Raw genomic sequence first — 118,693 nt, forward strand, 5'->3', positions numbered from 1 at the left:
ATATAAGGATCTGTCATTACAAACTGTAAAGAAAAAGTATAACATATATGAAATAGTCAGGTGTTCATCAAAATCATTTCCATTTTTCATTGGATTTTGACGTTTTAAAGTTTACTTAATGCTGACTCTTGGAGGTAAGAATTACCAATATTAAATATTTCCCTCCATTACTATATACTTACCATTACTGTAAAGAAAAGCTCAAAAAATAATCTGATCTCCCTGCTAGTCCTTCTTGATAAAGCTTATACTTAGGACTGGACCTGGTAACCCTGAAACGTCCTTTAGTTACACTGTTATAGGCCCAGGTTGCTTGGGGACATCCCCGCTCCCCTGTTTTTACTCCCTGTGTATTATAACACCACTATATCATGTCATTTACTCTCTCCCATAGTTCATATTTTGTCCTGTTTGTCTCTCTGTACTTGTCTTTTTTTTTCTTCTCTTTCCCCTCATACTCAACCAATTACAGCAGATGGTTGTCCCTTCCTTGGTTAAAGTAGGTTTGGTAGTAGAGAACGGTTCTACTGGATTTGTTACACTTTAGGGGGGGGGTCCTCCCCACCATTGCCTTAAGAGTGCTTGCTCATAAGTCACTGGGGTCCTCTCTGTAATTATGAAGGGTATTTACCTGAGAATAACAAGCACACTGAAAAGATTATTTTTGTAAACAGGTGCCATATAAATAAAATTTAATAGTTTACTTGAAATCATTTACATACTCATTTATTTATTTATTTATTTCAACTGCAACGAGGTGCATAGTACTGAAAGTTTCCGTATTTTCCATGAACGCCCCATCGGCAAGAATCACGTGTGTTGGGTGTCGTGGACTATTTTCTCTGCCCTCAGAAGGGACTCGCAGGCAGTGTACGAAGCGTGTCAAACCAAGCTGATCTCCAGGGTTACACAATAAGCTTTCTGTGTTTTTCTACAATAAAATTGCACGTTCAAAAAGTCGTAAATATCATGTGTGACTATCACCAGCGTTTTCGTGATTATTAAGCGATATTTAATCTCATAGTTCAGTTGTACCATTGACGTCGATATTTCGAACTTTAATGTGAACAGATTATTATCATGTAGATCAACGTGGAAATTCAGCAAGCAGGAAAACCGGCTTCCTTTACCTTGCTTCCTTTCCTAACCCCTTCTTTTAGCGTGGTGGAGAACCTGTAAGGCAGAGGTCGGGGCTTAACTGTGACATGAACCTGTTCGGTTCAGTAAGGCTTGGTAAAGGTAGAGCTGGTAGCTGAGCTACCTATCGGCTAACACATGCTAACTCCACTTATGTGACTGAGACCTGGTAGCCAGCATGCTGGCGTTCTTCTTATGATGCCGGCTTCAATTTAACTGCCTATGCTAACAAGCTACGTGTGTGAGGAACCGGAAAGAGGCTTGGCGGCACCCTCGAACATCAGCAGCAGCTACGGGTAATCTTGAGTGCGGATGCCTCCTGTCGCTAGCTGAAGTTCCTCCTCCGTGTGTGGATGAGGTAGTGTAGCTAGCTCAAACGCACTGAGGCGGCAGTGGATGCATGTCTACCTCTCAACCACGAGACGATCTGCGGAAGAAAAATCTTGCAGTTCATGTTTCGCCAAGAAGTCGGTGCGGCGTCTTTTATTCCATCCTGTTCGAATCTTTTCCAACACGAGAAGAGGAATATGTCCAGATATAACATATACAGCCTGCTGGACTGGGTCTACGGCGGGGTGGACCCCAAGTTTGAAGGCAACGGGGGGCCCGAGTGTGCCGCCTTTCTCGCTCCCCAGCAGCGCATCGCTGAAAGCCTGCTCATCGTCCTCATCTCCCTGGTGGAGATCGGGGTGGCACTGAAGAAAATAAACCTCTCCAAAGAGCTCAGAGTAGCTGGGAAAGACTGCATAAGGGCAAAAGAGGATAGTCTGGGCAAGAACCTGTTGCTGGTTGCCCTGTGCATGACTTTTGGAGTGGAGGTTGGCTTCAAGTTTGCAACCAAGACTTTGATATATCTGCTGAATCCCTGCCATGTCGTGACCATGGTGCAGGTAGGCATGTCACAGTAGTGAATTAGCTGATATGTGCTTGTTAGGATTAAACTTGTGACTAGCATGACTTATTAGAAGATGTTATCTTCTCTTCCAAGCTGTCTGGCAGAGCTGATGGGTTGGTGGGGTATAAATTATAATATGCTGAGTGACTTCGAAGGCCTGGTTTTCATCAGCTAGTTATTTACCTGACCTCACCCATCTCCAGCTCTGGTGATTGATATTTTACAATCACAGTCCTCTAATGACTTTATTGTTCCTTGAAATGCATAAGCATGCTTTTTATTTGAGCCATGCAGAACTTAAAACCTGGCTGTGGGGAGGGGGGGGCATGGGCTTAGTGTGTGTACAGCACATTTAAAGCTACTTAATAACAGAAGCAAGTGGGTTATAAAAGTGACAGTAAATTCAGTGGAAAAGTACAAGTTGAAATCTTGTTTTGGAGACTGGATTGGACATCATTCATCCCTGTGTTAGGGAGTTGGCCCAGTGCTGCCATGAAATAAGACATCTCAAGTTCAGCCCTTGGCTGTGAAACCAGAGCTGTGTGCCCTGTACTTTGTCTCCAAATAATACCTTATGAAGCTGATGTATCAACAGCCTGTAAGCTGTTAAGGAGCACTCCAGTCTGGGGTTGATTTCTAACTCTTCAGATGGCTTAATTACATTTTTGAATCACACAGTTTGGGAGTTGAAGCGAGCGATGTCTTTGCTGCGGCGTGTTGAGTTACATTTGACTCATTCGTCAAAGCATGCAGTACCTGCATGTTTACACATCCTGGTGGCCTGATCTTCCTGTCGCGTGATCACCGTGTCACAAGTCAGGTCATCATGAGCAAAAAATTGAAGAGTGGAGTAAAATTGATGTGTTCATAGATGATTGATTTTCAGATTACAGGGAGGTAGCATGACAAGCAGTGGACACCGATGAATTACTGGCTGGGATGATGAATTGACTGATGGTAGTGAAATGTCCTTGAATGTAAGGTCAAGATGAACAGCAGTATGTAATTTGGGCGTGATCAAATGAGGAAATGGTTTTAAAGGGAAGTTGTACGTTTTCACTTGCGAAAGCAATGTATATATATTGGATTTATTTTTATTTTTTTTTCATCCAGTGGATGGCTTGGAGGGGTGGGTGATGGCACCAGCTGATTATTTGTTGCAGGAGCTTGAATCTGTGATATAAAAAAAAATAGCTGGAAAAAAGAAGTGTGTCATGCATTCCTGCACTCTTGCTTTATTAAAGGTAGCGCCTGTGGGCTCAACATTGCTTTGTTAGGATTACTTGGAAGAATTTGGTGTGTGTTGAGTTTTTTTGTTTGTTTCACAGATGTGTTAACTCCTTTCATAATCACACATTCCTCATGTTGTATCACCAGCGTATGGGTGTGGTTTTAATCCCCTTTGGGCCTGATGGAAATCTCAGATCAAAACATCTAATGAGCTCTGCTAAGCTTTCCAAGCGCCCATTTATTTCCTGTCTCATTTGAGCTTGTTAGGCTTCACATCTGGAAACTAGTGAGTTTCAGTTCACTCTTGAGTACACTCGGTGATTAATAAACACCACCTCTGTGCTGTCGAAAAGAACATACCCACTTGACTACACTGCAGCAGGATGTGTGCCTGTCAGTGCTGTTATGCAGCAGCTGCTTTTCATGGCTATTGTTAACCAAATCCACAGATTCTTTAAAGGACTGGCATTAATATTGAAAACACACACAAAAAAATTTTAGTGTGTTTTTTGGGTTTGAAATTTTTCTAGATTGAACACAAACACCGCCGTAAGTTTGGGGAAACGTGCTGCTTTTTGCCTCAGTTCAGTCTAGTCATAATATTTGTAGGTGGCTGCATAGAGAGGCTGTGTCAGTTGGAGCATTTACACAGAGATCAAAAATACTAGGCCAGCAAACATGAGCAAATATCAAGGTGAGAGAGCCCCACGGGGAATGAAGAGTTGCTTCACATCCAGCAGCTCAGATGCATGTTTTCCACCGCGTGGTACCACGACAGTCACTTTGGCACAGCGAGGACAGTCCGACCGACTGTCATATATTTCCATTTGCGTCCAGCGGATGTGGGTGTGGCCACATAAGCAACAAAATCAAATAATAGATACATCAAGATGGACGAGGCAGTAAATGGAGGTCATGCTCTTCCTCTCTTCCTTTATTCCACAGCTTATGATTAGTGCTAATACAAAAATAATTTGAACTTCCTCTGCAGTTTTATAGATTTCTAGTCAGAAGAATAAACAGCTTGAACATACTGTGTTCTTTTTTAACGGGACCCATTATACAAATTTCCAACTCCATATTTTTATTCTTGAACTCGTCTCAAGTTTTTTTTTTTTTTTTTTGGATTCACAGTTCCCTGTTTACCTTATAAATGTGAACCACAGGCCTTGGTTCAGTCTCACTGCAGTTCCTCCACTATCTGAAACAAGCTGTCTTGATCAGCATAAAAATCTTCTGATTGGTCGCCCCTCGTAAATCTGTTTGAACAGCAGGTGGGTGGGGCTTCTGTGCTCACAGACAGCGCTGTGTGCCTGGCATGACCATATCAGTGATATCTGCTATCTCTGGCAGCATACAGAGCCAAGAGTAGACAAAACTGTCTTAACTCGAGTGCTTAGAGCCTTGGGTTCAGTCTGAGCTGTTTTGCTTGCTGAAATTACTTGTCCATATGCTCACCTCAGAATTTGAAACTTTGGCTGTATTTAATATGAGCATCTATCATTATAAAGGTATATATGCAACATTAAAAAAAGGAAAACTTTAGCAGATCCCTTTAAAATCTGTCTAATCTAATGCTCATGTGCCAGGAGTCCATTTTTTTACACGCTACTACGAGATTTTTATGTAATTATGATTCATTTGGCTTTCTTGAAGGCTCGAATTTGTCATCATGAGTGTTCAGGGATAAAGGTTAAGGAATTTAAATCCATACAGTATAGTGTTTATATGCTGTCCAAATGATGCATCACGTGCTACTGGTTTCTCCACTGAGTTGGCAGTTTCCTTGTTTAGTTTTCTGGGTTTTTTTTTTCGCTGATGGAAAGATACACGGCCCTCTTATCAAGTGAACTTTCTTCCTTTGTAGATGTCGGCCACGCACAGCTGAACTCGCCGATAATATAAAACAGTAACAGATATTAGGTGGTCACATGACAAATGTTTCTGTAGGCTGCAGGAAACATTACCTCATCCGTCTGCAAAGCGGGCGTGTGGCATTTCTGCGGCAGCTTTGAATGGATGCACATAGGTTGCCGATATATTGAAGTACGGCGCTATTAACAATCTGTGTATGGCACAAAAAGAAAGTCATCGCATAGATTATCAGTATCATCATTAGGTATAGCCATGTTTAATGTAGCAGCTGGAGCAATAACCCTCAGCATCGCAGATTGTTTACTGGCTCACAAAAGCGCTGCAGTGTATCACTTTATGGTTGCACTTGTTAAAAGGAAACCTGACTTCTCAGTGATGGAGTCTGTCAATCCATAAATAGGTTCTTCATCTTTCTATGCAAACAACTTTCATCTGTGCCCTTACTTCAGCTCTTGTCAGCAGTACTGAGGGAAAAAAGTTAGTGTATGCTGTGAAGGTAGCTTAAATGTGCAAATTTAAGTTTCTCCATCATATCCGCCCAAAGTGAACTATACGCGTCTTTTAATTTCACATACTCTATATTTTGCGTTCCACCGTATCGCTCCCTTGAATGACCGCTTTCCCTGCTGCTCACTGTCACAACCTGTAAGATCAGGAAATGCTTCGAGTCAGCGCAGCTGCTTTCTTCTGGCCTTTTTCCTGCTCGGCTGTGAGTGGACGGGCGACGGGAACCTGACAATATTTGGGGCACAATGTTTCCAGCAAGCTGCACCTTTGTGATAAAATTGTATTTCAGCTGTAAAATTAATAGGGAGAAACAGCAGTTAGATTTAATTGTGTCTTTATTAGTGCAACAAGAATATCAGGGCTGGTTTGACTCATTGCTGTGATTATGCATGTGGAGGTAATTCTCTTAGCTGGGTTATTTTATTGGTGCTATAAGGGCGTTCATTACAGTCTAGACCGGGGCTCTTCAACTCCAGGCCTCGAGAGCCCCTGTCCTGCAGGTTTTAGATGTCTCTCTGCTTCAACACACATGAGTCAAATAAAGAAGTCATTAGCAGGACTCTGGAGAACTTGACAGCATACTGAGGAGGTCATTCAGCCATTTGATTCAGGTGTGTTGGATCAGGGACACATCTAAAACCTGCAGGACACCGGCTCTCGAGGCCTGGAGTTGAAGAGCCCTGGTCTAGACAAAGGTGGTTGACCTTTGGTATCATAACTGAGCACTCAAGTGCTTGTTGGGGCTTCAGCTTTTCTTTTTTTTCCTGCCATTTATTTAATTGTGTTAATTCAACAAGTAGCCATGAAGATAGCAAGCCTCCTGAGCTTGGCAGAAGAAATATTTAATTATGAAAAAGTGTGGCCAAAGAACCAGAAGCCTAAAGAAAGAGTCTCAGATACACTCAGATTACTTATTCCTTACTTACTTATCACACCCGAACTGTCAGGCCCCCCCCTCCAAAAAAAACACCGGTGGGTCATTTCTTGATTAAGTTAAGTTGTTAATTAATTTCCCTCTCATTTTTCTAATTATAAGTATGATTTAAAAAAAATAAGTATTAAGGTTTTACACTAAAATAAAGAGGGTATTAAAAAACAGAGCGCTCACTGTGAAACAAATTGAACTGGTCATTGCCTACGTTTTAAAATTGACCCCACAGTTGGTTGCAACAAATAAAAACACATTTTAGTAAATAATAATAAAAAGAACGGTGAAAGTATATCATTCACCGTCCACTCTGCTCCACCTTTGTCTGCAGCCCTTCAGGCCTGAGATGCAGGCCTGTCCACTTTGGCTGATCTGCACCAGATTTCACTCTTTCTCAACCCCCCCCCGATTTACTACACCACACTCTGGACCCTCTGCTCAGTTCAACTACAGTTCCCCTGCTGCTCTGCACAGCCAGCAGCCTGCCTGGGCCTCTGCCACACTCTGCCCCAGCTCAACCTCCCATCAGCGGCCCCCGCTCGGCCCTGCAGGAATTATTCATCTTTTATCTAACTGCAGTCCACTGTATGTTTATAAGTCACATCTAGCTAGCTCCGGCTCACATTACAGCAGCCTTCAAATCAAAATATCTGTAAACAATATGTGTTGCTAGGCAACAAGGCACGCCGCGAACCGGCGCAAAATGCAGTTCTTGGTGTAAGTGGCTCTTTATGTCCCACACACCCAAAAATTCACTATATGATGGATAAACCTGTTTTAGGGAAGGTCATGAAAACTGAGAGGATGGTCTTTTATTTTAACAGCATTACATTTTAACAGAGTTTTAAAATCGGGGGGGGGGGGGGGGGGGGGTCAAAATATGACCTCCTTGGTGGTTGTAGTGTTACAATATCAGATCATTTTGATGCACTTAAGGCCGAATCTATTGGTCGGTTGCTCCTCACACCCCCCAGGACGGTGGTTATAAAACACAATGTGAGTATAAACAGGTGGACAGTAGGTGTGGTTGACAACTACAATTTGCATTGTATTGCTACTGGAACACGTGGCAAAGTAACAGAGGAATCTCACAGCAATAAAATGGATGAAAGCTACAGAGCAGCTTCACCAAGTTCATCCAGTGTCCGTGCACCTGAGGCGAAGGCCCAGCTCGACGGCTTCTACGGCTCGGTTAACAAAACAGGCTCTCATATGAATTATGAAAAACTTGCTTTGCACAATTGCAGCACTCTAAATAGTTAACCAGTTTGTTTTGTTTTGACTGCACAGTGAAATTCACACTGCATACCAGTCTGTCTTTTGTCACTTTGAACAAGCCTGCTGGAAGCTTCACGGGCACAGCCCTGTAAATGTGCAGCGCTTCACGGTGATCAGGAAGTCGTCTCCTGTCGGTGCCCATTAACTCGGTGACGTTATATCAGTACTGAGCCTTAAATTTTACTGTGCATTCCTAATTCGCATGTTTTGTTGTCAGTGTAAAAAAAAAAAAACACACCATATGAAAAATAAAAAAGTATAATCTATTTAATAGAAGCCCAGGACTTACTGGATTACATTTAAGTAGTCCTTCTCACCTATAAATAGGGTCATGACTTCTTGGGCCCGTGTCCCACACAGAGATCAATCCTTATTATAGACTCAAGTGGGATTTTGAATTGGATTAAGTCAGAATGTCTCTCCCTGACTTCTTCTTGGATAAGACCCAGATTTAGCATAGTTTCAAATTAACTCAACTGATTTTGATTGAGGAATATTAGTCGGTCCAAGGTTACAATGTGCCAACAGTACCACGTGATTTTTTTTTTTTTTTTGTTGGCTCACAGTTTCACTGTGAGCCAACAATCAGCACCAATCAGAAGAGTGTTTACTGACTAAAGCGGCGGGCTCTGTAATGAGCATGAAATCCATTTCTGAGTCTATTCTCTTGTGCGCTGTTAAAGTAGTGCTAATGGCACTGCTCGAGCCAAGACCTTTATTTGCTGTCACATACAGAAAAGCATCCACTCGCTTCTCTTAAAAATGTGTGCAAATACAGCCGTTTATAGCATCTTTATAAGATTGTTAATGTTATTTGCTGAATGTATTAATTGCTTACACTGTAATATTATGGAAGTAGTTATTAATGGAGAATCAGTGAATGTTGTGAAAGATATAAAATTTATTTATACTCTTCACTGCATTAATGTTCAAATAAAATAATGCTTTGCGGTGAAGACTAGCCTAAATCTGTTTCTAACAGAGACACGGTCAAGTAATCAGGAGTGACACAAAAAAGAAGAAAGTAAGACAGATTTTAATGCTCTTCTCCAGCTGACTCTTGCAAAAAAAAAAACTGAATACGCTCAAGCCATTACCACAAATGAGTAAAAAAAAAAAAAAAAGATTGCAGTGGGTAAAGTGATACTAACAGGAAAAGGGTTAGTGTCACGCTAGCGACTGACAGGCGCCATAAAGTGGCCGTTATTGTTGAGTTAGCAAGCAGCCACAAACTCCCTGAAAACAGTTGCTGAAAAACTTGCTTAAAAGGCAGGATGGTGACTGGCTGAAAGGGTGATAGGAAAAATTACATTACTGTCATGAAAAGTAAAAATATTATATCATCATATAAGACAATATTATAAAAATTGATTGACACAGAAATGTGTTTATGAAATTGAAATGAGCTAGAGAAACATCAGATACTTTGTACAGCTGATTATACCCAATATTTATTTGATAATTGCTCACAAGTCCATGGTATGTTTATGTCATAATGGCCTTTCATTAATTAAAATGAAAGACTTCAGGGCTCCATGTTGGAAGAGTGTCTAATTGGTTTGATAGATCTGACATGAGACAAATTATTCAAGCGACAACATTTAACTGCCAGCAGCATGATGCCAGCCTCTATTTACAATGGAGGCTGACAGTAATAATACATCTTAGGAATCTGCAAGGGCCAGCAAACTGTCAGCTTTGGCAAGCACATTTTATCCATGGGAACACATTTTCATGTTTTATTTCACTCTTTAATGGGGAGTTTTTAAAACAGCAAAACAAGTCTCACACGTTTGAAAGAGGGAAAAAAAATATCCGGAAAAGAGTGAAAGTATAGAGAACGGTTAAACATAACTATCTTTATGAAAAAAATATGTGCAAGTCTGTGATCGTATGTTTTAATAACCCCACACTGTGCACAGGTTTGCAGATTAATAAAGTTGATAGGTGTACAGCAGATCAATCTTCTGGGTATTTGTACAATGAATCTCAGGTCTGTTTCTTTCCTGTAATTCTGTCTCCAGCCTTCAGGCAAACCAACTTTTTCTTATGTCAGATCGTGTTTTGAACCAATTCCTGTTTGAAGTATTCTCGCAGCCCGGTCACGAAGCACAGATTGCAGGCTGTATTTTAATCTAGGTCCCTTTTTCGACAACAAAGTCAGCGTGTTGATAGAAATCATTTTCGACAATGGAAAGATATTAGTAAGTTTTTTTGTTTTGTTTTTTTTTTTACCTGGCTTCACCTTTGTTTTCAAATGCAGCCTAACTTTTCTTATGAAAACATTATCACTCCCAAGCAGTGAGCAATAATTCAGTCCACGGTTCAGCTTGAAATCAAGTCATTAATGCTAACACCCTGCAGCAGCTCTAATGCCTCAGATTCCATCCTAATTGTGCGCCTGTCTTCCCGTCTGAGCTGCTTCTATGTGTTTTTCTTGGGGTGTTCAGTTCAAGGCTTCTGCTCTTATTATGTTAGTACAAACTTGTTAAAGCAGTACTTTTTCTTTTCTTGCAGCACTCAGAGCTGGAAGCTCTTAAAGCCTTTGAGCTGTCCCAGAACAAATATATGAGCGTAATGTAATAATGTTGTTGCTCATTTCTCTCTGCTTCCTCCAACAGATCTTCCTCCTGGCCTGTCCGCCATGTAAAACAGCAATGGTTGTGTTCAGGTGAGTATTTACCCTGGGGTTTGTTTTTTTTTTATTATTGTTTATAGTGTTTTCAACTTGCCACGTACATTTTAAATTAAAAACTCTATATTTTGGCAATGCAGATAAAGAGTTGGGCTGGAGTTTTTAGTGCTAACAATAAAAAGGCCATGACTGCCATATGTGCTACTTGTCATCCTGAATGCAATATCTAGTGACTGGGTAGATTAAGCCAAATTAAAAATGTTTTGTTTTTTTTCTTTCATATAAAATCAATTGTCGATGACATTGATTGTAATTATTTCTTAGTGTCCCCCATAGAAAAACAGTTGAGCTTTAGCAGAATTGTATAGCAGTGCAGTTGTTGGGGTTTATAGCCTCCTCCACAACAACTCATCCGGTCTGAGCAGTTAATTATTCAGGTGAAACGACTCTGGTTTTGCCAGCAGGAACATGATGTGGGATTTGTTCAGAAATAAACACAAGCAGGGTCACTTTGTGTTGCAGTAGCCCACGGGAGTCACACAGTGCACAGTGTACCGAGTGATAGCAGCTTTATGAAGCCACAAAAGTTGTTTCTTACATGAATTAGAAATAAGAAACATTCCCCAGTAAGTGTCTAATTTGCTGGGAAAAATGTAATATTTATCCACCAGGTCAAGATGTTCTTTCACTGAATAGGCTGTTTTATTTAGTCTTGTTACAACATTTATTAACTTTATAAATTTCTGTCTCGCTTTTATAAGACGTTGTTTGAGACATTTGTGTAAACATGGCATTTTACTCTCTGTGAACAGAACCTCTGCTGGTGGTGTGAAACCAGGCCCACTAATTAAAACATACGAGTCTTAAATTTTTAATCCTTAAAATTTCAGTCCAAGTTAATTTCACCTCATTGCTACAGTTTAAAAGCAACAGCAGCTTAAAATGGCACACTAAAAAGTTCTGCCACCTACTAACAAGGTTTTGGTTTTTCACCAAATGAAATTTAGCAGGAATCTTTCTTTTAATAAGTGGGGTTTAAATTGCATTAGCTTAAAACTCTTTTTTTTTTTTTCTTTTTTAATTAAATGGCCAAAACTTTTGACGTACTGCATTTTTTGTAAATTCTTCACAGTAAAAGTTACCATACCTTTCTATAATGTGAAGGAACAGCAGCTGGAAATGTTTGCTTTACATTAGCACTGTCTTAATACATGTAGTATAGCAAACAGAAAACAAACAGTAAATGCCATATTTATCTCTACAACCCCTATGAAAAATTTTAAAAATCAATGGGCCAGTTTACCCTGCTCAGACCTGCCCTGAACCCAGGCCTGGGGAGGGTGCTCGAGGGAGAGCACCTGGTAGCCAGGCCTTAACCCATGGGGCCAAACTGGGAACAATCCGATAAGATCACAATGGGCCCGCCGTCCTGTGAGCTCCTGCAGGAGGTGTTGTAGGGGTTGTCTCCTGGAGAGGGGCTGGACTTTACACCAATCTGAAGACGCCCTCAGTGGGAGGCAGCAGGTATTATTGTATCCCCCAACCCGCCGCCTGTACATTGAGGTTTCTCCCAGTGGACAAACGTGTTGTTTCCCTGCACCTTCGGTCGAGGAACAGGTCCTGATGGTTATCTGCACTTACACGCCAAACAACAGTTCAGAGTACCCAGCTTTCTTGGAGTCGCTGGGTGGGTTGCTGGAGGGTACTCCACCTGGTGACTCCATCGACCTATTATGGGACTTGAACGCTCTCATGGGCAATGACAGGGGGACCCAGAGGGGCATGACTGGGAGGCATGACTGATCTGAACAAGAGTGTGTTCTGTTATTGGGCATTTGTGCCAACCACAGAGTTGGGGCTGTACAGTGGTTGGTACCTATCGTGGTCATAATCCGCAATCAAGATGGTGGATACTGGAGGTGATGGGAACCATCAAGCTGAAGAAGTATTACTGTTGGGCTTGCTTAGCTTGCGGGTCTCTTGAGGCTGCTGACAGATACCGGCAGATATCGGTGAGGACATGGAACAAGATTTTCAGTTGGCCTTGAAGCGAGCAAACAGTCAGGCAACTCAGGAAGGGAAAGCGGTGCTCTACTCACACAGTGTATAGTGCGGGTGGGGTGCTGCTGATTTCAACTGAGGAAGTGGAAAGAATATCTTGAGGAACTCCTCAATCTCACTAACACTGATGTCAAGACATCAGTGGCTTCTATTTCCTCCTTTGGTCAGCTTACTTTCCCAGCAGGGTATCTGACAACTGGCAGGGCGTAAGTGTTGATTGCCTGTGAAAATACAACACAGATATGTGTGTGTAAGTAGTAGATATATAAAATATATTACAGTAAAACACAATATAGAATAAATCACAATTATTTTGAGGTTGCTAATGCTCATTAAATTTTGTAATATTTCCAGTGGTCCCCCAGAGTGACAGCTGGACTTATTTGAAGCGACATTACTACAGCACTGCTGTTTTACCAGCGACCTTAGCTGTCACAACAGTTATTTCGGTTCATTTGATAAAAAGAGCAGTCACAGGAGATAGATGGATGCCTACACTCTGACACATAAGCTCTTTGGCTTTTATACTGTATGTGGTGCCTCTTGAAATCAATCTTAGTTAACATAAACATTTTTTTTTTTCCTTATGTTGGGTTTGTACAAGTTTACTAAGTAAGCATCACCCTCCTTCTATCTGCAGGAGCAGACAAGCTATGTGTGCGCTGGATGGTGAGTGAGATGGAAACAGATGTAGAAAGTGTGTGCTAACCAAAAGCTATAAATATATTCAAATTATACTAATTATTCTGAATGAGTAGCTAGCTCTGATTTGTCAGAATTATGTCAGCAAACATATATTCACATCAAGCGATTGCCTGAAACTTTACTGACCTGACTTTTCACAATCAGCACTCCCACAAGGAAATGATCCTGACAAAGAATAAGAGACAGCTGCTGCTAACAGCATCAGGGAGGAGTCTGATTGGTTTTCTGCAGCATGGGACAGAATCTAAACTGTCCTCCACCTGTTCCTCTGTGTGGAGAGGGGGCAAAGCACACAGTGAAACACACTCTGTGAAACCAAAAGGACAGGAGAGAAACTAAAGTGACTGTAAAAGATGGCAAAATTCAACAGAGACTGAGAGATGTTTATACACATATCAGGTAAATGGTGTCGTCATAGACATTTTTAATGTTTGTTGTCATTTTCATTGTTTTCAGGCTCCAGGTCCACATGTTGAATGGAGCACTATTGGCTTTAATGTTCCCTGTAGTCAACACCAGACTGGTAAGTAGACAATGTGTCCTTCAAATCTGCTAGCTTTTGTTTTGTCTCCAAGGTTAACAAAGTTAGGTGTCTCACTCATTCAGCAATGAGTATTATCCCTTACCTCTGATATGTTGAAAAAGACTTCTTGACACTGTGGCTTTGTGAAAGCATCATTGGTTTTCTCTATAATATTGTAAGATTTAGACCTCACTGTGTAAAGTGCCCTGAAATGATCATTACATTATGATTTGGCACCATATAAACCAATTGAATTAAAATTGAATTGAACACTGTGTGAGTCACTGCAGAAGAATACTGAATGCAGTAGATATTTCACAAATTTAAATTGTATCAGTTTAAGTGTAATCAGTTTAGCAAGTTTAAACCTAAAAAAAAAATGCAGAATACCCATTAAGATTAAATGCTTTTCCCCACATTTATAGCAGTCCGTAACCAGTTAAAGCAGAGATGTTCTGCCATATCTATAGACCCCATCTACAAACTTTTGGTACAGGTGGTGATCATTTGACAGCTCAGCTCCTCTCTGCAGCCGAGTGTCCAGAACATACCATCACAGACTGGATGATTAAAGATAAAAAAAAAATGATCCACTGGTCTGTAACCTAGGGTGTTCTGGTACTACATGCACTCATGGACATCATTATGTTAGAACTTGGTGTTATGGACAAACTGTGGTTTGCACAGAAGTCTGATAACAGGACACCACTCGGGTTCAGATCAGGTAGGCTGTTCCTCCCAATCACGCCCCTCCAGGTCTCACTGTCTACGCCCACATGAGCATTAAAGTCTCTCAGTAGGATAACAGTGACCAGATGGAGCACTCTTAAGCACCCCACAAAGTGACTCAAAGAAAGCTGGGTACTCTGAACTGTTGCATGGTGCATAAGCGCAAACAACAGTCAGGACCTGTTCCCTGGCACAAAGGCGCAGGAAAACGACCCTCTTATCGACCGGTGCAAGCTCCGGCGTAATGGCAGTAAGCCGAGGGGATGTAAAAATACCCTCTCCAGGAACTGGTAAAGGATGTGGGTTGAGATGAGCCCGACTAAATCTAACCTCACGCTAGCTCAGGCTCCTTCCCCACCAGAGAGGTGACATTCCATGTCCCAGTAGTCAGTGATTGGTCCACCAAGGCGTTCTGCCCTTGATTTTTCCCTTATAAGGGTCGTTGGATTCACTCGTTGTCTGCCCCCTCATCCGGGACCAATTTGCCTTGGGAGACACTATCAGGGGGCAAAAGCCCCCACACAACACAGCCCCTGGGACCACTGGGACACACAAACTCCTCCTCCACCATAAGGATCTCTGACTTAGTTGTGGACAAAGATCTAATGAATTTCATAAATGCTATCTTTAAAGGGGACCTATTATTTTTTTCCTTATTTTCTGTCTCATATTAAACATAGCTATTTTTTTAAATGTATGCTTATGTACATATAATCCCTGATAAACTATCTTTTATCTGTATTTGATATTGTGTTTTAATTATTGTACAGCGCTTTACTTACTAGCTAAAGCGCTGACTTCAGACTGCTGTAAACACAGTTTCATAAAGTTTTTTTTCTACTGACTCTGTATGATGTCATTGATCATTCGTATGTTGTTCAAAAGTGTTTGCAAAGATGCAGCCAGTCAGGAGAAAGGTGGATTAAGAAACAGCTTGTTTCAGAGTGAATGAAATGAGGGGCTGCATTAAGGCCTGGTGTAAGATAGATAAGGATTATTTTGATCTGCGAATCATGCAAAACTACTCGATCGCAGTCCAAGAATAACAGATTAGAGCTACAAATATGCATTGATCATTTTTTAACAGGAACTCCCTCCAGTGTAGCAGCTTGTTTTATTTTTCTTTCCCTTTCCTCAACTTTTCAGCAGACAGAAGACTTTTGATGTACCTGTTGTTCTTAGATCTGTTTATTCTCTTGAGTAATGTTGCCTGTCATGACTCAAGCAGTAGAGTAGTTGGTGAAAGTGAGTCCAGATGTCTTCAGCATTCAAGCGATGCTCCTAAAGAAGAGTGCTAGGGAAATGAGATTTCTTCTCAGGGCCCAGAGGGAGTTGGGGGCAGTTCTACTGTAACTGTGTGTTTATAAAAGAATTAAAATGGTTCATTTGCTTTTCATTTTCTCAGCTGCCATTTGAGAAAGAGATCTATTACATCCAACACTCCATGTTGTACCTGGTGCCTCTTTATCTTTTCAGGAAAGGAGGTAGGTGTTTCTTCTTTTTTTTCACTTTTCAGGTCAGCCAAGCAAAGTGATAATATCTGGATGACTTTTTTTTCCATAGATGGATTTCCTTCTGTCAGTGTTTTGTCTCTTCAGCAGTGGTGGCCATTATCCCTCATGTCTAGTGTCATGCTTATTCTAAACACAGTAACATCTGTTAATGTAAGATTGTTTACATTATTTCCACTTACATACAGGCTACTGAAGAGCAAATATAAAACAGTTTAACTTGGAAGAGTCACGTACATCCATATACGTTTCTGTATTTTGCGACTTTGTTAAAATATTGGCTTGCTACGGTAGGCTCTTTGCATCTTTTAGGGTAAAAAATACGATTCATATTAAAGCAACAGTATGAAATCTGCTACATGGACAGAGATACTGGGCCACCTACAGGTGGCCAAAGAAACTCAAGCCATGAATCTCGCATGGCACAGTTTTAGGGCTGATGTTAATGACAGAGGAGGTTTGGAACGCTGCATTTACTGTGTTAGCAGAGCGATGGCGACTATGCATCTCAACGATCGACCCCCGTTCGGTAACGTTACACGGTCTCCCATTTAGTGGCTGAGTTGTTGTCGTTCCTAAATGCTTCCACTTTGCAATAATACCACTTACAGCTGATTGTGAAATATCTGTGAGGGAAGAAATTTCACAAACTGACTTGTTGCAATGGCGGCATTCTGTTACAATACAGAGAGTACAGAGCTCTTTGGAATGGCCCTTTTTTTTTAAACAGGCATTTGTAAAGGCAGACTGGCTAGGTGCTTGATTGTATATACCTCTGAATTTAAAGATTAAGAGACTTTGTGGCCCAGAACTTTGGTCCATATAGTGTAACTATTGTTGCAATCTGTTGGACTAATTTGGTGATCTTTTGACATCGGTAGGTTTATTATGCATCACGCACTATTGAGAGATCAAACCTTAAAGTTTGACAGATAGTTGTTTGATATCTTTATGCCTTCGAAAGCTGGATATGGACTTGGATACAATAAAGCTGCCAGGTTACGGTTTCAGATTCGGGACGCAGTGAGTGATGCCTTTTTCGTGATAGTCCACGTTTAGAAACAGTTAAGTCTTTCTGTAATGGCAATGAGTGCCATCCATCTGACTTGTTGCAGCCTGCTAGGCTATGTTTTTAGCATATTTTACCACCAAAGTATTGAACAAGCATATACATGTCCCTCACTATAGTTACAGCACAAGCGTCCCTCCTCCTCTGGTTCCATGCCCTACAGGCAGGTTGATTACCTCAGAGGAGCCAGTAAGAAAGGAGCAGGTGGAGCAACTCCAGTAATAACTTGTTTTATTTCTGTTTTTCAAAACCACATGAGTTTTGTGCGGCTAGCTTAATGATTTTTAAGATTAAACGTGCTCACTAATCTTACTGTTGCTGATTATGTTGCCTGCCCCTTTTGCTTTTATCAGCTTCAGGAACTTTGTTAACAAGCTCCCTAAAAATCATCCCAGTAGATGGATTTATGCAACATGTTATGAACGCAGACAGATTTGAACATGAGCACAGATCGTGCTGAAGACGTCTGAGCTGTTAAAGCCCAGGGGTTGATAAAGGAACTAAAAAGTATTAATTTGTTATGATCTAATCCCAACCCCACATGAGTAATTGACTCATTCACATTTAAAGAGGTCACTTGCCCAAAAGGAACATGCAAACAAGGACAGGATGTGTATGGGTGTTGGCTTGTGTTAAATGAGAAAAATGTCATCTAGAGGATAATAAATATTTGAAAGCACTTACTGCATTATACTTCATTTATATGTTTTCCTTTACAGACATCTCCCCCATAAATTAATGTAGAATAGGCACAAATTTCACCAAAATAAAGAATATTAAGTGTCTGAATTTCCTGGAGGAGGGCCCCTGAGCCTTTGATGGGAAACAATGTTTTTAAATAAAAGATAACTAGAAGGTAGTGAATGAATATAAAGCAGGACAGGTGCAACAAAGGCTGGAAAAGTAAGTTGTACTAAAAGGAAACAGCTGGAGGAACATTTTGGAACTAAATAGGTTGATTGATAACAGGTCAATAACATGATTGGGTATAAAAAGAGCATCTTAGAGAGGCAGTGTTTCTGAAGTAAAGATTGTCAGGGGATGACCAGTCTGCAAAAACCTCCATCTCCACCTTCAAATTGTGGAATAATTTCAGAAAATTGTTCTCCTATGTAAAACTGGGAAGACTTTAAATAGCTCATCATCTACAGTACATAATATCAAAAGATCCAGAGAATCTGAGCAAAGCTGAAAATCAGCTCTGGAAGCCTGTGACCTTTGGGCCTTCAGGCGGCACTGCATTAAAAACAGAAATGATTCTATTATAGAAATCACTGCAGGGACACTTCCAGAAACGCTGTCAATGAGCACCGTTCACCATCCACAAATGCAGGTTAAAGCTCTATCATGCAAAGAAGAAACCACATGAGAACATAAACCAGAAACACCGCCGTCCTCTGTGGACCAAAGCTCATTTAGAATGGACACTAAGGCAAAGTGGGAAAACTGTTCTGTGGTCAGAAAAATAAACATTTTAAATTCCTTTCAGGAAAACATGGATGCTGCGTCCTCTGACTAAAGAGGAGAGGAACCATCCTTTTTGTTATCAGAGCTCAGTTGAAAGGCCTGCATCTCTGATGGTATGGAGGTGCATTAGTGCCTGTGGCAATGTCAGCTTGCTCATCTGGAAAGGTGCGATCAGTGCTGAAAGGTATATACAGGTCTTAGAGCGACAAATACTCCCATCCCTTCCCATCAGAAGACAGTTTTTCAGGGAAGGCCTTGCATATTTTAGCAAGACAATGCTAAACCACACATTGCATCTATTGCAGCAGTGTAGCTTTATAGCAGAAGAGTCTGGGTGCTAAACTGGCCTGCCTGCAGTTCAGACCTTCACCCACTGAAAACATCTGGAACATCATGAAATAAAACTATGACAAAGACTCAGGACTGTTGAGCAGCTAGAATCCCGTATCAGACAAGAATGAGACATTTCTCCTCAGTTCCCAGATGTTTACAGACTGCTGTTCAAAGAAGAGCAGATGCTACACAGTGATAAACATGGCTCTGTCCCAGCTTTGATGAGAGGTGTCTCTGCCATCAAATTCAAAATAATGAATTCTAATATTTTCCGTAGAATGGTTATTGTGTGTTTTATGCGTTATATTGTGAATGAAATATGGGCGACTACTTGGTCCTTCTCTTCTGAATGTCAGCAGTGTGGAAACCGGAAGAGCCAGTTTGACACCACATTCTGTTGTTTTTCTGTGGTTCCACTTTCTCTCTATAAGCTCTGCTGACGTGTTACGCAAACACATAATCAGGGAGGTGTTTAAAAATAGCTTTTGGTTCTTTAGCAGTTTGCATGTGATTACTAGACAGGTGCCTAGAGTTGGCACACCCGACACATTTTGTATACTTACTGTCTCTTTAGCCCAAAAAGTGGTTCTGAATTTTTACCTGTGATTCCTTCTTGCAGGTGTGTACAAGCCTGAGCCTCTGGGAGACATGTGGTGGGCCCTGCTCTCTACAGGCATTCTGTTCCTCTATCACTTCACCTTCCTGCAGCTCCTCGGCCTGGTAAGATGGAGCCCTCTGCTGGGCAACGCATGTTATTTCACTGTATAGTTATTACGCCACCACTTGTGTCTAGTTTTGTTCCCAGAGAGGATGATTACTGTAGTACTCAGGTAGTTACACAGGTACAGAAAAAAAAAACCATATGTCAATGCAAAATTATGGGCTTTAACTATAACTACCAGAAAAGAGTCCTGTGAAAAACAAGGACGTTAACTTTAAGCATACAGCATGAGTTAAAATAGGGCTTAGTTGAATACTCAGGTGTAGGATTATTAGAAAGGGAACGGTGAGTTTGATGTAAGGGATGTAATGGAAGCAGGAAAAACTGTCAGGCATAAGCTTCTGAGCGATGAAGGCCAAACTGTGACATCACTGAGGAGTGTTCTCAGGATGCTGTGGTATCTACTCAAAATTTCTTCCAGGGAGGAGAACCTGTGCACTGGCAACAGTTTCATGGCAATAAGAACAAACTGGGTAGTAGGAACTCTTCCCATGTGCATTACTCACATGTACACATGCATGCAGATACACATGCACTAACTGGCCACTTTATTAGTTACATCTTACTAGTACCAGGTTAGACACCCCCCCTTTGCATTCAGAGCTGCATTAATTCTTTGTGGCATAGATTCAGCAGGTTGCTGGAAACATGATTGCATCACACAGTTGCTGCAGATGTGTCTGTTGCATATCCACTAAAATCCCAAAGGGGCTCTACTAGATTAAGATCTGGTGACTGCGAAGGTCATTTGAGCACAGTGAACCTATTGTCATGTTCAAGAAACCAGTTTGAGATGTTTTGAGCTTTGTGATATGGTGCGTTGTCCTGCTGGAAGCAGCCATCAAAAGATGGGTACACTGTGGTCATAAAGGGATGGACATGGTCAGCAACAATACTCAGGTAGGCTGTGGTGTTTAAATTATGCTCAAGGGGTGCAAAGTGTGCCAAGAAAATATTCCCCTGAACCATTGATACATGGATGGATCCATGCGTTCATGTTTTACGCCAAATTCTGGCCCTATTATCGGAACTCAGAAATTAAGAGTGGTCAGACCAGGCAACATTTTTCCAATCTTTTGTTGTCCAGCGTGGTAGCCTCAGTTTCCCGTTCGGAGCTCACAGGAGTGGTAGCCCATCTGCTTGGAGGTTCGACACGCTGTGCTTTGAGAGATGCTCTTCTGCATACCCACGGTCTGGCCATTCTCCTCTGACCTCTGACATCAACAAGGCATCTTCTCCCAGAGAACTGCCGCTCACTGGATGTTTTTCTTTTTTCCAGACCTCAGAGATGGTTGTGTGGGGGGGAAATCACAGCCGATCAGCAGTTTCTGAAATACACAGATCAGCCCGTCTAGCACCAACAACCATGCCACAATCACCTTTCTTCTCCATTCTGATGCTCAGTTTGAACTTCAGCAGGTTGATTTGACTCTGTCTATATGCCTATAAGCACTGTATTGCTGCCATGTGATTGGCTGATTAGATATTAGCGTTAACAAGCAGTTGAACAGGTGTACCTAACAAAGTGGCCAGTGAGTGTGTGTGTGTGTATATATATATAGAACTGATTTTGTTAGTTGCAAAGCCTGAGATATTAACACATAACTATTGATTATCCACCGCTGCTTATTCAGCATGAATTTTAATGGCTTTAAAGTGATGCAGCCCATCGCCTCCAAATTTATCTGCTATTTTGTAACAACATCCAGTTTACTGTCTGCTGGCTGTAAATCAGAATTATTCCCTAACAGCACAGGTGAGACATATTGGGCTGAACACCAATTAATCAGCTTTATGTTAGAGAGGCGTTTCTGATGTAAAGAGGCCATAGAGTAGCTGCTTGATTGAAAAATGATGGCAGTACAGAGTAATCAATGAATTGTGAATGTAACAAGGTTCAAAGTGTTGATATTTATCTGAAATGGTTTTGTGTGGGGATTTTTTTGTTGTTGTTGATGTTTTTTTTTCCTACCATGTGCTGAATAAATGGTTGTATTAACTCCAAAAACCTTTACTGATCACAAAGATGGGAATCATTCAGCAGTCAGTTAATAAGTTTGAGGATTTCCAGGCTATGAAATCACTCAAATTTGGCGTCTGTTTTTTGGAGCAGAAATCTATTAGAAGTTAATGATTGTAAAGATGCATACAGCAAAGTCGACCATAACATTTGCTAAACAAACTTATTATCCAGCTGGATAAATTTAGATTCATATTAGCATCAAATTAGGTCTTACTCACTCTGCCTCATCTCCGTTCTCCTCCAGGCGACTGAGGTCAACTTGAATAACATGCTCTGCCCGGCCGTGTCCGATCCATTTTACGGTCCTTGGTACCGGGTTTGGGCGACGGGCCACCAGACCTTGCTGACGCTCATCCACGGGAAGCTCCTCACACTCCTCTCGCAACACAGCGGCACCGCTTGCAGATACCTGCTGGACACACTCAGACTGCGCAACAAGAAAGTTGACTGAATGTCCGCAAAGGTGCATTCAGACCCAGCCTTTCACTCCAAAAGCCTGCTTTTATGGTGGTGATTTTTTGTTGTTGTTGTTGTTGTTGTTGTTGTTTTCCTTCTTTTAAAGTCGACATTTTAATGCATCTTTTAAGACTTGTTTCACAGAAACAAGTGAGCATTTCAGGGCCAGTGAATCTTTGTGTCATTTCTTTTAGTGTTGTAGTTGGCTTGCATGCACAGATGTAACGGGCATTTTAAAGCTGGTACTTAAGCATTGTGGCGCTAGCCCGCTTTTTTTTAATCACCCCCCCACTCCCACCCTGTGTTTATGATTTTCATAAATACGTCAGTGAATTTGTGGGCGATCACTCGAGCTGCCTTTCTGTAAGTTTTCAGGACAGAAAATGGGGGTCACCCAAATGTCACTACTGATCTCACATTTTTACACTCTTCAGTTTTTTGTGTTGTTTGTTTGTTGGGGGGGGGGTTGCACTAGACCTTAAATTAGTGATTTTATTTGCCTCAAGTGAAGTCTGAAGCGGAATAAAAATCTGGGCTGTTTGTAAAAGTTACTGCTTGTGTTTGACCCGTATGATCACCGCTCAGTATTGTCACGACTGAAAACTTTCTGGCGTTCCTCCGTTTCCACTCGACTCCATCACCGTGTAGCTTTAAAAAAAAAAAAAAAAAAAAAAAAGCATTGTCGTGGTTTCTTTTGCCTTTCTGTCTCCAGCTTGTTCAGATCATTCCAGTTGTGATAATCGGGGGACAGGAGGGTGTATTACATGCTGTGACTCGAAGCAAAGAAAGGATAACATTATCTCTGCGAAGAAGGTTGTTTTTTTTTTTTTGTTTTCCTCATTTTTATTTTGTTGTGATGTTAGATCATATTCATTGAGGTGTAATCTTGAGCGGGATAAGTTCCAAGAAAAATGTATCTTGAGAAAATGTTTGTCTGGGCTGGATTAATGAGAACTCAATGAGCCACACTCCATTTTGTATTTTACGAAATCTGCATGAAGTCGCTTTGGGTCACTTATTGACGGCCTGTTTGAAAGGCAGTATTAACTGATAGTTGGAAGGTGTCAGTCATGGTATGTATCATTTCAAATATGAGGGATGTGTGTGTGTGTGTGTGTGTGTGTGTGTGTGTGTGTGTGTGTGTGTGTGTGTGTGTGTGTGTGTGTGTGTGTGTGTGTGTATTACTGTAGCATATTCTAAACTTCACTGTAAAGAAGGGATAAGAGGAACTTTTGTATTTCTATCAGTTCGAGTGTATGTGCTGTAATGAAAATAAAAGTGATTGTAGCTGACCAGAGTTCTCATTGTGTGTATGTTTATGTGTGTTTAAGCATACAGTTTTGTCTTTGAACAATATTACTTGTGTTTGGATTAAATCTGACTTTTGTTCTGTTAACTGCCAGCAGATATTAGCACTTTGTGTCTCCGTTAGTGCAGTGAACATGAATTAGAACTCACCAAATAGACCGGCGTTGTGCCAAAAAGTGATCGTCTGCCAAGAATTGATTTCCGGTGCATATTCTCACAAAGAGCTGAGAAGTTTAAGAGGATTTATCGTGCAGTTAGCATGCTTTAGCATAGAGACTGGAAGTAAAAATCTATCTAAGCTCCACACTGCAGAAAATGCTAGAGACAATATGAATTAAAATGCAGGATTTCACAGCACAGTGCTAATGCTGATAGACTTTTTGGACAGTAAGGCATATTTTTCAAGTTTCGCACCTTCATACTGCCACAGTTCATTTTAAATCAAGGATGTGAATGAAGTGCAGACTTTGAGCTTTAATATGAGGCAGTTTCTTCATTTCAAGGATTCTCCCGATTGTTGTTTTTGCTGTCTGACGGGTTTATTTATGATGGCCTCCCTCACCTGCACTGACATCGCTTAATTGCTTAATCTGTCGTGCAATAACAAGGGAACAGGTCTGCACCTGGTCGACAAACTTCAGTGGTCCATGTATAAAAATGGCTGTAATTCCTAAGCAGTTAATACTTTTTTTTCAAATCCCTTGAATTAAACCTGAAAAGTCTGCACTTCAGTCACATCTTGATTGCTTGGTTTTTAAAATCCACTGTGGTGGGTACACTCCAAAAAAGAAAACATGTCACTCTCCAAAAACGTAAGGACTTAACTGTAGTGACAGTTCTATAATGTAATGTATAAATTTAGTATTAAAAATCAAGGTGGGTGGGTTTTTTTGTTTGTTTGTTTGGAACATTGTGCTGTAAAAACTGACTGTAAAATGTAAAACCTGACAGATGTGGGAGTTTAAATAAATGAGTTGTTTCTCCTGTCAAATGAGAGCTTTTAGCATGTTGTCCTCAGTGCTTTGATCCATGAACAGAAGTCTGCACACAGATGTCCAAAAACTGAGCTCAAGGGAAATGTGGAAAGGCCCGGTCAGTACTGCCATGCATGTGCGGATGCAGGTATGTGGTGGAGGTGGCAAAAGCCAAGACATACCAAAATGCATTATTACTCTGGTGCTGACCTACTCTCTCTGCAACCTTGGTATCTGTAGGAGCATATTTAAGAGGCAGCAGGCACAGCTAGGCAAGAAAGGGAATGCATTTGTCCCAAATTGTCAAACTATTCTTCAGATAATAAGCTAGATATACTGCAAAATCCTTTTGCTGCCAAGTTGCTGCATGACTCATGAGCACTCAGGCCTCGGCGCTGTGCTTATGGTTCGCTGTTCTTTCTGAGGGCAGACGGGGTAAAAAGCTTTAAGTGCAGCATATTGACTGGAGTGAGCTGCAGAGAGTCTTCACAGGCCCGTAGCGCCTCATGATTGCAGACAGTCAAGAGAGGAGGTTGATCTAAAACCACCACAGTGGCTGCAAAGAGACTGAATTAAAATACACACCCTTCTCCTTGAAATACTCGTAGGTGCAGAAACACGCTGCACAGCCGAGGAAGGAGTCTTTTGTTACAGTGGATTATGGAACTGATGGCACGTTTTGTAACTCTCACAGCACAAGACATATTTCCTCTGAATGAAATCAAATAGGAATTGAAAGTGGTGGTGTTTATTGCTTTTACAGCACAAACTTTTAATTTCACTCGCTCACCGCTGTCATTTATTGTGGCAGACGGAAGCCTGGAGGCAGGCTCAGGAGAGAATGTGAAGCCATGCGCAGATCTGACCTCAGGCCAGGGTTCATGTGTGCTTACACACAGGCAGCAGACTGAACCACTCAACTCTCTCTGAGCACTTAGCCCCAAAGTGTCATGTAACAGGTATTTTCGGATACACCTGCCGAGACTGGAGCTCAGTCATTTTCGGTGGAGGAAATGGCAGAAAGGTGGGTCAAGTATGTGAAGATCCTTATTATATTCACAGCTCCACGCAGGCCAGGCTCAGCAGCCAGCTCAACGTGCTCAACAGATATTTGCTTTTTTTTTTTTATCAGAACAGAAATATAGAAACCTGTCTATATGATGCATTGATAATGATTCATAATGATACATAGTTTCTGGATATAGTATAATATATGCTAAATGCATTTTACAACATTCATAGCCATCCATATAGTGCTGCTTTTACTTAGAAATCTCACTGTTAGTGCAGGGGTATATATTAGTAGAAACCTTTGCGTAATTTTACTTGTATTTCTTTTATATACTTGATATAATTGATAATTATATACAGTACAATGCAAAACTGTTGAGCCACCCCTCTTTTTACATTTTGCTAGGAAAATGAGAAATGTGTGCGATCCTAAATGGAAATTCAGTATGTAAGGCTAAAATCCTTTTTTACAATTCTAACAAGCTTGAAAGTCAATATTTGGTGTGACCGCCTTTATTCTTCAGCACAGCCTGAACTCTCTGAGGCAGCTCTGTTGTCATTTCTTTCAGGTATAGTTCTCCAGGCTTCTTGAAGGACATTCAAAGCTCTTCTTCAGATGCTGGCTGCTTTTTGCTCTGTCCTCTGTCAAGATGATCCCACACTGCTTCAGTAATGTTTGTTTTCAATCAGTTCTTGTGTAATTTGGCGTACCTCAACCTGTTTCCCTTCTCTAAGAAGGGCTTCTTGACAGCCACCTTTCCACTGAGCCCATTTCTAATAAGGCTTCAGTGAACAGTAGATGGATCAGCTGAAGGGCCAGATGCATCTCTCGGGTCCTGTGTCAGGTTTTAGCTTTTTTTTTTTTTTTTTTCTCTATATATTGAAGGCATGATTTTCAGATGCTCTTCATCTGCTCTAGACAGTTTCTTAGGCCTGACACTTATTCTTTTGTCTTTTATTTGTTCAGTTTCCTCAAAAACCTTTAAGGACACGCTGCACACCTTGCTAAGACATGCCATGTTTTCAGCTAAAGCTCTTTTCATTTTGTTGGTGCAAAAATACCATAGCAAGACACAAAACTGGTTCATCTCTTGAGTTAAGTACCTTTTTTAAAATCCTTGAATAATTCATAGTTAAAAAATATTCTTCTGAAAAGGGTCAGGAACAAGGACTGGACTGAAAATGGGTGAAAAAGCAGCCAATGTCCAAAGAAAGACCTTCAGAAAACCTGGAGAACTATTGCTCAAGATCACTCTAAAAATGAAAAGATTGCCCCTTGGAAGCAAAATAAAAAGAAATTAGATGGCTCGAGACTTTTGCACAGTACTGTATTCTGTCATAAACATCTCTACAGAATTCAGTAGTTATGCATTCACATTTCAGTTGAAGTATTGGACAGACCAAAATTGTTACTGGCCATTCTGTGCCTTTGGTGTCTGCCTGGAGGTGTTTCTTGGCCAGCCTCTCGTTCCCCTCCCTCAAGGCCTGTCTGATAGAGCCCGGCACTGGTTTTCAGGGTTGTGGTTGTGAGAACAGCCGTTGTTATTGGATGTTACGTGTGATCTGTTGCTCATTTTCCTACCCAGAATGTAGCTTTACACTGTGGTGCAACATAGCACAACTGGAGGGAGTTATGCAGTGAACCACACAGATAAAAAGCAGTTATGATACAATGTTGATAATTTGAGCTTTGGATCATTTCACAATGCCTAGTTATTGCAAAAGGCGAAGATGGCCCAGTTTCACGTTATTGGAGCCAGAAACATCAAATCTTCATTAAGCCCACCGTCTCAGCGTGTACCCAGCATGCTCTATTGCTAGTCCAAACATCATAAAAGTATGTGTTGCCTGAAGTAATTTTAAGCAATTTTAGAAAAGCACTGATACATCAATGCATACTAATAGGAGGCTACAGGGGGACTGGGAAGCGATCAAAATTTAAAGGGCCAGATCACATACACTTACAGCCACTTTGTTAGGTGCACGAGTTCAACTGCTTGTTAACACTAATATCTAATTAGCCAATCACATGGGTGCAACTCAGTGCATTTAGGCATGTAGACATGGTCGAGACGACCTGCTGAAGTTCAAACTGAGCATCAGATGGAGGAAGAAAGGTGATTTAAGCGACTCTGAAGGTTGTTGGTGCTAGGTCTGAGTATTTCACAAACTACTGATCTCCTGTGATTTCCCCACTATCATCTCTAGGGCTGTGCCATGAAGAATTAAGGCAATTCTGAAGGCAAAAGGCACTAACTAAAGTGCAATTTTCTAATGCATTTTATTTTTTGAGGGATTTGTCTGGGAATTATCCCACATCCCATCATAGTGGGAGTAAACAAAACGTTTCTTATACCATAGGCGGTTTTCATTAGGGAAAACCAGCAGAAGAAATGCAATTCAATGAAAAGTGCTGACGGCACGGTGTTTGAAAAGAAAAGGGGATGCCAGAACACTTGCAGGGATCAAATTTTTCTGCCAGTTACAGCAAATATCATCCTGCTCCATTACTGAAGGCCATACAGGTGAACTGGAGTCATGCCCATACTGTCTTTGACTGCACCAGACACAAATGTTTAAGCATATTTCAGTGCAAAACGTTGAAGCTGGAACTATCATCAGTCAGCTGAAGTTACAGATTTATTTTTGATGCTACTTTAGCTACAGATGTACATGCTGCAAGACAATAGAATGACACGTTCTTCCAGTTGATTTTGTCATTTTTTTTTTTATTGAATAAATGATTTTAAAAGGTAACAATGTTTAAAACTACATGATCTTCACAGCCATTACTTACATACTCAGATAACCCATCTATATATATTTTTTCAACCCTCCCCACACTTGTCTTTTGCTTTTTTTTTTTTTGCTGTCTTTTTTCCTTTAGGTATTTGTGTGTGTGCGCGTGTTTATTTTTTAAGTCATACTATCATAATAAATGCCCATTTCAAGTCTTGTCACACTAACAGCAATTCAATAGGAAAGGAGGAAGGGTCTAGTTCTACAGGGGTTGGATTTGAAGTTCCCAGTTCATATTATTCCATCAACAATTTTTCAAGTTACCAAAGCAGAAGAAAAAAAAAAAAAATTCAACATTTTTTAAAGAATTGAAATAAAAGTTGGTATGAGGAGTTACACCAGGTAACCCTCCCAGCCCATCAGGCCACTGCAACAGAAAAGTCATTTTGTACAGTGACACGTCTAAGTCAGTGTCTCAAAAATTCAGAACATAGAAAACCACTAAAATAATTTTGAAACTAGATCCAAAATATTCCTTTGAAAAGAATTTATTTTGATGTACAAAAACAGTCATTTTCTTTTTTTCTATTTTTTTTTTTATTTTTTATAATAAAACTTTCAAACACAAGTTTATTGTAGTTCTTATTTCATTTGTCATTATCATTATTATTATTATTATTATTGATTCACTTTTTTTTCCTTTTTTTTTTCTTAAATTCATCTATCAGTGCGATTGTATACCAGTGCAGCTACTGGGTCCAGAGTAAAGAAAACAGGCTTTTTCATCTTTAATGGCATAAAAAATAAGGAAAAAATCCATAGTTCATACAAAGTATAACTGCTGGTCTTTAGGGAAAAAAAACATTTATAAACCCATAAAGCTAGGAGGCACACCATGGGATTTTCATTTTTGAAAATTATAGCAATAATAATAATAATAATAAACAAAACAAGTAACAACAACTTGCAACCATTTTAACCATCCTTGAGGCCAAGTACGGCTTCAGAGACAGACTCAATGAAAAATTCATTGAAAAATCGGGTTGCTTAATAAGTCAAGACAGTTGAGAAAAATCGCATAAAACTTAAAAAAAAAAAAAAAAAAAAAGACGACAAAAAAACCAAAACATTTTTGTCAATTGCAGGGGTGTTTTTTGGAAGGACAGGAAGCCAGGCCTGAAGAGCAGCATTTGGGCATGGCCGCTGGCATCTTTGGTTCATTCAGACATACGAAGGTAACATGAGCTTGAGCATTCCACGAAATATGAGAATGACCACGCAAGGAATGCTGAGGCTGAACTCTAACCCTGGTATGGAACCAAAACACAATCTGCTACAACAAACTACAAATGTCGTTCCATAATATCCCATGAGGTATTAATGCTTTAAACAGTTAAATCAGTACAGAAGCAGGACTTGTTTTCTGCGTCTTCTACGTAAAATATCAACTCTCCGTCCCATTTTAGGAGATGCTTTCCTTCAACGTGGTTTTAAAGAAAGAAAACAGGACCATTCACTAGTCAGCAACTCAAACCTTACCCTTTAAGGAGTAGGTCAAACGATTCAGCAGCTAGAAGGAAAACTGAGGATTTGTTGTGTTTAAAATAATTAAAAAAAAAAAAAAAAACACCACACAAACAGCATCGAATCTTGCAGGAGAGGCTAAGACGACCACTACTTACTGTCACCATCTACCGAACGACACACATCGCACCTTGACAAACTAGGCCATGAGGCTGGGCCACAGTGTAGGGAGTAATCAAGGGGAATGAGGTTAACGTGTGACTTCTTGTCCTTTCAAACCTGCAAGGGGTGTTGACTTGCACTGGTAGGAGGAAAGAAAAAAAACAAACAAAAAAACACCTGTTGAACAGATCTGCATATATCAAGGATAGTAAAGGTAAAACATGTAGGATTTTCTCTTAATATATCACTGGTAAATTGTAATAACGACCACTGACAGTACATTCCATAGCCCCTGTAACGTGTTGCTTCTGGGACTTTTCCTTCTTCATTATAGCCGTATTTCCCATAGGGAATTGATCCCAAAAAAAACCCACAGTGGACTTCATGAAAGCAGAGGTTGCTGGGGGCTACTGTATGAATTGGTGACAGTCATACTTCGGTATTAAAAATGTGCCGTCATGACTCATTTCACAGGAATGTACTAAAGAGAAAATCTTACATGTATCATCTTTAAGTATGATATGATCAATGAGTCCGCATGACCAGTCACGAGCTGTGACCACCCCAATATGAGGTCTGATAGCACCATATTTGTCTTAAATCTCTTAATGGTTAATAAGAGTGTGTAAGCCATAGATCAAGCATATCATGAATAAAACCATAGGTCTCATACTCATACATACATGCAACAAAATACATTGCATGTGTATACAAAGACATATGTAAAAGAGCATGGTCAATTTGGTTTTGCAGCAGAAAAATTCAGGTTGTGCTGTATTAAATGGACCAGGAAATGACTGCCTGGCTGTTCCTCCTCTTCATGTAGTGTACAAGGATACGCCAGTTTGAACACCACAGTGGCTGACATTATTTCAAGAGAATGTTTTTCTGAAGTCCAGGCAGGGCTTCCAAAGCCAGCTGGGTGTGGAAACAGAAGACTGCAGGCATCCAGAAGCCCTCAGTAAGAGCGCGTTAGCATTCAGAATGAGGCAAACATCGTGTGAGGCTCTTTTCTGCACTGTGGTGTGAAGATGGAAAGGAAAAGAGCGACAGAGGGACACTCAGGGCATCATCTACTGGTCCATAGTTTTTTTTTTTTTTTTTTTAAATCATTCATTTAAGGCAACACAACTGAAATCTGGGTCATTTCGGGTTACTGTGGATGGAGTGCCAAAAGCCCTTGACGTTTTTGCATAAAGAAAAAAATAACCTGTCAGTTAGTAAAGGCTGTTACGAAATAAGATGTTAGTCAAGTAACAAGAACCTCTCAAAAATTCCAGTTAGCAAACTAAAACCCGAAACAAGCAGCTCGAACGGTGATCCTCGACAGCTTTCGGAGAAGTAAAGCCAACTAGCCTAGCGTGTGTGGATGAGACTCACAACAAGTAAATATTTGGATGAGAAATGGCTTCTTAAGTCTTTATGTGTAGGCTTTTTACTTTTGGACTTTGACTGCGAGCCACCAGGCCCCGCGCAGAGAATCCGCTCCAATTAATTCAACTGTGTTTGCTGCAACCCAACTGCCATACAGCTGACAAAACATTACCGGTGCCGTGGACGCGCAGATCAACGGGATCTCACTGAAAAGCGGAGTACCAGAGGAGAACGGCAGTAGTGCGGTTTCAACGACTATGCTGACCGGCTGCGTTAAAGAGGCAGCTTCTAAACGACATGACAATGACATCAACTTCTAAATGACACAAACATGGGAATTAGATCACTTCCTTTGTGCGTCTTCAACACATAACACTTTGTGGACGAGTGACGACTGTTAGTCAATATCATCTTTTTTTCAACAACACAGGCAACACACTCAACACATGACTGAAACCGCCTGCTTTGACAAGTATAAAGTGATGCAGCCTGACTCGACTCCAGCTTTGCATTCAGAAGCTGGAGACTCGATATATCTGGCAGAGGTGACCAAATGCACAACAACAAACTACAAAGTGTGGAATAGAGAGAAGAGGCTATGGCTTTGAGTAGTTATAGCATGTCCCTGTCAAGTGACTCCCTGCCAGTAAACTCAGAAACAAACACACACGTTCAATTTAAATCTAAATATTACCCAAGCATGCTACCCCCCCCCCCCCCCCCCCCCCCCCCCCCCCACCCCCACCCCCACCAAGGACCTGTAGTTGTAACCGCTCCCCCTCTCCAATGCAGGGAATTTTACACTGACAAATCAAGGAGACTAGATTATCCCTGGACAAAATGGCTTCCTCCAGCAGTTGCCTTAAATTTGAGAAAGTTTAAAAGAAAAGCTTTAAAAAAAACAAAAAAAAAAAATAGCTATAAGCTCTAGCCAAACAAACGCAGTTCAAGGTTTAAGAGGTTCCACCACAAAACACTACAAACACTCAGAGGGGGAGGTTTCCAAACTCTTCTGTAGGGAATCTTTAGGTAGAATCCAATTTCTAGTGGCAGACCAATGCCTATATCCACACACAGAAATGACACACAATTGTGAGCTCAATCAATAAATATTACCAGCAAAGTCTGGTCCCCACAATCCTACCATCTATACTTTGGAGTATACATATTCCAATACATAGTTCCAACTACAACACTACAAGAGTTTACAAGCTAAAACAAACCTCAGTCTTTTTTTTTTTTGTTTGTTTGTTTTTGAGAGGAATCAAGAAGAGACGACAGCCTTTGAGAACTGCAGTTGCCTTGCTACATGGTATTACATGTTCTGATAGTAAGTTAACGTAAAGATTAAGAAAAAAAAAAGTCTTAGTAAATGTAAAATTGTAGCAAAGCCTAAACAATAGAAGCGCGAGACTAACCCACTGTAAGAGACTTCCTTCCATCCACAGAATCAAACACCTGATTAGGTTTGCTGAAAAGGTTAATAAAATCTAACATTTGATTAAATTTCAAAAATATCAATGAACGGGGATTACAGATATAGGAATACATATGCTGCAAAAACTTAACCACAGGCAAAGAAAAGGAAACGTGGATTTCTTGCCGTAATCAAATAATGCTTCGTTGCCACCCGTTGCCATGTCAACGTCTGGGAGACGGCCAGCATGGCAACGGAAACTATCATCATAAAATGGTACAGTAGTAGAAATAGCTAGACCAGGAGGGGGCGGGCTCTCCTGGGAAAAGGTCCGCGGAGAGGTCCAATGATTGGTCATGCGGCTCGCTGTCAGGAATAATGGTTGTAGGGTGGTAGAGGGTGCCCAATGCCATTCTGGTAGTGATGGTGCTGGCGGTGGGCGATGTACTCTGCATAGCCCATCGTCATCTTCTCGCTACGGTACCTAGGGGAAAAGAAGAGATGGGCTGGTTAGAAAGTAATACACCAGGACCAGAGATGTTCCCTTTTTATGCTATGCATGTTTTCATCTACTAAACCTGGCTCCTAAAATACCCATAATGCAGTTTGACTGCAAACAGTTCCTTTTAAGCATAAACTGTATGTCAAAGATGGATGTAGACAACATGCATCACACATTGTTAGCAAAGTGGATGTTTTCTAAACCTGAAGCTCAGCATTTTTACTGCTGCCGTTTTGTGATGGACACTGCACGCTCACCAGCTGCGTGAGTCAGGACTTCTCAATCACACAGTAAAAATACCCTATTTTAGCTTTCCTTTTTACTCTAAAGGGGGCAATTATTTTCAAAATGAGCATCATATTGTATCAGCAAGACTTTAAACTAGCAACTGAGACCCAACAAGAAAATATTTACTGAGGTTATAGATCAAGGGAGGTGAGGGACATTTTTCCACAGGCTTCTATACAACCAGGCATCTTGCTCGCCAGCAGAGAAGCAGAAGCACCAAAAATTAAAGTTCCACAAATGGCCACTTGATGGTAGATCTAAAAGCAAGGCAGTCCCAGATTCCCATGATAATGATTATGATCATTTTAAACCATAAGTAAATATTTTTATAGTTTAGTACAAAACAGGAAACTCATTTCCCTTTCTTGACAACTGTATAGGAGATAAATATTTTGATAATTTTATTAAGGTTTAATAAGTTCTGCCTTATTATGGGTATAGCTGCTTGAGTTACAGGTGGATGATGCAGTCTCTTAGGCTTCCCCTCTCTGTGTTTGTGGTGTTGATGGCTTTTGGAGCATTTTAATTCATTTATGTGATAAATAATATGGCTGCTGTGCAGTTACCACACTAATGTACTACAGACCTATGTGCTCCAGTTTTAGTAAAATTATAGTCTTGATTTGTAAATTACTAGAAGGTAAATAGCAGGTAGCCATAGTCAGTGGATGGCGCTTGATAGCGTTAGCTGAAACTTAGTAAACAGCCCATCTTGTCCCAATATGGTCATTTCTCCCTCTGAAAAAACATGGACAAAAATCCTTGAGTTGAGGTTTAAAAAGAGGACTTCACATACCAAAAGGATGATGTCACTGTGGCTACACCCATCTATTAAATACTGTATGCTTACACCCCAGGATTTCACTTTTTTTATTTTTTTATTTTTTTTTGCCGTGTTCAGACTTTAGCTCGAACAAAAGTGGCACCGAACTTCACTGAACATTTACAAGCAGCTTCCTCTGGAGCCACAAAAGCTTTAATCAGCAGTAGAAATATGAACATTTTCACATATGCAACAGCTACATCCAGAGAGACCTGCAAGCAGACATTGATGTGTACAACTCAATTTATCTTTAAGGAACTTCTATCACAAAATCTCAGATGATACCTGGTTGCATGTTTTTCTTAAAAAAATGTTATCTTTACAAGGTTCAGTTCTACTGGTTCTTTTTAGTCTTGTGCACATCAGGTAAAGGGATCTAAATGAAAGTGTGTTGTAAGAGTAGAGTGCAGCAGTGCCATTAATGTATCAGCATAGATAATTTAATCTATTAAATGTAATCTTACCTGGTTAACTTAATGGTCTTCCTGAAGTCATTTGTGATGGGAGCTTTATAACCTCCCTTTCGTAGTAAGGAATCTATGGTTTGAATGTGGTCCCAACCTAGTCAAAGCAAGAGGAGTGAAATCTCTTAAAAGCAATTCTAAATATTCCCCACATAGTTCAATACAATTCAGTCTTTATTAAAATCAGAAGAAGCTAGATTGTCAGGGGCACAACAAGGTCTTACCTTGCTCCTTTGCAACCTCTGGTAGGTAGGTGGCGGTGCGTTTTGATCCTTTTTCATTGAAAAACTCTATCCTAATACCGTGAACACCCACCTACAATTCAAGACAGGCACAACAAACAAATCCCTATAAGTATCTTCACCCAATAAAGACAGAGCTGCGAGGAGACAAGTTATTCTTTTCAAACTGTACTTAAAAGTTAATGATGGAGCTGGTTTTACATTTTACATCTAACTGTACTGGACAGTTGGAGCTCATTTCCACTGTACCATTAGCTTTAATCATACTACAAGAGATTCTAATTTCAGTTCAATGTCATTATTCTTAATTCTGATACTTCTAATGGAAATAAGCTACAAAAAAAATTGATCTATTGATTAAACTGTAGCTCTAATTCCCATTTCCTGTCATGAAGAATAGCTGATAAAGACATCTACTGATGTGTTGCAAAGTATCATACTGCATCAAATCAAGCTGGCTCAACTTTGAAAGCCAGAATGCTTTGATTTGAAGCACAATATTTTTTATTTTTTATTTTTTTAAATGCAAGACTATAAAGCTATGCTGCCATTTCAAGAATGCTGGTTATGCCTTCAAGTGACAAAAGCAGAAACAATGTGTGGACACACACGTGTGCATTAATAGCAGAAAGAATGAGATGCCTCTGAGTCTGCATCAAAGCTGTGAAGCACCACAAAAGCTATTATTCTAAGTGCGGGGGCTAACTCTGTGCTCAGCCATGTTCAAGCAAACATCTCTTACCTCCCAGTCAAGGTAATCACCGACGTCTTCAAAGTTGGTGAGAAGAGACACTGAGCAGAAGAGGCGAGGCAGCTCATCCCTTGTCATAGGGGGGAAACGGCTGTCTTTAAGGGCACTGGTGACATCAAAGTACAAAGCAAAGCAGCATTACAAGAGGTGACTCAGAACAGGGATCACTATCCTGGTGTTTGTGGTATGAAACAGGAACAGTGGCACACTTTGCAACAGACTAAAATAAGCTTTTTTTTTTTCTTCTTTACTTCCAATCAAATTTCCAGCATTACATTAGAAAGGCTGTGCTGAGCCTTTCTAATGTAAGTGACCCACAGTGATACAGAGACTAGTGTGGCTGCAGTATAAACTGCAGTTAAATTCCATTTGTAGAAGTGTGTTTACAGGTGTTAGACAAGTCAATTCTGGATGCCTTCACTCTGATCTTCATCCTGTTGCACCAACAGAGCCTATACCTGATCTTAAGCCAAACTGGTAATAGAATAGTGTCAGACACATAATCCCACACTAAGGCTGAAATTACACTTTCCACATCCACGATGCTGCATGACGCAAATATCATCAGACAGTGAGTGCGAAGGTCCGTGCAGCTGTTAATATTACAATGCACCTCAGGCTGCAGACTTCAAAGTAGAATAACAGGAATGACTAGTTGTCTGTCGGGTCCCCAGATGTCCGTTTCCGCAACGGGGTAAAATTGAGGCCCGGGGCATTCTAAGTTGCACCAGTTGCACCCTTTAGGCATGAACCACCACCTCTCTGCGTTTAAGTGTGGGCACACAGGTGCACAATGTAGCAAACCTGTAGCCATGTTGCACATCAGATGCTGCCTTTTCGAAAACCAGACTAGATCAGAAAGCAATGTGCTGGACATATTCGGTGATTAGGAGCTAACCGACAGGTTTTCATGCTGTATGAACTACGTACCTGAAGATACTACAAAGATGTCAAAGAACTAGCAGTTGGTTACAGACCACAACCCAGAAGCAGGTCAGCACCGCTGCTTTCCACAGTGGCAAAACCAGTAAAAACTGCTGGACAATCACCAATTATAGCACTGCACACTGACATTTTTGGTGGAGGACACACATAAGTCTGATTTATTTTCCCTCCCTAAATAGTCCCCTTTATTTGCCTCTTCTTCCAGTTTTCCAATCCTTGTTTTCTGAGCAAAAGACACCCTGGCCCCATCAATTTTATGTACAACATTTATTTCCCAATCAGCTGCTTCTGCTCTTCTTTTTTTTTTTTTTTTGCAATTTCAGACTGTTCAGTAATCACCGTTTTTATGCTGATTGTACACTTTTTAAATTTTCTTAGGTCTTATGTCAGTGATGTTACCTTCTCTTTTGCTTTGGGTCAATCATAAATGGTATAAATCACAAATGAGGGTAGTTAACACTAGGTTAAATCTGGTTGGTGCAACCACTGTAAATATCATTTTGTTCATGAAATGACCAAAACATCAAGCATGACCGTGGCATTACACATTCAGGACATAAACAGTATCCATTTGTGATGTGTCTGCTTAAGACAGAGTTCATCTTTATGGCACTAGTTTTTTATACCAACATAACATGTGGTGGTAAGATAGTAGACCTCCATATACCTCCAGAACAGCTTCAGTCCATGTTGGTATTGATTCTCCCAGTGTTTGGAAGTCTATCAGAGGAACAAAACATCATTCTTCCAAAGTTCACTCCTTTTTCTGGCATTTGATGATGGAGGTGAAGGGCTCTGACTAACAAATCTTTCCAGAAAGCCCACTGTGAGTTTTTCTTATCATTAAACCATTCAGTGACCCTTTGTGTCCTATTGACAGGAGGAATGTCATCCGAGTCACCAGATATCTGCACTACTTGGGTCATGGGTTCAGGTTTTTCTTTAATTGCAATAAATTTTACTTTTCTTTGTTTTGTTTTTTTAAATCCACATAATTAAAACCTTCATGGAAACCTGACTGAAGGACATTATTAAGTATTGTGGAATATTTTCTGAGCCCCAGGATCTGGAATCAAAGACAAACATCAGTTCCACTCAGAAAGCAACACAAATAAATTAAATACATAAATAACCTTCAATATATGGGTTTAATTTACTCCCTTTACTCTCATTTATTAACATTTTGTGCTGTTTCTTGGTGTTCCTGCTCTGAAGCTCTGAAGCATAAATAAATGAGTCCCTGTTATTGCTTACCTGGTAAGGGTGTACTCCCTGAGTCCTGAGTGCAGATTCATGGCAGAAAATGTACCTATACAACCCCTCAACCGCTTGTCTCTGCCTATTTTCCATGTGACAAACAGCGGGCTGAAAAGAAAAAAAACAAAAAAAACAAAAAGAGAAGATCATGATAAAGTAGTTGAGCATCAGTAATATGTATACACCAAACAAGCAATTCCTACTCAAGGCCTATGAAAGCTGATTAGCAGTACATATCACCTAGTTTTTTTTGGTTTGGGGGGGGTGGGGTGGGGGGTGGGGGGGGGGTGGGGTGGGGGTGGGGGGTTGCAGCTAGCTAGTAAGCCAGAGACTACAGTCACACTGGACTGAAATGGCACAAGCGTCTCACATTATGACGGATTAGTTTGCATCAAAGACTTTAGCCCATAACACTGGGCCATCTGTCCACAACCAAAACATTTTTGAAAGAATTATTTATTTATTTTACACTTTTAGAACATTTTCCAGCTTCTATGGTAACATAGCTTTTACATTGGAAAAAAATAAACTGACTACACAAATAATTTTTTATTCCACAATGAGTGAAAGATCCTGAATGACATGGCAGATAATTGGAGCCATGGGTTCATAAGCAGAGAATATAATGATAGTAAAAGTTGCATTTCACCTTTTGGTTTGCATATGTTCAAGCACTGTTGAGTACAACAGTCAATATATGATATGTCCACAGCAAAACCACACCAAACAGCGTGTATGGCCCGTTGGAGTATTATGTAAATAACAGCCATCACCCCATCCACAGTAGATATTTAGTAATCTGTCCAATGTATTTCTGAAAATCTACCATTGAAGAATTTGGGGCAATTTGTTTTTGTCATTTACATCCCTACAATGTAAACAATATTTTATATATTATATGAAATTAACTCATTTACTGTCACTTGGTTACTGTAAAGTTTTGTTCTCACATGCCACTGCAGGGCTCCAGATAATCTTTTCCCAGATTCTGAGTACCAATAAAATCTAAATTCAGCATGACCCTTTTACAGTTATTACATCCTTGACAAATTATTTGGCAACAGAAAAGGATGGTTTTACATAGACGTGTTTTCCAGTATCTCTGTGACTTCCAACTGGTACAGACAGTACAGGAAATCTTGTACTACAATCCTTTAAACTTTAAAAACAAAACAATCTGAACAAAAAACTACAAAATTAAATTGCATTTCAGTCTTTTTTTTTTTTTTTTTTTGCTGCAAAAAATAAGCAGCTATATCTCAATGAAAAACAAATGGCAATAGAAGTTAGCCTTTCCTGAATGATTTTCTTCCATTCGCTGGTGTAGTGATCAAACAAGGACTGAGATGGGCAAAGGCTGAAAAAAATGCAGCCATATTCATTTATTCTGGTAACAGTGTATTCAGAACGTACAGTGCACGAGTACATTCAGAAACCTATTATTACTAGATAGTGCTTAATTTCAAATTGTAAACCTTACATTTCAGCGGCTGCTTAAGTATACAGTTTACAATATTTTTATCCAAGATACCATTACAGAGATCTCAGTTAGCAATACCTACCCAATTAACTACAGTACTCATCCCTACCAGGTGCACACCATGCTTGAAGTTCTCGAGGTACACCACATTACATTTGGTAGCATCTCAGAAGCGGCTCTCTGCTTCACTAACAATACATGCCAAGTCTATTTTTGACAGAAGCCGGTCAAGCTGCACAAAGCATATGGTGAGGGCAGGAAGTCCGATGCAAGAATGGCACAGAGCATCCAGTCAGGACTTTCAAATTAAAATAAGCCACGCAGACTAAACGGTCCCGGCATGATTTCAAACCGCGGAAGGAACGGCGCGGAATGGTCACAGGCACGCACCCACCATATTCCCATTGTATCAGATAGCTAGCCTTGCTAACATAAATGTGGCAGTAGCTGCTGATAGTGTGGCTTATTAGACTCCTTGCTGTAGAAATACAGCAAACGTATTTTAACACTCACACTTAAATCTTTTATTGCATTTAAAATGGATGCTAAATAGCTATAAAACCAAAACTAGACAAGGGAAAAAAAACTTTTTTTTTTTTTTTAAATACACACACAGTTTTATGGTGATTGACACTTGAAATGGGTGTACAGAACACAAAATAAACTCCAGTTTATGTCTTAAGAACACATTTTTATCCCCCCAAATTTTTGCCACCGTTGCAACAAATGTGACGCTGCATTGTTTATCGACTATCTGCAGAGAGCACTGCATCTATGTCAAATACAGCAGTTGTTGCAGCATTTAAATAATTCAATCTGACATGCCCTCAAGAAAAGGGCATGTCAAGGGCACCACAGAGCATGAGTTCCTCAAACCTGTGGGAGTTTTCACATTTGGTGGCCATCAGCATGCTACATTCCTAGTCACAAGTAGATGACTGGATTTAGTTCTGAAGGTTAGGCACAAACCCAATGTTCAGCCTTAAAGACTGGCCAGTGTGAGCTAAATATGGACAGGATTTGTCTCTCTAAGGGAGTCTTCAAAATGTAAATATTGCATGATCACAACAGTACATTTGTTCCACTGTGGAGAATTACTGCATTATTCAGAAAGTCAGCCCCAAATACTCACCATTTATTAAACTGTATGACATTTTGCTGGTCACAGAAATATTCAGATAATATGGGATTTGACAAAATTCGTTCCCCATTCCTGGCATTTTAAGTCCTCCCACCCTCTTGCAATAAAGCACTTATCCTGATTACCAGGGCGATGTTACTTAACATTTGAGGGTTTGGTGCAAAGAGTGGACAATGGCACTGGGCTACAATTTGTCTTAACTGAGACACTCAGTTTTTCTTCTATATAGTATCTTATCAAGAGGTACACCAGAAAATTTGTGCGAGTCTGTTATCACTGGAAACAGTCATCTTGCCTCCGAAACGAGTAGTAGGGGCCAGCATGGGGAGAGTTCACTTATAAAGGATTTTTGCACATGTAAATGCATTCAGAACAGGTAATGTCTGGAATAAATGGACAAAAAAAAAAAAAATCCTACTTAAATATGAAAAACTAATTTTTTTCAGTTTGCATTTCTCATTCTGCTAATGTGCAGTGGGTTAGTCTAGCCAGCACTGACTGTGACACCTACTAAGCTGTATCTGTTTTGTCAGGGACATGTCAGGCGACTCCTGATTCCCACACCTTACCAGTGAGTTTTGAGCAATCCACAATATTGAATGTGTAAAGCATTGCTACCTACAATTTCCTGACATGGTGCTGAGACATACTTTAAATGTGTGACAGATTTTGAAAATACTCTTGCATAATTTAAAGATTCCAGCATGCTGTATTTCCTATCAGAGGTCAACACGCAAAAGCGGCATCTCCATACATTCAACACAATAAATCCAAAAAAACATATGGAAAAAGCAACTTTTGTGTTACATATGCATTACAGTGTCCCCAGGGGACCTTTTGTCATGATAGTTAGTGATTTCCATAAACACCCTAGGAATGTTTGAACTGGCAAATACTGACAACCCACAATATGCATCCAAAATGTATAGTGTCTGTCTATACAGGGAAGTACATGACTGTAGGCCTCTTTGTGTTACATGACAGTAGCAAACAAAAAACTTAACCATTTTTTTTGTTCTTTTAAAAATTACACGGGATCAACAAGGTAATTCACTGTCCTCTTGTCTATTATATTTATAATGCTTTATGGAATTGTTGGGTATAGCTGCAAATGTGAACAACCGTTTTACAGGCTTAAACAACCGCAAGCTACAAGCTATACATAAGGTGGGGACAAAATGTCTCAGTTGAGGGCGCAGGAATGCAGTTAGGGGCAAAAAACATACATTTATTTTTTTTTTTTTTTTGCAGTTAACACGAAAAATATTTCGTTCAATAAATGCTTCATATGGTTGAAACAGCGTGTTTGTTTGTTAGCTTTATTTATCTAACCTTGCCACGGCTCCTCCTTTAACGCCGGTTAAATTAAGCAAAGATTAGTACTGCTAAGTACTTAGCAAGCACCACCTTTTCTTTGTTGGTTGATGCCAAATTCGGATATTTTTTGTTTGTTTCGACAATGCTCTAACCCATATCCACAAAAAAACTACTGTGAAACGCGCCCCTTGTGTTTTCCCGTCATGATCTCCCAGGCTTTCGACACATTTATGATTAAATTAATTGCTAAAAGCCCGTTAATACTTCGTTACTAGGCTAACGTAGCTCAAAGCTAACAAAGCTAAACCTAGTTTGTGGCAATGCAGAGTTCATTGAGTGACTTAAAATATTCTTAGTATTAACATACAAAATATTAGAAGTTAACACTTTTGAGTCGCCTGTCTCGACCAGCGAAGATACCAGGAAACAAGAAAGGTCAACGACATTATCTTCGTTCAAATCTCTCTCATTTTAGTGTAAGCGGCTAGCTAATAGCTAAAAAGCTAGTAGCAAACACCCTTAGCTTACGTTAGCAGTGTTATTCCGAGATGGACTGACAGCATCGTAAACTGATTCTTTTTCTTTCGCAAAGTACCGACAGAAAAATAAAAGTGACTTTACACACTACCCACCGATTAAAAAAAAATAATAACTTTATAAGCATTATATCAAATTCACTGTAACGTTAGTGGTAGTGCTAGTTTTAGCGGCAGGCCAGTGCAGACAGTCTCTTCGACAAGGCCCCGATATTCCAACTTGGCCAATTCAAGCTATATTAGCGGGGTTTTCGGCTTAAATTCACCAGAAGCAAAAATATGTTTCTAAGTGACAGTTTGTGCTTCTTAAACTGAACAGAATCCGCAATTAAACCCATTAAGTGCGCTGTCACAGACATTCATTGGGAGAATACAACAGTGAGCTTTTGACATGCAGCAAACAACACCAGACAAAAAAAATAAAAACACTCACTAGGGATCATTTGTAAACCTGGGTGTTCTCGGAGGTTGGTATCCGTACAGATGGCAATAAAGTACGTCAAAACAGAAGCAGCACATCTCCGCGGAAACGACCATTTTTCTGCCTCCACTTCCCGAACCAGGTCCTGGGCTGAGATTCGGGGAGAGGCCGGATGTAGTGTATCCGGCCGGGGCTGGGGACAGAGCGTTTGTGCCGCTGCTACCACTACTACTACTGCTGCCGCTAACGTTACCCCCGGGTCCCCCCAGGCCGTTGGCTCTGCTCACACTCGCCGCTGCTGCAACCGTCGCGGAGGAGCCAATCCCCAGCTCCGAGCCACAATGTCCGGTTCCTGCCACCCCGCTTCCCGCCCCCACCCCGCCGGGACCCCCTGATCCGGGCGATCCCGACAGTTTCTGCTTCTTCACCCCGCAGCACCCGGCCGCCATCTTGGAACAATCTGCACCGACACACCGCTTCCGACCCATAACCGTCACCGCGGGAAGGGTGGGGGGGAACGCCGACCAGACGTAGAAATCCCACTGCGTTGATACGTACGACGGACAATACTCCACTTTCACTCTTTTATTTTTTGTCGGACGACGAAATAACCGATGTGGCGAGAAGACTGCAATGTCACCCTAGCGTTGCCTTTAAAAATGCGTGACTTCGCTACGGAAAATCCATAGCTGGATAAGCGTTTTTTTTTTCTTGAGTACTCAGCCAGTCCAGCTTTGGACCTCGGTGTTCCAGTGGATCACCTATAACGTCAAGTCCCAGCCAAAATAGCCCCCCTTCTCCCTAACACGACACCATCCGAGGCGATCACAGCCAGTCCCCCTTAATCGTACAAGTTCAGGGTGTGCACAGTCCGAACAGGCCGCAGATGACAGTAGCCAAGCGGTCCAGATGTGAAGCCGACAGCCAGTGCGCTGTAGCCCCCCTGCACACCTCTCCAAGTGGAAGCCGGGAGCTTGAGTACGCAGGACCCATAAGCTTCAGCACAAATTGCGTACAATGTATTGGACAGCGTAGCTTCTCATTGCACCAGCTTGTTTGCTGCTGCCTCACGAACTTCTAATTACACAACAGGCCCAATATGTTGGAATTCCAGACGCTGGGATAGCGCAGAGTAAAATGGCATCTGACAATGCAGGGTTGTCATGGCACAATGAAACGCGTCAGCGCCCAGCAAGTCATTTCAGTAACGTTAGCCCACAGTTTGCACCTGCATGTCTGTTTCTTGAACCTGGTGGGGAAAAAAAAAATCTCAATAACACCCCCGCGTCAAACGAACAGCTGAAAGTTTTCAGTATAGGTTTGTTTGGAGGTTGTCATCCGTTCATGTGGATGCACAGAGAAGAACATTCTAGTCCGTGAGCCGTGAGAAATCCTCTGGGTTTGGCGAGCCTCGCTCCGCATCCGTCTCTCAGCTGCTACAATTCAGTGCTGTTCGGGTAAAAGCCCTGTGATCGGTCTGTGGGCACGGGCATCGGTGTCGTCGGCACGCCGGAACCGGATTCAGAAAATGTGTTGCGCCCGGCTGCTACACATAATGCGTAGCTTCTGGGGGTATCAAATTTGCAATTCAGAAGAAGTGCACGGTGCCGTGGAAGCATGCGCGCTCATGACGTCCGTGCGTGTGCATGCGTGCGTGCATGGAAAAGTATCGGTGCCCCAATGGTATAACAGGCATAGGAGCCGACCGAGTGCTGTAAACTGATTTGACAGTGTCTGGATTTCACAGCGCTGTGAGTTAAGATAAAGTTACGCACACCAGTGCACTTTCATTTGAAACAGTGTCTCTTAATGTAATCTGCTCCGAATGGACGGCATGAAAAGTGGCGCATAGACAATTCTGTGGCCTCATCTCATCTAGGACTCTGAAAGAGTATCAGATAAATACGTCTACACATGTCTCATGTCCACTTCTGTGTCCTCTGAATCAGTCTCCAGCTCCACCCTCCCCACCCCCACATCCTGCCCTTCAATCAGAAATTAATTTATCAATAAAGAGAGCAGTGAGTGGGAATTAAAAACACCGCGTGCACTGCAGAGGGACATATTTCTTGGATAGGCGACTTGGGGGTCTTGATTTCTGAGTGCTATTATAAAACTAGACAGTGAAATTGTCCCATTTAAGGCACCTTCACTGGCAGGCATACACCTGCCTTTAGGTTCAGTTTCATTTAAAGAGGGATGTCAGTTTGTACCTGGATTATATAAATATATATAAAAATAATGGCAATGTTATTATCACAATATCTACAGAGAATTTGGAAAGATTATTACAATACTATCAGCCCTGTAACTTTGCTTGTTGTGTGTTGTCTTTTTGGTGGAAATAAATCTCAACAATTCAAGTGTACAGAGGTGGCAAAAGAGTCAAACCATAACTGTACAAAAGCATCAAAAAGGAACAATTACACAGTACTATAAACAATATCAATATTTCATCCTTAAATATTACTGTTATCATCAGTTCGCTGCTATTGTAACACCCCTGCAGTTATTCCAGAGACCATGAAACTGATGTAAATTTCTGTAATATTGCAATTCCCAAAGTATAAGTATGCCTATATTTATATTAACAGAGACATGATTTTGCTTGCTCGGTCTCCACTTCCTTCGCTGTCAAGTTCAGACATATTTCTGTTCATCAGAGCAGTCACCCACCGGCACCCCTCCCATAAAGAGCCTCACGACTGACTCAGCATAATGCTTCAAGCCTCTTTGAAAATGTACAACTCATTATTGTTGGCTGTGTTGACTGATGCCTTCCCGGCTTTCGCCTCCAAACAGGGCTCCTTGTCCAGATGCACTGCAGGTTTTAAACGTTGTCCTAAGCTTTTTTTGGGGGGGAAATGAATTAGGAAAACAGAGACTGGTATGGCAACCACAATCATCAGCTGCATGAAACAGCTGCTCAACATAATATTTCTGAGCAAAATTACGCAGAGCATTTAGTAATAGTCATATTATATACTCACATTTTGTATCTGTGCAGATTGCTGAACGTTTTCAAAATTGATTCTACTGTTAAATAATCTTGTTAACATCTCAGAGATAAAGTTCACTCAAATCAAGATATTTAGCAGATTTTACTGGTTTTTTTTTTTTTTTTTTTTTTAGTGAGACAGAAACCCCATATGTTAAACTTTCCATGCTTACTGGCAAACGCCATTATGGGGCGTTTAGCTCAGTAGAGCATGAAGCTGGTATGTATACATGGCTTAGTGCAGCTGTGCAGACTGTATTCTCTTTGAAACCCCATTCATGTAACCATTGGAGCTGAGGAATGGGTGATGTCATTGCAATGCAATCCACCACATCCAGATTATCTTTTGAAGCTACAACAGGAAAGGGGGAAGCGGGCTGAATTTCCTACCCTTCTAGCTGCAGTCTTGACTCTGGCCAAGGTCAAGATGGCTCTAAGTAAGCCCAATACTGAGAGCATTTATCACCGGCATTACAGTTGTCTTTTTAAGGACAGTATATGTATGTATCTGCAATATTCATTATGTTAATATATATGAAGAGAGCAGGCTAGTTTGTTTCATTCATTTACTGTCTGCGCTATCCCCGGGAGCTGGAACAGTCTGGCATGTTGTTATTAAGCCTTGTGGTGGAATTTCCCACAGCGGCAGGACTCACTCAGCTCTGAGATCACAGCTGAGAGGAGACACAGAGTCAGTCAGGATGATGATGAAGATGATTCAAATAAACATGGAGTTAGGCAGAAGGGCTGTAAGTACACCACCAGGGGTTTCATCAATAGTAATTACTTATTGGTTCTCAAATCTCCTTCAAAATAGTGTGACATGTGGGTCAATAGCAAAACAATCACTTAATGTTGAGCAGTTGTGAACTCCCTCTGCTTCATACCAGCATCAGTGTGTTGCAACTGTATGGTTTTTAGTAATGGCAGGATAGTGGTTAATGCTTGGGATGAATATAGGCCATGCCCATAGTTGATATGTGCTATCAGTCTCATTTAATCACATTGTGAAAATGTGACTTGGGGTCAAGAGCTTCAGTTGGAGGAGGGGTGTAGGCAAAATCAGACGTCTGTGTTGGCTGGTGAGGATAAGCGGTTGCAAGTATTGATAAAGGTCAAATTCTCTGATGCATTTGGCTGGCTTGGTTAGCGATCATTGTGAAAAGTGATAAAAGGATTGTTAATGCATATTATCAGAAACATACAAATGCAGTGTGAATCTGTGTCCTGATTTCTCCTGCTGTATTGTCAGCTTAGCTCTCTCTTCCCTGCAGAAACCTTGTCAATGCTTTATGTGGACTCAGCTGTTTTCCCCCTCTGGCTCCCAGCATAATGACCTTTCTCTTCCAGCCAGAAGACAAGAGTCACTCTCTCGTTCTACATTGTAGGCTGAAAACTCATCTCATCAAGACGGATGTTGTGTCACTCACTCATCTCTCCTTCTCTCTTTTTGGAAAAAAAAAAACACTCACCTCTTGACCGATCTTTCTTTTTCTTTCATTCTTGTTATTTTTTTTTTTTTTTTTAATCCTGGCTTTGCCGCCTCCCACAAATAGCTTTTGACTCTCATGTTATTACCTGGGCACTAGAACCCTAGTGCTGTCTTCACTCTGCATTTGGTTACTTTGTAATTATAGCTATTTAAATATTTAAGAAAGATTTTTTTCCTAATCGCTCCCTCAAGTATTTTTCAAGTTCAACAACAGGGAGGAGAAAGAAAAAAAAAACTGGATGACAAATATTATTTCAATGGTGTGTTCTTCCTTTCATCCTGTAGAGGTCAGTAACGCTGCGTTTCTGCATTGACTCTGCAATAAAGTTACAAGTAGAAGAAGAAGCGGGAGGCGGAGCTACGTGTTTGAAAGTGGCGGGCAGTAACAACACCTCAGATCTCACTACTGGAGCAAAAGTACAGAAGTTGGACAAGTAAGCTTTTATAAAAGTAATATTTAAGGCCTAACGGTTATTTAAGAGTGTCTACCAGGCAGAATCAACGAATGTAGTTTTCACTATATCTCAAAATTGGTTCCTCAGGGAACGTGAGAAGGTAACGTTACTGACAGTATTTGCTATTAACTCCAGCTAGCTAGCTACGATTAACCTAACGCTGCTTTTAACTGAGCTAATTATCCGTCAGCTTGGTCCAACGCGGTCCTTTTGGTTCTGCTTTAAGGTAGGGCTTTGCAATTAATTGAAATTTGATTTTGGTTTAGGCTCCAAACGATCACAAAAACAGTGTAATCGATAAACGAACAAAACAAAAAACGATTGTTATTGAAATGAGTTTGTCACATTATGCTCCGTATACTCTTAGCCCTGGCCTGATTTATTCTGCAGCGTTTTCTTTGGGGCCCTACAACGTAACTCACGTACATGGCCAGCGACGTTGCCAGCAGGTACATTATGTGTTAATTGCCGTAAATTATCGAGCGGGAAATATACACCGTAACCTCACCTGCACCCCCCGAAAAATGTCAAATAACGTCCGGTATGTCCCTACCAATCACGAGGCACGATTAGCAAGGTCCCTACCAATATTTGCTTCGCGGGTGTAATTACCACCGCATCGGACCCTCATTGCCTCGCCCCCGCCCCGGGAACCGATTGGACTCACTTCCCTACCAATGTCAACACCAAACTTTCTGAATACATGTACATGATGTCAAGATGTTGTGGCACTAAAATGTGAGCAAATTATTTTGGTCTAAATAACTTTATTCTATATCTTCCTTGTATTATTAGTCATGATAACAGGCATTGGCTTTCTATTTATTTGTATAACTTATAATTAATTTATTTTTATTTTTTTCTTCCCATAATCGAGCAGCCCTACTTTCACATCAGTAAAAGTAACACTGCTAACCATAAAGTTTTAAGTGTGGCTGCTCTTTGTATCCCCCAGACAGATGGTTAAACCATTACCTTTAAACATATAGGCCCAGTTTCCCATACAGGGAATATGTCTAATCTTGGACTAAATACTTTTTCCTATTTTGGTCTTTATTAACTTTTTCCTTTTAGTCTAGGACCATGCTTAATCCATGAGTAGGAAACCAGCTGATAATCCTCTGTGGTAAATTGATACATTTCCATCAGGACAGTGAGTCATTGCACATCTCGGTTTTGTTCTGATTAAGCTCAAGAAGGACTGAAAGCTGTTTTCCCCCACAGACAGTTCATTGACTTGCTCCATAGGTCGCTAATAATGGAGCAGCTCTTTGGACACTGGCAGCACCCATGGTTTCACTAAAGTATTTTAATTTTCACAACTAAATAACTTCTTTAAAAAAAAAAAAAAAAAAAAAAAAAACCTCTACAAAAAGCCAGTTGACACTCAGCCAAGTACAGCCTGTTACTATAAACAAGCACAAGATATTGTATCTTATTTCCTGAATGTTTCTGTCTATTTGTGATATGATGGTAAACTTTATTGATGTTTCATTTATTTCACTTGATTGGACTCTATAATCACTTTTTCTAGTTAGTTTCTAGCTAGTGTTCCTGTTTTATGTAGTGTGCAGCAAAGAAAAATCTTATATTTGGGCATATAGGAAATCACTATTGGACCATCTGCCTTAGTATTGAATGCTCAACACTGTTCTGTTTTGTGTCGTGCTTTGAATTAAGAAGGATTTTAAAATATGTATTTGTCCTAAATATATATCTTCTAATAACATCAGTGGCCTCTCCCTTTTTTGTTGTATTGCAGTTATTCGTTGTATTCTTACACTATGGCGAACGAGGATGGGAAGGTGATCCCGGTGCGGGTTGCCTTGCGATGTCGCCCGCTGGTACAAAAAGAAATCAGCGAGGGATGTCAGCCCTGTCTCACTTTCGTGCCTGGTGAGCCACAGGTCTGTGCTCAGCTGTTTCTTTCACATGGATTCCTCACATTATGTCAAAGTGGAGCTACTGTGTGTGTGTGTGCATTCATTGGATATTTTTTTTAGTTAAACTGCATGTTTGTTTGGTTTCAGGTGATTGTTGGCACAGAGAAGGCGTTCACTTATGATTGTGTCTTTGATCCCACTGCTGAGCAAGAAGAAGTTTTTAGTACAGCAGTTTCCCCTTTATTGTGTGGGCTTTTCAAAGGTAGCTTTTAACATGATGATTTTAATTTTTGATTTTGAATTTATCTTATTCCTGGGAGTTTTTTGTTTTTGTTTTCTTTCAGATCTATTGAGTCATTTTGCATCTAATAATGGTCTAACCACCATGTAATATTATTGTTACTGTAGGCTATCATGCTACGGTTTTTGCATATGGACAGACGGGATCCGGAAAGACCTTTTCCATGGGAGGCACGTATACATCAGCTCAAGAAAATGACCCGTCTGTTGGAGTTATTCCTCGAGTTATCAGAAGGATCTTTGAGGAAAGGGAGAAGAGGACAGAGTGTGAATTCTGTCTGGCAGTGTCTTACCTGGAGGTCGGTGGATAGTTTATACATTGTTTAAATAGACGTCCGTTTGTGGTCTGTGGAATCCACCATGTGTCATCTCATTGCCCAGCAGCCTTTTAAAGTAAAGTAGTTAAGCTTTCCTTTTGCTTGTAGATATATAATGAAGATATATTGGACTTGCTGTGTTCATCCAAAGATAAAAATGCTATCAGCATTCGGGAAGACCCTAAAGAAGGTATCAAGGTGGGTGACTCACATGTTAAAAGCAAATCCTAATCTTATTAGCTCTCCTAAACCACATGCGTACATTTTTTTTTACCTTGGGTTACACTTTTGTTTTTACTGAAAATACCTATTTTTCCAGATTGTCGGCTTAACTGAGAAGCAGGTGTTTTCTGCCTCTGAGATGGTGAACTGTCTGGAGCTTGGAAACTCTGCTCGCACTGTGGGTGCCACGGCCATGAATGCTGCCTCTTCACGTTCCCATGCCATTTTCACCATCACACTGGAGCAACGCAGAGGGACAGACAAGTTAGTTTTGTTGTCTTTTTCCTTGATAGTACCGCTTTCTCCTCATTGTTCAAACTTCTTATGTGATTTAGGTACAGAATGCATGTTCACAGTGCTCTCTGTAAGATGATAGGAAAACTGTCATTAACATGTTTATATTTTGGGGGTGGCTGTGGCTCAGGAGGTAGAGCAGGTCATCTACTAATCAGAAGGTTGGTGCTTGATTCCTGGCTGCTTTAGTCTGCATCCTAAAGTATCCTTGGGCAAGATACTGAACCCCAGGTTGCTCTCTGATGCAACCGTTGGAGTATGAATATGTGTGAATTTTAGATAGTAAGCACTTAGCGGTAGAAGGAAGTGCTTGTATGAATGGGTGTGAATGGATAAATGCAAACCTATAAAGTGCTTTGAGTGCTCAGCTAGAGTAGAACAGCGCTATATAAACTAGTCCATTTACCATGTATTGAATCTGCACATTCCTGTTTTGGGTATTAGTTATTGATGTGTTCTAAATTTCATAGCTTTAACAATTGTCCAGTAAAACCTCTTTGCCTTGGGCTATAGTTATAATTTTGGATTTACTGTAATTGGCTTTGGGCAGTGACATTTTTTGTAATTTTGTCTTTGTGTATTGCCACGTTAGATTTCAAATCAAACAGTCAAGATGAGACATTAAGTTTTAATTCAAGGTTTTTTTTTTTTTTACAAAATAATTGCATGAACTGTTTAGGAAGTACAGCTGTTTTTGGACATAGTGCTCCATTTTCAGAGGGTCGAACATAATTGGACAATTGACTGACCAGTAGTTTTATGCCCAGATAAGGCCTGTTTACCTATTAAAAAGGATCTAAAGTTGATTCCATGTGTTGAATTTGCATTTGGTGGTTTTTTACTGAAACTCTCAATATGAGGTCCAAAGAGATGTTGGGCAAGCAAGGGAGGCCACCATTAACTGATGAAACAAAATAAATTATTCAGAGAGAATGAAAGCTTTAAGAGTGGCTGAATCAACAATCTGATACATTCTTAATAAGAATGAATGCACTCGCCAGCTCAGCGTGGCTAAAAGGTCTAAAAACCACAGAAGGGAATGATCACAGAATTCTTTCCTTGGTTAAGAAAAACAAGTTCATAACGTCTAACCAAGTCAAGAGGAGGTGGGCATGTCTGTGTCAAAGTCTGCAATCTTGGGACACCTTCATGAATTGAAATAGTGTTTACAACAAGGTGGAAACTACTGGTTACACTCAAGAACAGGAAGAAATTCGTTGGACCGATGAAACCAAGATGAACTTGTAGTTTGGAGAAGGAGAGAAACAGCTGATGATCGGAAGCATCATCTGTCAAACATGTTATGACATTGGTATGTATGGTTATTAGTGGAGCCGGGTCACAGGTGTTTATTGATGATGTAATTGCTGATAGAAGTAGCAGGACTATAGGGCAATGCTTTAATCGGACAGCGCTTCACAGTGCAAATTGATAATGACCAAAAACGTACTGCAAAGGCAACCCAAGAGTTTCTCAAAGCAAAGAAGTGGGATATTTTTCAATGATCAAGTTAGTCATTTGATCTCAACCCAACCGCATTTTTTTTTCTCCCGTTACTGAAGACAAAACTGAAGGCAGAGAGACCCGCAAGCAAGCAGCAACTGAAGGTGGCTGCAGTTATGGCCTGGCAGAGCAGCTCAAGAGAGGAAACCCAGCATTTGGTGATATCCATGGAATCACTGACTCCAAAAACAGTTTTTTTTTGTTTTTTTTTATGACTTTAATTAGTCCAGTTACTTTTGAACCTCTGAAAGCTGAGGACTTTATGAATTACAGCCATTTTTATATAAACGGTTAATGCAGTTCTTTTGTTAAACCCCATAATTAAAGCTGCAAGTCTGCACTTCAATCACACACAGAGAGGTATTTATTTTTAATTCCACTGTAGTGGGTGTACAAAGGTAAAACTATAACAACTTGTGGACCTAACTGCTGATCTTCCATGACTCCTCTCCTGCCCAGAAGAAATATTGGAGGTTTCCTAAAGTAAACTGGATTTGGATATGGAATGTGTGTTTATATAAATGGTACAGAAACCATTGCAGGTTTTTTTGCAGTTTTTTAGCTAGTTGGAGTAATAGAGCTACTTTTAGATGCTCCCCTGTCACAAGGGGTCACTCTGCATGTTTTGGTTTGGCTTGGTTTTTATGCTGGATGTCCTTCCTGACGCAGCCCCAAAGGGGATTTGTGTGTCCGGCTGGAATCAAACCAGCTACCTTTCGCTTGCCAAGCGAAGCAAATGGAATTGAAAACTGCTTTTTAGGGATGCATCAATCTATCAGCCTATTGGCAAATAAGATGGCATTAACAATAACAGTATAGGATATTTCTAGCATTTGGATTTTGTGTTGGCTAAATGTTCAAAGATAACATGATGGTGTGACATTTATTCACTTGTGTTAAAATTTTTGTTTTCTTCATGCTGAATTGTTATTTTAAACAGAGGACCCAGAATTTCAGTCTGTCTCTCTATTGCGTTTGTAAGCTACCATAATCTTTTTCCCCTAAAACTGGGTTAGTGTGTTTGTGCATGGCCCCATTCTGTAACACACACAAAGCAGCATTTCCAAAACATTAGCTACATTTGTGCAATCCTTTGTTTCAGGGTGGATTCAGTTGTTTCAAAGTTGCACCTTGTGGATCTGGCTGGCTCGGAGAGACAAAAGAAAACCAAAGCAGAAGGAGATCGTTTAAAGGAAGGTAACCAGCATCAGTTTTGAGTATTCAGTGACATGTGCTGCTGTTCAGGGTTGCATATTGCATTTCATTTCTGTCTTTAATAACAGCTCTTTTGTTGTCATGTGGTTCGTTTTTATGTGTAGGTATCAGCATCAATCGTGGCCTTTTGTCTTTGGGGAATGTGATCAGCGCCTTGGGGGATGAAAGCAAGAAAAACAGCTTTGTTCCTTACAGAGACTCTAAGCTCACCCGCCTGCTGCAAGGTAAGCTTTGATCGAGGTGTTCAGAGGTTACGTGGTGGTCAGTAGGTCAGACACGGATACATTCTCACTGTGAGGACTTTTAAATTCAGCAAGTCAGATTTGATTCCATATTCAGGGTTTTTTTAGGTTTTTAGAGGGCTAGATATTTCTAAGGGTTGGTAGTTTTATTTGCTTTTTACATGTTGCTTTTGAAGCAAGCTTGCATGAAATAAGACTTCATAAAAATCATTTTACCTCATAATTAAGATTTGCTGAAAATGCATTTAAATTAATTTAACTTGAACAAATGGTAAGAATAAACATGCATTGCAAACATTCATTTTAGAGTAAAGCTGGATGGGTGCTGACAGTTTCTAGTGTTTTCTGTTTGTTTCAGTCTCTAGCAAACCTTACCTTTACCTTTTAATACCTTTAAAAAATTATTATTAGACTCTGCTGGAGTAGATGATTCAGATTAAAATCATTCTTATTTATCTTTGTTTACACTTTGGTGTAACCCCTCAATTCTTACATTGTCTAAAATTAGACTTTTAAGGTCCCCTCTCTTTGAGGTCACCTCCCTTTACACCAGCTTTCTTCTGAGTGGCTGGACCTTACAAACAGAAGGTTTGAACAGCATGTGGATGAGGCTGCCCTACTCCCAGACAGAACTGTGTGGCTGAGAAGAGCATAAGATCTATCTGTTGTCAGATAGAAACACTTCCACTTAAGGCAGACACAGACACTTAGGTGCAGCCCAAAAGCATTTCTTTGGTAGGAAAGATTCTTGCAGTATGAGCTTGTTTCATTTCCATTACAATAAAAAACTGACACACTTTCATGCTTGTTGAGCAAGATTTGCATTAAATGTAGGTCTTTATTTAAGAGAGAGATCAAAGGCTGCAGGTGTTTGAAGCTGCAACAGCTGAATTATAGAACTTAATTCCAAAATAATTGTACTAGGGGACTAATCGTTGCTGTTGTTTGTTGGTGCCAGATGTACTAGTTAGTCTAATTGTTAAGATTTTAATTGATGCCTGGTGCTGTAAATGTTTGTCCTAAATGTTACACAGGGATCTGCCACCAGATAGAGCTGGGACCCTGACATCATTATAGAAAAATGCCTTAACGCTCTTACTGTTGGCGTGATACTTTTATTAGGTCTAAAAGAGACGGACAAATGTGTTTGCACCTTAAAATAAAAACCGATCACAGCAAAGAGTAGGAGCCAGTAGGGGAAAAAAGTCCCAGCATTTTATGTTTCTGTCAGCCTGCACCGCATGTAAAACACCGGGACACGCTTGAAAGGAAATTGAGACACGCAATGCACCCGGACATGCATAAACGCAGCAACATCGACCACTTACATAGGCGACGTCGTAGACCCAGCAGGCTGGGAGAGAGGGAGGTTTGGGCTTCACTGCTCAGGCTGCGGCCCCTCGACCTGGCCCCCGGATAAGCGGAAGAAAATGGATCGTTCATAATGCAATTTATTTGTTTTTTTGGGTATTATTTTCTCATATTTTAATAATGCGTAAACATCGTTTGCAGTAACGTGTTTTCTTAGTTAACATCAATTTCTTTTAAGTGTGTTTTTTTTTTTCCCCTTTGTTGTCTGTTTGGAGTATAATAAGCAGTGTTCATAATTCACAATGCGCGGTGCTGCACTGTTAAGCAGCATCTAAAGTGCGATTCATTATTGAAGAACGCAATTAATGGTTTCAAATGCCTTTGTTTAGACAGTTTTTGACATTGTCCATTAAAGAGTCCTAAAATCTAACTTTATATGAGTGTTTCTTAGTTTTAGACTAGTCAGTTAGCCTAATTTTTTTCCTCCTTGTTTAGTTGACTAAGAAATTAGTCGCCAGGAACAACTCTAAATTGTCCCCCTGAAAACTGATCTATATGTACATGTGTGTTTGTCCTCAGATTCTTTGGGAGGCAACAGCCACACGTTGATGATTGCTTGCGTCAGTCCTGCAGACTCTAACATGGAGGAAACTATTAACACACTGCGATATGCTGACAGAGCTCGGAAGATTAAAAACAAACCAATAGTCAATATCGACCCCAGAGCTGCAGAGTTGACCCGTCTGAAACAACAGGTTTGTCATTATCAGATCTCAAATTGATAGTGTTAAGGTTTGTCAGTTACTGGTTTAAGTTGGAACAATTTTATGCATTGCATATGTTAAGGAAAAAGATTAAAACATATTCCAAATGTTTTCAATGGTACACGTGTAGGTTCAAGAGCTGCAGGTGATGTTACTTCATGCACGTGGAGGAGTTGCTCCGGTGCTCTCTGGGTGAGACAAAACATTCTCAATAAATCAGGGTCTGAAGAGGTCATTAAATAAATGTATCCAGCATAAATATTACCCACACAGCAAAAGGCTGTAATAGTTACTGGTTTCCCCTGTTACAGGTCAGAGAGTGCAGAGAATGTGACTAAGCTACTAGAAAAGAACCGTGCTCTGCAGGATGAGAACAACAAACTGAGCAGAGAGCTGAGCGAGGCAGCTGGACAGACGGCCCTCATGTTTGAGAAGATCATTATGGTGAGCCAGGCTATAGCAGCATCTAATAATCCTCTTTTTGAAGACATTGTTGATGTCTTTAGAGAGAGGAAACTATTACTGCTGAGGAAAATATGTTCATTTGTGCTCAAAACACAAAATGATTGAATTTGGCATTAACAAAAACAAACTGTTAAAAATAACTTATAGTCTGCAGTTAATCTTTTTACCTTTATTTTCTCCCTCTCTTGCATTTTTACTGTTTTGCATTGTCACTTTTTTAATACACTACATTTGCCTTATTTTGTAGACAGAGCAAGCAAATGAGAAACTGCAAAGCAAACTGGAGCAACTGCGGCACCATGCAGCGTGAGTTTGCAAAAGCAAAAAAAGCCAGCAGAGCTTTAAAATGGGTCTCAGAAAGCTTTAACAGTAGCTACACTGAAATCTGTTCTTACTAAAACGTTATGATTTAGTTTGGTTCAGGGTTTCAGCTTGTTGTCCACGAATCTGTTATCGATGTACAATATTTTCCAGATGTACTGTCGACCTGGAGAAAGTGATGAAAACGCTGGAGGACCAGGAGCTAAAGGAGAATGTTGAAGTGATGAAGAACCTGCAAAACATCATCTTGGAGCTCAAAGTATGCAAGTCATCTCAGTTTAGAATCCAATACAAGAAACCAAGTATAGTAATAATGTAGTAAATTCGCACTGCATGTAGAATGACCCTTTTTATAGAGACATTTGCCTGATGTCTTCCTGTGCTGCAGTGTTTTTAAACTTTATTTTACAATAGTTCCATTTTTCTACTGTTAAATTTGAATGTTCCTGAGTTTCATGGTTTACTGTTTGTTTGATTTGCCAGAATGAGAGTGCGGGCATCGCCGCCTCCATTGATGCAATAGCTGCAGGAGAGGATATACCTGAGGTGTCTGGGAATGGCAGTAAGAGTTCACCAGAGGCATCTCTATCCGTATGTTTTCCGTTTTGTTCTCCTAATGAACATACACTTTGAAGAGTTTTTCTTTTTAATGGAAAAAAGAAATTGAGTATTTTTTTTCAGTGAGTACTGAAGCAGCACATTTCTCTGACCCACTGTAACTGAATGAAGACTGTCTGAGCCAGATGTAAATTTAGATGTTTTCCACCTCTAATGCATTTCAAATAGGATGCCACTGCCCTAAAGGACTCCCCAGAGGCCTTTACAGCCCACCATGCGTTGCGACAAGCCCAGCTCTCCAAGGAACTGATTGAGCTCAACAAAGTATTAAGTCTGAAGGAAGCGTTTGTAAAGAAAATGTGCCAGAATGACAGCCAGCTGGAGCCAATGCAGTCAGAGCACCAGGTAAACATTACAAAATCACATCTCATTTTAGTAGACAAGTTTAAGAGAATTATTATTGAATGTTTAAATTAGTTAAATTAGCATCTTGAAACTTTATTCATGTGGAAATCTCTGCAAGTTCTAAGATGCTTGTAGCATATGCAGATCTCAGTGTAATGCAAATGAATGTAAGCCATATTTCAATATGACATGAAGTGGTAGACTCATTTTAATCCTTTGCACGTGCTGTCTTCTAGAAAAATGTACAAACTCTACATTCGGCTGTGGATTCACTGCAGAAAGAGAAAGAGGAGCTCATTTTGGCTCTTCAGTCTGCAAAGAAAGACACCAACCAGGCTAAGTAGGAAAACCTTTTTTGTTTTGGTGTCTTTAGTAATGTACATGCCAGATCTTGTACCTGACATGACATCCACCTTACTCGTCTAGGCTCAGCGAGCAACGGAGGAAGAGACTGCAGGAGCTTGAGGGTCAGCTGGTAGACATGAAGAAAAAGCTTCTCGAGCAGTCCAAACTGTTGAAACTCAAAGAGTCATCTGTTCAGAAAGTTAGCAAGCTCATGGAGGAAATACAGGTAACCATTTATTTTCCTTTAATGATGAGATGCGTGTGAAATATTTTTGTGGTGGTATTGTGTAACTGATGTTAGAATTGGATTTTAGGACATGCTTACAAAAACATTGATAGCATCACAGTTGGGAGGTGTGATATAGACCACAGTTAAGCTGCTTAGTCTAACACTAAGCAGGAGTAGGGCTCAGCGATTTAGTCAATTTTATTTTTAATGACTTTCAGCAATTATGAAAACAAGACAGTTGAGATTTTGTTTTTGTTTTTTTTAAAGCATTGGATTCATTTTCATCACAGAGCTTGTTATCTTGTCTTCCTAATCTAACATACAGCTGCCCTTTATGCAGTACCTGCATTTATTGCAGATTTAAGCTCACTGTTCTATCATATTTAGATTTTGATTTATTCAGTTCTTCACTTTATTGTATTTGAGCTCCTTATTTACTATAATTTATTTTTTTTAATAACCTTTCCGAGCTCTCCCAGTCTTGATATTGTATTTATTTTCTTTTTTGGTCTGTTCCCTGGGAAAACAAGTATTTCTTCTTATTTTTATTTACAGCAGAACGCTTTACTTTTGCCCTCTATAAAATCTCACTCACTCAGTTTAGTCAGCTTCAGCTAGGATGACAGAAAGAGAGCCTTTGTTCAATAAGACCTATCTAGAGGAAGCTAAAATAGTAGTGAGATCACAAGATGTGAACCTTTGGAAGGATCATTAATTTTCGCCTGGAGCTGACTTTGTCTGCAGATCACTCAGTTCTCCTGAAACACGAGAGCCTGCTGCTTCCTGGGCCTCTGTTGCCGCTGTCTGCACTTGCAGACTTCCTGCAGTCGCCTTCAGGAGATCAGCTTCATGGTCAAAAACACCTGCTCCTATGGGACAGTTATGATTTTTACTGTTGTTGAACAGCCCTGGCAGAGGTTTCATTAAAACAACTAATGAGCCTAGACTTCAGAACATTTTCATTTTCAGAAACTAAGACAATGTGATGACAGCCTAAACATGTTAGTCATAATGATGCCCGCATAGAACTGAGTAGTCTATTCTTGGATCAACGAGCCACCTCAATAATATTAGATGTAATGGTGTAATGAGTGTGGCTTTTCTTAAAAGCATGAGTAGCTACAGATGCAGTGTGTTCCCACAGGCTATGAAGACCCAGCGTACGCAGCTAATGCGGCAGATGAGAGAGGACTCCGAAAAATTCAGACAGTGGAAGAACAAGAAGGACAGGGAGGTACTGCAGCTGAAGGAGAAGGTATGTGGAGATAAACTCTTACTAAGAGGGATGACTTCACTTGTGCCACACTCTTGTAAAATCTTTTTCTTGCTAAAAACCAGTTCATTCTGTATGTTCTTGTTTCTTTAAGCGTACAGTTTGTTTTGTATTTTTCACAGGATCGTAAACGCCAGTACGAGTTGCTTAAGCTCGAGAGGGATTTTCAGAAACAAGCCAACGTCTTGCGTCGTAAAACCGAAGAGGTGCGCCCTTTGGTTACTGTTGCAGTTTTTTCTGTTTTATTAGCGTCCATGAAATCTGTGAGGGTGTCGTTTAATGGGGTTCAAGGATCCTGGAAAAGTTTTGCAGCTGCTTATGGGGAGCTTTGTTTCTGTCTTGAAGGCTGCAGCTGCAAACAAGAGATTAAAAGATGCTCTACAGAAGAGAAGCGAAGTAACAGAGAAACGCAAAGATTCCCAGAACAGATGCATGGAGGGAGCAGCTGCAAGAGTGAAGGTTAAAAGCATGGTTCTTGAGAAATGGTCACAAATATTTTGAAATGTGCCTTTGCATTAGAAATATTCAAGCTAAGAGTTTGACAGTATGAAACCTTTTACTTTTATGTCATCAGACATGGCTTCTCAACGAAGTGGAGGTGATGGTTAGCACAGAGGAGGCCAGACGCCATCTCAATGATCTGCTGGAGGACAGGAAGGTTTTGGCTCAGGAGGTCAACCACCTCAAACAGCAGTTAGAGGCTGGGGAGCGGCCGGCTCCCAAAATCAGGGTGAGGTGACGCATCCGTACAATTAACCATTTATCCACTAAATGAGGCATGCAGCACAGCAGCAGGGCCCTATTTCAGGTGGCAGTTTTTGCTAACAATTCTGAAAGAGAGTTAATTTATTGGGATAAAAGACTCTGTGAACTTTACCTCCTCATTGGCAGGTTTTCTTCAACACACTCGAGCTTTCCTCTCCTCTCCTGCCTCTCCTTCCACATTCATAAAGTTGCTATCAAAGGTCACAGTAGGGGGAATTAATTTGCAGAAATTTATATTTTTGCAGACACTGAAATCACAGTTAAATCACGGGACATAAGTTTAATTTTTGCAAGTAACAGGAGCCTTTTTGTAAGCAATCAGTTGTTAATATACAAGAACTGAAGCAGCAATTATGTGGATTTATTATCAGCTCAGAATAAACTCTTTGGCCTCCATCTTCCTAACTAGACAGTAAGATATTTGTCAGGTGTCTGCCAGTTTCCTTACACTGGAAAAACTTACTGTATGTTACTGTTGCTCATGTTGGGTTTTGATTTTAGGGGTCCCCGAGTTTCTTTTTGACTGTAATGAAGTGGATTCAGTCCTGTATAAAATACAGTTAAAACCAAAGGTTCCAAAAAAATCACTGGGATGAGCAGAATTCAATTCAGGCTGTTAGACATATTGGTTACACGAAACACAGAGACCAGGACACAGACAGTAACAGACCTAAGACAAGAATACACAAATAGAGAAGAAAAGTAAAGAAGGAAAGGAAAGAGAGACAAAGAGACAGGGACAGATGCAAAGACAGGAAGAGAAGAGTGAGACAAAAGGCAGGATCAACTGTCTATAACCTGAAGTTGCTAACTCTGCCTATTAGCCTTTGACCCCTCACAATTTGCATAAAGCCATGTTTCAAGGGGCACACAGTTATAAAAATAAAACAAATCTATGAGGGTGGATTGAAAGTTCTTTGGCTGACCACCATGCAATGATCAAACTTGACCAAATGCCGTCACGGTCACCTGCTAATCAAAAGGTTGGCAGTTCGATTCTGGGCTGCATGCCAAAGTATCCTTGGGCAAGATACTGAACCCCAGTATGAATGTGTGTAAATGTTAGACAGTAAGCACGTAGCTTAGTTTCATATGGAAGTGCTTGTATGAATGGGTGTGAATGGATGAATGAGTGTTGTATAAGCACTTTGAGTGCTCAGTGAGAGTAGAAAAGTACTATATAAGAACTAGTCTATTTACCATTTTACTGCTTCTCAGCCAAGTGTTTTTTCATGTTGGGGAACAGAAAATAGTTGGATTGTGCCAAATGAGGAGAATATGGAGGGTTATCAACCAGCTCAAAGCCACAGTCGCGCACAGCAGCCAGGGACTTGTGTGCAGGAGCTTTGTCTTGGTGAAACAGGACCCCCTTTGTCAGTTTTCCAGACCATTTTGACTTTCGCACCTGCCTCAGCAAGTTGGCATAGTATTCTTCACTGAGAGTATGGCCTTTTTGAATGTAGTCAATGAACACAATGCCCTTTGCATCCCAGAAGACTGAGACCATCACCTTCCCTGCCGATGACACCACCGTGGCCTTCTTTAGTGGAATAGAAGACGGGTGTTTCCACTGTATGGACTGCCGTTTGGTCTCTGGCTCAAAGTGGTGAACCCAACATTCATCTTGGGTGATTAACAGCTAAACATCTGTCATCCATCACCACATGGTGAACACGGTCAATGTTTTCTTGGGTGGTAGCTGTGGCAGGATGTTCGGACCTTGGGTCATCCTCAAGGCTCTCCCTACCCCGCTTGAATTCAGCTGCCCACTTTTGCACAGTTGATAAAGCTGGAGCATCATCCCCTAATGTAGCAACCCCTTTTTCTGCAGATATTTGATAACACCACAGTGCCAAATTATATCCATTTTCTCAAAATGTCTCTAGTACTACTTTTCCAAGTCCTCAATGCTGTATCTAATGTGGGTATACCTTGAAAGAAAACATGCAGTTGGCATCAGTAAAGGTTGAGTTTATGGCATGAAAATTGAATTACTGTATAATAACTCCTTCTGGGTCTGCCCAAAGATATCATGGGCTCTATAACAGATCAGCAAACTGGGTCTGCACTGGACTTATCCAGAACAGATAAGATAATGGATTCTGACCTGGATCCAGTTCAGATCTGATCAGTTCCCAGCTCGTCCCATGTGACATCAACAGACTGCATACCACAGAATGACCAGAGAGTGACGTCACTAGATGAATCACGAGAGCGACTCTTTCACAAGAATCAAACCTTCCGTTTTTGAAACGTGGCAGCGAGGGAAATGCTGCACATGTTTTTGTGCCTGGTGGCTGACAACAGAATCCAGAGAGAGCTAGATGGACTAATCGTTTGTGTCACATACAAATGACATCATGGGACTTTGTGGCCACCAATGTTAGTTTTGACAGCAAATTTTGATTTAGTTTTAGTCATAGTCTTTTAACGAAAATGTAATTTAGTTTTAGTCATAATTTAGTCGTCTGAATAGTTTTAGTTTTAGTCTAGTTTTAGTCGATGAAATTATCATAAGAATATAGTCAACTAAATCTACAGTCGATTTAGTCGACTAAAATATAAAGAGTGTAAAATGTAAATGCTTTTTCTTCAGTTCCCTTGAATTAGTCATTATACACACTTACACAAAATTAAACATTTTTTAAAAGTTATGGAATATTATTAATAATATTAACATTAGCGTTTCACCTGCTTCCCACACACCTGATCATTAACACCACCTTACTGAGATAATACGAGCGTTTTACAGCAGGACCCGCTCTGAAAGGTACAGGGCAGTGTTCAGGACTAAGATTAGGAAAGGCTAATCCACCGCGGTGTGGAGATTTTCTCTAAACACAAACGCTAAACTGGGAAAAACACTTTACCCTGCATGACATTAAAATGCTTACCTTTGCATGGAGATCTGGGTGACTGGTTTGCAGATGTCATTTAAGATTTGTCATGTTTTTTTCCCGAGATAGTCGCCCCACATGGTTTACACATCGTTTTGTTTGTCACGGCATCAAAGGACAAATGTGTCCATACATCGGCTCTTCTCTTTCTCCCTGCTGACGTTGTTTACGCAACGAAGAAAAAACAAATCACAGGCTAGTTTGGTCTTCCAGGGTTTAGAGCAAATTTGCGCAACTGTGCGTTTGATTGGATGTTTTCCTAACTTGTCCCGCCCTGTCACAAAATTAAATAAGTTCTGATTGGATTTCGTCCCCGCCAAGCATTTTCGTCTCGTTTTCATTCGTTGACGAAAGTGTCAATTAATTTTGTTATCGTTTTTTAGGTAGTTTTTATTTAGTTATCGTCATGAAAAAAAAGGTTCATCGACGAAAACTATGACGAAAATATTTTGTCAACAAAATTAACACTGGTGGCCACCTTTGATAATGACCCTTCCCACATTGAAGCAGGGCTCAATTGTAATTGAAAACGACCAATAGTGTGAAAAGAGGCTTAAAAGAGCCGTCACCTATGAGTGAAGGTTGATATTGGATCAAATTGCAAAAGGATCAGGGAACATTAAAGCAGAGTTTTTCTGTAAATTTGTAAAGCTGTTTCACCAGTAATGGTAGAAATAATGGAATCCTCTACAAAAATGAAGTTGTTACAGCCCATCAATACATTAAATCTTTACTGAACTTTATTCAAAAAGTTAAATGTTGCAAAAACAGTTTATTTAGGCTAATAAAAATCGGACTTGAGTGCAGATCTGCCACAGAGTATATTGCTATCTGCGTAGCTAGAGGCTGGAGGCTATCCCAGCTGTCATAGGGCGAGAGGCAGGGCACACCCTGGACAGGTCAGCAGCCTGTCACAGGGCTAACACAGATTATATCAAGCTTTTATACGGTTTCTGATGATGACAGAGGGGCCCAGGCGGATTAAAATGATTCTGTTCTCCTGTTTACGATATATGATTTAGTCCACTGGATTAAAATGGAGGTTCCAGTTGTTATTTACACATTGCCATGGTGAATCCTGGTTTGATGATGGCTTTCTTTGTCTACTCATGCACGTGATTAGCTCAGCGTGAACATAGAGTTGATAGGCTGATCAGAGTTAGCAGCCTATCAAGTCAGAGTTGCCGATCTTAGTTTGTTGAACCTGCTTCCTGAAATGGGGCCCAGGGAAATACTGAGATCATTAACTGTGTGCCGTCTTTCCTCGCAGCGAAGGACGCTGATCATTTCTGAGCTGGAGAGCCAGGGGATGCTGGAAACACCTCTGACCAAACAGGTGGAAAATCTGGAGACAGAAATCGGCCTCAGGTGAGTAAGAAAAAAACGATTTAACCAGACAGCCAGTTTGCCCAACACGATGGTATAAAAGATGAACACGCCTACATCAGCGCCACCCACTGATTTCTGAAGTCTATTTTTCCAGAACGAACCATCACATACTCAAGAGCAGTTGTGGCCAAACGTTCTTTCTGTTTTAATTTTTATTCTTGTAAGGAGCACAATGGAGCATCAAGCAATATGCTTGCGGTTGGTGTAAATGCAGGTGCTGCATTTGAAAAATCTTCAGTCTATGTCAGCTAGTGAAACCATGCACAGGCTTGTTTTATTTCTACTAAAACACTGTCCTGGTTTGTTTTGTACTTAAACGGTGGAGTAACGGTTTTATAAGATCTGCAGAGTAATTTGTGTCTTCACAGGAACGCCCAGATAGCCGATCTACAGCAGAAAGTTCTCGCCGCAGACAGTGAGGGGCGTTTTAAGCAACGCATAGACACCATCACGAGTATAACTGAGGCCAAGTGTGCCCTTAAGGTCCTGATGTCAGAGGTAAAAAGGGAAAGAAAAAAAAAAAAATCAGATGCTAATGTATTAATTTATTCCATGAGTACAGTTAAATTAGTTAATGGTTCAGTCATTTAGCAGTGTTTGTTTTGTTTTCCAAAACTCTTCGAATATTCCTTCATTTTGTTTTTAGCTGGTGTCTGCAAAAACAGCCAGTGCCAAGCTGGAGAGCGAGTTGAAACAAGAAAGAGGAAATGCACAAGATTTAAGGAAGATGCTGGCTGAAGAGAGAAATGTCATGTCCACCATGGACATGGAGCACCAGCAGCAGATGGTGGAACTCGAGCAGAGGCATCAGGAAAAGGTGCTGCGTTCATGGACCAGTTTGCACCTTTTTTTTAGATTTACACATATTTACGCAGCTCTATACATTTACCTTTCTTCCTTCATTCTACAGGTCCTTTACCTCCTTAACCAGCTCCAGAACAAACCTATTGGTGGAGATTCTGATGCAACAAACCAAAATGACAAGGACAGTTCAAAGGAGGAGCAGCTTCTACAGCGCCTCAAAGTTCAGGTTTGTCTCCACTGATTTTAGTCATGTTTGTGGTTTAATTAACCTTTGGCTCTCTACATTTTAGGATAATTGATGCAGAATTGTGTCCAGAACTTATTTTGTAATAATGTTATAGGAGGAAGAACTTGAAAAGCTACGAGAATTAAGCGAGCAGAACCAGAAACTGGTGGAGCAGAATGAACAGTACAGACAGGTAACTGTACAGCTTTATCCAGTGTCATGTTATTGCTGTCTTCTTTTATGACATTTGTATACAATACCATATACTATACAATCTATCTGTGTATGTGTGTGTGTGTGTGTGTATATATATATATATATATATATATATATATATATATATATATAATATAGTCTGCACACAGACTACTTTTCATTACTACTTTTCATTGTGTCAAAGTGTCATTTTGTCAGTGTTGTCCCATGAAAAGATATACTTAAATATCTGCAGACATGTGAGGGGTGTACTCACTTTTGTGATACACTGTATAACACACACACATTATAATACTATACAGTTGAGTACAGCACTCTGCACATTCATTTTTCAAGCCCTTCCTCAACAAATTCATGCAATCCTGATTATGCCCATATGCACCATCTGTACCTGTTATGCATTATAGTAGTCTTTACAATCTGGTTACTGAGTGTTACTGATGAGGGAAGTCCTGTAATGGACAAAAAGCAAAAGTTCCACACTGCAGGTTTGACTAGTGAAAAGTAAAAAATGTGAAGTGCTGCTTAAGATGTATGATTAATCTGAACACCCCCCCCCCCCCCCCCCCCCCCCCCCTTTGTTTTTTCAGAAACTCTCGTTGCTCCACTTGGCAAGTGGGAAGAAAATCCTTCTGCCTATAGTCAACAACGAAAACAGCCCAGATGACTCATTTGAGTACGTTCCTCCAAAGGTACGTTTTTGCAGATATACTTCAAGTAGCTTCGGTTTTAAGTTTAATTGTAGTAGATATTCTATAGTTGGTGAGAATGCCAGTCTTTAGACTGAACGAAGGCATTTTTGATTATTTAAACATAGCATTGTCTTTTCTTTATAGCCGAAACCAAGGCGCTTCACTACAGCTAAAGCGCAGCTGAATAAGGCCATCGACATCGAGGAGCTGATGTCACCCAGTGAGGACGAGAGCGAGAAGGAAGCAGAAGAGTGGCGACCTGAGAAACACGAGAGGGGACGCAAAACCTCGAAGAAACCGAAACAAACTGGGGTAAGACGGGGAGGAGGAGTTTGTTGTTGTTTTGTTTTTTTTATTGAACTCATTAAGCTTAAAGAAACTGCTCGTGGTGATCTCTGATAGGTCAAAAAGAGTAGGAAAAAAATCATGTCCAGCTTATTAAATCAGCATCTCATTTCATTCAAATGTCACAAGTTTCAGACCGAAGTAGAAAAGTGAAACACTGAACATTTGCATCAGGATAGAATGCTTATGAACCTGGTTTCTTTCTTTAGTGTACGTGTAAAGGTCGCTGCAGCAACAAGCAGTGCAGATGTCGCAAAGGGAAGATGACATGTGGGGAGAACTGCCAGTGTGATCACGAGAAATGCCGAAATATGGATAACCAGGTGCCTGCTGAGGTAAATTTCCTGACAATCTTCAGCTGTCTGTAGAGAACTGTGCAAATTTGGGGTTTAAAACAGAACCACCTTTCCTTTCCTTTTCTTTTTCTTTTTTTTTAAACCATAATTGAGGCTTGTTTACTTTTTTAATTAGAAATAGCTTGCTGGTGTGGATGCAAGACTTTCATACAGATTAACAGCTGCAGAAGCAATCTAGGCTCTCTTAGTTCTTGGGTAGGAGTATTTAATAATCAAATTTCACAGCAGTCTCACTGTACATGAACTTTTGATAACCAGTCTGTGGATATGTTGTATGTTGAACTTTAGGGAGATATTATTATTTACTAAGCTGTGCAGTTGAAACTCATCAGAAGTAAAAGGTTCTTTAATAAATTAGCACCTTACACCAGCCGCTAACCCAAGGAAAAGAATATCAGCTCGCGTGCTGCAGGGCTCTAGTTTTTACTCATTTATTGCAGCACAAAGAGTTTGGTGTTTAATGAGTCAGACCCTGAAATCTGGCTCGATGTCCTCAAAACATCAGTGAGTTAAACTGAAGCCCTGTGGGGTTTTGTCAGCTTATTTTCTGGTGTGTATATATGTGTATTTTTTTTAATTCTTCAGGTTTTATTCCAACCTGCATAATGAAAATTATTTAAAATGTAAGAACTGAAAAGAAGACACAGATGTGTTTCTGTTCAGTCAGATTTGACTTTCACTGACTGTCTTATAGAAGACTTGGATTTCTCTGACAATCCAGAGAACAATGGGCATTGTTCTCAGTTTGGGACTGTTTAATCATTTCAGGATGCAAGTTCGACAGAAAGTGCTTCTCGAGACTCTGTGTCTCTTCAGGACCCCATATCCGTCAGCCCAGGTGACATCACGTTCTTCAAGCCGCCATCTTGCACTCCTACAAAGAAGGTAAGCTCAAGGGATGATTGGCATGCAGAAGACTTTGTACAAATGTGGAGTATGGAGCATTTCGGCCTCCCGTTTACACGAGAACAGTGAAAACGATGCTTTTTGGAAACGGGGGCACTCAGACATGCACACTATGGTTGCACGCCACAGTTTTCCGTGCATGCACTAGTAGATGAAAAACAATCGCAATGGCGGACTCACGAGTGCTTCTTGTGCTGCTCAGTCTTTTGAACTTAACTTAAATATCTGTGTACTTCGAGTGGCACAATTCCCAGTCAATATTTTCCTGTGTTTTTGCAGTTTTATAATTTGGTGTTGAATACAGCAGCAATCCAACCTTGTCTTTAGTCCACACAATGGTTCTCACATTGGCCATTCTGTAAATAATGAACAGATCTTTGCCACGCATCCCACTGAGTCCCTCCACACATGTGCAGGTTACATAAACAAGCTATGCAATAAAACAAAAAACACAGCCAACTTGTGGCCTGGCAATGGGAACTACATCGTTTCCGGCGTTTCCTTGTAAATGGAGATCATTTCTGAAACGTATCCGTGGAAACAGGAGGCCAAAACACATCAAAACGACCCAGTTTCCACTGGAAACATTGTCGTGTAAACGGGGCCTAAGGTTTTAAGTATCAGGACATTATGGGGAAGAAAAATCATCTGATCCTTGGCAAGTTCTGAAATGATGAAATACAGCCACAGATGAACAACACATGAGATACTGCACTTTGTGATTGTTAAAGTTAAAATGCAGAAGCAGTTTGTGAAAAACATTAAGTCCACCCTTACTGCATTCAGGTGTGTTTACACGCTGCAAAGGAGGATGTTTTTAGAGAAGTAATTGTTGTTGCCCATCAATCTGGGAAGGGTTATCCATCAGTCTACAGTGAGAAAGATTATTCTCAAGTGGAAAACATTAAATGCCTCAAGGTCACTGTAGTGGCTATCTCAGTTCTTCTCGTTCTGGTGTAATTTTATACTTAAAATAACCACACTCGGGACGGACTGGCAACTGTTTTAACGCGTCGGTTCATCAGCAACAACGACGAAGACGGTAAAACCATCGTGTCGCTCCACCGTCCGCTTCTTTATTTATTTTCACCAAAAAACTTTCAAAATAAAGTTCAACTTCCTGGAGAAACCTTCAAAATGAACTGAAATGACACAAACATTCTCAAACATAAAATTAAGAGTGTGCATCAAAATTGTTACTTCCACAAATCATGACTCAAATATAAATGGCGCTTACATTCCGGCCCCTAATTGTTACTGCTGGGCCAACAATTACACATTATCACATTAAAGCGTCATTTAATCTTAAACTCAAAAGTCATTCATTTAAAGTGGAATCCTGTGAGACATAAATCTTGTGCCTTAAACCCAAATCTCCAACACATAACATAAAATTTCAAACTTTCTCATCCATTTCAAGCAACAAACACAACTTATCTATTGGCCTCTCCAAAACACTGGTTTTGGTCTTGACAAACACACGTCTGACAAATCCCTTTGAGTCAGGAATAGTTCTCTCAACCTTTCCCAGTAGCCAGGAGCTCCTTGGAGCAGTGTCATCAACTATGAGAACAACATCTCCTGGTTCCAGATTTCTCCTGGTCACTAACCATTTCTGTCTTTCTTGCAGAAGTGGCAAGTATTCTTTGATCCAGCGCTTCCAAAAGATTTCAGACAGGTACTGCACTTGTCTCCATCTTTTCTTGGCATACAAGTCCTCCTTCTGGAACAAACCAGGTGGCAATATTGGTTGCCCTTTTAGAGGAAGTAGGTGGTTGGGTGTAAGTGCCTCTAAATCATTGGGATCGTTTGACACTCTTGTTATTGGTCTACCATTGACAACCGCCTCAACTTCACATAACAGTGTCTGCAAATGTTCATCGTCAAGAGGTTGCTGTTTCAGCATCTGGTTGAGAACTCTCCTCACTGAACGTATTTGCCTTTCCCAGATTCCTCCAAAATGTGACCCTGCTGGAGGATTAAATATCCAGGTAACACCTTTCTGAATCAGCATTGCTGAGATTTTTGAGTGGTTCCATGCTTTAATTGCTTCACGCATCTCTTTTTCCGCACCCACCAGGTTAGTGCCATTATCTGATCTCATGACAGATACCTGGCCTCTCCTAGCTACAAATCTCCTAAATGCATTTATACAGGAATCAGTCTCAAGTGAATGGGCAACTTCTATGTGTATAGCTCTAACAGTAAGACATGTAAACAATACACCATATCTTTTAACTCTGCTACGCCCACACTTGACCTCAAAAGGTCCGAAATAGTCTATGCCAACATTGGTAAAAGGAGGTTTATCAGGCATCAAACGATCTTGTGGCAAATTTGCCATCCTTTGTTCACCAGGTTTTGCAAATGTCTTCTTGCATGTAACACATTTTGACAGTATCTTTCTGATTGCTGAGTTTGCCTGTGGAATCCAAAACCTTTCTCTCAGGCTGGATAAGGTGTAATTCCTTCCACCATGACCGGTTTCTTGGTGAATGTGTCTCAGAATTAAATCAGAAATGTGATGACCTTTAGGAAGAATCACTGGATGTTTAGCATCTGTTGGTAATTCAGCTTTATGCAGTCTTCCTCCAACCCTTAAAATCCCATCCTGGATAAAAGGATCAAGCTTTGCAATGTGACTACTCCTTCTAAGGTTATCACCTTTCTGAAGAGTTGCAAGTTCATCACGGAAGCTCTGACCTTGACAACACTTAATGATCACAGATTCTCCTACTGCAACGTCCGTAACAGTGAGTGGCGATACCTTGATACCTGATCTAAACTGCTGCATTTGATTCGCAACTTTTTCAGCCTTTTTCTTACTATTTTCACAGTCATTTGGTTGTGACATGAGCAGCTTCCGATGCGTGCTCAGCTTGCTGAGTAGCTGCTTAAATATCACCATCCAGGAAACTGCCTTTTTTAGACGGTGCCAATCGGAATAGTGCCAGATGAGCTTGTTTAGTGGGCTCACATGCACCTCTGTAAATTGTACACTCATTACTTCTTTAACCTCAACATCATTCTTTTGTATTTCTCTAATATCCGGTGAAATCGGCCAGTTTTCCTGGTCCTTTGCTAAAAACTCTGGCCCAGCAATCCAGTCAAGACACTTTGTAAAAGTGTCTGCGCTCATCCCTCTTGAAGCGTGATCAGCGGGATTTAGATCAGAGTTCACGTACATCCATTGACTTGTCCTTGTATTGTCTCTAATAAAAGACACTCTATTTGCTACAAATGTCTTAAACCTGACATTATCACTGGAAATGTACTTTAGCACAGTGGTACTGTCAGACCAAAACACAGATTCTTCTGACAGCATTTGCAACTCCTTTCTCATGAGCCTGTCCATTTTCACAGCTACTGCAGCTGCTGTCAATTCAAGCCTTGGAATCGTTGTTTGTTTTAGAGGAGACACTCTGGACTTGCCAATGATAAATGAGCAGTGAATTGCCCCTTTTTTATTTGTCATGCGCATGTAAGTGACAACTCCATAACCTTTCTCACTGGCATCAGCAAAATGATGCAGCTGTGCTGACTTGACTGCTCCAAATCCAGTAGGTTTCAGACACCTGTCTACAGTGAAACCATGAAGTTTTGCAAGACCAGACTGCCATACTCGTGACCTTTGAGCTAGCTCTGACGGGATCTCCTCATCCCAAGAGAGTTTCCTGCCACACAATTCTTGCAGAATTATTTTGGCTGGTAAGATGGCAGGAGACAAAAATCCCAAAGGATCATATATTGCACTTACAAATGAAAGGATGCCACGCCTTGTATGTTTCATCTGCCTTTCATTCATTCTAATCTTGAACACATCTGACTCTGTGCTCCAGTTTATTCCAAGTACTCTCTCATCAGGTAATGTGTCATTACTCAGATCCAAGTCTTTAATCTCTTTTGCTCTTTCTGCTTCGGGAATGGAAGCGAGAACAACTCTGCTGTTACTCATCCACTTTGTCAAACGAAATCCTCCACTTTTACACAGTGCCGTTAAGTCCCTAACCATGTCACATGCTTTGGTTTCATCAGAAACTGAAAGAAGACAATCATCTACGTAAAAATTGTTCAGAACAGCATTAACTGCTGCTGCAGGCACCTTATCTTTTGCGTCTTCAGCTGCCTTCTTCAGTGCAAAGTTGGCACAGCTGGGAGAGGACGTTGCCCCAAACAAGTGCACTGCCATTTTGTATTCTTGTAGAGGTTCATTCAAGTTACCATTTGGCCACCAGAAAAACCGCAAAAGATTGCTGTCTTCAGGTGGCACTCGTACCTGGTGATACATAGCCTCTATGTCTGACATTAAAGCAATGTGTTCACATCTGAATCGTGTCAGTACTCCAATTAAGGAGTTTGTTAAATCTGGGCCTTGCAAAAGTTCTCCATTTAGTGACTTGCCTCGATAAGATGCTGCACAGTCAAAAACTACACGGAGTTTTCCCTTTTGGGGGTGGTACACTCCATGGTGTGGTAAATACCACACTTGCTCATTTTCAGACAGAGACCTTTCCTGTGGTGCCTCAATGGCATAGCCTTTGCTCAGTAAGTCATACATAAAGCTCTGATACTCTTTGTGGAACTCTTTGTTTCTGACAAGTTTTCTTTTCAGATTTTCTGCTCTCTGCATTACCACATTGCGGTTGTTTGGCATTTTAATGGCTTTGTTTCTCAATGGGAGACCTATGCTATAATGCCCATCAACCATTTTGACTGTTTCATTAACAGAGTCCAAAAACTGAATGTCTTCTCGTGACAGTTCCTGTTTTTCTTCACAAGCTTTCTCTGGAAAGTCATAGTTGAACTGTTGCATCAACAGATTTTCAACGTTTGTCACAGAGATGCGATTCACTGATACACTGAGCTCTCTGTCAAAGGGAGCAGAGCAATGACCTCTCTTGAGAGGACCATTGATAACCCAACCTAGCACAGTTCGAACAGCGTATGGCCCATCATCCTGACTATGAATGACCTCCCAGGGTTCCATAGCCTTATGCACATCACATCCTATCAAAAGGCCAATGTCTGCATCTACGTGTGGCAACTGGATTTGCTGGAGGTGTGGCCACTTCTTTAAGTCCTCCTGTGTAGGAATGTTCTCTCTAGACACAGGAATGTCTGAATGAGTGTAAATGTCAGGTAAGTCAATGTAAATGTTCTCATTCAAACCACACACTTCTAAGCCTGAAATCTGGTAGCTTATCTCCAATTTTTCCTGTCCCATGGTGCGGAGCAGGATTTTTGTTTTCTTACCCTCTATGTCAAGCTGTCTCATCAGCTTCTCTGAGCAGAATGTGGCTTGGCTCCCATTGTCCATGAATGCATAAGTTTCTATTATCTTGTTGCCTTTCTTTAACTTGATGCACACGGGAACGATTGCTAAAACATGAATGTTTCTTCCGGCCCCGGTGGCGCCACAAATTCTGCTTGAAACGTGTGTTGCATCACTTGTCGTGGGGCTATCAGAAATGCTTCTCTGAGCACACTCATTTACCTTACTGTCCTCTTCCCTAGTGCAATGAAGCATGCTTGGATGTCTTTTGGAGCAGTGCTCACATGATGCTCTCTTCTTACAGTCCTTGCTCAAATGACCTTGTGTCAAACATGCGAAACACAGCCCGTTTACTCTAAGGAACTCTAGCCTTTCTTTATAAGGCTGGTTTCTGACCCTTTGACAATCTGCCAATGTATGCTGTTTTTCGCAGTACATGCACGGCTTCTGAAAGGCACTACTACTTTGACAAGAAAGGTTTTTGCTACTTTCATTTGCAACTTGTGAAACACTCGTGGCAAATGTGCTTCCCTTTGGTCTGGATGCTCTAGTCATTCTCGCATTTGGATACGACTTTGCTTTATCTTCAGCATCCTTAATGTCACCAAACATAGGATCTGCAGCTATTCTTGCTTGTCTGTTCACGAAACTAACCAGATTCGAAAACTTTGCTCTCCTTCCACTGGCTTCCTGAATGTCAAATGCACAGATTCTCCACATGTCTCTCATTTTATATGGCAACTTAGATACCATTACTCTTAGATTAGTGGGATTATCCATTTCCTGCAGTTGATTAATGTCCTGCATCGCATTATTACAGCTAGTGAGAAACAGAGAGTAACTATGAAGTGCCTTACCATCATCTGGTTTGATCTGTGGCCAGTTGAATGCTTGAGTCATGTAGGCAGTTGCAATTCTCAGTTCGTTACCATAATGATATGATAGCAACTTCCTCGCCTCACTATAACCTTGTTGGGGATTCATGTGTTGACAACTTCTTACCAAGTCTCTGGGTTCACCTCTGGTAAACTGTTCAAGGTAATACAACCTGTCACTGTCACTATCAGTTTTATCATGAATGTTATGGTCAAAGGCTCTTGCAAACGATATGAACTCAAGTGGATCACCACTAAAGATTGAAACATCTCTTTGGGGCAAATGTGACAGTCTATGCTGTTTGACTAACATCTCAGTAATGTCATTTTGTTTCAACATCACCTCACATAAGTTGACTGGAACACCACTGACATCAGTTTGGTGTATATTATCATTTTGTTTTACATAATGATCATTTCCCTTTGACTGCTCATTAGGTTCACGATATACCTTTGGCTCTTGAATGCTTAACTGGTGAATACCTGATAATTCTTCATCAGCAGCCGCACAATCATATACATCATTTTTGCAGTTATCATATTCACAAGCTTCTAACACCTTTATCTTGGCTGTTGAAGCAGCAATAGCTGTCTCGATATCAAGCTGCTCCTTCTTTGCCTTCAACTTGCATTCTTCAATGTCTAAAGCTTGTCGCTGCTTCAGGGATGCTGCACGTGCGAGAAGACCAGCACGCTCAGCTTCTTCTTTCCGCCGCACAGATGATATGGATGAGACTCTGGATGATCGTGATGTGCCGCTACTGACTGCGCTTCTTGCTGCACTGAGACCAGATTTCTCGTTGGCTGGTGTATCGGTCACTGACACACTATCATCTGGGCTCACATCTTCTTGATGCTGCTGCCTCGTCGCAGTAATCCATTTTTCAACTTGAGTTATGAAATTGCTAAACTGTTCTTTCTTTGGTTTGAACCAAAATGTTTGGTCCGCCCCCTTTTCATCTTCTGGCAACAGCATCTGTACATCATCGTTTGCACGTATAAACTCGACGTGTAGTTTTGAGAGTTCATTTAACTGTTCATCAACAATCTCAAGACTCTCATTATCTTTCATTAGTCCATTAATTTTATTCATTTTCAAAGTTAATTGTGACAGCTTGGACCTTCTTGTGTTTACGTGCCTGCCCAGCCGTTCTTCCCGACCCTTTTGGGTGTACTTTTGTGCCCTCTTGTGGCCAGCCTCGCTGCTGCAGCTCCGTGCTCTGTACCTGGAATTGCTCATGTTTTCGTCCGCCATCTTAACTTCTTTTACGCAGCTTCCAGTTCAACAAGTATTCGTAGAAATGGCCTATGACACAAAGCGCAGGCTTTCGTAGTAAATGTCATCTTCTTAGGACCAAAACAAACTCGTTGTCTTATTTTATTAGAAGCTGAGTATCATAATTTCCTTCAATTCTGGCACACCTCGTACCGTAGCTCGCAGCGCATCACAGTCCAGAACATTTGCAGAGGCTTATTCCTTTATGTCTTCTTCATAGACACAACTCTTAAGACTTATCTGCTGTGTCGTATTCAGTCTTGTTCAGCTTGTGCGATCTCATGGTGATGCAGTTGTCTCTCTCTGAAGCCTGATGGTTTTACTTGATGTAGTGGCTATCTCAGTTCTTCTCGTTCTGGTGTAATTTTATACTTAAAATAACCACACTCGGGACGGACTGGCAACTGTTTTAACGCGTCGGTTCATCAGCAACAACGACGAAGACGGTAAAACCATCGTGTCGCTCCACCGTCCGCTTCTTTATTTATTTTCACCAAAAAACTTTCAAAATAAAGTTCAACTTCCTGGAGAAACCTTCAAAATGAACTGAAATGACACAAACATTCTCAAACATAAAATTAAGAGTGTGCATCAAAATTGTTACTTCCACAAATCATGACTCAAATATAAATGGCGCTTACAGTCACCTCAAGGTCAGACTGTAAAATACTCAGAGAAACTGCAAAAAACTCAAGAGCTACATGTCAGACTTTTTTTTTTTTTTAAGTACTGAACAAGTATGGCTTGCATGAAACTCTGGCCACGAGAAAGCGTCTTCTCTTTAAAATGAACATGGCAGCACAGCATAATTGCCCAAACCACAAAGACTTCTGGAACAATTTCCTTTGGAAAGAGGAGACCAAATAGAGATGTTTGGCCATGATGCACAGGTTTGGAGAAAACTGAACAGCATATTAGCACAGTAGCCTCATACCAACTGATAAGCCCGGCGGCGGAAGAATGATGATTTGGGCTTGTTTTGCAGCCACAGGACCCGGGCACTTTGCAATCACTGAGTCGACAATGAACTCCTCTGTGTACCAAAGTATAAGTCAGAAATGAGGCCATCTGTCTGACAGCTAACGCTTGGGTGAAACTGTGTCGTGATCCCAAGCACAGCAGCAAATCTACAACAGAATGGCTGAAAAAGAAAAGAATCAAGGTGCTGCAGTATTGCAGTTTCAACCTGATTAAAATGCTGCGGTGGAACCTTAAGAGAGCTGTGCAAAAACAAATGCCTGCAAACGTCAACAAACTGAAGCAACGCTGTAAAGAGTGGCCCAAAAGTTCCTTTGTGATGTGAAAGACTGAAGTCACAGAAAATGAAAGGTGGTTCTACAGACTGTTGAATCATGGGGTGGATTTAGCTTTTCACAAACACCGTCTGCCTTTTTCCTTAGTTTTTGCTCAATAATGACCAGGTGTAACAAGGCGTGTGTTCATCTGAGGTTGTATTTAAGTAATTTCAATGCACTGATACATAAAAGTTGTGTTCTTTGTTTTTCACACAACCATGTGTCTTGCATAGGATGTAACAGAAAGTAGCTAACAGTATTGTTCTTGTGTACCATTTCAGGTGTTAAAGGAAATCGGAGACATGGGACACACCACCGCAGACTTGAAGTTGGTCAGGAAACCGATCTTTGCAGAGGAAGAGCAGCAGGAGGAGGACAATGAAGAGGACAGAACAACGGTCAGCTTACTGAAGAAGAAGAAACGACTCCTGACGAGTTTTCAGAACAGTTTTTTCTCAGGATGCACTCCAATCAGAGAGGAGTCCTAATCTGGACATTAGCTGTAAATAGGTTCTTAGTTGATTGTTAGTTTAAGTCTTTTTTTTTTTTTTTAATATGACTAACCTGTTACCTGAAAGTAGCTGTTGATTTTGAAACTTCAGTTTTCACTAGAGGTGACTTAAAGGACTGAATATCACAGATTCACAATGAAATGATCAAGTCTGTACAACTTAGGTTTGTCATTTGAGATCCCCCCAAATGATAATAAATTAACTTCTCTAATATATTAAATTGGTTGTCACTACACATGCACACACATCTTCTTGGGGAGCAAATTTTAGTCATTTATTTACTGTGCTTTTAGTGTCGGAGCTGAATAAAGTCTTACACTCAAATCTTGTTTTGTTTTGTATGCGGGGGGGCTGTTAAAGCAAATTGCGTTGCTTCCTCTTTGTCTGAATGCAAAGTCTAAGCATTATAGTTGGAAGATAATTTATTTGAATCGCTATGCTAGTATTAATGTGTAACTTCTGACTCACTTTCATTGATATGTAGGTTAATGTAGTGTAAACTGTGAATGAAAAATAAAATTTCAGCAGGAAATCAGTATTCAAATCCTGGTCAGTGTGTACTTTGGGGAAGCGTACATTATGTCCTGACTGAGCAGTACAAGTACTGATTATGTTAGTACTTATTTGTTGTTCCAAATCATTCTCAGGTGGAATAAGCAGTAATCAGGATGCTGAGTCTTGAGGCGGGTTTCCACCTTTGCTTTTTCATTGTGAACCTTTGTGTTTATACGGGTTCATCAAGCCCGAGCCTTCAGTTTCTAATTCCCTCTGAAGTATTGTTTGACACAGTTGATCCAGTCTTCTCGTGTGGTCTACAATCTTTAAATAACATTAATAACATGGTTAAATCTATAAAGTTATTGTATGTGCACATTCATTAGAGATTGATTGGTGCTTTTTCACTAGAACCTGATTGGTACTTCATTTGCTATTCAATAACTACAAAAACTGATACGTTAAAGATCCATAAAACTTGATCAGCTAAGATGTATTAATGAAAATTTATAGCTGTCACAGATTCTTGGTACCACCTCACAGACAACTGAGTATTCTCTGACATGTTTGGCATTACTTTGATTTTCTTTCTCGTTTTGCTCTTGACTAATGTGTTATCACTGAGCACTTCATCATGAACACCTGCTTATTTATACAGTTTTCCAACTGGCCAATTATGCAATAATAGTACCATTAATAACATTCAGTGAATGTGTCATAAGAGGGAAAAAGTGATCTTTCAGTGACTGTAGTGATGACCTCCTGGGACTTTCACCACAGTGGTTTCCTCTTAGAAAAAACATCCAGTGAGCAGCACACTGGTGGATGGAAAAGTGAAGTTGAACTAAGAACAGAGAAGGATGGAAAACCATCTTATTTATTAGTACCACTCAACTACTCTTGAAGTACCTCCTGTTTAGTACAGGAGGTACTTCAACATCTACATTCTCTACATATTACATATCTCTACATCATACATATCTACATATTTTCACATTCTCATCAACATTCTCTTACTTTTAAACCACATGTGGAATACCTTGTAAAGAAGCTGAAGCTTAAGCTGGGTTTTTATTTTCGAAACAAGTTGTGTTTTTCTTTTAATGCCAGAAAGCGTCTTGTTGCGGCAACTTTCTTGACTGTATTGGATTATGGAGATTTGCTGTATATGAATGCCTCTGCACAATGCCTTCGGATGGTTGATACTGTGTATCATGCCTCTCTCAGGTTTATCACCAATTGTAAGGCATCTACTCATCACTGTGATCTATATGCTCGGGTGGGGTGGCCTGCTTTGTCCATCCGTAGATCCTGTCACTGGTACACTTTTATCTACAAGGCATTACTTGGGCTGCTACCAGCCTATATTTGTGGTTTAATTACACTGAGAAACGATATTCCTTACTCATTACGTTCTCAGAATCAGTTGTTACTTTCTGTCCCATTTGCTTGCACTGACTTGGGAAAAAAGGCTTTTGTTTACTCTGCGCCCTCCTCATGGAATAGATTACAGAAAGATTGGAAACTGACAGAATTCATTTCACTGAGTGCCTTTAAATCGAGACTGCAGACTTTTGTGGCTGATTCCATAATTTGTACTTGTTTCACTTAATGTTTTAACATTTTAATTTTTTTATGTTTTTGAACATGTATTTTAACTATGTAATTTTTCTAACAGTGTTTTACTTATATTCTGTTGCTGCCTATCTTGGCCAGGACTCCCTTGAAAAAGAGATTCTTAATCTCAACGGGACCTTCCTGGTTAAATAAAGTTTAAATAAATAAAAAAAAAAATCTAGCTAGCGCTACAGAAGAGGAGTGAGTGTAAATGGAGTGAGGTGTCGTGGCAGGTATTTTCAAATTCTATCATCGAACACACAAACTGTGCAGTTTGTCACACAGTGTGTTAGCTAGCTAAAGGTCCTGCTGCTGTTTCCCAGAATATGAGAGAAGTTCACGCAGAGATGCATTAAGATGTAAGAAAGAGGAAAAAGGGAGGTTATGTTTAATTGTAAGGACTGCACAGTGACGTTTTTAACTCTGATATAAGATATGAAGTTATGTTTTTTTTTCATATTGTGAAACGTCCTGCAAAACTAACTGAGGTATACTAAACTGAAAGTACTGCAGTTTGGTGCAGGATAAAGTTAGTTTGCTGTACTGAGGTGAATTTACAGTAAATTTGGAATTTAATAATTCAGAAAGATTTGTGCTTCTTATTCTCGGGGGCTTCCATTAAACCAAAAATTTAAATGAACAGAGGACTTTGAATTTTTAGGTGGGTAACTATCAAAGGCCAAATGAAATGTAAGACAGAGCAGTACCGCAGTAACCCCCCACGCCCACCCTGAGCTAAAAAGCATTCTGTCTCAAGCAAAGGCATTTTACCAGGAAGGGACGTGAAGGCAGAGGACTGAATTACAAATTTACACAAGAAAATAAACAGATGGGGATGAGTAAGCCTGCATGAGGCAGATGAGGCACATCTAGTTTAAGAGGAAAAAGATTTCATCAGGCCTCAGGGAGATGGCTTATGAAGGCTCCCTTCATGAATACACAGACTTTATGTCTCAGTAACACAACAGGATGAAAAGGAAATGAGAGGTCTCTCCCATTTGATTAGATTCAGGCGTGAGGGTCCAGGACACAAAGGCTTTGTTCAGAAGTACTTTGAGAAATAAGAGAAGATGGGTTTTAAAGACAGTGTCCTTCACAATGTGCAGTGAGAGTTTTTATCACCGGTCCAAATAAAACATGCAATAATAGAAATGAATTATTCACTGTAATGATTCCTGCTCAGGAAGTGATTCTGAGCCAGAGGCCTTTTGCTGTTTCTTTTTTTTTTTTTTTCTTGCAATGCACGCTGGTCACCAGCAGAGGGAATTAAATGTCAGAATACATCTTGAAAATCACTGTTATTTCTCATGCGCAAGTTCTGCAGTGGGAGTGTGTGGCTGGTCCTCAGACAGCTTTGGACTGCGCGTCTACCTGCAGAGAGCATCTGTTATTAGATGGAGGGAGTGTGGAAAGCATGTGGTACAGCCGGACTGTGGGTTACTCATGCTTGCGCTGTTGTTGCTCCATCAGCCTTTGAAACGATGCAAAGTTAAAAGAGCTGAAGTGAAACCAAGTGTTAAAAACATTGAAAAGTGTCTACTGCAGTGACTGTCTGTACTCTTCATACTGTATATTTTGATCTCTGATGTTTTTCCCACATTTCAGCCAATCTGAATTCAACCAATGTGCCACATCATTCACGTTGAGTTTCCATAGACAGTTTTTTCATCTCAGACTATACAGATACAGGCACAGAGGGGGGGTAATGGTTCAAAGACTGGGGGGAATGCTGGTATTTGCATTTTCACACATCAAAACAAAAATAATTTAGATTAAAATGGAAGTTTCCTCACTGATTTTAACATTTACTTATATTTACTTATACTTGCACACAATTTGCACATATTAAATTGTGCCAATATAGAATTTGCACAATTTAAATGTGCAAATGTCATTCATGTTTGCCACATCTTAATTTGTCCTCCACATGTCCAGTTTCCTCAAATTTATTTAGGGACACACTGCACACCATGCTGAGATACACCAATGTCTGTCAAATTGTGTTATCGTTGGCATTTTTTTAATAAATTTCACTAAAGAAATGGGATGATGAAATTATGTGTTTTTGTGACAGGCATAATCTTTACTTTCATTAGGTTAAGAAATTTGTTTTAAGCACCTAATTCTGTGAATGACTCCAAGTGCATTCAACAGGCCTAATAACACCTTTTAAACCCCTCAAAGTTTTCTCCCTATTCTTAAATATGAGCAGCAGTCAACATTTAAAAACATACAGTAAATAGAGCACAATATATAGTGTAGATTAGGTGACCCCTTTTTAGGAGTGTAACACTAATCTACATCTGTATGGGTGTGGTTTGATTAGATTTGATGAACAATGTTCAAACAAACCCATAAACTCTAATCTGATTTGATTTGAATGCTGCTTCAAACCCTGATTGGGCCACTGAAGAACGAGATGTTGCCTTCATCCAACTGAGCTTTGCCACCTCCAAAGGAGCAGGAAGTACAAAGGTAAGGAGTGGGCGCTAAACTCTGGAACAAAATAATTAGCTCATGAGGGGAATCATGATTCATAGTAAGGAGATAAATGAGCAATATGTTTTCACAACCTTTTAGTACACTTCTCCTACTGTTCCAGGGCTTGTCACATGTTTGGCACAAGTGGGCCAAAGTCCAGCAAAACTCTGAGAGTGATTAAACTAAAGCAAGAAACTTAACTGCAAAACCAAGTCCAGAGTTTCTTTTAAAATATGACTTACTAAAAAAGAAAAACAGGCGAAATTTAAAGAACATCAGAATCCCTGATGGAGTCGGTTCCTTCCTAAGTGAGATCATCGTGCTACTACATCGATCTCAGTTAAGATCGGAGGACTGCATGTGACCTTCTGCACAAGATCATTTTATGTTCAGTAAACTGATGTTGCCATCTGTTCTAAATTGCACCTGAAATGATTATGACCTCAGCCAAAGTCGATTCAGAGGAACAAAAAAACAACTTATCTGAGTGGAAGATTAATGCTGTGCACATATTCTCTCTCTTAGAGACGCTGGACTCTGCACTCAGGTGGAGCAGTCCCTTGAACTTCTGAGATAAGATAGCCCAAGTGCATGAATAAAAGAGGTGTAAAATGCCATTACTTAAAATAAAAATGATCTATACACTTTTGATTTGACTTTCGTCCAGGAGTTTGTGCTGTATTTTGCATAGTGAGAACATTAAAATGGTGACAGTTCAACAATTTGAAAATAATGTTTCTCAGTTTAAAATTGGATGATTTCATAGAGGCACAAAAAGGTCTTCAAAGAAATCGCCAAATGTGCGAGCTTTCAGAGGTTCAAATTTAAGAAGCGCCAAACCCCACGACTTGAAGCTTCTAAATGGAAAGAAACCAAGAACCTGCCCTCCTATTTCCACCAAACTTCCAACTGGGAGATGCAAGTAGACCTCAAAAGCAACGCTCCTCTTCCCAGAAGTGGTGGCTGTGACCACACTCAACCCAGACATGATTCTCCTATCTAAATGTACAAAAAACATCTTGATAGTCAAACTCACTGTGCCCTGTTAGGCCCGACCATGCATTTCTGATGAATTGAAGGAAGCCAAGTACCAAGATCTGGCTGATGAGGCTCACTAAGCTGGTTAGGTTAAGGTTAAGGGTAAAAAAAAAAGCACTTGTGATGCTGAGACACCCGCTGAAGATACGGAAGGCTTCCCAAGTTAGCGAGCACTCTGGCCACCTCGCCGCCGGGCCACCACGAGTAGGTCACGCTGTCCAGTTACTTCCGCAGTTTCTGCTGGTAGCAAAACATCTCTGATGCTTACTTCATCAAAGAAATCCCAGAAATCCCTGTATGCAATGGATAAATTAAAAAAAAAAATCATTCTGTTCTTATTTACATTTTACCCAAAGTCTCAGCTTCAAAAATGTGGTTGTATACGTGTGTGGTAAGGAGCTTCTTTAAGGCAAAGCTAAACAGTATGTGACTCAGGAACGCTTTAGTATCAGTGCTTTGTGTCACACTTTGTGCTATTTTTTAATTTATAATTCAGGGTGATTTAACACTTCATTTTTTTTTTTCCAGTGCAGTTATAGTTTATGATATTATTAATAATCTACAGGTATCAATGTGCCCTGTGCCAATCTTTAACGCACCATTAAGCCTTTTATTGTGCTGTCGTTCAGTCTGCCTCTGTAACTACAGTCCACAGTAATCTGCTTCCTCTTGTGCTATTGCTTCATACTTCTCAGCTACATACCTGCTTATTCCACTAAGTGGGCATGCCACAGTAAATGTACATTACACTCCATCCTGTTACTACAATACAAAAATGATCCTTTGAGGTAGCGCCTCAAGAACTGAACTTTTTCAAACTCAGAATAAGCACATTTCACTGTAGGTTCATTACATTTTTTTTTTTCTATTTTGCAGGCCATGAATACATATTTTGTCCAGGGGGACAAAAGAGATGTGCTTTGACGCTGGCCCTACCCTCCGTGTCAGTCAGTGTGGAATCAGGATGTTGGGCAGAGGGGCAGGGCGCTGGGCCTGTTAAATATTGACAACAAGTGTAATAATTAACCTTCCACCAACTCCTAAACTCTTAAACTGGCTGCTCTGCCTCGCTGCCATTTCTTCGCTGTCATTGCTGACATATACATCAAACAAAAAATGTACCTCTGGTGCCGTTCGCTGTCAGTATCGCTGAGAGTGTGCCTTCGCCTGTCTTGGTCCCGTCTGCTGCATTTCTGCTCTTCTCGCCTGTAACTCCCTTCCTGCCCTTCCATGCGCTGGCTCTCTGCGTCACAGCACCCTGCCGCTCTTCAAACCTTTGGCCTCGCCTTGAAATCCGCTGGGCCGTGTTGAGTGTGAAGGTGAGTATAGCTTTTTTTTTTTTTTTGGTCATAATAACCGACAAAACGAACTGATAAGCAGGAAAGACCTGCCTTCATCTTTCTTATTTTTATATTTTGAGAACAACTAAATCCAGTTTAAGTGCTGAATCACTGGGGTTGATAAGATACGTCGTTTTCAAATTAATGCTGATGCATCTGACTGAAAGCAGTTGGTGGAGTGTGATTGATTGATTCAAAACAATTAAAACAAACCCAAGCACAAGCACAGGTGGTCTGAGGGAGCTGCTGATCTTTGAATTGCTTTATTGTTGTGTTTTTTTGTTTTTCTGTGCACAGTTTTACTGCAAGGCAAAGTCTACAGAGACGTAACCCTGCAACCTGAACAAGACAGGATGAGAAAGAAAAAAACTTACTACAAGACCTGAAAGTAACTTGATTAAAGTCAAACTGGGTAATCCAATGTTTTACATATATCATTATTACTTAGTAACAACTTAGTAATTATGAAGACTAATTTAAGCGTAAGCAGGAAATGCAGGGACGGCAGGTACACAGGTCAGACACACCCTTTTTACTCACACACTGAAAGCCCTCATGTTGACAGCTGCCATAAAATCTGTGTTATCTATACAGGCCTCAGCCCTTTGGCCATGCTGTTGGAGCAGCGTGAGCAATGATGCCGTTTACTTCAGGTTATAAAAACTGGGAGGAGGAAATTGCCAGGTCAAAGTCACCTGCGAGAGGAGGCTCCTCTCGTACTAAAGCAGGTGCCTCCGCATCCAAATGCTGAGTTCACCTCTGGACTTTCTTTTTGCTCCTTCTCGCCTCTCGAATAAACCGGAAGCCTGATCCAAAGACAGGTTTGTTCACCTGTTAGAGCAGCTCGTCTCTCTCAAACAGAGGAAAGCGACAGTTTGTCATCAGCAATGAGTCTTCTGGTGCTCGCTGGATGTAACAGCAACTCCATGTGGAAGCTGTGTCTGTTCCAGTGGAGGTGCTGTTACTTGCAGAGACTCACCAAAAACGACAAGGAGCCGCCACGCAGTGGCTTTTATTTTCCATTCAGGGTTTTGTGTTTGTGTGTGTGTGTCCTCTGGCCATTTTACTGCATCTCTTGCTGCGAGATCATGAAGACTGGTATGTATCTAAAGAGAGATGGGGCACAAGGTAATGACCTATGAATTGACAGCCAGTGATTTCCAGCCCCTGCCTGTCAGTTCTGTAGGCCACTGCTGCGTTTGTCCCTCTGAGCACGTGTTTTATCTCTCATGAACCTGCATTAATAAATAAACTGTTACTCTTTTTTTTTTGTGATTTTTAAACGAAAAACCAGCACTGCTGAAAAAAACCTTTAAAGTGAATAAAGCCTTAATATGTTGCTCTGTGAGTCTGTCATTTCGCACTGATGGTCTGGTAAAATCACAACCTATAAAAAAAAATGTTGCACCTCAAAGGGTGAAATAAGAAATGATGAGCTTACCTTGAAGGTGCGGGAATTGCACAAATATATCTTTAATCTACGAATTATTACAGGATGATGAAAGGAACAGCAAAGAGGAAGTAGCTTCAGTAGAAGTGCTGATCTGACACTAAACCACTGCAGAACCTGGCATGTCTTCAATGTCTGTAAAAGAAACGGGCAACAGGTAAACAATTAAAAAGAGCTGACATAAAGCAGCAATTTTCAGTGCTAAAACTAGTATAATGAATATATTTCAGAGTATATGATGTGACAGTGAGCTACGTAGCCACTTAATCAAAATACAGCCTCCAAACAAATCTGTTGTTCACAAAGTCATCCTTAAACAGTACTGACTGATAAAAGATCCTCACTTTTGAATGCAGTACAATTCACCACTTTAAATATGTCACGTGTTCATTGGACTGTTAAATGTTATAATGGATTAGTAATAAATAAAACATGCTGAATTCTTATCAGCTAGTTTGTGTGTTCATGTCAATCTGCCTTAATCTTTACAACACAAGACGACGCCAATAACACTGGCAGTGTGTTCCTCGTAATGCAGCGTGTGGCGGTGCAGGAGAAATATATTTTTTATTTATTTATTGAGCATGCAAAGATATATTTTTGTTTAATTTGACAGGTAAGCAACCATCAGCTCTGCCTGTTTTTATCAAGGGGTTACAATATAGTATTGCACAGATGAGACAGATGTGGGAAGATTCAAGAGCTTTATTGTTATTATGCAAGCGTAACAAACTACAGTTATACTAACTTCACATGCTGCGGAACATATTAAGAAACAGGCATATACGTAGACGCCGCATTGAGCGGGTCGGCCCGTTGCTGTGATACGTCAGCGCGTCCGCCATATTGGATGTGGCTGTAAATTAATACAAGTACAAGTAATACAACTACTACAAGTAAATGGACTGAACTTCAGAAGTCTACAAAGTTAGTTTCGTTAATTTCTTATTCACACATGCACTAATAGATACTGGGAAACAGATAGGCACCAAAAATAACATAAGTTTCTTTGATAATTATAAATGTTAAATACTCCATGAATGCTCCACGTATGTTAGGTGCAGGCATCAAACCAGCGTATGTATTTCTAATGTTTTTATGAGTGTTTACAGCTACCGATGTTTGTAACGCTGTTATTGTGATTATAAATGTCTACAATAACCAGATCCTGATATGTAGATATAACATCTGCAAGTTTATGAATTAATATATATATATATATATATATATATATATATATATATATATATATATATATATATATATATATATATATATATATATATATATATACATATATATATATATATATATATACATATATACATATATACATATATACATATACATATACATATATATATATATATATTCTGTGATTTTTATCAATTTAAGTATTAATGACAATCTTTAACACAAAAAATGAACAAAGTTTACAAATTAAAATAAGACACTGCAATAGACACTGATCTACTTCATTTTCTTTTAGCAATGAAACCGTATACTAAAATTATAGATCCATGTTTTGCTGCATACAATAAAATTTTATGATTAAAAGTAAAACAAAAAACAGCTATTTCCAACTTTTGTAAAGTGCTTTATAAATTACAATTATTATTATTGTTGTTATTGTTGTTGTTGTTGTTGTTATTATTATTATTAAGGGGCCAAGACGTACAAATGAGCAGACAGTGGGCAAACAGAAGGTTTGGACTATCAATCAGTCTTTATTTGTATCAGAGTTAGTTAGTTTGGGGCAAAGTTGTTAAGTAAGATTTTCATTGTTTGGACGCGGGACTACATCTGCAACGTCTGCAAATTCTGTTTTCAAAATGCTGTAATTGCCAAATAGAATAAAGAAAAAAAAATTGTTCACTCTTACCTGTGAAAGGTAAGCCCGTGTGATCCAGTTTCGACTGTAAAACGGTTTGAACAACTCCACCCAGCACACCACTGACGGCTCACTTGACCGCGGTCAGCACCAGAGTGACGCACCTCTGTTTATTTTTGCCACATCCAATATGGCGACAACGTTGACGTAGGATTCAACGCTCGGCGGGAGCGCGTCTCTTAAATTAGCATTTAAACAAAGAAATTGTAATTAAGCAGAGCGACAAAGCGTTTATATATCAGTTAGTCAAAACAAATTGAGAAACTAAGTAATTACTTGTAAACACATGTTTTATATTCAGCGAAAAAAGTAAAGCTACAAGAGGAAGCGCTGTAGTGAAACGGAAGATGACCGCTTCCTGTAGAGCGGAGAACGCGCCAATACGATTTTCCGGTTAGCGGAAAGAGCGCTTCAGCATGGCATCGCAAAGTAGCATGGCTAACGTTAACGGGGAAGAGACCGCGTCCCTAAACGGGGAGCCGGTCGTTAAGCGGCCGCGGGAGGCTGTCCCGCAGGAACACCCGCTCCGGACTCCGAAAGAGCCCCAGAACAAAGTGACTGTCGTGCTTGGAGCGCAGTGGGGAGACGAAGGAAAGGGCAAAGTGGTGGACCTACTCGCAATGGATGCGGATATTGTATGCAGGTGCCAGGTACAGAGCTACACTGCCACCTTTAACCCTTACACAGACCACTTCTTACACATTTATTATGCTTAAACTGTGTGATAAACTTAACGTGGGGGTCAGGTGAGCCTCGTTACCGTTAAGCTGCGTTAAATATTCGTGACCGATGTCAACAACCTTGGCTGACCTACCCGGATGTGGAACTGCTATGATGCTAACAAGGACGGCTAACAAAGTTTTGTCGTTTTTAATCTGATGTAGTGCTTCGGAGTTTATACCGAGTCAGACGGATGACCCCAACAGGCTGTGAATATAACATTATGTACCGCAATGACGCGCCTACGGAAAATACTAAAGCCACATAGTCCAGTGTTGTCTTACGCTGTAAGCAAGTTATGAATGTGTGTGTTGTTCGCAGGGAGGCAACAATGCAGGTCACACCGTGGTTGTGGACTCAGTGGAATACGACTTTCATCTGCTGCCCAGTGGGGTGCTCAACAAGAAGGCCACCTCTTTCATTGGTAGGGACGAGCCTTGAGTTTTATTTTGAAAGTCTGGAAGATGGCGGCATGTGATAAAGGTGCTAATAGAGCATTAATATATCACCCTTATCAGGGGAACATCAGACCTATGCAGGCAGTCTTATCAGTCCCTCTGTTTTCAAGTTTCAAGGACATGACCCAGATTTTGTTCTAATAAGGCTGGACTACATAATTAAATAGACCTTTAAGCCAATACAGTTTTACAGCCACATGAATCAAACTATTTCTTGTCTGCTGTTGCACTTAAATAGCTCAATAGCAAAAATATTCTTCTTTTTCATGTCATGCTTTTAATAGCTTTTTTCCACTAGGCTACTGTAAAAACAGGAAATGAGGCGAGAGGATGCACTCAGATGCTATCCAAACAAAAGCTGAGGGAAAACATGAGCAGTTTGTTTCCCACACTGGAACATTGGATGCAAAAGTGCATGAGAGGATTCAATACGAGGCTTGTTGAAAGTTTAATTTTCATGTTGCAGGAAACGGTGTGGTGATACACCTGCCAGGTCTGTTTGAGGAGGCAGAAAAGAATCTGCATAAAGGCAAAGGTAAAGTGTCACAGCGTCCATTATCAAAAGATTTTATTTCTTTATTTTCCACAAGGTTCTTTGCCAGTAAAACTGTGATATTTAAAAAAAAAAAGTAAGACCCCTCCATATCTTTGTTTTTGGAAGAATATTTGCTTATTTTGGATTTGATGTCAGCTGCATGTTTCAGAACCATTGAGACAGTGTTGTGTAATAATATCAAAAACAACTCTGTGGAATATTTCACAACCATTCAGATTAAGCAGTAATACTTTTGGCTGTTAAAAAAACACTCCCCAGGCTATTCAAATGAATTGTTCAACACTCATTTCACATTTGTCAGTGTAAAAATTGCATCGATTGTGGCACATAATACTAAAAAATGATGACAATCAAGAGGAATGTCCACATACAGGCGACAGAGCTGTAAACTAATATCAAACCCTTCTAAAAACTGTTGCTAGTTTGTAAAACAGATTATTTGTGGCATCCACAAATACAAGTTAATGCAAGTCATGCAGATTTAAAAAAACAAACATCCAGAGGCGAGGCCGTCGGTATACAGTTGAAAAGGCCAGTATCTGTGATGGCATGGGTAACTCACACCATTAATGCTGAATAAGATCAGCAGGTTTTGGAGCAGCGCATGCGACCCTAAAGGTGACGTGTTTTTCAGGAAAAACCTTCGTGTAATACAGCATAGCATTATCAACGCATATGCTGCACGTATTCCAGCAGCATGGCTCTGTAGTAAGAGGCCTGGAGCTAAACTGGCTTACCCACAATCCAGATATGAAAACATGTGGAGCATGTTTTCATATCTGGATATATATATATATATATATATATGAGAAAAAGGTTTCAAATTGTTAGGCAGCTTATCAGTCAAGAATGGGAAAACATTTTGTTTTCCAAAAATCCAGCAGTCGGTCTCCTCAGTTCCCCAAAGTTTATAGTTTGTTGATAAAAGAAGAACTGAAGGAACAAAGTGGTAAACCTGCTTTTTTTCCCGCCACTTTCTCTCATTTTCAGCATTTAATGTTATCTTTTTACTACTTTGTATTCTTCTTGTATTTTTTCAAATAAATGTACATTATTAATAATACAGAAAAAAGAGAAAAAGAAGTGTAATGAAAGTAATGAAAACATTGCAACATGTGGATTGTTGTATCCCATGCAGGATTACAAGGATGGGAGGAAAGATTAAAGATTTCAGATCGCGCCCACATTGGTGAGTAAGCGCGTTCTCGCTTAAGTTTCAAACAAGACACGAGTACCCTTATTGACAGTCCTCTCTTTCCTCCTGTAGTGTTCAACTTCCATCAAGCTGCTGATGGAATCCAGGAGCAGCAGAGGCAGCAGCAAGAAGGGAAAAAGTAAATCTTATTAGTTTAATAGGGTTGTGAATAACATTCAGTATAACAGTGTTAAAGACTGGGAGTGATTTGTGTTAATATTTTCTAATAGACTTTGTTGTTTTTATTTGTGCTTCAGTTTAGGGACCACTAAGAAAGGCATCGGTCCTGCCTACTCCTCAAAAGCCGCCCGGAATGGTCTGCGGATCTGTGACCTCGTCTCAGATTTCAAAGTTTTTGAGGAGAAGTAAGGACTTTTTTTTATTATTTTTTTAATTTAAGCAACTTTGAATCATATATTTTTCAGATGGTGACAATAATGCAGTTTACAGAATATTTAATGTCAAAAACATCATTTGTATTTGGCTGCCTGTGATGAGCAGGTTATTTTGAAATTCTAGTTTTCTCTCTGTAAGTGAGATAAACAAATTTCTAAAAATACCTGTTTGAGTTTAGCAGTACATATGGACATATATATAACAATATATGAAGTGTCATAATGCATTACTCCAGTTACTCAGTTTGTATAATCTCCTACCAGCAGGTGGCAGCACTCACTATGGAAAACCCCTGGAACTGCTGCCGCCCTGCTTTTATGGAAACCTCATGTAACAGAGTCTTTCTTGCCTGTGTAACATGTTACAACATTGATGTGTAGAAGCACATCTGCATAAAGATGGACTCCCCATAAACTTCCATTAACATGTCAGTAATCAGCTCTGTCTGTCCTCTTCGTGTTTTGCAGGTTTCGCATGTTGGCGGAACATTTTCACACCATGTATCCAAACCTTAATGTCGACATCGACGGTGAGCTGGAACAGCTGAAGGTGAGGTCTGCTTATCACATATAGATGCTTCATTGTATTTTATGTCTCAGGTACTTGGTATTGATATTGGCCTCGCATCACAGCAGGAAGATCTCAGGTGTAAAGGTTAATGATTCCTGAATTTCATTTAGCATTTAGCTGCTTAAGTTTTTAGGGTTCTTATTTCCACTGTATTCATAGTAGATGACTCATAGCAGAAAAACACAAGTGGTTCTACTGACATTAGCAGTGGCTGATCTGTTGTGTAGCCTTGGTGAGGTTCTGCGCTGAGGCCCAGTATAAGATAAATGAGGATTATTTTGAATCATGCAAAGCCACTTTAGTCGAGTTCAAGAATAAACACATGGAACTGACAGTGAACATAATAGATCCCTTTTAATTCTACTGGCTCCATAGTGTGGTGGTTTACACATTGGCCTAACAAGTAAAAGATCCCTGATTTGATCCCAGTAGGGGATGCGTTCCTTTGGGGGTGCGTCGGGAAGGGCATCTGGTGTCAAACGCTGCCGCTGCCAAATTAAACATGTGGAGTTACCTGCTGTGGTGATCGCTTGTAATCCCAAAAGTAGCTTTTAGTAACCTAAATGCCTGCTATTAAAAGTGCCTGTATTCCACATGTATGAACATCCAGCAAACATTTTGACATTGAATAACTGTCGGTCGGCAGTCTTTTCTCAACCTCTAGTTCTGGTTGAAAAATGAGTCCAAAATGAAGGTCGAACCGCCGTCACAGACGTCGTCACATCATCGGTTCGAGTTATGTTTTCAACGTTGCCCGCACGTCCTTTTTAGACGTTGTAGTGTGAGAAAGTTTGTGCTCAAGAATTATTTTCTGCAATCTGTTTATCAGTTAAAAATGAAATAAATTAAAAAGGTTTATCGATAAATGTAAATACTAACAAAAACCTCACCTTGAGGGTGGCTCGAACCCGCGACCGCTTTCTTTTAAATCCTCATCCGTTGTTTTAAAAAACAAATATAAACGCCTTTGTTTCCTTCTTTGCAGTGATCAGATCTATAGTTCTCTATTCTGCGTGCAGTTGTCAGCATTGGTCCATCTGTGGTTCTGTACCGCAGCCACTTTGGATCAGGGAGACGATGTTGGGGCTTCAACCGTGTTTGAACTTGCATGTGTCTGAGAAAAATAGGAAACTATTATTTTCAGTGACAGCACTAAAGTGATTTGTTTACTACGGTAGATGAGTCTTATAGATTTTCAGCAAGTAATTTGTTTTTGTGTGTGTGTGTGTGTGTGTGTGTGTGTGTGTGTGTGTGTTGCTGTTCGCTCAGGGATATGCAGAGAGACTGCGTCCTCTGGTCACTGACGGAGTGTACTTCATGCACAAAGCTCTTACTGGACCCAGTAAGAAAATCCTGGTGGAGGGAGCCAATGCTGCTCTCCTGGATATTGACTTTGGTGAGCAACAAGGTGTTTTTAACATTTTAATTGAGAAGACAGACGTGTTTATTGCTTCCTCGTGTTAACAGATGTTTCTCTGTTCAGGGACTTATCCTTTCGTGACATCTTCTAACTGCACTGTTGGAGGTGTATGCACCGGTCTCGGGGTGCCTCCATCCTACGTTGGCCGAGTGTACGGCGTCGTCAAGGCATACACCACCCGGGTGGGCGTTGGTGCATTCCCAACAGAGCAGGATAATGTGAGTAAATAGACACAGGTCAGGTTTGAATAGTGTTTTTTAAAGATCCTAGTTACATCCCACGTTTGCTACTGCAGTTTCTACTTTGTGTCCAACTTGGACTCATCAATAAATCTTCATATTGTAACTGTTTTCCCTCGACTGTCTTTTCCTCTTTGCTGTAACATCGTCGTTATCATCAGTTGCTCAGCCTCTGTGGTTAGAGACATGCTTGTGGCCAGACATAGGTCAGTTCAGTTCTCCCAGATTGCAGGGAATACCCAATATTGTAGACTGCAGGATAGTGGAGTGTGGTTGCACTGGGAATCTCCATGCAGGGTTTTACTAGAGAACAACATGTGTTTATCTGACTTTCCCTACAAAGGTATTAAAGCAAGTAGAATTGGTGTGATTACCACTAGAAATCATGAAATATGCTTGTTATTTAATTGTTTTTTTCTCTGTTGCTTTTTCTCTTTGTCCTTAGCTGACTTTGTGTGTATCTTGGTTGCTGTGCAGGACATTGGGGATCTGTTACAGGGCAGAGGCAGAGAGTTTGGTGTAACAACGGGCAGGAGAAGGCGTTGTGGTTGGCTGGACCTGATTTTGGTCAGATATGCCCACATGGTCAATGGCTTCTCTGCGTAAGGAACATTCCAACGATTTCAGAATATTTTCCCCGCTGGCTGATGTAATTCCTGGCATCATTGCGATTTTTAGGAATAAGCTCCACCACACACTCTTTCTGTTGTGATCAACGCTGAAATCCTTTTGCAGAATTGCCCTGACGAAGCTGGATATTTTGGACACACTGCCAGAGATTAAAGTGGGCGTGGCCTATAAGGTTAATGGACAACTTCTACCAAGTTTCCCAGGTAGGGCATGGCAGAATGTTAAAAATCTTAAATGTTACCTGCAGTGTTACAACAACGTAAAAAGATGTTCAGAGCAGTGCTATGAAGAGCACATCCTTATACATTTGAGATGATCATGTGACATTTTTAAGTCTTAATTGTTTTATAGCCGGTCAGTTCTCCAGATTGCTGTGAGTTGTTTAAAATTTGCAGTGGACAGAAGTCTAGAAAAACGACTCCAGCCAGACAAGCACAGTAATGTTTGTGATTCCTGGCTTCTCACAGGATTTGAACCGCGCTCTCCGAGGTGACGACGATCTGTGGTGGCCTTTAGCGGGCTAGAAAACCACAAAAAGATGCTGCAGCAATCTTATTTTCTCCTCAGACAACCAGAACAACAATATGCTGAAAAGTCAATATAGTGTTTTTTTTTTTTCTTTTTCTTCTTGTCAGAGATGCAGAGAAACATGTTGCCTACTCCAGCTTTAATGCCAGAAATATAATTACTGAAAAAGAATCTGGTTACATGAAAATGAGGAAACATTTGTCCAGGTTCTTTATTTTACACGGGTCAGCTGTTCCCAGCAGGAAGTGCAACATCCTGAGTTTGTCAAAATCTATTTGAAAGCACGTTTATCTTCTTCAGCTCTCTGTTTGTACTGATGGAACTAATTGAATTGTTAAGCTAATGAACAGGAAGGTTCCCTGAAGCTGCACCCAAACAGTATATTATTATTTCTCCTCCTTACTACATTTTTGTGGGCAGTGTGCCGGATTTTAAAATTTTTTTTTATTCTAATTTTGTAAGCCGTACTCTTCTCCAAATGTTGCTTCTATTGTAGCAAACATGGATGTTTTGACACAAGTGAAAGTGGACTACGAGACGTTGCCCGGCTGGTGCTGCAGCACAGAGACAGCTCGGAGTTACGAGGAGCTGCCGGCGCAGGCACAAAATTACATTCGGTTCATCGAGGACTTTCTGCAAGTGCCAGGTTTGTAAAGAGATACTCGACTTTAATGGGGGGGAAACTGCAGCCAAACTCTCTGTACGCTTTGCCAAAACCTGCCAATCACATTTGGTCTTTGCATTTTCTCATTTCAGTGAAGTGGGTTGGAGTCGGCAAGTCCAGGGAAAGCATCATCAAACTGTTTTGATCCCGCCTCTGCAGTCGTCGGCGCCAGCTCAGATGATACCTTCAGGTTTTCACAGGTTTACCAGAAGAGTTTAAAATGCAGAGGATTACTTGACCAGCAATGGTACCTGTGAAAACTTTAGTTGCTGCTTGTTCATCACATCCACAATTCTTCAGATGTAATTTATGCATTCCACTAATTCTAGAAATTAATCAGGGTTTTGGTGTTTTTATTTTTATTTTTTTTAAAGCTGGTACAAACAAGCCAATAGTTTTTGCAGTTGTTACACAGTATATTTTTAACATTCGAGGCTAATGTAGTCTATTTGACATCTCTTACCATGCAGTTATTTTTTTACATGTAGAGCCACTGATGAACAGGTGTGGAAGCCTTTTGTATTTAAGGGTCATTTCCAGCCCTTAGAGGGAGAACCATGTTGTGATTGTGAACTTTTCTACTGAACAATTTTAGAAAACCTTTAAGAGTCGGTCTCATTTATTATGTTTGTAACATACTCTTCCTCCTGATTTTTGGATTGGACATATTGCTTTAAAGCTATCTTTAAAAAAAAAAATAAAAAAGACATAAATCACACTAAGGAATTTTCACATCTACACGCAACTTTGTGTTCACATGTAGGTCCATCATGCCAGTGCTGTATAGTGCTTACTGAACCTGCTATTAAAAAAAAAAAAAAAATCAATGAAAGGAAACCCAAATATAAATGATTCTGCTTCTTTTTAAAAAGGAAAATCTAGTAAATGTTTTCCTGTGAAACCCTGAGTACATGTTTTATTCTAAAACTTGCCCCGTGACAGATCCTGGTGCTCCTGATGATTTTAGCAGACTGACAGAAGAAAGGAAGCGCGCAGTGTTTCAGCACCTTCATACATTTTTCAGCCCTGAAATATTTTTCTCTCAATCTTTCTTCCTTTTCACTCTCCTCGGTTACGTTGACTTCCTCTGGAGTTTAAAAGCTTTTCAGGACGTTGGAGGTATTAGATTAAAGTGTAAAGTGGATTCTTTTACCAATCGATAAGCGGTGTAACGGCGTACCGGGCTTCCCAGATATTCTCACTTTCTAATGGGCTACAGGCCCCGAACGGCCACACAGGTGTTCTCAGCTACTCCAAGCTGACTCGATCTCACGTTGATGATGGGTTTTGTTTTGGTGGGAAATTAAATGATTAATGTGTGCCAACAGCCAAGATTGATGCATGTGTATCAAAACTAGTAAGATAGATGGGGAGATGCCACCCATACTTAATTTTGCCCTTAACAGTAGCTCAACCCTAAGTGCTGAGCTACTTCTTTTATTTTGCACCTCTAACTGTTGTAAATTCAGAAAGTACATGTAAGATGCCCTTATTTTAAAATCTTGACTGCCTTTCTTCTGAGTCTGTTTACTGCTGGACTGTGGGCCATGCCCTGCCCTAAAGTTGCCTCCACACACAGTGATTTGCTCATCGTGCATCACTTTGAAGCTGATGTTTGGTTGCTTGTGGACATTTCAGGCTCTTTTTGCTTAGGTAACCCTTTAACCTGTTTACTGGCAGGTCAGATGTCAGTCAGCAGTATACTGTACTCTTATTGGTAGTCACTTCAATTGCTTGGCTTAAAGTTGAGAAAAGATAATCTGGGGTTCCGCCCACTCCGTGTCTCTATTAGCTTTTTTTTTCTTTGCTTTTTTCCTGTGGTCTCTTGAAATGGTCAGCTGATTGACTTATTGTGGCCTGCAGTCACTGGTGCTCCTGTGTGGGTGTGGATGCAGCTGCAGCCTTCTGATAAAAAAGCGCAACATATCTTAAAACTACGCCAATCCACTGCCAGGGTGGAGTTAGCTTTGTCTTGGGGGTCTGTTAGAATTAGTAAGCTGCCCTGTGTTACAACAAAATGATCTGGTCCAAAGTTGGAGCCACTGTAGTCAATGCCTTTGGGCACAGCTACAAAAAGAAATTCACCACGTCACCCCAAGTTTCACTACATAACACTACAAAATCTCAATGTAGGCTGGTTCTCTTATGGCGCTGAGGTAGATGTGGCTCATCGTGGGCACCGTGTCAGTGGAAAAGAAGTGCTGGAGGAAGTTGGAGCTGTGGGTTACACCTATGAATGATCAGTCAATGCTGCTCCCATAGTCACTGGTGGCATTGCTTCCAACTTTGGGCCCAGCAAACTTGACACAACATAATAGCACCGGCCTTTTTTCCAGTTGAAATGCATGGAGCTGATTCTAGAGAAGACACTGGCACCTGCTGGAAAAGAGGTACTTGATTTGTAATGACCTGGAAAACAGTACTTGAATTTCACAAGATCAACACTAAAAACTGTTGGAATGGATTACGCCGGAGAAAAGGGTCTGTGGTGTGAACGTGAGTCAACGCCACCATGTTGGTCCGTTTTGGGTTTAAAGCTTTTGACCCTTCAGTTATTAAACCAAGCATTGTTATTGCTACTGCAGTGGACACAGTGAAGCAGTTTATAATTAAATTGGTGGGAAGTTTGTTTCAAATTGAACTGCTGTGTTTTGTATTATGCTTAAACCCTGATTGTATGCACTCATGGTTTTTTTTAAAAAAAACAATATGATATGCATAACAAGCAAACCGGTAAAAGAAGAGTTCCTAAAGACATAATATGTATAACCACAGTTCACAATGAATACATCAAAACTCCACAAAGACGTTTTGTTTGTGCTGCTGTTAAAAATTGAAAACATGTCTGTTGCTGATGTTTGTCCTACTTCTGCGCATTGGAAGTGCATCTTCCCTTAAATGACTAAAGTTGCAAGCGTCTGCTAATCAGTCAATTTCCAGTCTAAGAAGTCCCTGCATCATCAAAAATGCCAGAAAGTGAGCTTGCAGTAGATGCAAGGAGGCTTAATTGAAAATAAAGTGCTCATAATAGCAGTGTAGTCCTCCTCCTCCTCCTCTGCACATTTTTGCCCCCTTCCTCTCTCTTTTATTTACCACCATCTTTCTTTACATGTAATTGGTCATCAGGTCAGTCTGAGCGTTTGTCGTCTCAGGTGTTTGTCCCTGGTTAGCTCTGCTTCCACTTTTCCTGCTGGATGGACCTCCATGATTTCACCTTCATATTACAGTATCACACATACAACTGAAAGGACACGTTTAATCAACAAGAAGTAAGTAACTGATTTGCATAAACGACTCTTCGTGTAATTTGCCACAGATGCCACATTTACTCGTGTAAAGTGCAAGCTAAACGCTGAATTGTTATGAATTTTTGATTCCTGTGTGACCTCTCTGAGGAGTATATTTTGGGAGTGCTTTTCTGTTACTCCCTACAGTTTAAAAAAAAAAAAAAAAAAAAAAAAGAGGCTTTTCCAGCTATGATTTATGCAGTAGGAACATTTTAGGGCAGCAGCCTTCTCAGTTTTTCACAGCATTATCTGTTTAACATTGAATTCTGCATTTCTTTCCCCTTTCCTGTAAACTGTCCTCTTCATGCTGTCATGATTTATGCAGTTGGAGTAATAAGACACCTGTTTCACTGCAGTTGGACAGATTTCAGTTTTTGAAAGAACGGAGAGACAGCAGCTCTCACAGAGATTGAATTGAAGGAGCTAAATGCATTTAACAGTTTATTTGGCGAGTGCATATAATAAATCCAATGCTGTTGCTCAGCACGTACAGAGCAAGTACAAAGTATCTACAGGAAAAGATGGAGACTGATTTGTCAAGCTTATCTCAGTGTAAACTAATTTGACAAATGCATCTGAATGCATTACAACATAATGCTGTAAATACATGCCTGTATCCCTTCGTTGTTTAAACTCATAAGCTATTACTTAGTGATGTATTACTAAGAGCACACTACCATTAATTCATCAGTTACACCTGACTGTTCATCAGCAACATGCACATCTTACAAACCTCCTAAAAAGGCATAAAAAGATGGGATGCTGTGTAAAATGTAAATGAATCCAGGATGCAATGGATTACTTTTAACCCTCAAATAATATTTTTGACTAAAATATAATTTTGTAATTACTTTTTAAATAATGTGTATATTAAAAATACTCTAAAAATGTTGTATTGTAAATAATTTTGGTTTTCTTTGTTGCTCTTGGCTGGCTTAGAAGGGATGTATTGCCAGAAACTGCCTCTGAAAGCTACCAGCTGTTCATCCACACAGATCAGTATCAGAGTGCATTTGGGTAACAAACATTCCTGAAAGCAGCGAGTTGGTGCTTGGCCCGCTTGTCTGCTCTGGTTGCTCAGGTGTCAAACTGCGCGGAGTTCAGGATATCTCTGAATATTGTTTTAGTTCTGTTATGTACGCTAAATATCACAGAGAAAAATGACAATAAAATCAAAGCCTGTGATGTTAAAAAGCAAATATGAATTCTGGATTCAATTAGATATATCGTAATTGAACATGTTGATAAATGGCATGAATAATACAAAGACAACATAATAAAATCTTGGTACTGAATTTTAAATATGTAAATTTTGAATTTAAAAGGTTGGATGGGGCAACAAATGACATGAAGTCAAGTAATGGCAAAGAAAAGGAGATCTTTGCATCAAATCTAATGCTGAAGGGCTGCATTGGGTCACTGTCAGTGACTAAGGTTTATCATCCACAAATTTAAGCTTAATTCATCCAAGCAAAGAAAACAGATGTATAAAGATCCAGAGAAGACATTTCCCCTCCTCCATTGGCTTGAGGTGAGGTGGTAAAAACTATCCTGTAAGCAACTGCAGTTTTTATAATTTGGTATTTTCTAATTAGTGTTGATTTTTGTTTTCGCTTTCACTTTCTGTTTTTAATTCAGTTTGTTTCCAGGGTGGGTTTGCTCATTTCAGTTTAGTTTTTATTGATTCGGTTCGATTAGTTTCAGTGTTAGTTTTAGTCTTAATTATTATTGTATGGAGGGCAGGTTTAGTATGGGCATTACAATAAAATTACAGAACTTTTTGAAAGCAGATGACTCAGTCCGTGCAATCCTCCAAAGCAGGGGTGGGCTGGGGTTGAAACTCAGCCCGGGAGCATGGTTTAGAGAGGCCTTTTAAAAAGCCTGGTGTCTCGCCCTTCACCTCTCCTCTGGTGTGCTGGCTGGGCTGTTGTGTTTGTAGCCCCTCCTGATGAAAAACAGCTCTCTAAGAGCCAGCTCCTGTCATTCACTTCAAAGAGCCAGCCCCGACTGACCATCACCGTCTGCACCTGTGGCTGCGAGAGCTGCAGCGCGAGCCCTGCTCTGCTTAATTAGGTTTAAAAAAAAATCTGATCACCGGACGGTTCGGCCTGGAAATGACCGGCCATTCGGGAAACCTCCCGATGGCCACAACGCCCCTGATCTGAAGTCTCAAACTTACCCATCAGAGCCTCTTCAGGCATGCCCTAATAACAAATTTTATCACATTAACAAAAACTAAGGGTATTTCCTCTCTATTTTTCTCTGGAGCTTGAAAAAAAGGCGACTGGACATCTTTTTGTTTCTTGAAGACGTTTCACCTCATCCGAAAGGCTTCTTCAGTTCTCAACCAAATGGTGGAGAGACCCAGGTATTTAAACCCCTGTGGGCATAGTCCCCTGGAGGTGGTTATGACCCTCTATTGTTCATGTGCGTAAACATGTGCCCAGGTGTGAAGGGAGGCGTGGGTCATTTCAATCAGTGGTTTCAGTTGAAACCAATTTAGGACTCCGCTCCATTGTTTCCTGTGGCCTATTGAGGTCACTGGGACAAAGGTGTGAATGGGGGTTGAGACGTCTGGGAAGGGAGCTCAGGACGGCACTGTAAGCGGGGGAAAGTTGGTGACGTAATCCACCTCCTCTGTTCAATGATGGTTGTTCACAGTGGACATAGATGGCTTCTTTCACTCCTCTTTCAAACCATCTGTTTTCCCTGTCCAAAATGTGAACATTGGCATCCTCAAAAGAGTGCCCTTTTTCCTTCAGATGCAGATGTACTGCTGAATCTTGTCCTGTCATGGTGGCTCTTCTATGTTGTGCCATTCGTTTGTGAAGAGGCTGTTTGGTTTCTCCAATGTAGAGGTCTGAGCACTCTTCACTGCACTGAACAGCATACACTACATCGCTGATCTTGTGTTTGGCGGGTTTGTCCTTGGGATGAACCAGTTTTTGCCTTAGGGTGTGAGTTGGTTTGAAGTATACTGAGATGTCATGCTTGGAGAAAATTCTTCTGAGTTTCTCTGACAAGCCTGACACATATGGGATGACAGTGTTGTTCCTCTTGTCCTTCCTATTCTCTGTAGTTTGTGTTTGGCCTTCATTCCTGTGCATCTTAGCTGATTTCATGAAAGCCCAGTTGGGGTAACCGCATGTTTTGAGGGCTTTCTTAATGTGTGTGTGTTGCTTTTGTTTCCCTTCTGCCTTAGAGGGAACACTTTCCGCACGGTGTTGTAGGATTTGTGTTCCAGAGGGTGGTGGGAGTCAAAGAGGAGATACTGGTCTGTGTGTGTGGGCTTCCGGTAAAATTTCAATGTTGAGGCTTCCATCTTCCTCGATAAGCACCGCACAGTCCAGGAATGGTAACTTGTTATCTCTGGTGTCCTCCCTGGTAAAACGTATGTATTTATCCACTGAGTTGATGTGGTCAGTGAAGGCTTCTACTTCTTGGGTTTTGATTTTGACCCAGGTGTCATCTACATATCTGTACCAGTGGCTTAGGTGCCATCCCTTTGAAAGAACCAAGAGCTTTACTTTCCACTTCCTCCATGTAAAGGAGGAAGTAAAGGTTGGCTATTTTTTAAAATTTCTATTATTTTTCCAAGTTATAAAACAAATAGTTTTAGTGAACAAAATAAGTATTTTAAATCATTTTTGGAAATCATGTACACTGCCTCCTCATGTTTGTTGGATCACCGCTGAAGCCCAGTTACCTGCAGTTACTAGCTGCGAACAGCTGGTTAAAACGTAGCGAATCGCCGCCTTGTCGGCTGACTTTTTTCGTAACCCTGCGACCATTTGTCCTATTGGAGAAATTCAAACGGTTCCTGAAAGCCCAGAAATTGCACTTTACAGCCATATAGGGGTATTACGGTATTTGTTGCCGGAAATCCATGAATAGCAGCACTTTTGAAGTACATTATTCCAGGGCAGACACCTTCGGGGTCATAGGGTTACGAGCCTCAGTCAGGTCGGTGGTGCATTTGTGCATTCTGTATGCTTTTTTTTTTTTCAGAAATTGCTCAGCTCTGGTTTGGCCAAAATCTAAATCCATTCTGATACAGTGATGGGCCTGAATGTTTCACACTAATCTGCAGCTGCCACAGCAGCTCTGAAAAGCACATCTAGTGCTAAATTACCTCATGAATTCACAACATTAACAACAGGGCCTGGCTCAACAGAGAAATTTACTGAACTAACATATAGATATCCATAACTCTTGCCTCAGAGACGATGCTAACAAAACACTAAGTAAGTAAGTAAAGCGTATTCATAAGTAAGTAAGTAAAGCGTATTCATAATGGTGCTTTTCAAGACAAAGAACAGTCACAAAGCGCTTTAAAGAGGATATTGATAAAAACCAGCTGGTTCATACCTCAAAATGAGCGTTTCACCATCTGTCATCACAGCAGAGTTGGAGTGACACAGCAGTACTCACCCTCACCACTGACCACCACAGCAGTCAGCTAATGGGATCACTCTCAATCTTCTCAGTCCCCAAACGTTTTTCATCCACTTCAAAGTTGTGGTTTAATAGCACTCCCTCTGAGCTCTTCAAACCACCTTCCCTGATTTAGCTTTAAGCATACGGCAGCACAGTTATCTGCTATCTGGTTGGATCTTCAGCATCCCTCAACTGTCCTGTTTGCCTTCTTTCAGCTGTGATGAGAACGATCGCTCCCAGGAGGGCAATGCCTCCAAGCATTAGGGATGAGGGGTCACTGAGTGTTTTGAAGAGCATGGATTGGCCTTCTCTGTTATCAGATCTCAACCCATTTCAGCACTTTGGACCATCCAGTTGAACAGTTCCCTCCACTGACTTCAAAATACCAATTTTTTTTTTTACATTTTCTACATCGCAAAACACTGTGGCCATTAGAACTATTAGTTAAAGCATATTAAACAAATCAAAAATGCTAAAGGTATTAAATTCCTCAAAGGCACCACTGTTTACCCTTTTCACAGCAGGTTGCTGCTTCACATGGTTTTCCACACATTGTGAGCATCTGTGGTCCAATTCATCCCAAACCATCGCATTTGGGTATTGATCAGGTGATTGTTGAGGCCAGGCGATCTGTTGGAGCTCTCCAGCGCTCTGCTTCTTGGTAAAATAGCTCTTCCAGAACCTTCGATGTGTACTGTCGAAGAACCTTCTTCGATGTGTACTGTCGAAGAACAAATAGTGTTCCCACAAATGTTTGTGGGAACACAATAAGGTGGAAGTAAGCCCTCTGGACCAAAGCTTTAGGCTGCTCTAAATGTTCACTTCCATGGAGTTTTTTCCCCCAACTTTATAGCTACGATGTCAGTGAGAGTGGTTATCCCTAATATGGTCATCCTAGCCACACCCACCTGCTGCTTAAGTCTTCTGTTTGCCAGGGGCAGGTAATCAGAAGAAAGTTGGCCACTGAAATGACAAACTGAGGGGCTACACCATGCAAAAGCCACTCTTGCAAATACCAAGAGTAAAAATATAGAGCTTGAAATGACCGTAATAAATCACCTATAGCACTCATCTTACTGCTCTAACTCTAAAACCAGAACTCATAAATCTGCACAGCAATGTCTTGATCTAAATGTTACTTTGGATGTGTGAAAGTTCACTAAGCTTTCTTGGATGTGCCTGAGAAATCTTATCCCCACCCTTTGTAAACACACACACAGACACACACACACACAGACACACACACACACACACACACTGGTAACAGCAGCAGTTCTTACTTGTGAGGAGGATAGGTTACTGAGGGCTGGGTGAAGAGTGGCTGAGCTGGCTTCCCGCTGCAGAGTCTGTGGAGTAACACCAATCAGACACCAATAAATCTTAAAAATTGATCCCACAGAGATACAGAGATCGCTTTGCAAATATGAGACTTCAGCTACTTTTACTGTAGAGTGCTCACGCACAGGAGAAACACTAAAGTTACAAAATAAAAGCAAACGATCCAAACTGCAGCATGTGTTTGTGGCATGACTGAAAACTTGAAGAGAAACTGATCGAGCCAAGTCAAGCTTCACCACCCTCTCCACCTCCTCTCGCTCTCTCCCTCTCTGTTTCTCTCCAGTTCACTCCCTCACCATCTATATAAAGTCAGTTTGATTGAGTATCTTTTCCTCTCTTGTGCACTCAGCACCAGCCTTCCTCTTCACACACATTCATGCTCACACACACACATACACACACACACACTCCCAGTATGCGGCTGCCTGAACTCTTGAAACGCTCTGCATGAGGTGGCCGATGCTCTGGATTCTTATGATCCTACATTTTGAGGTAAGCACACAAGGGCTGGACTGTCCGGAGTGCCGATCAGTCCCATGAATCTTATGGACCCAGAGGGACTCTAAGTGGTAATAAAATGGTATAACGATGGATGGCTACGGCTCGGCTGCTGCAGAAGCACTGCTGGCACTTAATGCAAGGGATATTACAATTTCCTTTTGCCAGGTGGTGCATAATCAGTCTGGTGTTCTGTGTTACAGTCTGAGATATGTTTACAGTGGATGAGCTGAATATGAGCTTGCTGTTTTGGTGTGATGAGTCCTGCTTGGTCCATGTTTAGCTGTTATTTGGATAACTGTAGATAAGTATGTTCATGAAGCGACTACAGTTACACTGTTACTCACATGGACAATCTTGTGTTGCTTATCAATATATGTTCTGTTTTAATGACTGTTTTACAAATCTATGAGCTTATATATACAAAATAATATATAAAAACCAGATATTCAAGGTAATTCTGTGCTGTTAGAGGATGTGTTTCATATATACTCCTGACTGGAACGTGTTTAATTCAGTAAATGGACTGTCCCTCTGTGCATTCCTAGCAGCTGTAAAAGTGTTTGGAGTGCAAATGTATTTTGCTGTCATAGAATGACAATTTATTGCTCTAATTTTGGATCAGATCCAGCAGATCTGCTGACAACAGCGCCGCAGCCACCGAACTTTAGAGGATAGGAGCTTGTTTTGTTAGTTTTTTGTTTTACAACCACTAATGCAAAATGAATTGCGAGTGGCAGGCCTATTGATCCCAATGACAAAATCCTTCCTTCTTAAATCATTTTCCAAACTTCCCAGACGAAGGCAGCGACATATCGATCGGTTTTTCAGCTCCACTGCTGTAACAAACTGCTTGAAGTGAGATCGCTTTTTTGAGCTGAATATGACCAACACCTGCTCTGCACATTATCATATTCCTCCTCCAACTGCTGATCAAAACACCTTAAGGAAATAAAACCAATCAGAAGAGTTTAGGGTCTTTATTGTGCATATGGGTTCTATGGGTACAGATAATGTATGACACAACAACAGCAGCACTGCCACGCCTCAGAGCTTTGTTCTCGATAATTGTCTATCATTGATTCTCACCACTGACAGCTTTTTTTTTAAAGGAAGTGAGCCCTCTTCATTAACTGCATTGAATGCTGAATCACATAAAAATTTGTCTGTGGTCCTGTGTAGTGTCCCCTCCTTCAGAGTGTGAGGGGGACGGGCTCCCCAGTGGTTACGGCTCTAGGGACTCCATCCTCAGACCCATCGCAGAGAGGGACTGGAAAAGACGAAAACGTGGGCAACTAAGGCGGCTTGACAGGTGAGTTCTACTATTATGATTGCATTCATGACATGGATCACTTATGTTTTGTAGACACTCATGCAACATCTGTTCAATTAAAAGCAGGCCACAGAGCAGGCTCTATTTGCTGGATGTTGCATTTACTGTGTGTCAGCAGTGTGGTGATGACTGAATCCATTTAATGCCTGGTGTGCAGCTAGTAGTCCGGCTGCTGTGGGCGTGTGCGCAGCCCAGGCTGCTGTCAGCCTCTGTGGTCGGTATGAAACCAGTGTGCTTGTGCGGTTGCTGATGTTTCAGCTGCAGCAGCTGGGATCCAGGCCACTCCGGCGTTGAGGCTGGCACAGAGAAGCAGCAGCCTGCGTTTGGACTGAGTGGAGGTGCAGCCATGCGCTGCTCCACCCTGCTCGCCATCTTGACGGGGGTTCTTCTCTACTTGGTGCTGGGGGCCGTGGTGTTTCGTGCCCTGGAGACTCCGCAGGAGGAGGGCGTGCACATGAAGCTGCAGGATACACGCCGAGACTTCCTGTTGAACTTCTCCTGTGTCGACTCAGACAAGCTGCAGATTCTTATAGAGGTACAGACAGGACCCACTCACTATTAGGCTTTTATTTTGGAAAACTGTTTCTTTTTTTCTCAATTACAATTTCCAGTGTGGGTATGGCATCATGTTGGTAGATAATGTGATATTACATAAGATGATATGATAGGAATAAATAGTGGCTTACTAAATGCAATAAAAACTGCACAGCAAATATCAGATGACACTAAAGTGGCGCAGCGTAAAGTATAGGACATACGGACCTTCAGTTTTCAAACTTTAAGGTAAATGTGGATGAAAATATCAGAACAACTACATTTATTCTTTTTTTTTGTCAGCTATAATGTGATTAAAGCAGTGGTTTCCTGTCCCTTTTTGGGCCATGATCCCTTTAAATTAAGTCCCATCTATTTGTGACGTCTCATCACAAGTTAGTGCCTTTACTCAAGTTTTGAGCAGTCACATCAACATAACTTGTGACCACTGTCACTGTCCTTCCACTGTCATTGAATTACTAAAACTACACATTTCTCATTTATAAAAAGAGACTCTAGCAGTGCCCAGCTGCAGTTTTTATTTAAATACATAAACAAACTCCAAACAAGTGTCAAACCTTTGATGCTCACTGCCTCTGTAGCTAAAAATACAATTTTGCTGGGTGTGTGACACACACCTGCTTCATGTTTTATAAGCACTCGGGATTTGGCTGAGTTTGTGGATCCTTAGGATGATCATTCAGATATGTGTGATGTGGTCAGTGGAGCTCGCTGGTGACACTGTGAAGCAACGCAGCATGTTGACTGTGGGCCACATAACAGGTGCGGTCAGAGCAGCTATGTAAGGACGGGGCCGCTCGAAAAAAAAAACACAACTTTACTCAAAAACAGGTGTGTCACATTACCTTACACATGATCCACCACATTGGTATCCGTTAGCAGAAAATATAACAAGATCTTTGACAGAGCATCGTGCGGCCACAATGGTTCAACAGCAGTTCTTTTGCAAGCTGTCATTAAGTGCGTTACGTATTGTCCCCATTTCTATAAATGTGCAGCAGTCCAGCCAAAATATCTTAATCCTTTCTCTCTTTTTCCAGTGGCACCAAACAACAGCTATTGTCACATCACTGACTGTATGTTATGAGTGTATTTTAAAAGCTGTAACTTTCGGGTTGATCAGAATTTTCTTTGGTTGTTGTTCCTGAAAAGAAATGCACCAAATCTCTTATCCTCTTCCGCTATATAAACAAAAAATACCTGCTCAGCTTCTGTCATGTCCGTTGGTCACCCAGTGCATCTACAGATCACTTTGCATGCTGAAACAATAATTTACAATGTTCATTCTAGAGCAAGGACAAGCATCTCAGGATCACAACTAAGTTGCCAAGAGGGCTCATAATGTTCAACCCATGCACGGATCAGCTGTCACGCAGTCGCACGCATGCTCGAGCGGCCCCGTCCTTACATAGCTGCTCTGACCGCACCTGTTATGTGGCCCACAGTCAACATGCTGCGTTGCTTCACAGTGTCACCAGCGAGCTCCACTGACCACATCACACATATCGGAATGATCATCCTAAGGATCCACAAACTCAGCCAAATCCCGGGTGCTTATAAAACATGAAGCAGGTGTGTGTCGCACACCCAGCAAAAGTGTATTTTTAGCTACAGAGGCAGTGAGCATCAAAGGTTTGACACTTGTTTGGAGTTTGTTTATGTATTTAAATAAAAACTGCAGCTGGGCACTGCTAGAGTCTCTTTTTTTAAATGAGAAATGTGTAGTTTTAGTAATTCAAAGTTTGCTCTATGCTGTTTTGATTTGGTTAGAAGCAGCAAAATAAGTTGCTATAACACTAAAAAAAAAAAAAAAAAAAAAAAGGGGAGGGGAGGGGAGGGGAGGGGAGGGGAGGGGAGGGGGGCATCCCAGGGAAATTTTTGGCCTTTTTGACACATTTGAACAAGCAAAGTTTTGATCTGCTTTAAGCAGTGCCTGCAAAGAAAGGTGCTGTACTTGAAAAGCCACAGTGAAATTTGACATTTTCAGTCAATAAATGACTTGAAACAAGGATAAAAGTGAAGCTGTCGATTTACAGGTCGATCTACATTCCTACCCTCACCTATGGTCACAAGCTCTGGGTACAAGTGGCAGAAATGAGCTTCCTCTGATGGGTGACTGGCCTCTCCTTTAGAGATAGGGTGACGAGTGCAGCCATTCGGGAGGGGCTTAAAGTAGAGCTGCTGCTCTTCCACATTGAAAGGAGCCAGTTGTGGTGGTTCGGGCATCTGACTAGGGTGATTTGTGGGCACCTCTTGGGTGAGGTGTTCCAGGCATGTCCTACCGGGAGGAGGGCCTGGTGCAGACCCAGGACACGCTGGAGCGATTATAACTATCTGCTGTCCTGGGAACACCTCAGCATTCCCCCGGATAAGCTGGCTGGGGAGAGGGTGGTCTTGGTTTCCCTGGTTAGAAGTTGTGGAGTTGCTTTCTGATTCATGGCTACCGCTAGAAATTTGTCTCTGTAAGCCTTAGGGAGCTCTTTAGATCTTGGCATGATGACACCACCAAATCAGATGGAGCAGCAGACCCTAGATGTCAGAATTAAATAAGACATATTCAGCTGTCCCTCCATAAAGAGGTTCTTACCATTGCCAACCCCAGAGTTTAAATTTATGGGTTTGAAAGGGTAATAAATAACGGGGTGTACTTACATAACTTTTTCCATGTGACCTTTTTTTTAATGGTCTGGCTATCAGTGCAGGGTTTCCTTCTGCATGTCAGTATCACACGAATGTGCTAACATCATTTTCTACGTTAAAGAAAAAGAAAGCGGTAAACTTTAAACTGAAATCTGAGATTAGATAAGTAAAATGATACCTTTTACAGTGGCCAGTTAGTTGGTTAGTGAGTTGAAATGTAAATATTATAAAAAATGTCTATAAAAATATAAACATTCAGTCTTTGAAATAATTCATAAAGCAAATGTGACAAACATCCCCTGCCTCCTGTTTCTTCAATTTAAAAATTATCTAAACAACCTGAGTACTTCATCTTGGCCCTCGGACCATGTGACAGAAACTTATTGTGATTAACTGTAAATAATAAACTGATAAATTGTTACTTTAATAGGTTATTTGAAGCCTTAAATCAAATATATCTATGGTAACGTGAACATTATTATAGCACTGGTGTGTTCACACAATTGTCAATTGCTTATATATTGTGTATTTCACTACATCTGTGAGCGAGTTGTGTAACTCTCACTTATGGTTCGCATTCCCAGAAAATTTCCTGCACACAGTTACTAAGCGTTGCCTTTCTGGCTCCAGATCATTCCTTTCTGCGGTGCACAGAGTACACAGGCTGAGACTGAGGTGTACATGACTAACCTCATAATTTGCCTCTCGCTTTTAATGTAACTTGAGGAGTAAAAGTAACTTAATTATCGTATGCCAACCCCTCTAGGCACAAAACCTCACTCCAGTGTCTTCCTGTATCCACTAGAATGCAGGTAAATGCCCGCTGATAGCCAAATTGTAACTGCAGTGTGACTGGTTTGATTCCCACCTCAAACCTATACTGTTCCTCTGCCTCTTCACCATCAAGAAAGCTACGCACAGAGCCCCCCACACACGTCTTTATTGTTACTGCACGACTTAATGCAAAGCTGTAACAGTTCTAGTAGCTTCAGCAGTTTCAGTTTCTGCCACTCTGTTGGGACAGATCTACTTCGCAGTAGATATTTCTACAATCTATAATCCAAACTATTAATTGATTGGTTTTAATGATGTCTTAAGGGCCCATGTTAATTCATAACCTCATCATACTCAGGTTTATATTCAGATAATTCAATCAGGGAATTCGATTTTCTGTGCTGAAAGTGGTTCGATATACTTGGGACAGAATGGAGCCGTCACAGTTGTTCATCGCTGGTAACTTCCTGCTTTTTATTGTCACAACGCATCCTGTACGCCATACCAAGGATGGGTTCATTCATCCATGTGTTTGTTAATATCTCTTTTCCAGTAAAGCATTAATTACTGAAGTTTTTCATCAACTAAGCAGTAACCTTTCTCCCACCGTCCCATCCCAGGAGGTGGTGGAGGCAGTTGGAGTAGGTGTGGATCCCTCAGGCAACACCACATTTGTCAGCAAATGGGATCTGGCCAGTGCCTTTTTTTTCTCAGGGACCATCATCACAACCATCGGTGCGTGTCCAGCTAAAAGCTATCATTTGCTGAATGTAGTGATGAGTCTTTAAGCAACTGCTCTTCTACCTCTGACCCCACATGTGCAGGTTTTGGAAACATTTCTCCCAAGACAGAAGGAGGGCAGCTGTTCTGCATTTTCTATGCCCTGGTGGGAATCCCAATGTTTGGTATCCTGCTCGCTGGAGTCGGAGACCATCTGGGTACTGGGCTGAGGAAAACTGTCGCCAAGATAGAGACTCTTTTCCTGGTCAGAGTTTAGAAAAATGTCTTCATTACTGCCACTGTATATTTACTTATCCCCAGACTATATATAATAGATGGGCAAAACATTAAGGTCTGAAAAGTGAAGCCGATGCAGAACTAGTTTACACCTTCTAATGGCCATAGGAGGTCAACACCTATAGTTAAAAATAAAGACATTGGTGTGAAAAAGCCCTCATTCCCTTGATCCATCCTGTTTATGGTCCCAGTCGCTAGGTTCAAGTCTTCTTAAACACAGCATGATGTTTATTTGGTAAATTATGGGTCCCATTAGTGTCAAAAATGATAATAAAGTAAGATTTGCTTCGGGGGGGGCTTTGCTGTACTGTGACCACCCCTTATTTATGGCGACGGCAAAAAGTCTCAACTCAAGGCTCAAAAAATAATTTCACACCAATGGGTGATATCACCATTGCCATGTTCTTCTTTTATATACAGGCTATATACTCATGGCACTAAGTTGTTTCTCCTTGTTGACAGAAATGGCGAGTTAGTCCCACCATTGTGCGTGTGATCTCAGCCGTCCTGTCCATCCTGCTGGGCTGCGTGCTCTTTGTTGCACTGCCAATCTTCGTTTTTCAGGAGGTGGAGGAGTGGACCCTTCTCGAATCGGCCTACTTCGTGGTTATCACCTTGACCACAGTGGGGTTTGGCGACTATGTTGCAGGTAGACAATCAGCCACCACGTTTGCTTGACGTGGTGCACACAAACTCTCTGAGTGGGAAGAAGGAAAATGAAACTTATTTATGGGAGTTTGTAGGAATTTATTTGCATTTGGAATATGAATTGAATCAAATGGCCTTTAGGCATTGGACTGAAGTAAGTTGCTTATATATAATGAGTTTTTGTCACTACTGCAGTTTCTGAAATGGATAGGAATTTGGAAAAACATTGCCATGTCATCTGTCATGCTGCCTAATACATCATAAAACTTTTTTTTAGAGGTTTGTTTTGCTCCTAGTCAGGCTTCAGAGTGCATCCCCAGAGTTTAACAATGGCATTTTGTCATGCATTGATACAATCATGTCATTTTGAGTAGTGGAAGCAACACATCCACATTTTTTTTTTTTTAAATTACAACCTCAGTCTGGGCTTTGTGTGGATTCTGCATGTTTTTCCTGTGGCTGAGTGGGTTTCCCATCAAGTGTTCTTGTTTCCTCCAAGAGTCCCAAGACAGACGTATTCGTTAATTGGTGGTTCTAAATTGGTCGTAAGCGTGGATGTGAGTGTGAATTATTGTCTCAGTTTGTTGGGCCTGTGGTGGACTGGTGACCTGCATCCCTGCCTCAATGTCAGCTGAGCTCACTGCCAAAGCTGGAGAAGCTGTTAAGAGAAAAAAGAAGAAAAAAAAAGAAGAAGTGTAAATGAGAACATTAAATTGTGAGAAAAAAAAAAAAGTTTAAAATACATATTTTTAAAGACATACCTGATCCATGCACGTCCAGACACCTCCACATAAGTTAGCAAATATTTGAATATTTCATTTAAAATGATGCATTTCTTTCTTGATTTGTTTGGTTTTGTCTGTCTGCCTGCTATTGTCATTCTTTGCTGCTTATATAGTCTCGTTGTAGTCACTTGTTTGTATGATCTAGTTGTTGCAAATAACTTTGTAAAAGTAAATACAGTAAATATCTCCTACAACCTTCAGAAGACAAATTGCGGATAGTACCCTTTCAAAATCTTAAGCAGACATCAGAAGGCAAACTTCTCCATCTGCATTAAGTTTCTCTAAAATTTCCCTGGTTACAGCCGTTCCACTGTCTACACCAAGTGGAAAACTTCATGGGTGAAAAATTATGAGGTGCCAAAAACTGTAGTTCCTCTAGTGGCCACTGGAGGCAGACTCCAAAAGCATCCTGCTGCCCATAGACTGCCATGTTAAAATGCCCAACTAAACAGCATTAAAAGACATCTTTACAGCCAGTTACAGTAAATGTTTTGGTCTCTATGGTCACCTTCCTTTATAGCAGTTTTCCAGCAGGTGAATATTTTGATTCCCAAATCATCCCTTTGGATACTGTTAAAGTTTTTAAAGGGCCCTGGCTGCTTGAACTGACGTACATGATAATTGAACTACTTCATTATTGATAAACTGACATTTGAAACTTTAATTCGGCATCTGTTTTAGAGCTGAAGCTTAATCGAACCACCTGATACACAGTTTGTAATGTAAATTGTGTAAGAATATGTAACTAAAGCAGTGAAACAGTGGAACAGAAAACATGCTGTCCTCCTCTGAACTGCAGAGTGGAGGAGCACAACACCAAAAAATATGGCGTGAGAGAGATCTGGTGTGAGGTTTTGCTTCAGACTCCCGAATAACTGAATCAGTGTTCACCCTTCCTTCATGCAAAGAGGAAAGGCTCATTTTTGCCCTACGGTTGCATCAGACGTGAACATTATCAGACCAGAGGGTACCTGTACATCCCCGTTAAAAACCTGCAGGTTTTTGTTTTTTTTGTTTTTATTTTTATTAAGAAGAGGGTCTTTTCACTCTCAGCACCCTGTGCTATAGCCATATCTTGCCACTATCTTGTGGACATGCTGCTTTATTATACTCTATAAAAAGTCCTCTGGACACTTTTGTTGTTTGTGTAATGCAGCTGAAACGTGTTCACGGTTTCCATTTCAGTATAGCTTCATACCTTCATACCTTTTTCATATTTTTTTCTTCATCGTTGAACATATTGATCAGTTGATAAGCAGCAGCTGTGACTTAATTAATCATCCACAAATATAGCTGTCAGTTGTAATGCATTAAGTTCACTTAGCGCACACAATGTCATAAATTATTTATGATGATTTTCTTCAGAGATGAATTATTGATTATCTAGTCTGCTATCTTAACAGTTTATTTACTCCACAGAAAAGGATGGCTACATGGATGGATGTGTCAATGTGTTGCCCCCTGTTTACTGCCTGGTTCTATATAATGTGTCTATGTTTCAAAGGGGATTCAGGAAAGGAAGGGAGCGACCACTGGTACAAGCCCTTGGTGTGGTTCTGGATCCTGCTGGGTCTTGCATATTTTGCATCTATCCTGACAATGATTGGTAATTGGCTCCGGGTTCTATCAAAGAAGACCAGGGCTGAGGTACTCCTGTTCCTTTGTTTGTTTTATCATGTGCTGTCTCCACCACTTTATGTCCAAACCATCTCTGCTTTGATCCTTTCCTTTCAGATGGAGGAACTGCGAGCCCACGCCACTGACTGGACTCAGAATATCCAAAATATGTCGGTGGACTTTCGCATTCCAGGAAAAATCGATGACCCCTTCAAACGGCGCAAGCGAAAGCGTCGCCACACCTCTCGTAGCCATGGTCACAGTGTATCCGCTAATGGGGTCCCTGAGGGCAAAGAAAAGCCGCATGAGAGTCAGTCAGAGTCTGGGTCATACTCCTCTTCGTCGTCATCCTCCTCTAACGAATCAGGGTCTGGATCAGAGTCAGATTCTCAGGCCACTCAGACGGAGCGAGTGCCTGAAGAAAAACCCGCAGAACCAAAACAGGAGGAAGCTCCTCCTGAACCCCACCTGTCCCAGCCTCTGGACTACTTTGGGGAGAACCTCGCGTTCATTGATGAGTCCTCAGATGCTCAGAGCGGTAAACTACACTTGGATCCCCTGCTAGATCCAACAAAGCTCAACCCTCGTCAGCCAAAGAGGAGACGCCACAGAAGGCCAGTTCCTCAGAGGAACCACAAACTCAGCAACTCAAGCGCTAGCAAGAGGGAACCCAATGGAAACCCCAGACCAGTTCTAGATCTACCAGTAAAGCCTTATGAATGAAGCTGAATCTAGAAAATGTATTGAATCTTGTTGACAGAGGAGTTTTCATTCTACTATATATATACTGCCTGCATACAGACATTCAAGATACAAAGGATGATGAAGCCTTAGCCACATGTGGTTTTGCATTTAGTGTTCCTTAGCATGTGAGTGTTTATGCCTCCCTTAAAGATGATGAAGAGATTTTTATGCCAGTGTTCACTTTACTTGGTGAGGAATTACTGCCCTCTGGTGGTCGGAGACTGAAGTGCAGTACTGCTCTGTGAAAATGCTTTATAATCACGGAGATAAACTTAGTACAGCAGCACACCGCTGTGTTGAAGAGAGGTTATTTTGATCTGAGACAGTAACTGCAGAATCCTTCCCAAAAATAAACAACTACTTGAGATCCTCTTGTACATTTTTGGTATGTAACAAAATCTTTTTTAAACCCTGTAAACTGCATAATATTTGCATTTTGATGGCCAAATGGATTTACTCCTACTGCACTACATAAATCTAATAAAGATTTTTTTTTTTTTTAAATGAAACAAGAACGGAAACAGCCAGCATTTTATTATCATACATATATTTTATTATTTTATTTATATAGCACCTTTAAACTTTGACAAACAAAAGCCAAATACTAAAGTCAAACAGAAGAATAAAATCTCAAAAATCATTTGTAAAGGAAGCCAAGATTGGAGCGATGTGATACCATCTGCCAATACCACTAAGAATTTCAGCAGCTGCGTTTAGAAGTTGCAGGAATATAGTTACTTGTTGGTTATACAAAAAAGAAAAGAATTTAACTAATCTAACCTAAAGAAAATAAAAGTATGGATGACTCCAAAAGCAACGGGCAGTGCACAAGAGAGGTGAAGAAGAGAGCGGAGGCAGGGTGGAGTGGGTGGAGAGAAGTGTCAGGGTGATTTGTGATAGAAGGAAAGCAGAAAGAGTGAAGGGGGAGGTTTACAAGATGGCAGTGAGACCTGGTACAGTGGCGCAAAAAGTGGGTATGCATTATATGCAATGCATAGGGGCGCCTCACAAGAGGGGGGGCGCCAAAACGATGTGGGAAAATATTTCAGTAGTTGCATTTTCTGTATTTAACAGCTGTGCATATGACATGATCAATAACAGAGGTGCGGCGCTGATTAGGCGCCCCTGCGCTCCTTCACCTCCCCTCCTCCTGTCCCCATTTAAAGACAGTCAGTTATGTCATAGAAGTCTTGTATTTTATAATCCCATGAATAAGTGATCTGCACACATGAGCACAGTAAATGTTGAGAGGATGCGGATGGTGCGTTGTGTGTGTGTGTGTGTGTGTGTGTGTGTGTGTGTGTGTGTGTGTGTGTGTGTGTGTGTGTGTGTGTGTGTGTGCAGTGTTCTAGCTAGCGGTTGATCGCAAGGTGAGGATTTCACCGCTTCAATTTCGGAGCTCTGCTGTCACTGCATTTAGCAAACAGGAGCCCGCCCGCAGACTCCGCACCGGCGACATCGCTGCTTTTATCGCTGCTTTTATCGCTGCTTTTATCGCTGCTTGCGCCTGTATTATTTCACTGCAATTTACAATCTACCACAGCGCAGGGAAAGTTCACAATGTGCACGTCCCTAAGGTCATGCATGCACTTGATTTCAGGGCTACAGAAATCGAAATGACAACCAGCATGAATGAGGAGAAGTAAGAAGAAAAACGAAGATCAGAGGAAAATTTCAGGCATGATTTAACACTAGTGGATCATCGCTGACAAGTTTTTTTTCCACGCCTCCATTGTCTGTGTGGTTTTGCTCGCTGTGCAGAGAATGTCAGCTGTTGTCTTTTCCTTACATCAGCTGTAGCCACCAGAACGATCACTATAACCACAATGTGGTGGTAATCACACTATTGTGGTTTGGTTTGTGCGATTGTTTGGTGCTGAAAAATGTGTCCGCATACACCTCAGAAAGTATATAGCTGCGCCCCTGACCTGGTATGATGTATGATTTGGAGACGGTAGGACTGACAAAAAGACAGGAGGCAAAGCTGAAGACTTTCAATGGCAGGGACCAGAATGGACAAGATTAGAAAGGAGTACATCAGAGGGACAGCTCAGGCTGAGCAGTTTGGAGACAGAGTTAAAGAGGCAAGGCTGAGACAGTATGGACATGTGCAGAGGAGGGAGAGTGGATGTATTGGACAAAGGATGTGAAGATGGAGCTGCCAGGCCTCAGAGGACGTTCATGGATGTAGTGAAGGAGGACATGCAGAGGGTTGGCGTGGCAGAGGAGAATGCAAGGGATAGGATGAGATGGAGGCAGAAGATCTGCTGTGGTGACCCCTAAAGGGAGCAACCAAAAGAAGAAGAAGATAATGGAAAGAGACTTTGGATAATCTGGCCAAGGGGAAGTAAAAATATAAACAAACAAACAACAAAAAAAAAAAAACTGAACCTAAAATTCAACATTGTGGTACATTATATCTAATATGAGTTGTAAATGATTAATAAGAATGAAACGAAACAACTGGAATGTCTTGAAAACCAGGCTCAACAAAATGAACCTCCATCATTCCCCATCTCTCATGCTTTTCCTCACTCCTGGTCCAGGATTAAAATCCATCGAGCTGCTTGAGGCCTTCTGTGTGGAATTTTGTGTGGGTTCTCTCTGGGTACTCCAGCTTCCTCCCATCATCCAAAGACATGCTTGTTAGGTTAGTCAGTGATTCTAAACTGGTGTGAATGGCTGTCTGTCTGTCCATGTTAGCTCTGTGACAGACTAGTAACCTGTCCAGGGTGTACCCTGCCTTTTTCCGTAGGACAGCTGGGATAGGCTCCAGCCCCCCCTGCAACTCTAAACTGAATAAGTGCCTAAGAAAATGCATAGATGAATGTCACCACAATTCACTGATGTCTGTTTTCAGGAAAAAGAAAACACCTCAAAAATGAAGAGACTGTCAAAACTCACTTTCTAATTTGGGAGCATGATTTGAGAATACTTTATTCTTCCTCATCTCGATAATTGTTCAATTCAGACTTAAAAATAATCACTTTTCAAGCAAAAATCTTGCTTTAGCATACAGCCATAACGCCACAAGACATCGATAAAGTTACAAACTGCAGCAATAAGAAGAAAAGTGCATCATTCTAAGGGTGATCATATAACTCCAGCATTGGCTTTAATGCATCTATAGGGCCAGGTTAGGTTGGTGGAGACAAATCAGGCACATGCTGCCAGGTTTGAATAGTTTACATATGTCAGTGTATAAATAGCATTATAAAACGTACCTTCTAGTTGTCAGTATATCCTTTTAAGAATGTGCTGTATAGCTACTCATTTGACCCGTGTAAGTGAGACTGTTTGAAATCCTAGCTTCTTTCAATCTGAAAATGGCACCAAGGACAAACACGGTGCTGCGGCATCAGCACAGTGCTGCTGCAGCTCTTTTGTTCTCTGTATCTCTTTTTCTAAGAAAAGCTGATGTGCCTTAATGTTGCAAAATATCTGATACACAAAAGTAGAGGGTGTTACTAATGTAGATACACCCCATCCTCCTTTTTAAGCAATGAATGCTGACTTAGTTGTCTTTGAATGCGGCCAGCAGGTGGCAGACGCATCCAGTGCCTACGATTTAACTGTTCTTCAATACATCAGGTTTTTGACTGAAAGCGCAATTCTCCCATTTTTTTGTGCGTTTGTGATCGCCTAGATTTCATATCTGCAGCCCGTCTTTAGTAGCCTTAATGCCTGCCGTCATGTTTGCGCGGTGAATAGGCAAGGCGCAGGCAACACTGCGCCTTTGGAAATCTGACACTCTCCCCGCAGGATAAGTAAAAAGAAAAGGAACTGTTCTGGCATTGCAATCAGGAAGTCAGGAGACAGCAATGATGTGCAGCGGCAGTGGGTGACCTTTAACTGGAGGACACACACTCAGCTGCTATAACGTCATCAGCACCGCTGCTGCAGTTTCCCTGTGCTGCCACCAGGGGACGAGTAGTGAGCACATGGGTGGGCAGTATACTGACCTGGATTTAAAGGGTAAATCCACCCCAAATTAGAATCCGAGTGTATCGTTTTTTATAGCGTTGTACATATGCGAGCTCTGCGTATTCACTTAAATAAAAAAAAAGAAGAGACGCAGACTGTAGTGCTCCTATCCTAAAGCTGCTCCATGATGAGGATGTTTGATTATTTTCTAGCTGACCAATAAAGCTCTGC

General features: G+C 40.8%; 4 protein-coding genes across 7 annotated transcripts; 3 read left to right on the plus strand and 1 right to left on the minus strand.

Annotated features, from left to right (window-relative positions):
• Positions 1-1,141: 1,141 nt before the first annotated feature.
• On the plus strand, positions 1,142-77,501 carry LOC115792185 (transmembrane protein 164-like). 3 transcript variants are annotated; one of them, XM_030746621.1, is made up of 36 exons: positions 1,142-2,027; positions 10,472-10,521; positions 13,708-13,774; positions 15,909-15,987; positions 19,503-19,603; positions 47,535-47,683; positions 49,467-49,611; positions 49,735-49,849; positions 49,996-50,186; positions 50,313-50,402; positions 50,524-50,690; positions 53,326-53,420; positions 53,543-53,662; positions 55,571-55,746; positions 55,886-55,947; positions 56,067-56,199; positions 56,468-56,526; positions 56,695-56,800; positions 57,025-57,132; positions 57,328-57,504; positions 57,741-57,844; positions 57,931-58,075; positions 59,223-59,333; positions 59,474-59,557; positions 59,697-59,810; positions 59,926-60,081; positions 64,284-64,381; positions 64,771-64,900; positions 65,049-65,219; positions 65,313-65,432; positions 65,548-65,625; positions 66,239-66,340; positions 66,485-66,652; positions 66,895-67,020; positions 67,810-67,926; positions 76,947-77,501. In XM_030746621.1, the coding sequence occupies exons 1-36, from the start codon at positions 1,590-1,592 to the stop codon at positions 77,151-77,153; spliced, it is 4,659 nt and encodes a 1,552-aa protein (XP_030602481.1). In that variant the 5' UTR covers positions 1,142-1,589; the 3' UTR covers positions 77,154-77,501. The 3 variants fall into 3 exon arrangements, with proteins under 3 accessions (XP_030602481.1, XP_030602483.1, XP_030602482.1); XM_030746622.1 differs by lacking the exons at positions 1,142-2,027; positions 10,472-10,521; positions 13,708-13,774; positions 15,909-15,987; positions 19,503-19,603 and having other exon boundaries at positions 47,668-47,804; XM_030746623.1 differs by lacking the exons at positions 47,535-47,683; positions 49,467-49,611; positions 49,735-49,849; ... (26 more) ...; positions 67,810-67,926; positions 76,947-77,501 and adding an exon at positions 21,872-24,359 and having other exon boundaries at positions 1,178-2,027.
• Positions 31,935-44,286, minus strand: ammecr1 (AMMECR nuclear protein 1). Its single transcript, XM_030746690.1, has 6 exons — positions 42,772-44,286; positions 37,862-37,972; positions 35,654-35,768; positions 34,894-34,984; positions 34,670-34,766; positions 31,935-33,076 (listed from the first exon to the last, which is right to left on the minus strand). Exons 1-6 carry the CDS (start codon positions 43,245-43,247, stop codon positions 32,962-32,964), a joined length of 1,005 nt encoding a protein of 334 aa, XP_030602550.1. The 5' UTR covers positions 43,248-44,286; the 3' UTR covers positions 31,935-32,961.
• Positions 77,502-87,864: 10,363 nt separating the features above from the next.
• On the plus strand, positions 87,865-95,708 carry adssl (adenylosuccinate synthase, like). Of its 2 annotated transcripts, XM_030746663.1 has the most exons (14): positions 87,865-88,139; positions 88,531-88,633; positions 89,134-89,202; positions 90,362-90,412; positions 90,491-90,557; positions 90,676-90,783; positions 91,282-91,363; positions 92,654-92,780; positions 92,868-93,022; positions 93,521-93,645; positions 93,779-93,876; positions 94,698-94,847; positions 94,958-95,043; positions 95,120-95,708. In XM_030746663.1, the coding sequence occupies exons 1-13, from the start codon at positions 87,906-87,908 to the stop codon at positions 95,008-95,010; spliced, it is 1,422 nt and encodes a 473-aa protein (XP_030602523.1). In that variant the 5' UTR covers positions 87,865-87,905; the 3' UTR covers positions 95,011-95,043; positions 95,120-95,708. The 2 variants fall into 2 exon arrangements, with proteins under 2 accessions (XP_030602523.1, XP_030602522.1); XM_030746662.1 differs by having other exon boundaries at positions 94,958-95,708.
• A 9,904-nt stretch (positions 95,709-105,612) lies between these two features.
• kcnk4b (potassium channel, subfamily K, member 4b) lies at positions 105,613-114,603 on the plus strand. The gene is made up of 7 exons (XM_030746699.1): positions 105,613-105,737; positions 106,017-106,293; positions 110,348-110,462; positions 110,552-110,712; positions 111,207-111,393; positions 113,682-113,824; positions 113,912-114,603. The coding sequence occupies exons 2-7, from the start codon at positions 106,105-106,107 to the stop codon at positions 114,515-114,517; spliced, it is 1,401 nt and encodes a 466-aa protein (XP_030602559.1). The 5' UTR covers positions 105,613-105,737; positions 106,017-106,104; the 3' UTR covers positions 114,518-114,603.
• Positions 114,604-118,693: the final 4,090 nt, after the last annotated feature.

Source organism: Archocentrus centrarchus, chromosome 14 (genome assembly GCF_007364275.1).
Source record: "Archocentrus centrarchus isolate MPI-CPG fArcCen1 chromosome 14, fArcCen1, whole genome shotgun sequence".
NCBI classification, from domain to species: Eukaryota; Metazoa; Chordata; class Actinopteri; order Cichliformes; family Cichlidae; genus Archocentrus; species Archocentrus centrarchus.

What these genes read in the sequence shown, in the direction of transcription:
- kcnk4b (XM_030746699.1), top strand. Translation starts at nt 106,105, where the DNA reads ATGCGCTGCTCCACCCTGCTCGCCATCTTGACGGGGGTTCTTCTCTAC. An exon ending in AGCTGCAGATTCTTATAGAG is followed by an intron (nt 106,294 to 110,347) that starts GTACAGACAGGA and finishes GTCCCATCCCAG; the next exon opens with GAGGTGGTGGAGGCAGTTGG. An exon ending in GTTTGGCGACTATGTTGCAG is followed by an intron (nt 111,394 to 113,681) that starts GTAGACAATCAG and finishes TATGTTTCAAAG; the next exon opens with GGGATTCAGGAAAGGAAGGG.
- adssl (XM_030746662.1), top strand. Translation starts at nt 87,906, where the DNA reads ATGGCATCGCAAAGTAGCATGGCTAACGTTAACGGGGAAGAGACCGCG. An exon ending in TTCAAAGTTTTTGAGGAGAA is followed by an intron (nt 90,784 to 91,281) that starts GTAAGGACTTTT and finishes CGTGTTTTGCAG; the next exon opens with GTTTCGCATGTTGGCGGAAC. An exon ending in ACTTCTACCAAGTTTCCCAG is followed by an intron (nt 93,877 to 94,697) that starts GTAGGGCATGGC and finishes CTTCTATTGTAG; the next exon opens with CAAACATGGATGTTTTGACA.
- ammecr1 (XM_030746690.1), bottom strand. Translation starts at nt 43,247, where the DNA reads ATGGGTCGGAAGCGGTGTGTCGGTGCAGATTGTTCCAAGATGGCGGCC. An exon ending in AGGTTTACAAATGATCCCTA is followed by an intron (nt 37,973 to 42,771) that starts GTGAGTGTTTTT and finishes TTTTCTTTTCAG; the next exon opens with CCCGCTGTTTGTCACATGGA. An exon ending in GTGATTACCTTGACTGGGAG is followed by an intron (nt 34,985 to 35,653) that starts GTAAGAGATGTT and finishes CTTGAATTGTAG; the next exon opens with GTGGGTGTTCACGGTATTAG.
- LOC115792185 (XM_030746621.1), top strand. Translation starts at nt 1,590, where the DNA reads ATGTTTCGCCAAGAAGTCGGTGCGGCGTCTTTTATTCCATCCTGTTCG. An exon ending in TCGTGCCTGGTGAGCCACAG is followed by an intron (nt 49,612 to 49,734) that starts GTCTGTGCTCAG and finishes GTTTGGTTTCAG; the next exon opens with GTGATTGTTGGCACAGAGAA. An exon ending in GGCCGGCTCCCAAAATCAGG is followed by an intron (nt 60,082 to 64,283) that starts GTGAGGTGACGC and finishes CTTTCCTCGCAG; the next exon opens with CGAAGGACGCTGATCATTTC.